General features: G+C 36.6%; 2 protein-coding genes and 1 long non-coding RNA gene across 3 annotated transcripts; all 3 read left to right on the forward strand.

The window, feature by feature from the left end:
- Positions 1-10,980: 10,980 nt before the first annotated feature.
- On the forward strand, positions 10,981-88,125 carry LOC113091575 (adhesion G protein-coupled receptor L3-like; the record flags this gene model as incomplete). The annotated part of the gene is made up of 17 exons (XM_026257138.1): positions 10,981-11,166; positions 16,128-16,166; positions 25,032-25,215; positions 31,822-31,944; positions 34,274-34,479; positions 36,756-36,932; positions 45,676-45,885; positions 47,161-47,381; positions 48,734-48,800; positions 49,030-49,121; positions 61,790-61,958; positions 76,019-76,144; positions 76,275-76,325; positions 77,206-77,302; positions 82,496-82,624; positions 84,948-84,965; positions 85,957-88,125. Coding segments are annotated over 17 exons (2,928 nt in total), but the record flags the coding sequence as incomplete, so codon positions are not given.
- On the forward strand, positions 62,201-64,775 carry LOC113091577 (uncharacterized). Its single transcript, XR_003287402.1, has 3 exons — positions 62,201-62,764; positions 63,786-63,891; positions 64,118-64,775. It is a non-coding gene; the product is annotated as an uncharacterized LOC113091577 (long non-coding RNA).
- Positions 68,064-73,724, forward strand: LOC113091576 (uncharacterized). Its single transcript, XM_026257139.1, has 6 exons — positions 68,064-68,104; positions 68,589-68,657; positions 69,060-71,043; positions 71,143-71,238; positions 71,948-72,064; positions 72,972-73,724. Exons 1-6 carry the CDS (start codon positions 68,066-68,068, stop codon positions 73,193-73,195), a joined length of 2,529 nt encoding a protein of 842 aa, XP_026112924.1. The 5' UTR covers positions 68,064-68,065; the 3' UTR covers positions 73,196-73,724.
- Positions 88,126-144,179: the final 56,054 nt, after the last annotated feature.

The following is a 144,179-nucleotide window of genomic DNA, read 5'->3' on the forward strand; positions in this document are numbered from 1 at the left end:
AAGAAGATTTGGCTTCTCTCCTCTCCAGTGTGGTCGTAAACTTTACGACCTGCAAAAGTGGGGGTTGCAGAACATGGCTCTCTTTGAGGAAGTTAAAGTGAGGAAAAGACATTTCTAAAGTATAAGCTTGCAACTTGTACTCTTCATCACATAACAAGGATTAACCATTTTATGCAATCCATAAACATAATTAAAATACATATTAATAATAAAATGAAAGTAAGGAACTTATACGAAAGTTCCTTTGTCTCCAGTGTTGGAAGAATTTGGGTTGGGGGTTTTCGTTTCTTCTTTGAAGGCTCGCATGGGCACGTAAATAGTTTAAGTCCAGCCAGGCTGGCATTTAGTACCAACAGTCTGATTTATAAACAGAATTTAACCCATGAATCGCTGACCTGCATATCTGTTACATCTCCCCTTTACGTCAGATGAAGTCCCTGTGTGGACATCATCGGACGGCAATCATCCCGGATGGGCAGATGACAGGTGAATCGTGATGGTCATGCAGCAGGTGGGTCATGATGACAGGTGGTTCCTGAAGCTGAGGATTCAGCTTGGTGAGGTTCGGTATTGTCTTTGACTTTGCGTCCCTTTTCGGGGATTCCATCGGAGACCTCCAGCCACAGTTGTCGTGAGTTTGGCTGTAGAGGTTTGCATCTCGTTGAGTATCCTGTATAGGATGAAGGTCACGCCAAGAGTCAGGGCGGGACCAATGACGGTGGAGATGCACCGTGCAGTGTCGGCAGCAGTCCAGGCTAGGACCGCAGATGACTGGTTCAGAATGGGCTGTCGAGACAGTGCTTGGAGGGCTGTATCGACAGGAGTAATGTCAATGTGTTGGGTGGTACCTTTCAGTACTTGGTCCAGCAGGTTGGCACGGGTGGCGGTGTCATGCTGGTCGTAGGTCAGCATAGCTTGAGCGCACAGGAGTGTTGACGAGCCATCTGTTACCCACAATCTCTGCTTGCGTTTCTGTGACTTGTGTACGAGGCTTGGCTTCGGCAGGGCAGCGCGTATCGCTGACCCAGGGTTGCAGCTCGCAGATTCCTTCAGAGTTGTGTCTGAGGAAGGGTTTGCTAAGGCAGAGATAATGAATGTCTTTGGTTAAAGTACACATGTGCATGTTTGGGGGCAGGTACAGCTGTGTGTTGCTGTCGTGGTAGGCCCCCACATTTGGAATGTGTGTTTTGGTGTGGGTGTTGCTCTTCCACATCCTGACACTGACAATGTCTTTAGGTCTGTAGACTTGGTTTGACTCGCTGATGAGTTGGTTCAGGAGCACGTTCACTTCTCTCTGTTTGGGGTTTACGTGCCGTAGGAAGGCGCTATCCAGAGAGTTGGCCAGGTGCATTCGTAGCAGGTCAGCTGGCATGGTGATGGTGTAAGACAGCACAGTTAACACAAGGCTTAAGGTATCATGTATGGTGGGGGTTTTACTCGTGGTTAGGCTGTCTTTGGAGGAGCTAACCTCCCACAGCATGTCTGTTGTTAACGCTGTAAGCAGCTGAGTCTGGGTAAAGTTCTTCTGGAAGACAGTAAACAGTGGTTTCAAGGAGTTTTACAGTCTGGTTCGCTGCATTGACACTGGACATAACAATGTAAACATTCTGGCGGCAGCAGCGCGGCTCTAAGCAAAGCTCCCGGGAACTGTTTGGAGCGGTGGTGGTGTCCACCTAACTCCATTTGTGTAACGTCACTTTCTCATGTTGGCTGAACAGGTGTTTGACATCGGCCTCAGTGTGAGTGAGGGAGTCCTCTCTCCATCGGAACTTGTACAGCTGTATTCGGTTACAGTGCTGGGGTAGTGTGCCCTGTCATCGGTAGTCAGGAGTCTCAGCGGTTTTCTCTCGGTGGCAAGCTGTCCTCTCTTTGGCTGACAGCACGGCACGGCAAACCACAGCAGCATCCTGGTACAGATAATAGGAGAGAGAGAGAGAGAAAGGGGAGAAAGAAACAAACAAGGCCTGTCTTTGGTTGGACAGGACAGTCTCTTTGCTTCGTGGGCGGCGACTGGGTTTAGCTCGCCTCGCCCATGTTTTGCCACATCTTGCTGCTGGCATGAACGCTTGCCTCAGTGTTGTGTCAGTGGCTCTGGTGCTGCGTGGTGCAGCACATGCTGCGTCATGGAAATATATTGGCCTTATCCCCCTTTTGCTCCGTGGCATTACACGCCCTGGCATTGTGATGTCAGACGGTGCACAACCCACAATATTGTTCTGTGCACGCAGCATGGTTTGTGTATCATGCAGTGGTCTGGGGCTTTGGTTGTCAGTGACTGTTGACTGGTTGCCAGGGTGGATGGAGGGGTCTGAGAGGTGGTAAAACAAAGTCATTATCAAGGTTTCAGAAGCCCGCATGTCCGCTATGTTGGTCTGTGTAGACAACGGAGCCTGCGTAAGCGATTCTGAGGTAGGCAGTTTAGCTAGTAAAGTTCTTGTGGTGTAATCAATCACTTCAACCTTGAATGTGGGTGGGTGGGTTGGGAGTGACCACAGAATGTTGTTTAGTGTGCCAGTTTTGGCAAGGGTGTCAGTGTGATCTTTAAAGTCCTCCGTCTAGACTTGGTAACTTTGAGTGTCCTTTTTCCTTCTTCCAGTACACGATCACATTGTGTGTTTTTGTGTGTTATCACATTGCTGGAAACAGGTGTTGGTGTTTGACATGCTTGTTTTGCAAGTGTGAGTCCGAGTTCCACACATTCAGGTGAGGATTGGAAGAAACCCAGCGTGTGGTGTAAGGTTTGACCACCTTGCAGGTTGAGTCGAACCAGCGACCCCTTTGGTGTAAGCTGGTACCACCGTACCCTGTTTGTTGACTAAGGTACAGAGGCTTGAACTTGGGCCTGTTGTTAGGGGCGTTGTACTCATGGCTGGCTGCTGGGGTTCCCGTGACCTCTGTGACCTGAAACCGTCTGGCTCTGTGGGAGTTCCCGTGACCTCTGCGACCTGACAGTCTGGCTCTAGCACCTGTGTGGCTGGAGAGAAAGAGGTTCTCGCACTTGAGCAAAGTCTTTTAGCTGTTTGAAGTTCAGAAAAAGGGTCAAAGTGTTCTAGCAGGTCTTTGCTCGATGAGCAAATGTATGAGTGTTCATTGGTGGGACATACATGAGATGTATTAGATTCATCGGAACGAATGTCAGGTGAATGGAAACAACCTGTTCAAACTGGATGTCATCCTGTCTGTACACCTGTACATTCAGTTCATAAGTTTGAGGTGTAAGAGTTCGATCTTGTCTCTTAGCTTCAAATTGGAGTCTTTTGGAAAGGTAAGATGAAGATCACCGTCAGGTTTAATCCTGTGTCGATCAGGTCTTCCCTGTTGACTCCTTTTGACCCACCCCCTTTTTGACAGGGCTGCCCAGGAATGTTTGGCATTAGGGCAGGTGGGACGAATCGGTGGGTGATGAGGACCGGTCTTGTGTAGCTCGCTGCGAAGGCAGGGTAGTCAAAACAGCATTTTCTGGTACCTTGTGTTTGTGGTACCTGGTGTGGAGGACCTGTGCTGTCTCGTTCAGTTAGCTGTAGCTGTTGACTGTGGAGCTCGGGCAGTGTTCTGGGTGCTTGGGCTCATCTTCCTTGCGAGTATTCATGTGAAGAAGATCTTTCAGCACCCTCAGGATCTCTGCTGTCTCAGACCGTGGCTGCACTGTGTTGCCCTCTGCTGGCTTGGAATGGTATTGACTCTCTGTAAAGATGTCTGTGACTGGGTGTTGTAGAGCGCCATCTAGGGTTAACTCCAAGCAGTGCTCAGAGACAGAGACGTTGGGGTTTTTCACAGTCTTTTCACAAATAGTCTTTTGCTTGGTGCAAGCTTTGGTGGCTAAAGTTCCGTAACTCTTGTGTAGTTCTGTTACGGGGACACGCTGGGGACTCTGAGATGAAAAACTCCAACTGGCATGTAGGTTTGGGAGGAACAGAGTTTTAAGTTGAAATCCTGTTCCATACCTGGTTCGTTGCATGCTCCGAAGTAGGTGTTTCGTAGCTGACTACAGAAAGTCTGTGGGTTTTCAAATCGGCCCTGTTTGAGGTCCATAGCAATAAGGAGCCCATGATCTGAGTTTGGATCAGAGAATTCAAGAATCAAAGTCTGTAGCAGTTGCTGGTAGTACGCTTTGACAGTCTCTGGTTGACGATCCAGAAAGCAATGCACATCACGGCTGGACGTGATTTTTTAACAGGTACAATGTGTTCACATCTGTCACGTTAGCGACAGTTTGCAAATGAAGTCAATGGCTTGTAAAGAAGCATGAACGTCATGTCCTCCTGCAGGATCTGGATTGAATGTAGAGATGCTTCTGGCTAGCTTGTGAAGTTCTCTGTGAGCAGTGCAGGGTTTGGTGACATGCGTTCTCTGGAAGGGTTCTCTTCCCTCCGTTGTTGACAGATGTTCTTGCAAGCTGGCTGGTGATTTCTTAGAAGGGAGATTACACCCCCTTTTCCAGCTCTGGGTTCTTGGCTGAAAGGGTTGGAGTGGCGGCCCGGGAGAAATTTTGTGGTGTGCGTTTCTCCGATCCAGCCACTCTGTAATCTGTGAAATTGTCTCAGTTCTGTGTGAGCAGTGTAAAGTTCATCTTGGAGCTTGTCTCTCTGCAGAGTAAGCTTGTGAATTTAGCTCGGGCCGCTTGCAAGTGTGTTTGCAGGCCCAGGTTTATAGTCTCTTTCTTTCAATTCAGTCTCTGCTCTTTTTAGGAGAGCGTCGCCTTGCTGGAGTTTTTTTGTTGAGTTCTTTTCTGGCTTCTCTCTCCAGCTGTTCTCTTTGATCTGTGTCGAGGCGAAGATCTTGCAGGGCATTGTGAAGTCTTTCAACTCCTGTCTGTAGCTCTGGATCTGTGTCGTCCTCTTTCTCGAGCTGGTTCTGGGTCCTCGAGGAAGAAGCTGATCAAGATGACTCTGGGTTGGGGCCTGGTCCTTCCAGGCCTCCTCCGCGATGTTGCTCCGTTCACTGAGCCGTGCCTGGGCGACGAGAATGTGAACTAGGCTTCTGAAGATCCTGGCGAGTTCTCTGTAGTAGTCGCTTTGGTTTGGATCGCGTGCCATCAGTTCATCTAGCTCGGTGTCTAGTTGCTCTGGGTGCTGCAGGTTACTGGCGTCCTTGGGCAGGAAGGGGGTCGTCACTGCTTTCAACCATGTCGAGAGGTGGCCCCGTGGACTGCTGGACTGGATGCCTGGAACATCCTGATTCTCTGTCGGTGAGAGAAACACAGCACACACACACAAAAAGACCAATGCAAGTTCGTTCTACGTTTAACGAGCTATATTCATACGGGCTGTGCCGTTTATGAGAATTTTGGGGCTGACTGATGCAAACAGTCAGACAGTTAAGTAGCCAATTAACTTGGGTCAACGAAGGACCTGAAATGGAGATTTGACAGGCAGTAGCCTAGCGGGTCGTGTGATGACACCGGCTGCTGGTGGTCGCTCTACTATTTAACTTCGTTGGTGGCTCCCAGGTTACTGTCTCTATGTGAAATGAAAGAAACAAATCACAACAGAACAGAGGGTAGAAAAAGATCAAAGTGAAACACAACACTTGAAATGAGATGAAAACAATAGAAACACAATGTGTTAGTGGGAATAAGGAGGCCTAAGCCTACTGCTAGGTTTTAAGATAGGGCCAACAGGTGAGTGGGCTATCTGGGTAGGAAACCTAGAAATATGGTGTGGCTTAAAGAAGCAAAAGGGTCAGAACACTGAAAATATATCCGGGGGAATATCTAATATTCTGTGGCTTATAATAAGTGGATAGGTTTTATCATTTTTGTTTCACCTGGTTGAATTGAAGTCATTCAGGTGGGAACCAGTGGCTTGGTCAACCTCCCCGGTGCTCCCCAAACACTGAACCGCAGTGTCCCCGGTCCTCCGTTACTCTGGCGTGTCGCAGGACAGCACGGCTTGTGACTTTTAGCACAACCTTTGGAGTGCCAAAATTGCTGATGTCTCTTGAGACAAGAGGGACCGAGTTTCACTCGCAGCCAGTATCGGTAACACCGGTCGGGCAGCCTTGCTCACTGGAAACCTGAGATGACTGTCCAATCACCAAGGGAGTTCTACAATCAAATACACAAAGGATGAACAAAGGAAACTTAAAGTTAATTAAGGTTTGGTTTGTTTAACATCAATTGAGTAACTATATGTAGAGAGGAAAGGTAACAGCTTTACCTAATCATGATAAAACAAAACAAAGGAATTTATGATAATAATGGTAATTATCAAAATAACCTAAGTCAAAAGAGAGAAGAAAAATAATAAACCTCAAATAAAAAGACAGTAATGAAACAAGGGAGAAGGAGTAGCTGGTTTTCACCACAAGGGGGGGAAAGTACTGCTTCTCTGTCTTTAACCTGCTGAGCAGAAAACTTAATTCAAATTAAAAATTCAAAACTGGTTTAAATCAAAATTTAAAATAAGCATGTAAGAATTAAAAGGAAAATCTGAATAATATCCTATAATAACCATTGATAGCTTGTAAGTTATCATTAATGATCATGAAATTAATCAAACAGTGTGAGATTAATCAAAGAGGGTAAAAGTGGATATTCAATTCAAAACAGAATGGAAAAGACAGAGGTCTGTTAGTCGATTTAACAGGAGACTGCCACTAGATGGCTTACCTTCTAAGTGGGTCAATCAGTGGTTGACCTGAAAACATCTAGATTTCCACTATTAACAATTACATTTTAATTCAAATCATGTTTGAACTAAACTCAAAGTAAATGTAAACAGTCAAAGGCAGGGAACATTCTTTTGTTTCCCTGTAATAATATTCGCACGAGCAAAGCTGTAAATGCAAATAATTATCGAGAATTTAGACATCCAATTCAAATATACATCACAGGGGATTATAAATTAGCAATCAGAGCGCATTATCTGAAATGGCCACAGGTTGGCAGCTTTGCACTCATGCAAGCTGGAATCAGAAAGCAGGGTGTACCCTGAAATTTCTAACCCACACGTTCCCTCTAGTGTTTAGATAGAGGAATTACAATTTCAATAGGACTTAGAATTTATCTGATCATTTGTCAGGCTGATTTTCTGCATCAAAAATCACAAGTAACAAACAGAAAGTTTTAATTTCTGAGGTGCTATATATTCACATAGGTTGAAGAAGGATCCGTTCACTTCCAAAACACAAATGTAACAAAAACAGGAATTTTCCAACTGTTGACTCCAATAAACATTTATCAAAATCGCACTTATGATTTAAATGTTTTAGGTTTAAAAATCGGGTAGCTAAGCCAATTTTAGACCAGGAGTTTTTATCGTTTTATTTTTGAATATCATTGTGGTTTACCACAAATTCAATAACGATATTTAATAACAAAGCCTTTTTACTGAATCAGAGGAACATCGCTCATGTTCAGATTTACATGTTGCAACTAATAAAAGATTTCTTCATCTTTTAATTATTCATATTAAAATGTTCTCACTGTAAAAAGATTTTGGTCTTTCTTAACAGGATACTTTTAACATTATACTGCAGTTTATTTTCATTAAAAATAACAGTGACTATACTGTTAAGTTTCTACAAATACCTAGCGCTGACTGACCAGCTTTTTGCCTCAGTCAGTTGAGTGAGTTCGCGTCTTGCGACTTATCTCACCAGTAACGTTACATAATTTCATAGCGCACGTGCAGAAATTATTAAAAACCATATACACAGATTGATTGCTCACAAAACGAAGTTTGAAATAGCCGCGTTCCTCCACCAAAATGTAACAACAATGAGTTTTACATAGTAATTAACTCAAATGATATATAGGGAATTTGAATAATTAATCAAAAATTTGATTAATATATATCTCAGATGACAGTTACATTTAATTTTATTGATTATGAAAAATAGCTCAATTGCCAATACCAATACTAATCACAGGGCACTGTAATTTACTCATTAATATGTCAATATTACATTCTTCATATCAATTATTGTGATATCTCTTAACCGTAAATTACTGCAGATCAAACCGTGGTATGTCCAGCACACCACTGTAGACCTATCAATTTTCAATAAAGTTATCACGCCTTATAATTCAAGGAAAAGTATTCTCTGGCCATGAAAATATTATCCTATCCTTATGATAAATTTAGTTTCTAAATTTAGAGCTTGTAGCTAAAGACCAAAACATTTCAGTGACTCGTAATGTGAGTGGGGTGGAGTCCAGGCCAATCATTTTATATATGAGTTTTTAATAATTCAACTAGTAATACATCAAACTACAAATCACACAGAGTAAATATGCGTACGAAAATACAGACAATAAACATTTACAAGACATAACGGAATCCAAATAAAAGAGAGAGAGAGAGAGAGAGAGAGAGAGAGAGAGAGAAGTGGAGAAAGCGAGAGAGATCACAGAATGAGCTCAGGTATGAAAATCAGTCAGTAAACCTTAGTGGAACCAACAACAAATCAGATCATAATAACACTTTAAACCAGCATTTAAATCTCCATAGAGAAAGTGATACTTGCAGAAGTGTCCCATGTGAGTGTGGCGTGAGATCGGCGTCGAGCTTGTGAGCTTTGCGCGTTGAAACAGCCATGTGCCATGAAACGGAGGCCATGTGACGCGCGTGCACGCTGCGCTTGGCGTGAGCGTGGAGCACGTGGTCCTTTGTTCTGTCCTCGCGCGGTATTTGAAAGGTTCAACAAACATTGTTCCAGAATTCGTCTTCCTTGCGTGGAGAGGCGAATAGTTTAATAAACTTAGTAAAGAAAAGAAAAGAAAACGAACGAAACGAAAGCTTCCAAAGGAGCCATTAAAATGGCTTTTTCTCTCAGCCCCTGTGCTGAGGGGGTTCGCGCTATGAGCGCGGCCTATGGCCGCGCGGAAGCAACGTTGGAGAGCAGCGTGTCCGAGAACGGAGAAGAGAAAGAAGAGCAACAAGAGAGCGGAGAGCGAAGAGAGGGTGGACCTTGTTTGGTCAATTCTTATAGCTTGAAATAGTTCACGCCCATTTTCGAGGGAGCATCCAATGAATGTCCGCGATCTGAAGCGGAGGGAAAGTTCCTTTGTCTCGGTTGAGACAACCCCCTGATGATTTAGGGCCTGTCCGATTTCATCAGGAATATTAAAGCAAGTTCATTATTCCAGATTAAATACATTTTTCATTACTTTGCTCTAGATAAATGGGTCTGTCAAAGCATGACGATTAGAACAAGACTAAACATAATAGGTATATGTGATCAAAACATGAAGTTACATTAAATATGTGTAATTCTACATCTGAAAGATTTGCTTAACACATGATAACACTGCAGATGTTGGGAAACATCTAAATGTACCAAAAGGGAATACGTAATACATTTATACAGCATAAAAACTAACAGGTAACAAATTCATTCCATAGAATGCATTGGGGAGAAGATTTGGCTTCTCTCCTCTCCAGTGTGGTCGTAAACTTTACGACCTGCAAAAGTGGGGGTTGCAGAACATGGCTCTCTTTGAGGAAGTTAAAGTGAGGAAAGACATTTCCTAAAGTATAAGCTTGCAACTTGTACTCTTCACATAACAAGGATTAACCATTTTATGCAATCCATAAACATAATTAAAATACATATTAATAATAAAATGAAAGTAAGGAACTTATACGAAAAGTTCCTTTGTCTCCAGTGTTGGAAGAATTTGGGTTGGGGGTTTTCGTTTCTTCTTTGAAGCTTGCATGGGCATCGTAAATAGTTTAAGTCCAGCCAGGCTGGCATTTAGTACCAACAGTCTGAATTTATAAAACAGAATTTAACCCATGAATCGCTGACCTGCATATCTGTTACACAAATGTTGAAGAAGTTTGTAAATGGAAAATAATTTGAGACATCAGCTAAAAAATTATAACTAACAAGTTGCGGACATAATCGTAAAATAAATTACACAATGCTTTTATTCAAAGGTCCTCTAAAAGTGCAACCCAGACAGCAACATAGTGTTGGCCCAGATCCGGCCCACATCTGGCCCGCATGAAATCCATGTGGGCCAGATGTGGGCCAGACCTGGGCCGAAACTGCTTGCTGTCTGGGAATGTGCTTACTTTTGTGTAAATTTGTAACATGTTTTTCTTTTCACTGAGCATGTGCTGAGCAAATTAAATATAAAACTATGAAATGTGTTTTAAGTACATGAATTAAAGCTGAAATAAAATTTAAAAGGTAAAAAAAAATGCCACATAAAATTACTAATAATATAATATAATATAATATAATATAATATAATATAATATAATATAATATAATATAATATAATACTAAAATTACACTGGGCTGAATGAGTAGTTCTAATCAGTCCTACAGTTTTTCAAATGTGAAATGTGTGTGTGTGTGTGTGTGTGTGTGTGTATGTGTGTGTGTGTGTGTGTGTGTGTGTATGTGGACCCAGCAGGCAGCCCAGAAGACAACATCTTTAGTTGCGTCTCATTAGCAAATAAACACATCTCTTCCTTTAGCTGGAGGAGTGTTGTGATTAAACTCAACACGAGTGAGCGTGGCTGTCGTCTGCGCTCATGTTTTCACCACGGATTGAAAGAACAGAGCTTCACTGTCTGAGTCAAGTCAAGAGTCGTTCACTTCTCACATCTTCAGCCGCTTCTAGCAGACAAACACAAACACAGGAGGAGGATCTGATCTATATATATATATATATATATATATATATATATATATATATATATATACCTGATAAATAGTTAGCATTCATATTGTCATCCTTGCATTGACTGGGACTCAACTCCGTGATGACCTTGGTGTTGTTTATCATCACGCGCTGCAGGAACATTAACACCTATCCCAACACCTTCAGTTCTGCTGACCGTCATCCACACACAAACACACACCTGCAGAAAATCAGCTTCACTCAATCACTTCATTCAGAGCATTCACGTAAATGAACAACATAAAAAAAGACTTCATATTTATTGAGTGTTTAGATAAAGGTGGTGTGTGTATTTTTTTCAATGTTAAACACATTCCCTTATGCCGGTGTGTGTGTTGTAGATCCGAGCGGGTGAACCTGCGGCCATAATCTCCCGTGAGCTTTCCGAACAGACCAAGGGTCACATCCATGCGGGTGACATCACCTACACGGTCCGGGCCATGGGTCACCTGATCGACCTGCTGGACGTCCAGCTCAGGAATCTCACCCCCGGAGGAAAGGACAGCGCCGCCCGGAGCCTCAACAAGGTACTGCGTCTAATATACAACACTAATACACAGTATCTCAAGTCAAATGTTTTAGTAGAGCACTATAAACACTGTTTCAGAGCAGCTTTACAGAAGATCGTGATGTTGGTTTTTATGATATCTTAATATCTTCATAAGTCATTTAAGTCAAGTCAAAGTCACCTTTATTTATTTAGTGCTTTTAACAATACAGATTGTGTCAAAGCAACTTTAATATTAGCATTAAATAGGAAAATAGTGTCTCAATAATGCTAAAGGACAATAGTAAACACTTAATTTTCAGTTAAGGAGCCAAAACCTAATGGGTGACAGAATGGAGTAAAATCTTAGGAGAAACAAGGCTCATCAATTCAATTCTAGACTGCAGCAAAGTCAGATTGTGCAGAGGACTCAGGGGGTTGCTGTGATATTGTCCCGGTGGCCGTCTGAGACAAGGTCTTTACAGTTGTGTAGAGCTGAGGGATAACATTGTGCAATCTGAAATCAGTCATACTCGATCACACCACCTTTCAATATAATGGTTGCTCAGCTTCTGCCAATGCTTGCACAGAAATGAGTGTCAAATGTGTTTGGACTGTGAGGTCAGAACATCCCGGACTGATTATCTCATCCGTAATGGATGTACAGTCAGCCGGTTATTTTCACAAAATAAACCCTGACTGGGTGATTGGGACCTGGCGCAAAGCTCATTACCCTGCAGCTTACCAGTTAAATAAATAAAGGGACATGACATATCGATCTGAGCTGAAATGATTCAGTGATGTGAGAAGAAAGAGAGCAGAACCAATCTGATCAATCTGTGTATCGTGTGATAATGAGCGTCTGATTGTTCAATGCGTTACACTGATAATCACAGGCACACTGGACTTTTCTTTTTCTTATTGAATAAGCACAAGAAACAACTTGAGGTTCTTCAGTTTCACAAAAACAAACGAAGCTAAGTGTCTTTCAAAGATGTGATGCCTCCAACCTGACAAACTTGGGCAAATCCACCCTTGTGAAAAAAAAGTGTGCTTAATAGTACAGCAATAATAATACAGTATGTGAATATCTACAGTATGTATTGTGTAATGTTTTAGTAAATTACATATTTAATTTATCATAAATACTTGTTAGTACATTCAGCAGTACTTTTGACGACAGTATATGTTATTGAAAAAATTCATACCGCATTTTAATTTATACGTTCACACTTAAAGTGTATTTTTTTATGATAAGTATGCTAAAGTATACTTCTTTTCCACAAGAGTGCAGTGACTAGGGGAACTTTAACAATGACAACAATGTTCTCAAACCTGAAAAGTTTTTTTTTTTTTTTTCTTTGCATTTTTGAAAAGTTTCGTATTTAGACGTCAATAAAGTCAAAATGATCCCTATTCACAAATGACTAAAATGACTGTACAATAACCATATTGGAGACAATAACAGAGAAGATAACCATATTGAAGATGATAACAGAGATTATACTAATATAGGAGATAATAACAGAGACAATAACAGTATTGGAGATAATATCAAAGAAGATACGGTTTTAGGAGGAGATAGCACAGCTTTGTTTGGTGGAATTACACAATACTGTGTCTAAAATGAAACACAATATTAACTTCTTGTTCATTTAATTATCAAATCAATATCACATTTGCAATTATTCGGAAAAACAGCACTCACACTCAAGTAATATTGCTAAACTATGTCATATGATATAAATAAGACAAAACCTCATACAGGGCGTTTTCTGCCCTCATATCTTGAATTTCAGATCATATAACTACATTGTCATCACAGAGTCAGTCGTCCTGCATCATGATCATCAGTAAGTGCATCAGTGTAAGACCATGATCAGATCTGGGTGGGATGGGTTTTAGCGTGATTAATCACACAACATTATTTCATTAAATCGACAGCCCTACTTGTTAATATTATTATTATTATTACTGTTTGACTTGACCAGAAGAGAAGCGGAGAGATAAAGCGTCCTCTTTGACGCAGTCGGTGTGGAGAGCCGCAGGAGGAGGAGAGCAGTGGGTGTTTTTTTAATGATGTCCGTGTTTGTCAGGATGAATGATCCCCTGTGTTTCTCCCCGCAGTCAGACTTCTGTTTAAAAATAGGTTTAAGTTTGGTGAAGAGAAGCTCTCGCCGTCCTGAGGCTCCTATCGCTCCGAGGACTTTATGCGGCGTGAATAATCATCAGCGTTATTAAAGTTTCCACGGAGTTAAAGAGCTTCGCTTTGACGCTGTTTTCTCCAGACGTGTGTGTAGTTTGTCTTCAGACACTCACAGAACAAAGACCGTTCATTCAGACATTGTGTGTGTATTAATATTACACACAGGATCCAAAATGAACAATACAAGAAACTGAGTGCCAGGAAAACGTGGCTTTGGAGAGTAAATAAAATAGTTGGCCAATAACATTTAGGCTGTTGATTAATTTAATGAGGTATTATTTATAAACTGTAATAGTATTTATTAACATTTGAATGAGCGTTTATGTTCATCTTTTCAGTATTTATAGAAAATCTCTTAGTAAAAATCTTAGTATTTTGTCATTTGCTTAAAATATTTCATTTAAACGAAATACTTAATTTCTTAGCTTTATAGTTCTTCATTCACGATTCATTCATTTACAAAAAATAAATAAATAAATAAATAGATTGTTTCTTTTTGTTAATGTAGTTTTTTATGTTGTTGCAAGATGGTAGATGATAGAAGTTATTCATTTACTTCTTCAGATAATCTAAATATAATATATTTTAAGTAAAATTTTAAACACCCTTTAATGAATGACCTTTTCTTGTGTTATCAAAGTGCATAAATTAAAGATTTTATTTTATTTTATTTTATTTATTTTTTGGTCAAAAATCTCCTGAATTCCTCCATCCATTAGCAAGTAAATGCTAGATCCTGACAACACACACACAGACACACACACACACGTGCGTGCACACACACACACACACACACACACACATACACACAGAGACACATACACGCGTACAAATACACACACTCACAAACACGCACACACACGCACACACTCACACACACACACACACACACACACACACACATTCAGAGCACTGCTTCTGGTTCCTGTGGAGTAATATGTTCCTAATTAAAATCTACATGTCACTTTTATCCGAGGCTTACACTGCATTCAAAGTAGACGTGTATCAGTTGAATCAAAGCCATCATCTTGGTTCTTCTGGTGACACTGAACCGCTCAAGATTAATTAACTTGTCTGTGAGGAGTGTGGAGCACAAACACCTGTTTCCACGCGTCTCCTGAGTTATTCACACTTGGTTTCCACCCACAGTTCTGCAGACTTCACGTTGATCAGCGCTCACACTTTCTGACGAGGCCGTCACACTCTTCATCATAATTAATCGAAGCGGTAATTTTAAACTCAGGTTGCTCTGAGCTTCGACTGCTCTGTGTGAGGCGTCTTCAGCTCATCCTCACGAGTGATGTGCTTCATCAGGGATCTTCAGAGAAATATTCAATAAATAATGGTCATTGCACACACAAATATTGGGTAAAATTGTGCAGTTTTAATTACATGCAACTGTTCTTATTTATCCTTTTCAGCATTTCAATTAGTCTTATTTAAAAACTAGTAGCATAGTGTTTATTGATATTATGAAGTTAAAATTTTTGCAATTTCTTTGTATGATTTTGCCTTTTTTAATTTCCTGTTTAGCGTTCATTTCTTTTTTATTTCAGTTTAAGTCATTTTAATACTTTAACTATAACTTATTTAATTTGGTTGTTGAAGTTTTGATTTTGACTGCGATGCTACTATTCTTATTTATCCGTCTTATTATTATTAATATATTATCAAAGTAGGAATTTTTTACTTAGTTGCTGTTGAAGCATTTCCCATTTTCGTCACAAGTTTTATTTGCATGCAAATATTCAAAACATGCTAATTACAATACCTTTTCAATGTTGAAGCAGTGATGTTTTACTAATATAATGTGTGCTTTTATACTTTCAGTTTTGATTGTAATTTTAGTTTCATTATTAGTCTGTCATAACCAGACGTGATACAACCAGATTCTGTCCGCATCACATTATGCAGTTATGAAACATGATAAAACCAATCATAAGTCACAGTCTGTATGTAATCATATTTATAAAACAATAGTTTTCCCCTCATTCAGAACTCATGAGGTGTTTGTCCGGGAAAACTCTTGAACTCAGTTTGAACGTTCCTGTTTCCTTTCCATTTATTTTCAAGCTCTGAGTTAAATGATCCATCATATCTTTCATTATGACCATTAAAGCCACGCAGAACTCAAATGAACCCTTCTCTGATGTTATTGAAACTCAATCAGCACCTGATCTGTCAGCTGTGAAGTTACAGAAGTAGAAACCATTATAACTATCAACACTGAACGACTCTCAAATGCCACTCTCAGAAAAATATAAGGTACAAAAGATGTCACTGGGACGCCGCTTTTACAAAATGTCCAAATATGTACCATTAAAGGACAAATATTTACACTGGAGGCACTAAGATTGACTCCTGAGAGTGTCTGGAAGGAATTTGGTGTCAACTATAACCAACATCTGATCCCACAATGAAGAAATTATTGATTTTACCTGTATTTTGACTCTTGAATGTTATTATGTTGTTGAATTTATCATATAATGTCTTTCCAGTTCCTTTCTGCTGAGTTTCTCTTTCAGCGGCCGTCTCTCTTCTGACATCCTGAAGTTTCTGTTCAGTCTGATTCGTTTCCTCTGGGTTCAGTGGGATGTGATTCCTGCTCTTCCAAAGGCTCTTTCACACTGAACACCAATGCAGTTATCAATGGATTCCTCTGGAGCTATAATGAAATAAAAGATGAAATAATAGAGATACAGTGTTAGCATCTCTGCTTCATTGTGTTCGGTGTGAAAGACCTTCAGACTTTGTATTTTCTGCTTGATACTAAAGCGCTTCTCTTTGGGTTTCAGCTGCAGAAAAGGGAGCGCTCGTGTCGATATTTCGTCCAGGTATTTTCCTCTTTATATTTGCACCGCTATCATGCTTTTCTTCTCATTCGCACCCGCCTCATGTTCCTCCTGTTTCTTTTCTTTCCTTTTCTTTTTTGTGAGGTCATGTTGTTGTCATTTGAGGCCTTGACCAAATTGAACCTTCACCTTTGCAAATGACCCTTAATAATAATCCACTCGCTCTTAAACGCTTGCATGAGCGAACACAGCCTACGATCGCATGAACACGCTCGTCAAAAGCAGTGCACTTTAGCATGCTTTTAGTGCAGAAATTATATACTTAAGTCTGAACTTTTAATTGCAATTAAATGAAAATGTATTATACAGTAGTTTGGGTTTACATTAAATGCAATTAGTTCAACCTTAAAGAGTTTTTGACCCACTGAGGTAGGATTTGACTAGATTTACATGTAATTTCATAATTATGTCTTTTGAAAATATATTAAAGTACTGCTGAATGTACTGACAAGCATTTAAGGTAAACTATACTTTGATATAATTTCAGTTGAAAGGTGCAGTTTAGTTGATTTAACATATATTGACTTTAAATGTAACATTGGTAAAACATGTGCTTTAGTATGTGAGCCAACACATTAACACATTCCTTTTAAAACACAATGATTTCAAATGTATTTTAAAGTTTTAAAAGAATTTGACACAATTACAAAAATGCACTTTTTAAGTGTATACAAAAGTGTGTTCAGGTATAAAAGTGTCTCTCTTTAAGTCACTTAAGTGGCCTTTCATTAATATTACACTTTCAGCGAGTACAGTTTATCAAAAATACACTTTTTTAAGATTTCACAAGCGCAGCATTTTCAAAAGCAAATGCCATTATCGGTCAGCTCCTAATTGTATTATTAGGGAAGGATCTAGTTTTGTTCTCGGCCTCATTATTACCCATGACTCTGTGTTTTTGCATCTGTGAGAGCAGCTGTGCTTCTTATCTTTTGAATAAACTAGTTTTAGGTCACGTTTGTAAGCTGTAGGTGTCCAGGATTGAGAAGCACAGCTGCTCTCAGATCTGCTCTGCTGCTGACCCTGTCAGGTCATGTGACCCTCAGCCTTCCCAGCATGCACTTGATGATTGTTGAGCAACAGCTGTTTTGACCCGTCAGAGGTCAAGTAGACTTGATGAAGTGTGTGTTGGATGTGACGTGTGTTAGAGATCTTCATGACTGCTGCTGAAGACGCTTCATCTGTAATGTGTTTCTAGTGTGAATCCGAATCTGTCTGGTTGGCTTACATTCACTTGAACTGAACCGCTGATATTGACTCAATACAGAACGTAACTTGTGTACATGATGGTGCAAAGCATATGGGTGCCAGATATAATTCACATAGAACTGGAAAAATGTAGTTATTATTTTCCAGCATTACTAAATTTTAAGACCTACTCTGTGTTTGTGATTTAGTTTGAACTAGTGTTATTTAATATTATTTTTATAGTTTTTTTTTTTTTTATTATTATTATTATTTGTATATTTTCAGGTTTCACTTTAATTTTAGGTTAATATATATATATATATATATATATATATATATATATATATATATATATTTTTTTTTTTTTTTTTTTTTTTTTTTGTGCCATTTCTTTTAGTTTTTCAGATTTTTTAATATTATGATTTAGGTTTTTTTGTTTGTTATTTATTTTATTTTTATTTTTTTTTTTTTTTTTTTTTACTAATAATATTAGTAATTAGACATTTTAGTTCATTTATTTAAAATGAATATTTATTTCAAATATTTATTTAGAATGTAAAATCTTTAATTAGTTTAAGCTTGCAATAATAACACTGAATTCAGTTCATGAGGTAATAGTCAACATAAACAATTGAAATGATACATATAAAGCCTGTATACTAAATGATATAAGGAATACATTAATAAATTAACAAGGACACATTAAATTGATAAAAAAAGACAGTAAATACATTTATAATATTATAATTTTAAATTGAAACATCAAATAATTCTGACAATTAAAATGTTGATAATAATCAGAAATGTTTTTTGAACAGTAAATCAATATTATACTGATTTCTGATGATCATGTGACACTGAAGACTGGAGTAATAATGCTGAAAATACAGCTTTGATCACAGAAATAAATTACATTTTAACATAGATTCACATAAAAAAAAACGATATTTTAAATCATAATAATATTTCATAGTTTTAACTGTTTTTAATCAAATAGATGCAGCCTCGGTGAGCAGAAGAGACTTCTCTTACAAACATTAGCAATTCCAAACAGCAGTGTATATGTATCATAAAATCCATTAATTTTTTAACAATTCTTGACAATTTGTTAATTGTCAGTGAACTGAACTCAAGTTTAGTTCAAGTGAGCATGACAACATCACACAAGTGCTAACTCTTTCTTAAAACTCTGTATGTTATATTTGTCAGAAAACATACTGTACATAACAATCAGAAAAGTTATTCCAGATATTAAGAATCAATAGATCTGCTTTTGCGTCTCAGTAGACGTTGTGCACAGAAAAACAGTCGTTCAGGAAGATTATTATAGTTGTGTGCTTCCAGAGCAGAGTTTGACTTATTAATAACGGTGATGGATCGATCCTCGACCCGATCCGGCGTTCAGAATAGATTCCTAGCGCTGTGTTAGAAACCAAAGCTCAGTGTACATTACAGGTACAGAGTGTGCTTTACTGAGGGGAAATGGGTTTGATGTTTAAACTATCGATGCCCTTCACAATCAATAAACGACCTGCAACAAACTGAGCCGCTGTTGTTCTGAAGAAAGAGATGTGGATGAGTCTGGAGAGCGTTACAGCGTTCTCCACAGAAATACTCTGTGTATTTCTCAGCCTGTATACCTTCTTTTACAGTTTACACACAAGGTTATTATTGAGAATATGGGGAATATAATTAAATAAAGCAATGACGAGAACAGATTGATTCATTCCTTCATCACTGTTAAATGTGATATTGTATGCTGCCAGACGTCGTTGATACGTCTATAAAAGCATCTGCTGAATGCAGAGATATTAATGTGTTTATACACTTCTATATGCATCTGTTTTCTGTTGTGCTTGAAAAGCTGCTCAAACGGAAACTGCAATCAGGATCAAATGATGTTAGTCTAGACCTGTGGGACAGTATTTGATACTAGGATTGCTAAAGGAGAAATTGTGAAGAATGTCTTGCTGCTCTTTCCCCGAGCAATTACATTGAGAACAAAGCTTCAAAAGGAGGCACCTTAAAAGAAGCATAAAAGCTATTAAAATAACTCATAATTGCAATTCTGTGGAAAAATAGTCAGAATTGAGAAAAAAGAGAGACTTTATATATATAGTATTTTATATATATATATATATATATATATATATATATATATATATATATATATATATATATATATATATATATATATATATATATATATATATAGTCTTTTATATATATTTATATATATAGTCTTTTGTTCAGACAAACTCTCAGTGATCAATAATGTCTCAGCAAACCCAGTATACACTGCTGCAACATTGTTTTAGTTATACTTATTCTGATACTAATGCTTGATTGACTGCTATTTATTAAATATAAATATCTTCATCAATCACAATTTAAAACCAAGGCCGTATTGTGAAGAGGCTGATGAGATTCAAGATGAATTCACAGAATATGTTTTTCTGATCCTTCATACACGGCTGCATTAATAGATACATAAGTGACCATACAAATGCAAATGAGTTGAGTTTACAGTCTGACATTCACAGATGTGTTTAAAACCTCAGCAGCACTTGTGTGACGTGTTTTATATGCTGCTGCTGTTCAGTATTATAAATTATTAACTGATAAACAAATGGTTTAACGATGCTGAGAGCTGCTTTATGTGTTTGTATTTGCCTAAACACATCCTGTGAGAGTAAGAGCATGTTCAAGCAGTAATACTAAGCAAATGTATGCACTGGTGTAAATGGTTTACAATTCATCAACCATACAAACAAGCAAATAGAAATATGTACAAATTCCCCATTTTTTCTTTTCTTCTCTGACTTTAAACGGTCAAATCAGTTTTTTTTTTTTAACTAGCTGAGTAGATTTTAAATATTTTGCTTATGTTTCTGTTTTTGGATGAAGCCAGCCATACTCTCTTGTTTTATTTATTTTTTAAATGCAGGCTGTTGCTATGCAGTTGCTAGGATGTTAAGTTTAGACTAGTCAGTCTGATGGGTTTGAAATGTAGCAGCTCATTTTTCCTCGACACACAGCTCGATCGACAGTGTTGTCAGAGATGGACTGCTGTGGTTTGGCACGCGCCGGCTGGTGTGTGTCTGACGGGACTTTAATGGAGAATCAGTGTTTAACAGGATGTGATGTTTAAAGATGAACGTGACCTTCCTTGAGCCAGTGTGATGATTCTGAACGAGAGACGGACGAACAGATCATCTGCTGCTTTATCAGTGCTGTCTGTAAGCCAGGATCACACACACACACACACACACACACACACACACACACACACACACACAGTCAAAAAAAGAGTTTATTTCCTAACTCTGTAAAAAAGGGCATTACAGGTCGGTCTGGGATCTAAATGCTCAACATTAAAGCTGGATGAAACAGAGAGCACAATATGAATTTCCTACTGCAGTAAATCTGATTGGACACACACATGCGTTTACTTCTTACTTTTCCTCTGTACGTCTTTGGAAAAGTGCAATATGAGTCGAGCCGGTGTCTCTATGCACAGCATGAGAGCGCATGCAATGCGTGTTTTAAAATTAGAACTTGTATTAAAAACACAATATGAGTTTTCTGCCTTTCATAACTATCAGATTGATCAGCGACACACACACACACACACACACGAGTTGTAATGCAGTCTGGAAGTCATTCGTATGTATGGGAAGGACCATCTAGATGAGCGAGAGCAGAATGTGAAACAGATATATTTCAGGAGTTGTTGGACTTTCTGGTTTCTTCCTCCTCTCTGCTGCTGTGTGACGTGATGATGATGATGATGATGATGATGATGATTCAGTCCTCTGTGTCCGACATACACTGAACACCTGTGCTGCTGAAAATGTGAGGCTGAAGCTGTCAGGAGAACTGTCTGAGAATGACCGGAGGAACACAATAAGAGCGTACAGTATACACGGCCTATTCTTAGGGCTGTTAAGATGTCTTGTGTTGTCATATTATTTTCGTGACACTTGCGCACTTTTCCGCTGCTACAGTATGTGAAAACACATGCTATATAATATTAAATATAATGGAAAGAAAATCTAATAATTAGCAATAATTAGTTAATAATAATAAAACATTTTTGTTATTGTTATTATTACTTGTACTACTGCTAATAATAGTTAATAATTTATACATTATGATTATTGGTATTAATAGTATTAGTAAATAATATCATTAAAAAAATCTATATATTTATTTAGTTTGTGTTTTGGAGTGAATTGAGACATTTCTTGGTCAGAGATTTACTCTGTAGCTCTGTTTTAGTTATTAATTTTTGGTTATGCCAGTCATAGAAGATATATTTCTGTACAGATTAAATGCTGCTAAATATGTAATTTTTATTTTTATTAATAGTTGGGAATTAGCTCTTGTTGATCTACATTAGGGAAATTGTATCTCTGTTTTCTCTAGGGTTTTTTTCTGCTTTAGTTATTCATTTTTTTATTTTATTTTGTATGATGGCTCATAAAGCAGACATTTAAATCACCTCACTTGCATCGTGTCGGAGCAAGCTCTTATCGGCTCATCTGCATCACAAATCTCCTCACAATCCACATGCATTCATCTCATCTGCATTGACTCATAGAGCACTCGTTTAAATTGACTGTGAACCTGCGATCAGCACCAAATGTTTTCTGTATGAATATGCATTGTATGAATGAATTGGAGAGAACTGACTCTGAGCTCTGAGCTCAGGCAGCCTGACCTGGGATCAGTGTTTAATCTGTTGGCGTTCCCGCCGGGCTTTGTGAAGATCTGAGGTCAGGTGCTGCTAAAGCTGCTCACGGGAGGATCGAACCTGTGTAAGCCGCGAGACAGACCGGTTCAGTTCGGCCTGAGACGGTTCAGAGCTGCCGCGGATTACAGAAACATTTCAGCGCTCACACACAGAGCAAGAGTAGATTAGTGCGCTAATGACAAGTGTGTGTGTGTGTGTGTGTGTGTGTGACTCAAACTCATCCAAAGCATCAAGACACACTTCAGTTTTCGGAATTATTTCAAGAAAGTCATCAGTGATTCAATAATGTTGTAACATTATCACTAAAAGTGTGAAAATATTAATTAAATGCATTTAGGATGCATACAATACTGGCATATTAACCGAAGGCCTGTTTTTTATTTAATTTTTTTTTTTTTTTTTTATATATATAAAATCTTCAAAACTAAAATATAGAATTATAGAATGTCAAACAAGCACAATGTAACTATAACTTCAAATATTAACAATTTTATTCACATTATAATTTAATAAGAAAACTATATAATATAATAAGAAAACTATATAAATTACATTACATTTTCATTTACATTTATTCATTTAGCAGACACTTTTATACAAAGTGACCTGCCAAGAGGGAATTGCAATAGTCCAGCCTGGACAGAACAAGCGCTTGAACAAGGAGTTGTGCTGCATGTTCTGAAAGAAAGGGCTTGATCTTCTTAATGTTGAATAAAGCACATCTGCAGGATCGGACAGTTTTAGCAATGTGGTCTGATAAAGTCAGCTGATCATCAATCATTACTCCAAGGCTTCTAGCTGTTTTTGAAGGAGTTATGGTTGATGTGCCTAACTTGATAGTGAAATTGTGATGGAACGATGAGTTTGCTGGAATCACAAACAGTTCTGTCTTGGCAAGGTTGAGTTGAAGGTGATGGTCTATCATCCAGGAAGAAATGTCTGTTAGACAAGCTGAGATGCGAATAGCCCCTGTCGGATCATCAGGATGGAATGAGAGTTGAGTGTGATCAGCATAGCAGTGGTATGAAAAGCCATGTTTCTGAATGACAGAACCTAATGATGCCATGTAGACAGAGAAGAGAAGTGGTCCAAGAACCGAGCCCTGAGGCACTCCAGTAGTTAGATGTTGTGACTTGGACACCTCACCTCTCCAAGATACTTTGAAGGACCTATCTGATAGGTAAGACCAATGAAGTGTGGTTCCTGAGATGCCCTTTGCCAGTAGGGTTGATAGGAGCATCTGGTGGTTAACCGTTTCAAAAGCAACGGACAGATCAAGCAGGATAAGTATTGACGATTTGGATTCTGCTTTTGCCAGTCTCAGAGCTTCAACAACTGAGAGCAACAGAGTCTCAGTTGAATGTCCACTTCTGAAGCCTGATTGGTTGTTGTCAAGGAGGTTGTTCTGTGTGAGAAATGCAGAGACTTGGTTGAACACAGCTCGTTCGACTGTTTTATCAATGAAAGGAAAAAAGAAACTATATATAATATAGTATAATATAGCACTTTTCATTAAAATAAATCTGAAATATCAATACAAACGATCAATACAAATTATTATAAATAATCAGTTAATGGGCCACTCCTGCTGTTGGGTGGACGCAGGCACAATGAAGAATATATAAACAGATCCTTTTAGTGCTAATCCACAAGATGAAGAAGGTCTAATACACAGGGAAACATTCAGCAATAACTGACAGACTGAATAGACAGGAACTTCAATACCTAGGCAAATAAATATAATTAATTTTACACAGGTGAATCAAAAGACACGATCAAGGGGAACAGAAACTAGGTTCAGGGAGCACATGAGGGAAGAAAATATAACAAAAGGGTCTGTAAGTGTGACAGACAGCAGCATTTCAAATCTTCATTGGTTAAGTTAAAGCACTAAAACTACTAGCTGAATACATACAAATGAAAAATAAAATAAAACCTACATTTTTATTTTTCTAAAAAAATACCAACAAATGAACTAAAACTGAAATATATATATATATATATATATATATATATATATATATATTTGGCCAACTTGGCATGACTGAGATTTATGAGGTGCAGATGTACATTTAACATTGAGCATGAAGTTTCACAAAGCATCGTTTGTGTGAAAAAAGAGATGTACAGTGGAAAAAAGGATGACTTAATGGCAGGTTTTGTGTCTAGTTGATCTGTTCTTTCAGCAGCAGCGCTGTTTGACATAAACACACAAATGCACAATCAGTCCTGCGCCTGTAAGTTTCTCTTCTCTCTTCTTTTCTCTTTCATACTCTATTGATCAGGATCCATGAGGTCAGCGCTGATCGGCGGTCTAATGTGTCTAACGTGAGGTTGGAGATCGTTGGCTGCACTTGTTTAGGCTTGGGCTGATTAGCATTCCCGCGGCGCTTTTGGCCCGTAGCTTTTAAATGTTTAATTGGCAGTGCTGCTGTTGAGTGGAGTGATGAAGTTTTGATGATGGGGGTTAAACATTATTAAAAGGCTGAACGATCGGCCACAGCTGTAGATCTGTGTTTCTGAGCATACGCTTCTTACGCTGCTCACTGATCTCAACAACTTGATATCCAGCATAGCAGAAACCAGAGCCACGTGTTAACTGACTCTGTTTGAGTGTGTGTGTGTGTGTGTGTGAGAGAGAGAGTGTGTGTGTTTGTGTGTGGTACCATTTGTCATGTTATGTTCTGAACGTGGTTTCCTGGAAATCAAGGTTCACATCTTTTCCTCTCATTGGTTCTCATTCACTAAGCATGCATACACAGATTTGTTCATCATGATGCATCTATCAGAAATGCCTTTGAGTTTGTAGCACTGCACTGACAGACGTCCCTCTGAAGGGCTTTCTGTGTCAGTAGTGTTTCTTGAGGATGTTAAGAGTTCTGGTGTCTCTGTCTTGGGCGCAGGCGATGGTGGAGACGGTGAATAACCTGCTGCAGCCACAAGCGAGGGAGGCATGGATGGAGCTGTCGAGCGGAGATCAGTTGCGAGCCGCCACCATGCTGCTGGACACTGTCGAGCAGGGCGCCTTCGTTCTCGCAGACAACCTGCTGAAGACCGACGTGGTGCAGGAAAACACCGAAAACATCCGTGAGTCATGCATTCTTCATCAATCCAACACGTGCCCTTGACCTTGCTTGTGGAAACCTTCCCTGCTAATGAAAGTCACTGTACAGACAAATATACACAATCATACATGAAAGACTTCATTAGCTCTTTTTCTCTTGGATGCTTCGTAGACTTCTCTTCCTCCAAACAGTGGTCAGGAAAAAGGTGCTTAGCACTTGTATGCGTTTTAAACAGTGTTGGGAACGTTACTTTAAAAAAGTAATTAGTTATAGTTACTCACTACTTGTTTCAAAAAGTAACTGAGTAAGTAACTGAATTGCTCTATAATAAAAGTAACTCGTTACTAGGAAAAGTAACTATTTGCGTTACTGTAAAAAGTTGCTATAACCTATGTCAAATAATAATATTATTATTATTATTATTTTTTTTTGGAACAGTTTCCACAAGTCAGTTAAAATGAGTAGAACAGACAGGTGTTCATACATAACTTTCAATATTTATTGCACGTCAACAGACAGCAAGAATTTTATCCTGCACTTCAAGTATTATCTTTGTAAGAAAAGTGTTTTTGTCCACTAGCTTTGTAGATGCGTGTGTCACACATTACATGTACACATTACATGCACGTTCTTGCCTTTGACCACAATGTATTTTAAGTAGTGCTTATATCTTCACCTTGAAAATGCCAACTTTTCATCGGATTGCTCCTGACTCGCCATCTCTGCTGCTGCTGCGAATCTCGCGTGCATGTGTGTCTGTGGTTGTTTGACGCCGCCTGCCGTAAAAACACTGACTCTGATCGGCTACCATGAAACAAATGACTCTGCCTTAGCCAATCACCACCCGTTATTAACCCACCTGCTCACTCGCTGTGTGAGCCAGGGGTCCATTTGGATTGCATTGTTCATTAAATCAATGCATAGTAACGCACCACTTTTAACGTCCAGTAATGTTAACAGCGTTATAACGACAGGGAAAGCAATTAGTTAGATTACCGCGTTACTGAAAAAAATAACTCCGTTACCTAACGCCGTTCTTTTAAACGCCGTTATTCCAAACACTGGTCTTAAATAAAAGAAAAATATTTATATATCCATATACAGTATGCAATTATATAAACATATAATTAATATTTCTCACAAATTACAGAAAAAAAAGTATTTGCAAGATTATTTTGACATTATATTCTCATAAACTACAGAGTAAAAAATTTGCTTTATCATTTTGTGATTTATTTTTCCCATAAATTACAGAAAAAAATGCTTGATCATTTATGTTTTTGATAATTTATATTTTTGATTAATTATAGATTAATTATAGAAAACAATATTTTGTCACTATTTTATATTCTTCTCATAAATACAAATGATTGACATTTTGTCCTTCATTTTTCTTATGGATTACAACAAATATATATATATATATTTATATATATATATATATATATATATATATATATATATATATATATATATATATATATATATATATATATTTGCGTTTAATATTTTTGCATAATTGATACTATATTATAGATATGTCATAAATCACAGTAAAAAAAAAAAAAAAAAAAAAAAAAAAAAAAACATTTTGACATCTATATTTCCCATAAATGAAAGAAAATATATTTGCTGGATCATTTCATTGTGTAATTATTTTTCAAAAATAGCCGTACAAAATATTAATCTTCAAAAAAAATACAATAAAATAAAATAAATAACAAATAAGTAAATATCTTGATAATTTTGTGATTTGTGTTTTCCATAAATTATAGAAATAATTAACTTTATTATTTTGTGATTTACATTTCACATGAATTAAAAAGCATTAAGAAAAATTATATATATATATATATATATATATATATATATATATATATATATATATATATATATATATATATATATATATATATAATTTTTCTTAATGCTTTTTAATTAATTTATACATATAATTAATATATATATATATATATATATATATATATATATATATATATATATATATATATATATATATATATATATATATATATTAATTATATGTCCTTTTTTAAAAAAATGAAAAAAAATAAAAATAAATAAAGTTGGACTTTTATGGAGGTTTTTTTTGTTTATTATATTTCGGTGACACCAATATGTGCCTTATCCATGGAAAGCATTAGTTTTTGATTCTGATTGTTTAGGTAAAAATTGATAGCCTGAATGCACTGTAAGTGGCTAAATGCATACATGTAATTTTAATTTAATAAATTTAAATCAGAAGATCCAGTTATCAGCAGCATCCATGAACCCGAGCAGCTCTGATACAAATCGATAAACCTGCTTTCATCACAGAGAACCTCAAATCAGGGCCACATTTGACTCCTTTATGTGTGCAAATCGTTTTATTTCATTCACTGGAAGGCGTAATTAAGCGTTGTTAAACGAAAGGCTGAGTGAGCATATGCTCTGAGCGATAATTTAGTGTCGTTTACGATGTGTTTCTCAGCCCGCAGAGGAATCAGACGAGACATTTTGAGGACGCCCACGTTATTCTGTCCCGCCCGCATCTGTTTGTGAATATCACCGTGTGAATGCCAGCATTCCTGAGATCAGGCTGTGTGTGTGTGTGTGTGTGTGTACCTCTGGGATGAAAGCGGATGCATCTCCTCTTCCTAAAGACGGGGATTTAATGTGGTCTGGCTGCCATGGAAACTCCAGAATGTAGGTCTGCCATCTCTCTGCGGAGATGGTCGCATTTTGGGAATTAATAAAACTGAATTTATCGTGTCTGGCATGCGATTTATCCTGATATTAAGGGATTCTGAGCTTGGCTATGCAGGGGGAGGGAGTCCCTCCCGACAAACTTTTTATGAGGGTTATTTTATATCTTCCTTGCTGCGCGATGATTAATCTGCGGGCTGTGACACCTTTAGCAGACCTTCAGGCTCTGTTTGATGGGGTTAGTTTGCAGCGTTGTACGGTTTGTTTGCCCCGTGGGGCTGTTGAATCCGTCACCGACACCAGCGAGACTAAAAGCAGCCTTCAGTTAAAGGAATAGATCAGCCGAAATGGAAAAGTTTACATGCTCTCGTGTCATTTCAGACCAGTATCATACTCTTTCTTCTGTGGAACACACAAGGAGATGCTGTTTCCATAAATACAGGGTCCAAACAGTTTTTACTCAGAAATTCACAATTGATTTCATAGAAAAGACGGGTAACACATTTTTTTGTAAAGCACTCCAATAGTCTATTTGTTTACGTTAGAATTGTTTTTTTTTTTTTTTTTTTTTTGTTTTTTTACAGTGTATATAGTCAAACTTCAAAAAGCATTATTCACCCAACACATGCAAAAACCAGTGATGTTTGATGTTAAACTTATCACAATGCATCTAAAGCGCTGTTACCACCTCTACATATATTTTTGCTAAAATAATAAAATGTGCACATACAATTCACTGCAGCTTATAGCTCAAGTGAACACTAGTGGCTGTAAAACAACAATTTTATTCTTAATAAAGCTTAATAAAGACATATTCTCAAGCAGTTCCTTGTACAATATTATGTTATTATAAAATTACACAGTTGCTTCAACAAATTCATTTTTAACACAATTATTTTGTTAACTCTTCTTGGTTAGGTTTAGGGTAGAAAGTATGCTATTTAAATGGTTCATACACTATGATGTTGCTAAAAATAACATTATTTTGTGTATTTGGTGTAATGTAATGTGTTAATGTGCTTAAAGGTCACATTATTTTCCATACTGTACATTACTGTTTCTCCTCTATGGCCTGCAGTTCTGAAACGTGCTGATTTTTACAAAGCTCATCATTCTGAAAAGAGAGGTGTGCTCTGATTGGCCAGTTATCCAGTGCGTCCTGATTGGCTGAATGCCTCAAGCACGTGACGGAAATGTTACGCCCCTCACCATACTGCGGCACGATGAGACAAAACCAATAAAACCCATTACAAACGAGGCATTTGTTGCTTCCAGTGTGGACATAATTACTGATTATAATGACTTAGACTTTCTTTTTGTCAGTGATCAGAGAACTGACAAAAACAAGTGCTAATCTACACTGCTTAAAACTTGCATTTGAATCATCAGTGGCAAATCCTTTAATTATGTAAACGTACTTACAGGCCGTGAGTCAGAAGCACCAGACTTTCCTTGCAAAGTTGGAACTGCCCCACTTTATAGAAACAGACACTGATTTCTAGTTGTGTCCTCTTTTGAAAGACCAGACTAAGTATTTTCGCTTTCACAACAAAACACAGTGTCTTCAAAACATGGCAGTGGCAACAGCGAGAATCAAAGTTACACGTTCTTTCTTTGCGTGGACATCTGGGCAGTGTTATGTAAATCTTCCCACACAGTGACGTAGACACATGTTAGAACGAGCCGTTTTAGGGGGCGTGGACAACTCTCAACTTTTATTAAGAATATCTCTTTGAATTTGAGACTTTAGTCTTTGCAACTTTACAATTCTTCTTTATGCACCAAGAGCTTGTAACCCTCCAAAGAGCAAGGACAATTTGAAATCGCATCATATGACCCCTTTAATACCTGATAAAGTATTGACCTTAAAACACTCAATCAGGCATTTCATTTCCAAACAGTTGAGATACATACAACAACCAGCGTAAAACATTGCCAGATTAACCTTCGTCAGTTTTGGATGAAACTGAACACACTTTTAGCACCACTTACTGGACATTTCAACTATATGAAACTGCAAGATGCAACATAAAATCATTTTTCAGAAATATCACCACATGCAAATTGTTCCTGTGGTCCTGGATTGTACGTTTGACTGCACAAAAACATAAATCAATAGAATTTTGACTTAATTAATGACTTAAATGTTGGTCTTGTGCTTACGCAAAGCATTAATACGGCTCCAGAAAACTTGAACCATCACATAGGCTTGTTTTATTCAGTTTTTTGTTCATTTTGAAGCTCAACACCTCTCTGAATGTTCCTCAGATGATCTCCTGTTGTGTTTCACAGAAGATTGTCAGTCATACGGGTTTCCATTATGTTTTTTGTGCGAACTATCCCTTTAAGATGATGCAGAGTGCCAACATCACGCCATGTGGAGAATGGAGAGAAGATTAGCGGCGTTGCCATCTGATGATAGTGTTGATGACACAGTCGTTTGGGGAAATAAAAGCCTGTTTGTGTGTGAGAATGGATGCTCATCTTTTGCCAACTTACCCTGAAGTGGGTGTTATCCTCCTCCTTCAGTTCAATATAATGTGCTTAAAAAAAAATTCTTGCCATTGTATTTAGATTTCGAAAAGCGTGTTTGTCCTCACGCTCCTAATCTGCCGAGCAGATTTGGGGCGATTAACGTGTTATTTTAACCGGCTTTTGATTTCTCTCGAGGCACAACAGCGTCTCGGCCTGCTGTTTCCAGTCTTAAGCTTTTCACAGCGACGCGGGAAGAATGAAAAAAGTATTTCCTGCAAGCTATAGTCGTCTGGTTCTGCCCACCACTCTTTATTGTTCTCCTTTGTCCTGTCAGCGGCGAATACCTGCAGCGGTGGAAAGCAGGCCCGCACCGCCACGTCACCGAATTAGAGTCTCTCTTGGGATTTTTTATGCTAATTTTTCGATTGATAAGTGTTTGTGTAAATGCTGGGGGATTTTGTGGCTGACTTCTTTTCAGCTTCTCTGAAAGCATGTTTATGAACGCCCCAAAATCAGGCTGCAGGCCTGGCGCTGATGCAGTGAGTCAGTGCATTCACACTTTGATTAGAGAGCTGCGCTGAATCACTGTTGAAATCTCAGACAGCGCGAGATGCTCTGATTTGTGCAAACAGCACAGCAGGAGTTTCATTCTCCATTCAAACTGCAGACTCTACGTAAGTATGTGACGCAAACGCTTCAATGTCGTGCATCGTTGCGTTTTAAAATATGCATTGTCAAAGTTTCTCTTCTTTGTTCAAGTACTGTCATGAAGGAGCATTGGCTGAAAGAGAAAAATTATAAAAGTTCTGGCTGTGAATGGAAAGCAGCAGGGTGCTCTTGTAAGACAGAGGCAGCAGCTGAGACAGACTTCAAGTACCACTGTATCACCGCAGTTCAATCCTATTTATGTCACATAAACCTGTTTCCATGTAAGTTTGGTCTTACGGACCTGTTGCTAAGAGAACAACTGAGATGTGTTTGGAAGAACTAAATGATCCAGATCGAGTCAATCATCAGATGAATCTAGCTCTGTAATCCACAGATGCACAAACAGAACTTGAGACCTTGAGAACTGTATTAGTCTAGCTAGTGATTCAATCAGTCAGATTCCATGATTCATTGAATAAAAAACATCTGTTCAAAAGAATGATTTGTTTATGAATTGGACATTGCTACAGTTTTATTGAACACCAAATAGAGATCAAGCTTTTCTGTGAATTACATTTTAAATTCCTCACACACAATGTTTGTATGCAATCAGAAGATTGTGGGATGGAGCACACGTGTAAAACAGTCCTTTTACATTATACTTCTAAACTCAGAAGACCTCTGTGAAGAGGAAGAAGTTCTGTGGAGTGTGTTATTGCCAGAATCCTCACTTGTCAAGCATTGTGTGGATTATTTTTATGGTTTAACTGTGTGCATGTGTGTTTGTGTCTTTGTTTAGAGCTGGAGGTGGCGAGGATGAGCACAGACGGAAATCTTCCCGATCTGAAGTTTCCACAGACGGGAGGCCAGGGAAACGCCATCCACCTGTCAGCCAACACGCTCAAACAACACGGCAGAAACGGTACAGAAATGGGTCATAAGATGGTCAGACTGTACCTGACACTAGCTGGAACTGAAATCAACTAAGATCAAATCAAATAAAACCATTTGCCAGCACACAGTTTCCTTTTAGTGTCATTTTCTTTTACTTACTACTACTACTAATAATAATTTATTAGTAAATGAAATAATATATAACTAGTTGCCAATGCAATATTTATCATTTTCATAGTGATAACTAGAATCAAAATAAACATTAAAAAAATTTCAAGACATTCGTCTTTTCATTTAGTTTGATTTAAAAAGCTAAAATAAACTAAAACTAAAATCTATGACAAATCATTAAAATTTAACTAAATATTTTACATAAAGTAAAATGAAATAAAAATGAATGAATAAATAAATAAATTAATAATACGTAATAATAGTACTAATAATAATACTAATAAATATAATAATAATTATCGTAGTAGTATTTTATTATTTCATTTGAAGTACTTTAGTATTTCATTTTAAATACTTGTCAAGGCAACATTTCTTATTTTTAAGTTTAAGTAGTAAAAATCAGCATAAATAAAGTAAAACTAAAAATTAAAACCGTAAAATATACATAAACTAAACTGAAAAAAAACCTTGACCTTATTTTATTTCATCTATTTGTTCAAATTCAAACTCTTAATAAAATCTATACTTGTTCCTGTGGCTCAGTGGTAGAGCATTGTGTTAGCAGCACAAAAGGTTGTGGGTTCAATTCCCAGTGAACATACACACTGGTGAAAAATATAATTAGCTTGAATCCAATGTAAGTTGCTTTGAATAAAAGCGTTTGCTAAATGCATAAACGTAAGTAGAGATCCTCTAAACTTATTCCCATTTTGTGAACTGGTTTCCTGTTTTTCTTCCTGCGAACAAACACTTGTTACAAACAGGCCAGCACCAATAATCACGAAAAAAAAAAAAATGTTTTGTTTTCTTGTGAGTCAGTGATCCAGACGTGACAGGGAGTAGGCAGTGGGGGGATTTTTCAGTTCTTTTCACGAAAAAAACAAGTGAGATGTGAAAATAACGAGCAGAACTGTAGCTCTGTCAAAGAAAGCAGTAAAGCACTAATGACATTTCAATAAAGCTGAATCAAATCGACTCTGCGGTTAGGGTTTTTTTCCCTCCCTTTTTCTTGCTCGCTCTGAACCTTTGTGGCTCTCAGTAAATGCTGCCGAGAGGAACAAAGCATTATGGGTGTTATGTATTCATTACGTGATCTACCGAATCCCATCTAATCAAAGCTTAAATTATTTCACTTCATTGCTCTTTTCCTCTAATATAACGGCTGAAACAGTGCTTCGATCAGCTGGAGATGGAGTCTGCTCGCTCTCTGTGATGTGCTAATGAAGAGTTTTTAGTGAACGTGCGACTGAACCCCGGTATGCCCCATCAGGCCATGTTCAACGGCACATTTAACCAGTTTTCCTTTGTTATACTGTCACTGTAGCTTGTAAAGGTTTAGGCAGGTGGCTGATCTAACAAACGATTTCTCGAAATTAACTTTTACATTTAGAGCCAATATTTGCCCACATAAAGTCGTTTCCAGGAGGTTTTTTATAAGGGCATACATTTTTTGATACATCTTTTGATCAAATAAATGCAACCTTGGAGAGCAGAAGAGACTTCTTTCAAAAAAATAAATCAATAAATAATTAAAAAATAAAAAAAATCTATACACTCCAAACTGTTTGATGCAGGTCAGACATGCCATGAATGCATTTACACTACAATTACACAAATAATGCTATAAGAGGCATGCTTTAAAATATCATTCTAAATATGACATTTATTTTTAAATATAAAACAAGTGACTGTTATAATAAGCGAGTCATTGAATCATTGACACACCTGATTCATTTGAAACATTCATTCAGTAACAAAACACAGTTTGCAACGGTTCTGTTGTGGCTTTGTTTGGAGCTATTTCTGCTTGTGAAATAGAATGAAAACATACAATATTGTGTCTAAAGTGTTAAGAATAGCTTTGCCTTATTGCTAAACTATAGTATAAAATCAGTATCACATTTGCAGTTATGCTTTTATTTGGGGAAAACTGTGCTCTTGCATGTGTGCATATGTTTTAAATATCCTGAACAAACTCTTGCAGGGGAGTATTCAGGCCACACTGCATATTTCTCAGATTTGGTGGCATTTTGCACCAAGCCTCTGTTAATGATTGACCAAAGTGTTTGATTCTCTCAAATGTGAGTCTTTTATCAGCTTCTGTTGAGTAGCCAAATACTTCTAAACTGAAACAACTGAACTTAACAATAATAATGCTGAAAACTAACAGCCGGCCTGTCTTTCAGGGGAGATCCGGATGGCGTTCGTGCTGTACAAGCATCTGGGTTCATATCTGTCCACTGAAAACGCCAGCATGAAGTTCAGCAGCGAGACGTTAAACACAAACTACTCTGTCATCGTCAACTCTCCCGTCATAACAGCAGCCATCAATAAAGACAGTAACAAAGTCTACCTGTCCGACCCCGTCATATTCACCGTGAGACATATTCAGGTAAGGAGCCGTGTGCATTCACTGAGAGACTGGTTGTCAGAATAAAACATCATTTTTCTGAGGAAATTCCTTGAAATAATCGTAGCGGGTTTAACAGTGGCTTTCTCAGTCACACCACCAGCGTTTATGCCTGAATTATGTTTCTCCAAGCATTTTAATGAAACACACCCAGAAGATTACACAAACCACACAAACTCGGCTGTGATTAGACGGGTTAGGAATCTGTGAGTAGACTGTTGGGTTAGGGTTAGGGTTAGGGTTAGTTAAATACATGACAAAGTTACTCACAATCAGTTAAATCAAAATAAAGTGTTAACAGATGTAAAGCAGACAGTATACTAATGACTGCTAGTTGACATATAGTTGCACAGTTACGTAGAGTTAGTAGAATAACTGAAGTTATATTTGATAAACAGAACAATATTGTGCATTGATGTGGATATTAATATAACTATCATAAGGATTATCTTGGTTGCACTTTAGTGTACAGTATGTGTACTTACAAATGCACTTACAGTGTATTTATCTAAGAAAGTTCTGGTAATACAAGGAAATTATATGGAGTAGGGTTAGGGGTAGGTTCAGTACCTAGTTATTACATAGTAATTGTAATTGCTATAATATGTACATAGTATGTACATGAGGAACAGGACTGTAAAATAAATTGCTACCATTATCAATTTAGAGTTATCATACTCTGTGTGTACGGACGCTTACCCCTGTAAAAAGTACTCTTAAGCATTAGAAGTAATACACGTTAAACTAATATACTTAATAGTATTTTCAGAAGCTCAATGTGCATGTTAACTGCAATTAAATGTCATTTTATTATAGTTTAAATCCATATTAAAGACAATTAGCTCAACCTTAGAGTGTTTTGTGATCTGCTTAAGTACTTTTGATATGTAATTTCATTATTACTTTTATTGTCTTATGTTTAAATGGCTCATCCAATTTTATTGTTATCATCCTTCCTGCAATGTCATGATTGAAAAAAAAAATAATGATAATAATAATGATAAAATAAGTTCTGCTTGTTAAAATCTGATAATTCCCTCAACACCAGCATTTATGCTTGAATTACTTTTCTCCAAGCGCTTTATTGAAAGCCACCTAAATATGTACGCACTCACAGAATCTCTGCCTCCAGGCTCGATTAGAACTGGAAACATGGTTTCCTGTTTGTTTGTGTAGGATTCGTTCACAGGAGAAAGATATCGGCAAATCCACAAGGAATCCACAGATTTCTCCTGAATACCAGCAGCCAGCCGCCCGCAGTGTCTGTTTGTCAGAGATTTTGGCTAATTTGATAAAGCTTTAGCCCCCAGGTTCCTGAGTTTAAATACATTCCCTAGAAACCTGTTCATTTTATTTTATTTTTATTTATTTTTTCAAACTGCATAAAATCATTCTGTCTGGGTTGAATATTGTAGTTTAGAGGCCACAGTATGGAATGAAGGCTAGATTGATTAGTTTGATGAATTTATTCTAAATTAATCTGTATTTGCTGTCTTATATATATATATATATATATATATATATATATATATATATATATATATATATATATATATATATATATAATTGAGATTATATTATAGTATATATATATTGTATTCCTTTTTATTATTATTATTATTATTATTATTATTATTATTATTATTATTATTATTATTATTATTATTATTTGGTAAATATGTCTATAGTTTTTCTTTTTCTTTTTTATTAATGTATATTTTGTATAAATTATAATTTATTAATTCAATTATTAATTGTATAAATTCTGTATTTAATTGTGCTTTTTATATTTAATGTTGTATTTTTATAGTTTTTTATTAATTAGCAATTTTTATCTTAGTTGCAACTAGCTGTTTTTTATGTCTTATTTCATTTAATGTTTAATTTCAGGTAACTTATTTGCTGTTGTTTGTTTTCAGAAACCTAATTGCATGTTTTTTGTTTGTTTTTTTCACCTAATTGCAATTAAATTGAATTTTATTATAGTAGAAATTCATATTACATGCAATTAAAGAAGCTGAACTATAGAGTGTTTGTTACCCACTTAAGTACATTTGTGTGTAATTTCATAATTACTTCTATTGTCTTTGCAAAGTAGGTAAAATGACTCTGCCAGTCATCCAGTTTAGTCTTTCACATCCTTCAGTTTCATGCTCAGTAATAATGTTTTGGACACTGAGTGTAACACTTATTCTCACTTATGTCGTGTGTTTTGCTGCTTTCCTCTCTGACGCAGTTTGTTCTTCTCTGTCTTCCAGCAGTCAGAGGAGAATTTCAACCCCAACTGTTCGTTCTGGAGCTACTCGAAGCGCAGTATGACGGGCTTCTGGTCGACGCAGGACTGCCGGCTGCTAGGAACAAACCGAACACACACCACCTGCTCCTGCACACACCTCACCAACTTCGCTGTGCTCATGGCTCATGTGGACGTGCAGGTAGAGATGCTTCCAGCACATCTGTCCCAGATATAAACATCAGACTATTCATCTGTCAGCATGTTGAAACACTGCATGCCGATCATAGCAGAAATTGTGTACATAATATTTTTCCATCTTTTGTGCAACAATTTACACATTGCATATTTTACAAATGAACAACAGAGGTACGAACACCCCCAAATATGTAAATATATCTTATGAATGTGTTTGTTGTGATTAAGCATGGTGAAAACCAGCAATCCACTCTACAAAAACATAAATGCTAACAATTGAAGCTATTATGTATAATGAATTATAAATAAATTGCAATATCCAAAGTTAAAATGCAATATAATATTTGAAATCTGAAAAAATATAATCAAATATAATCAAATTTGTTGATTATAATGTGTTTTAATGCATTACACTACCATTACACTTCATTACAAATATTTATTTATTGCATTATGTAAAAGCTTCAAGTGTTAACCAGGGTTTTAGTTTTAAGTTAAGTAAAACCCCACCTTTTTAATAAACATTGAGCTGCCGTCGAATCACAACACATGAACCTCTGGCCCAATCAGAACTCGTTATGTATTTCTGAAGGATGGACTTTATAGAACAAGGAAGTCATCAGCCCGTTTTTATGACGGTATACAGATAGGTGAATTGTGTGAAAAAGTGTGTTTTTTTTACATGCGAAACATGAACACATGTTATATTGCACACTGTAAACATAATAATTAACTGAAATGAAATACATTTTATGGCAACATTTCTCATTTCAATTTAGTTAACTTTGATGTACTAAAACTGAATTAACTAAAAACTAAAGACCTTTTAATTTTACTGAAAGTTTTTTTGTATTTATTAACATTTGCCATTTGAGTAATTGTAAGTAACTATAATGACTTAAAATACAAAAAATGCACAACAAATTATTATTATTACTTTTTTTAATGAAAACTGAAAGGACAAAAATAAGTGCTATAATATAAGCTGAAATCTAATAGTATCTCAGTGGTACTTCTACAACACTATATGATGTAAATGATCCGGGGATGTTTGGAGGTGCAGAAGGTGCTCTGAAGACATCAGAAGACGTGTGCTGTGTTTGTGTGAGGCAGGTGGATGTGGAGCGGATCTCTGTGGAGACTGTTTATTGTTTACTGATGACTTCAGGCTGTGAGGTGCATTGTGGGAGATCAACGGGTGGGCGGTCTTTATCTCTCCATATGATCCATGATCAACACCGATTCCCAGCCGAGTGACTTAATACATGCTGAACAAACACGCATACGCTGGTGTATTTGCATTGTTACTGTTGCTTTCAGTTGGTTGTGTGTGTTTTTTAAAGGCCAACATGATGAGGAACTCGACCCCTGCTGAGTTTTTGTGAGTTGCTGCCATGCACTCTTTCAACCGCTCACCTATTAGTGCTGTTTGACTGTTTTTGTGTAGTTGTTTTTCTATTGAAGCCCATTGTTGTGTCAGTGTGATGGAGCGCTGGGGTTTCTCTCCGCCTGGCAGCCGTGGGGTCGCAGGAGACGGAGCCTCAGCCAGGCGCATTTAGTCTAAAAGCTTCATTTACATTTTCCATTCAGAGCCCGAGTTCAGCTTTACCTGGAGAGAGACAGAAGAACAATTGGAGTGAAAAACGGTGTAAAATGAGGGGGAGAAAATACATTTTGATGGATGAAAGAAAGGCCCTGTGGTGCGCCGTCGACAGCCGAGGGAGAGGAGTAGATCTCTGACAGACGTTTTGATTAGCAAGTGAGAAAGGAAAACTGTGGGTCTCCTTCAGGTCCTGCTGTTTAAAATAAAATCTTGCCTCTCAGATTGAATTTACCCTGTGTGAGTCATGTCCGGCAGTAGATGTCAAGAATGGTGAGGGTTGATGACACACCCATTTAAGGCAGTGACACGCCCATCACTGAATTGGACACGCCCATAAACACGCCCACATTTGAGCATGAGCACCAGTGTTGTAGTGCTGCAACTAACGATTATTTTTTCTGTTGACTAATCTAACAATTATTTTTTCGATTAGTCGAAAAACGATTATTTTTATTACAATAAATAATTAATCTAATGTTCTTTTTTTTATTAGCTAATGAATCCTTTGGATAACTACAAAAATAAAAATATATATAAGTACAACTTCTAATATAATATTTCAACCTTTATTCATTTTCAACCTATGTGGTTGAAGTTTTTACAGTATAAAATAATAAAGAGGCAAAGAAAATTATTTTACTATGGTAAATATGAGCTTATGATAGCGTTTATAATTAAACCACAGTAGCCATAAATTTACAGTTGTCTGAGACTTCATGAAATGTTCTTTAGCATCAGAAACCATAACATTTAGTGAGGGTTCTGCTATGGTTTAGCATGGTTTCCAGAGATCTGGAGCTGATTCGGGGTAGCTCGGTGGTTTGTGACTGTTGTCTCGCGGCGCGCTGTCTTTTAAGGGGCCGTGCAAATACCACGTCTTTTGCGCACTCAAGTTCGTTATTTCCAATGTAGGCGTGCGATAAGCGCGCTCATAATGGAAGCGCTCGTTTTTTCCAGGCATGTCCGCACCCCATCGAGTTAAAAACATCTCAACTTTTCAGAAAGCCGCAAACGCAAGAATATCAGACCTGAACCAGGAAGTTGGTCACCAGATCACACAGTTAAACCGTAACTTTTGATAACAGTGGTCTCTGTTTTTGTGATAGAATGCAACTTTCTCCATTCCCAGTTTGCCATTACACGAGATGTAAACAAACAGTGTGACGCATCGACGCATTTCACGCACATCGACGTATTTTTGTAGTTGCAGCACTACAGTGTTGTTATCGATAACTAAAATTATTACACCATTTTTAATAATGGGAACAAACCTGCTGTAAAATATCAGATGATCAGATGAAAAACTCACAAAATGTTACACTAAAATAAAATAAAGTACTTAATTTCCTGAATTTAAAACGAAAGCAAATGTAAATTGAAGATAAACAGAAATATTCAAAATTAACAAAAACTAAAGATATTGACAAAAAGCTGAAGTTAACTTAAATTAAAATGAAAACTTAAAAGCTGTTATTAATTACAATATTAATAAACATTCTAATAGTTTAAAATAAGCATGCACAGACATCAGAATAGACACACCCACAAAATGTGAGGCCACACCCACATCTCATTTGGCCACACCCCATCATGGGTTTGTTACATTCACTATGCACTTGAACACACCCACCTTGAGCTGAGTCACACCCACACCAGACAAGGACTCCCCCTCTGCAGGCTTAGCCACACCCACTCTACATATTGGGATCGTGGGTGTGTCTTTTTTGGTTCAAGTTTGGAGCTTGTGGTCCTTCAGAAAAACACAAATATATCAAACACCTTGGGTGCTTGTGTAGTCTGGCACACGATCAGCCAAGTAAACAGATCTCATTAACTGTGAAAACAAAACAACAACAACAAAAAACATTTTAATCGTTTTGTACTCGAAAGACTAATTCTAAATACTTTAGAAATGTTGCCTTGTCTACTAGCTGAATTAAAATAAGTTGATGTGCTAAAATGACAAACTGAAACTTTTGAAAACTAATCTTGTAAAAATGTTCTGCATTTTGTTACAGTGGAAAACATGGGAATGCGCAAAATAAATAAATAAAATCAAATGTTGTACATTTTGTCACACTGCCAAACTGCATTGTGTAAAGTGGAAAAAATAGAACAATTTAAGAATTATAAATGTTGAAATAAAGTGGAAACAATACAATTACTAAAAGGAAACTAAAGCTAAATGGAAATACTTGAAATTTACAAAAACTATAAACAGGAGAATAATAAGGAGAAAAGCACTGGGTCGATCCTCACAGCTGAGTGTTGTGTTGTTGCCATGGCTGCGGCACATTAATAGACACATGGAGAGCCGGAGAGATGCTGAGACTGGGACAATATCAGACGGTCATCATCCATCAGTCTTAAAGGAGACCGCTGGTCACCATGGCTACCTCACGCTCTCATCACAGAGGTGTGCGTGTGAACGGCGACAGAATTACAGCTCGTTAGGACGAGGAAATGAGCACTGATTGAAATCTGATAGTGAAATGTGTTCATGTTTACTGCTCCGAAGGCCTTCATGAATGACTGAAATCATTCAACACATATTTTTTTTTTTATTTAAACTTCAGTAAAATGCTAATATCATACACAGATCATTGATTTCACACGGCCTGCTTCAGTGAATCAATTGCATCATCTCTCAAAAATGGTCATGAAACTCTCCATGTGGTATTTTTGTTATTCAAAATGTTCTTAGTAAAACATGGTTTATTACTGAATATATTTTTATATTTATGCATATGAATGAAGATGATTACATATTGCCATTCTTTATTGACGAGAGAGAGAGAGAGAGAGAGAGAGAGAGAGACATTACTTAAGCAATCTCGATCCACTTGACAACAATTGTTATTTAGTGCGTAGGCACCTATTAAATCCATTCATTTTCTTCTGCTTCCGCTCTTGAGTCTATGGGTAGCCAAGTTATGAAATTTGGCACACTGATAGAAGACAGTCTCAACATTAACCATAGCACATTCAGAGTCTGTAACTCAAACTCTCTAGCGCCACCAACAGTTCAAAATATTGCACTCATGTTTATGCTAATAACATTTGAACCATAAGGTACATACACATTAATGTTTTCTTTTGATTCCTTGGCTCATGATGATTCAATACCGAATCCAGATCCGCTTCAGACCGTGCCATGAAAAGAAGTGATGGAATTCAAGTTGAGAATTAGAACTGTTCTCGAAAAACATGTAAATTAATTCGACGAAAAGTGCAAATTAAGCTATATCTCAGCAAAGCTTTAGCATATTAAAACCAAAATGAGTGTGTCTTATAATAACCATGACCTGAGGTTGACTGCACAGTTTGGGCACAGCACCACCTAGTGGTCTGGAGATATGAAAAATGTAAATTTATGCTTATAACCGGAATGCTTTGGCCAAAAATCAAATTACTAGTCTCTATAGATTGGACACAACATACAAGTTGAACAATGTCACTGGTGTGGTACCTTTCACTAAAATACACATTTCAGGTGCACATATGCACATTTAAGATATTGTTATGCACTCTTTAGGAGTAAATAAGGTACAAAGGTGTGCTTTCTTTCCCTGGTGACAGCTTATGTACCTTCTTTATTTTTCTAAGAGTGCATGTACACGTGTGTGAGTGTGTGTTTATAGACACGTAAATTTACTTGAGCTCAGCGTTGACTCTATAAAGTCTGAGACTAGCTGTGGATTCTGCTGAGCAGGCTTGAGCTGTTGATTTACTTACAGCACTGACACACACACACACACACACACACACACACACACACACACACACACACACACACACACACACACACACTGCTGTTGAAGGTAGAGGAGATATAGCGCTCAAGGGTGAGTGGGCCTCAGGAAGAGTGATGTGTTGTGTGCTCAACGGCCCTCCGGGGCTCAAACACACACACACACACACACACACACACACACATATAAGCTTTGTACTGTTACCTATGCAGCGCTCATAAATATTCATGTGCTGTTTTCTTCAGAAGTGCTGACATCCGGTCTTCCAGACTCAAGGTCTTCTGGGATGCGTCCCATATCAGCTTTGCTCTCCTCCCCTGGCTGTGTGGCTCCGTAGGGACCCTAGAGAGGGACTACAGGGGGAATCTGTGATGGTTTTGGTGGCATCCGAGCGGTTTAACTGCAGTGTGATAATAAATCAAACTCCCTGTCATCCACCCTTATCAGAAGATACACAATAGACGTGTGAAGCAGGTTTTGTAGGGCTATTAACAGTGCTGGAAGTAGTTTTTGGCTTTTCAGTAAAATATATTCTTTTTTTCAAGGTTATTAATTAAACCACAAGATATTAAGAAGGACTAGCTGAGCAAAGGTTCATCATCAGTGTGAATAGCTCCGTTTCTGTTTATTTGATGGCTGGATGATTGAATGTTTGAGGAGTCTCTAGAACAATAAATAAATTATTTAAAATATATATTAATATATATGAAATGTAAAATGTTCAAATTATAATAATAATTACAATTAAATTAAATTAAATATTTACTTATAATACTTTCTTTTTAAAATGTTATATATATATATATATATATATATATATATATATATATATATATATATATATATATATATATATTAGTGCTGTCAATCGATTAAAAAAAATTAACTAATTAATCGCACAATTTTTTAAAATTAATCGCGATTAATCGCGATTAATCGCAAATAAAAGACTGAAACTTTTTGGATATGTAAATGTAAAATGTAAATAATTAATGTAAACTCAAGACAAAGAAACTATTTAAATTCAAAATATGATTGTTTATTGGAATTTTTGTTTAACTTGTAACACAGATTTTCTCATGTAAACAACATACCTGCAATAAACCATCAATATCCTCCAAATTAACTGTTGGCTTGAAAGCCATATTTATTACAGAAATAAAAACACAGGCATGTAAGTACCATTTGAATTTCAAAACAATCAATGCCAATAAAAAACAAAAATGATTTCCATGTTGAATTCTAAGTGGACTGCAAAAAAATTCCAAAGTATAGTCATTGCCAGTGCTTTAAGTGGGCCAGTACGCACCAGTACTCAGTACCGCCACTTCCAAATATAGCTCTTGAGCGTACCGCCACCTCTCCGTGCGCCCAGAACGTGCTTGTAGCGTACCGGTACGCTCATTTGGACATCTGTTTTAATAGAGGTTTTAATCTTTTACCTGCACTGCCGCTTTTCAGAGCGCCCTTCACAATGCAAGCTTCCTAATTCATCCCACCCAGAGCAGAAACTACATTACCCATTCACCCTTAAGTTATACAAGTGAATAGCGCATGTGTCGCTTTCCCACTGTTAAGTGTCAACAACTCAACGTGGCCGGAGAAGGTATGTGAAACTCGTTGTGAGTTATACTAAAGCAAAATCTTGAGTATTTATTGTCTGATAAACATTAAAAACTGTCTGCGGAGGTTGAGTCGTCCTGCAGCCCCCGCTGGCTGTTCATTGGCTGCAGCATCTTTTTTCTAAGTTCTAAAAAAATACCGTAGAAGGCAAGGCACAAATTTAGATATTCATTTATCTAATTAATCTATAGCCTATGCACAAAGACAATATGATCTTTTTGTACCCTTTTTGTTTTAAAGCTTGATGAAGAGAGAGAGCGCAAGTTGCTGCAGCTGAGGAGGACAGTGATGCACGCGTACAGGAGTGATTGACAGTTCGCGGCACTGTGTACAAAAAATACTCCGCTACACAATTATTTCGTTATTTTCGTCTAAGCTTATTAACGTTAGCGTTACAGAAAGGTCTGATTTACGCACTGTTACAGTCATTGTTTTTTTTTTTTTTTTTTTTTTTTTAAAGTTGTGGCCTTGTGTTAGGCCACAACTGGAAATAAAAAAAACTGCAACCGCGTTAATTGCGTTATTTTTTTTTAACGCGTTAAATATTTAAAATTAATCGAATGCGTTAACGCGCTAATTTTGACAGCACTAATATATATATATATATATATATATATATATTTAAAAACATGTGGTATTGATGGATGGATGGATTCCATCAATCTATTCACTTTGGCATATAGTATAAAAACTGTCACCACCCATCCCTTGGGGAACATGAGCATTTTGGCAGTTTTGGCAAAGCACCATCTCCTGAATATAAAATGAAGCAGCAAAAGAGCAAAAGAAAACAACGTTCTTTTAATTCTTCAATGTTAATCATGATAGTTCTCTCTTCAGAGCCCGCGGTCATGTCCAGTACAATGATACCCATCTTCTATTTGAGATTTTATTTGAAGCTCCTACATCTTTCGTCATCTTTGGCTCAGATATCCTTGACACCATGTCAATAAAAAGATACCAACATGTTGATAAGCTTTTGATACACCGGAGCAACACAACTGACAGTGAGGACAGCAAGAAGGAGGAGACGCTGAAGTTTGGTGATGCCTTAGCTTATTCAGATGCCAACATTCGGCTGTAATCATGAAAAAAAAAAAAATAATATTACCTCAATTAGTATTCATAGTTTTCCAGTGAAAATATGTAAACAGTCTCCTAAAACCAGATGCATTTACTGGAGAAGCAAACTCAAGCAAATTTGAAGTAACTAAAATATTAACACTTTGTATATTTAATTTGTGTATTCCTGTTTTTTGGCTTTTTGCCCAAAAAACAAGTAGTGAAAAGTAAAAAAAAAAAAATGTGTGTGTGTGTATATTCAGTTTTCATTTAATTTTACTGTAACTTTTAGCATTTACGTAGTATGCACTTATTATTTCGTCACTTATTATATTTTCTTCTAATAGTTGTGTTTTGTTTTATGTATGCTTTATTTCAATTAACAAAAATGATTTTAAATCATGTTTGGTCTTCAGATAATTTCCTGGAGAATAAGCCCAAAATACTTATATATTTTATTTTATTTTATTTTATTTTATTTTATTTTATTTTATTTTATTTTATTTTATTTTATTTTATTCATATTGTGGACATCCCTGAAATTGTGCACTACTCTCCTAAAATCATTGCTCTGATGTTCTCTGGGACTTTAATGATGCGGCTGTGAATCTGTAACTGCTGCTGGCAGCGATGTTTTGATCCAGTTGTAATATCTCCGTTCAGAGGGATGTGAAAGTGTTCTGATCTGTGTCTCTCTCTCTCTTCAGCCGGCAGAACCGGTTCATTGTCTGCTGCTGGACGTCATCACGTGGGTGGGCATCCTGCTGTCTCTGGTCTGTCTGCTCGTCTGCATCTTCACCTTCTGCTTCTTCCGTGGCCTGCAGAGCGACAGGAACACCATCCACAAGAACCTGTGCATCTCGCTCTTCATCGCTGAAACACTCTTCCTCACCGGCATCAACCGTGTGGACCAGCCCGTACGAGACACACACACACACACACACACACACACACACACACACACACACACACACACACACACACACACAAATCATTTTTCTGTGTTGTTTTAGTAACATTAATATCTATTATAGTTTTATTTATATTTTGAGAATGGTTTTATTTTTATTTTCCATTTTCAAATTTGGTTTGTTTCAGTAATTTATTACGTATGTGTTTTTGCCATTTTTATTCAGTGTTTTTAATGTGTTTAAAGAATTGTAAGAAAAAAACAAATCTAAAATTACTTAAAAAAAAAAAAAAAATATATATATATATATATATATATATATATATATATATATATATATATATATATATATATATATATATATATATATATATACATATACTGGAAAATGATTATTATTATTTTCTTATTATCTTGCATGGCTTTGCTTCTCAAGTAAATGTATCTAGTTTTAGGGATACATTTACTGAAAAAAAGTTGTAATAATTGTGTGTTTGTTCATTTGTTTGTTTGTTTATTTAATCTATATAATCTATATAATTTATTGTATTTATGTAGTTAATTTAACTATATAGTGTTCATTTATTTTTAGTTTTAGATTATTTTAATGTTGCCTGGCCAACTAACTGAAATAAAACAAGTCTACACCTTTTCAGATTTTATTTTAAGTAAACATCCATTTTAGTTCAAGTTACAAAGTTATTTTTATGGTTTAAGTGTTGATTAATGATACTTACCCTGATCTTGTCATTATATTTGCATAGTTTATTTTTTAAGCATAAATAACAGTTCATTTTGTTAAATGTACTTTAGCCAGTGAGGTAGTAAATATAGACATCATTTAAAATACACGTTCACTTGAAACAGATCTTATCTTGCACAATTTTGCTTCAAAAGTAAATTTAGTTGTAACAATGTTTATATATTTTTTACTGTTTTTGCACCTGATCAGCTGTGTGATGTACTGTAGTATTAAACACTGACTCACTGCTTCCACGCCGTGCTGCTGGAGGATCGTGTGTTTGGACACGGGATGTTTTAAATGGCTGACTGCAAGCTTTTATTACTTCATGAGAGGGTGAAATAGCACAAGTGTGTGTGTCATAAAGATTTAATGAGAGAGCGTTCAGTGTGTGTGACTCTAATGCAGAACATCATGCATGATTCATAATCTTTAAACCCAATTATTTCATATTTTTCAATTATCTGAGCAGGTTTGTGAAGTCGCAGAACTGCATCCATCAATGTCCACATAACGAGAGCGTTTGTGTGCGTCTTTCAGATCGCCTGCGCCGTCTTCGCGGCTCTGCTGCATTTCTTCTTCCTGTCTGCGTTCACGTGGATGTTTCTGGAAGGCGTTCAGCTCTACATCATGCTGGTGGAGGTGTTCGAGAGCGAGCATTCACGCAGGAGGTATTTCTACCTGGCCGGATACGGCATTCCTGCGCTCATCGTGGCCGTTTCTGCCGCAGTGGATTACCGCAGTTACGGGACGGATACAGTGTGAGTCTCGCACACACACACACACACACACACACACACACACACACACACACACTCACACTCACACACACACACACACAGACACACAGACAAACTCTCACACACACACATACACAACACATACTCTCACACACACACACACTCTCACACTCTAACACACTCACACACACACACACACATAGACACACAAATACACTCAAATCTGAGTCTTCATCAGTGATCATTTTGACAGATTTTTTTTTATTTAGTTTTATTTTGTCTTGCTTCTAGTCCAAGTACCAAAAAAAAATAAAAAATTCTGTTAAGATACATTTACTTGATAAGTAAAATTCTGTTATATATTTAGTCTTATTTCCATGAAAAAAACAAAACTAAATATATATATATATATATATATATATATATATATATATATATATATATATATATATATATATATATATATATATATATATATATATAATAAAGTACATTTTTCCAGTGAGTAAAAAAAAAAAAAAGAAAAAAAAAAAACTAGTATATTTTACTTAACCCACTGGCAGCTCATTTTACTTGTTTAAGCAAAATGCACTTGATTTAGTTTTTGGTTTTCTCGTGGAAAGAAGACGTCATTTGGTAAATGCTACTAGGAAATGCACCTTAATTTAAGATTTTTTTTTACAAATATTTAAAGTAGAAACAAGACACAATACTACACTACCATTTAGTTTTATTCACAATATGAATTGTTTTAGTCTTAGTCTAGTTTTAGCTTTAGTCAGCTAAAATCTTACGGGTTTAGTTACAGTGTAATGTATTTATTAAGCATGTTTTATTAAGAATGATTTGTACATGCAACATAGACACCGATTTAACTGCTTTGACACATAAGATGTCTTCATCTCAAAACGAAATAAAACCACTTCTCATTAAGAAACAGGAACATGGTCCTCTTTTGAAATACCAAATGAAATACCAATGGTTATATAATATGCATTCTTTATAACAACTTGCATACAACATTATTTATTCTTCCAAGCAGATATATTTATACATCTAAATTCAAATTAGATAAATCCTTATGAGTGCTACTAAAGTGATTCATTGCACAGTCTTGCATGAAAATCTGTGTGTGTGTGTGTGGTCGCAGGAGGGATGAAGTTTAGTCTAATGTTGCGGAAATTAAAGTCTGAATAATTGAAAGAACTCTCATGTATCTGCCCAAAGACACAAGAGCCTTGGAGACAACCTGCAGTATTACTTCCTGTGTATATGTGTGTGTGTGTGCGTGTGTGTGCATGTGTGTGTGTGCGTCTGTGTGTGTATGTGTGTGTGTGTGTGGATTGATTGACGTGTTTTCCTCTCATTTTCAGGTGCTGGTTGCGGTTGGATACTTATTTCATCTGGAGTTTTATAGGCCCTGCCACACTCATCATCATGGTAAGCAGCTCTGATACTCCCTATAACCTACATGTACAACACTCCTGAGGCCTGTTTCACAAAGCAGGTTTACCAGAGAAGCCAGGTTTATTTCAGTTAGTCTGATTTATTGTCAGCTGATGTGGTTCAGAATAAGTCAGTATAAATGAAATAACCCTGGCTTGTTTGGTAAACCCTGGTCTCCTCAGGTGTGAATCCTAAACTAATCCTGTGCTTCTGCTCTTCTCAGCTGAATGTGATCTTCCTGGGAATCGCTCTCTACAAGATGTTCCACCACACCACCATCCTGAAACCAGACTCTGGCTGCCTTGATAACATCAAGTAAGTCTGACAGTGAGGGGTGGGGCCTGTGGGATGGACCGTTTGGAGGGAGGAGCCTTTGATGGGTGGGGCCTGTGGTGGGTGGAGTCACTGATGGGATGTTCTCTTCTGTATGTGGTCTGTGAGGGATGGGCGGTTTGGGGGAGGGGCCTTTGATGGGTGGGGCATGTGGTGGGTGGAGTAAATGATAGGATGTTCTCTTCTGGGTGTGGTCTGTGAGGGATGGGCGATTTGGGGGATGAGCCTATGAAAGGTAGATCTGAGGTGGGTGTGGTTTTTTAGAAGTCTAAAGAATGATTGTGCTGTTCATCATTCCTTCAGTGATGGCTAATAATCAGAGCGGAGTGCCATATGCTTTGCTTTCGAAATGCATTGGGACTAGGCATTAGCGTTTTTGCCCAAATGTGGTTTTATAAAGCATTTTAGAATATTTTTCAACTATATTTCACCAGTTGACTAGCTCAGTTTGTTCAAGTAACCTGACAAAACCAAGGGCAGGCAATGGGACAGAACCTGTTTGGAAACAGTCATTATGCTGCTCTCTTTTAATGGTGCTAATTGCTCAGAAATGACACACTTCGTTTAATGTCTATAAACAGAAGTGTAAGCGGCCCATTGAACATCTACAGATAAACTGCTATGGCTCATTTTTCATATTGTTGTTGTAGGTTGAGTAGAAAGTAAAACTGGCACAGGTATTCCACGGTGTACATGTGCGTGCATTTGTGTATTCAGTGGGGAGGTTGTCGTTACCTGAAGATCTGTGTTGTTTCACAGGAAAGAGCAGCAGATATTCTGCCCAAATTAACCTCTGCATGCACATGAATATTCATCACTGGAGCCACACGGCAGCCACTCAGGAGAGCAGAGAGCTGAAAGGACTATAAATATGCTAATTTATTGCTGTCCCCTCAGATTCAGAGTAGAGAGCAGGACAGTGAGATGATGTGTGTGTGTTCAGTTCTTCATGTGTGTGCTTTTATGTGTGTGATGCATGCTAATTAGACACTTTGAGCCAATGATCTTGTAGTATTACTGCTGTGGATGAGACCAGATTTCACTGTGCATCACCGCATGTTAAAGGGCCAAACTAGACTGACGTGTCCCTTTATCCAGAGAACTGTGATGGACATCAGACTGAAGTGAATACATGCATTCTGAAGGGTGTTCATGTGTCGAACTCGCCAGTGATATTTGCATTGGGTTTGGGGTTCGTTCTTGAATTGTCTCATTATTTTTCTCTTCAGGCGTTTTAGAAACATAAACAAAGCTTTAAACCAAACCAGAAAAGAATTGCAGCATTGCAAATACTGATTTGAAGAAAATTAGCACAAAAAAAAAAAAAAAAGAAAAGAAAACAATCCAAGATGCAAGACTGTGTACTAAATGTATTTTAGGAGAGAATGAAAATCAATTAATGCAAAAATACCCATGAAACTATTAAAGGTTAAAGTAAATGTGATGTTTGCTAAAATATATTCAAACGCATAACCTGTGTGCTTAATTGAGTATGCACTTAAATGTGCACTTGTAGTATCTTAAAGTATATTTAAAAACAAAACATAACTGTATTTGCAGATTGTATAATGTTAATGAAATAAACAACATGTGAGTTAAAGAGAGACACTTTCATGATTTAACACACTTTTAAAAAGTTCAGGTTGAAACCGATTCAAAGTTTTTAATTAATTACTTTAACATACATTTTAAATCATTATTAAATAAGCTTTTGTTGTGCTTTAAATAAATATGATTATAATTCTAACTGTAGTGTGTTATTCTATATTAAGTTGATGTAGAGACTGATTTGATTATGTACTTTGCGTTGTTTAATGAGACTGAACGATCACTGTTACTCTGCTGTCCAGATTCCCAGAGAGACAGCTTCTCTGATTGGTGGATCCTGCTTGAGGATTGTGGGTAGTGTAGTGTGGAGCTGTCAATCTTCAGTCTTGGTCCTCAATTGATCTCTGTCTTGAGAGGTTTATATGTTATTGCTGAATCAATTTCTCTGTGGAAGAAACAAATGGGACTTTTACTTTCTGCTGCTGCTGCTCTCTATTATGGAGAGTTTGTTAGAAATATTTCTTGATATTGATGTTGAAGGGAACCGTATAAAACCGACTGACAGCAGTAAGAGGATGAGTTTGATTAATTCACGAGCGAGGGTCTTATTACAGCCACACATCTCCTCACTCCGTGGAGTCTGAGATTAAGTGGGATAATTCTTGTAATCAGGCGTTATATTTATGCTAATAATGAGATGATGACAGTCTCTTGTTAGCAGTTTTCATACTCGGCTGTATTAGTTTGATCTGTAGACGTCTGATTGCTTGCTCTAATAAGAGACTAAGATGTGAGTGTGCTTATATGTTAATGTTCAACACCAAAATCTCATCTCATGATACGAGTAATTCTGTATTCTATATAACGGAGTCTACACAGTTCTACACAGTTCAATTACTATAATAATTATATTAAATATGTATTAATTATATATATATTAGGGGTGTAACGATACGCGTATTCGTATTGAACCGTTTGGTACGACGCTTTCGGTTCGGTACGCGGTACGCATTATGTATACCGAACGGTTCGTTGGAGTAATTAATTATATTTGAAAAAAAAAAAAAAAGAGAGAGAAAGAAATATAATGATATGCGTTCAACAAGGTAGCCCAATAACCCAAACAACGTAACAGGCAACGCCCCTGACACTCCCGAAGAAGAAAAAAACACCATCTTATATGTTTATGTTAGGCTACTCAGCAGGCGCTCGCTCACTCAGTACGCGCTGAAGGCTCGTTGCAAAATAGCCAATGCGTTTAACAGACTAGAAATGAGAAGATCCTCCAATAACCAACAGGTCTGGTGTTTGGGTGCACTTTGGATTCCCTTTAAGCTATAATGGTGATGGCAAGAGAGTGGTGGATAAAAAAACAACGGTATGTCGCATCTGCAACATGACAGGGTACACCAGCGGGATTACAAAAAAAAAAAAAAAAAAAAAAAACAGCGGGAATATCTGGGATATATGCGTCAGTACTATCTGGGAAAAGACGAAAAAAAGGAGAAACATGCACGCAGCAAACTATCCCTGCAGCATTTAGACACTATAGCTTACAGGGAATCCAACCCAAACACCAGACCTGTTGGTTATTTTAGGATCTTATATTTCTGGTCTGTTAAATGCATTAGACATTTTGCAACGAGCCTTCAGCGCGTGCTGAGTGAGCGAGCGCCTTAGGGGCCGTTCACATATCGTGCCTAAAAACGCATGGAAAACGCTAAGCGCGTCTTTCTCCTGAGGCGTCTGTCTTTGCTAAGCAACAATGACGTGCTCTCTCCATGAGACGCGGAAATTTCAGCGAAGGATAAATGGATTTGCAGCTCTAAAAATCGCTTGCAGTAGCTCTGCTACTGAATTTATTTCAAAATTGCAATCCATATACAACTATGATCAGCTGTTCCTTCATCTTGGCTGAGCTCTCAACGTTGTTACGGGAAAGGATGAAGCTGATTGGTTGGTTCTTGTCACATGACCCGCGGTGCGCTTGCGGCATTCTGAAAAGTTGAGATGTTTTTACATTTTGCTGTATCTAAAACGTATCGAACCGAACCGAACCGAACCGTGACATCAGTGTATCGTATCGAACCGAACCGTGAATTTTGTGAACCGTTACACCCCTAATATATATATATATATATTTAATTAATACATATTTAATATAATTATTATAGTTTTATATAGCTGTTTTTTGTGTGTATATGTATCTGTGAAAACATATATTCAGTGTCACATGATCTTCAGAAATCATTCTAATATGCTGATTTGCTGGAAACATTTCTGATTATTATCAATGTTGAAAACTGTTGTGCTGCTTCACAGTTTATTTTGAATAGAAAAGCATTTATTTCAAATAAGAAGCTTTTGTAACATTATTAATGTCTTTACTGTCACTTTTGATCAATTTAATGCACTCTCGTTGAATAAAAGTTTACATTTAAAATGATTGACAGGTGGCAGCTGCTATTTCTAATTAAGTGGGCGGGGCACTGTCCCTCAAGGGACATTTTATTGGCCAAACGTTTAGCCACGCCCTCTTCAGATGCTGACGCTGTCGATGTTTCTAGCCCACTTTCCCAGATGAGGCAGACTGTAAATTATAGAAGTCTATATGTGTTGTTTGTCTATGTTTGAAGTGCACTAGCTGAGCTCTGGATCTGTGGTCGCTGAACTCTCACACACACACACACACACACACACACATATAAATGAAGGCATCTATCTGGATTTGTTGTGTGACAGAAGTGAGGGGTGGAGGTCGTGACCTCTGTGAGCGGAGCAGGCCGGTCGTAGGTTGGTTTGCGGTTAACAACTCAACCTTTCAAATAGCCTTATAAATCACATCATGCTTTAAAATCTGTTTTTATTTCTTAGACACGCCTGATATAAATCATACAACGGACAAAAGAAGGAGCACTGATGTTCACAAACACATGACTTAAAAATGAAAGCATATAGTTTTCAGTTTTTGACTGCTATCTCTTTAAACAGAAATGCATTAGTAATATGAGCTTAAATCTAAAGCTCAGTCTCATGTTTCGCTGCTCCTCCAGTATTAATGTATTAAAGACTATTTACAGCAGGTTTTAATGTGACTTATCTGATCAGAATCATTTTATAATATTTGTTTTAAGAGCTCATGTATTACTAAATGCGAAGCCAGTTTATCCTCTCATTTCTTATAAAACATAGATTTGCATCTAACTAAAGCTGAATAACAAATAAAATAAGATGAGATTAAGTACTTTTCATTTCTATGATATCTCATTAGCTGAATCACCCGAAATAGACATTTTAGCTTGGGTATCTGCTACAATTATTAATAGAAGTATAATTTGCCTTTCAAAAAATAAAATAAAAAATGCTTTGCAGCCTATCTCAAGGTATTCTGAATGTTCTGAGTGTTGCATAAACGCTGTACTCATTGCTTCTTTGTACGTTTAATTTTATTTCATCATCGTTGCACATTTCAAAGGAGTTATTCTGTGTGTGTGTTTCAGCGTTTCATTTCTCTGTTCTTGTCTTCTGCTGATGTTTGTCCAGCTCTCGCTCTTATGACGGCCGTGTCGTAGTGGAGTGGCACTGGTAAGATCAGCTGTTTCTCCAGCTGTCATCTGTCCTTCTGAGCTCCTGAACCCGCTCACCTCCTCCTGTGCTTGACGTGTGTGTGTACATACGTGTGTACATATGTGTGTGTACGTGTGTGTGTGAGTGTGTGTGTGAGTAACTCACACTCATCTATCTCTTTTTACAGATTGTTTTCCCCATGATCTTATCATTTACAATTTTTTTTCTTTTGTCAGTTTTTGCATTCAGATTTTTCAGGAACATTTCAAACAGACTCAGTTTGTTTAACTGCAATCTCTGTTCTTTAGCTTAATATTAACCATCCAAATTTCAACAAAAACTGGTTAGTTGGCTTACCACAACTAAGACCTGGTAAAATGTTAAGCGACTGTGTTGCGTTATTAAATCGTAATTGTAGTAAATTCTATTGAGTATCATTTGTCCAATTTCAAATGTTTTGATTAAACAAAAATATTTAGTGTCATCTTAAAGAATATATATATATATATATATATATATATATATATATATATATATATATATATATATATATATATATATATATTGTATATATATATATTGTATATTAGTATAACTATATAAAACAGTCAGTCAAATATTTTCTGTTTTAGAAGAAAAAGGACAAAAGTTAATATTGATATGAAATGAGTTATTAAGTATTGTGATGACTATAATTTATCCATTCTCAAATATTTGAAATTAAATGAAACAACAATTGCAACTAGTTTGTTTTGTGCTACATATATATATATATATATATATATATATATAAAATGAAGTGGATTTGCGCATCTTTTCTATTAACAACGGCTCTGTGTAGTAACAGCTGCTCTATGTGAAATCACGCACCTGATGGAATTAACCGCTGATTAGAGAACCGGCTTTACTGACGAGATAACGATCGACCGATCGTGATCGGAGCACCCCTAATATATATATATATATATATATATATATATATATATATATATATATATATATATAGGGCTACTTAATCACTGTTGTTTTAGATAGTTTTTCATGTCCGCAGGTTTAAGCGAACCCCATAAGGTGATATTTAGCCCCTAAAATTCAAATCTGTGCAGCATACCCCACCAAAAATGTGTATTTTACCCCACCTGAATGCGTTTTTTACCGGAGGATACTCCTCAAAATGTGATTGGTCTAGTATTGATGAGCAAGTGGGCGGGTTTTGTTGTGAAAACCTGGCAACCCTGACAAAAACACTTAGATGTCAAGTGACATACATGTATAACACCATGCTGTAGTTTCCATTCATCTCAATGGCAGCTAAACCATTTTTGCTCATGGGCACATTTTGACTTTGCCCTTGTGCGAAATAAAGAAAATCAGCATCAGCGAGAACTAGACAGCCTTAAACAGAGTTTTCAAGAGAACCAATATGTCATAATCATCATTTCACGTGCATGTTTGACTCTGATAGACGTGGGCGTTCTGGATTTGATCCATGTGTCACGAGCCATTCCTTTTATTCATTAATCTGCGACTCAATTAAACCCACTCAGTGTTTCTAGAGAGTTCTGAGTGTCTTCATCGCTCAACACCTCGACGACAAGACTTTCTGCCTCCAACTAACTCAATTACTGCTGCCATTGGGATGCAGATTCGCTCTTCAGACGGAGTGAGACGATATGACAAATTGCTGCTAATTCACTTAAATGCTTTAAAAGCGCTCTCTTTATCATAATTCACGTTAATTTGAACCCTGCGATCCGATACCTGAGGGAAGAGAGGCTCTTGTGTTTGTTAAACTCCCAGCAGGACGTTGTTAACGCAACGAGTCGCCAGTATCTGGTTCAATTACGCCTCAGATGCACCGGGGGTTTTAGCACGAGTGAAGCAAGGTGTGAATGACTTACATCTGCATACTGTCGCTTCAGGAGAAACGGAGGGATGAGGTTTCTGGAGACCAGATCGGTGTGAGAAATATGGGATATTATTCCCTCCAGACAAGAGCAAGAAATGGAGATTTAACTCTTAGCGTGAGCTAATTAAGAGTTTTGTAATGTGTGAGTGGTTTGGCACTTTCCACAAATTCATTACACTGTGGCATGACTTTTACAAAGCCTAAGACCATCTGTCCAGGATTTTAAATAGAATTGATGCAGATTCTACCACTTCTTGTATTATTAAATAATGCATTATAAAATGATTGCATTATCTGCCATCTGTGAGTTTGATCAAACTGACTGCAGAGTATTGAGTTATAAAGTGAGCATCAGTTCAGCCTCATTTAAAGCACACTATATAAACACAAGACTGTGACTTTATTTTTTATCTGAAAAAAGCTATTAGAGTTTATAATGTTTATCTTTATTGCTCTTGTTGAGACACATAAAACACATCCATTATTGCCTTCATGTGTCCAGTTACTCTCTTTGTAAACTCACAGACGTAAAGTGCTGCGTTCCTGCAATGCCCTTTAAAAAACATCTTGAAATTTGCTCTTGATCTTTGCATAAATATCACCCAGAAATGCCAGGATCATGTTTTCCAGTCTCCCTCATTTACTGAGTCAAAGTTAGTTAAATAGTAACATTAATATATGTGTATGCATGTGCATATAAGAGCCCTGCTTATATAAGATTTGTTTCTGAAGGTTAAGCACCGTCTTTCACTTACCATTTATTTAAAAAAAAAAAAAAAAAATGCTTCATTTTTAAGAGCTTCGGGCTCTGTTTTATATGATATTTGTGAAAAATACTGATTATAATCAATTTTATATGCATTCTGAATGTATTATTATAATTCACCTTGATCGGCTGTATGTTCTCACACAGTTATACTGAATGCAACTAATAGTCAAGGTGATTGTTAATGGTTATGTGAAGTTAGTCATGTACTTTACAGTTTAAAACATGCTGGCAACTTGATAATAACATGCTTATAATGCTAGAAAAATGCTAGTGACATGTTAATAACTTGGTAATCATGCTAGTAACATGTTAACAAACATGCTATTAAAATGCTAGTCATGTTAACGGCATGCTATTAACTTGCTAATCATGCTAGCAACATACTAATATCATGCTAATCATGGTAGAAGCATGCTAGTTACATGCTTATAACTTGCTACCCATGCTGACAAACTGTGAGTGTTATAAACATGCTAGTCATGCTAATGTCATGCTATTAACTTGTTATATATGCTAGTAACATGTTAATAACATGCTAATCATGACGTCAACATGATAGTAACATGCTAACCATGCTAGAAACATGTTATTGACATGAAACATGCTAGCAACATGCTAGTTACTTGCTAATTATGCTATCAACATGCTAATAACGCTAATAATGCTAGAAAAAAAGGGTAACAACTTGCTAGTAACTTGCCAATCATGCTAGCAAAATGCTAGTTGCATGCTAATCAGTTTTATTTCAATTGCAATTTTTTAATATAGATAAAAATAACAACATGAAGTGTTTTTAAATGTAATTATAAAGTGAATGACTATGTACAGGTCTCAGGTATTATCAGTGTTAGTGAGTGTTCATGTGCGTGTTCATCACGTGTTCATGGGGTGTTTTATCATGTCTATTAATACCATCATTAAGATGGACACAGGGGAATGATGTTTAATAGTCTCCTTCACTTTAATTCCGTCAATCACTGATTTTGTTGTGCACCTGCTGCAGTTATTACCCAAACTCAGTGTGTGTGTGTGTGTGTGTGTGTGTGTGTCAGCAGTTGAACTTGTTTATATCTTGCGGTTGGTTCGGTCTTGTCTTTCTATATAAATTATTGCTCATGTTAGAGCTGGATGATATATTGAATATTAATGATTTTGCTTGTAATTTAAATTGGCCAATATCTTAAATATCTCAGTGATTTTAGTGCTGTTTTTCTTTGGCCGTAAATAGGCTTACTGCAGTAGTCTGTGTAATAAGTTTTACACATAAAAACTATTTAGTTCAGTTAAACCACGGACACTACAAGAAGAGAGGCCTGATAAGAAAATTTGGCTTCGAAACTAAAAACAAATGCCCCACACATGAAATATAGGGAAAATGTATATATCACTGAAATAAAATATTAATCGTTTACTCAGCCTCATGTCGTTGCAAACCTGTATGAGTTTCTTTCTTCTTTTGAGCACAAAAGAAGATATTTTGAAGAATGTTGGTAACAAGAAGTACCCTCTTATACAGTACAGACCAAAAGTTTGGACACAGCTTCTCATTCAAAGAGTTTTCTTTATTTTCATGACTATGTAAATTGTAGAGTCACACTGAAGGCATCAAGGGCTATTTGACCAACAAGGAGAGTGATGGGGTGCTGCAGATGACCTGGCCTCCACAGTCACCGGACCTGAACCCAATCGAGATGGTTTAGGGGTGAGCTGGACCACAGACAGAAGGCAAAAGGCCAACAAGTGCTAAGCATCTCTCGGGGAACTCCTTCAAGACTGTTGGAAGACCATTTCAGGTGACTACCTCTTGAAGTTCATCAAGAGAATGCCAAGAGTGTGCAAAGCAGGAATCAAAGCTAAAGAAGAACCTACAATATGACATATTTACAGTTGTTTCACACATTTTTTGTTATGTATATAATTCCACATGTGTTAATTCATAGTTTTGATGCCTTCAGTGTGAATCTACAATTTTCATAGTCATGAAAATAAAGAAAACTCTTTGATTGAGAAGGTGTGTCCAAACCTTTGGTCTGTACTGTATATATATATATATATATATATATATATATATATATATATATGTATATATATATATATATATATATATATATATATATTGCGAAAGTCAGTGGATACCATCAACTGTGTTTGGTTTCTCCACATTCTTCATTCTTCTTTCTCATTCAAGAATCAATTCCATAATTTGATAAAATTGTGGACATGTTGTTGTAATGAATTAAATCGAAATGAGGCAATGAATTAGAACATGGTCACTATATCATAAATCAAAGGAAATCATGAGGACAAATTTTTTATTTCCCCGACGCATCTCAGTACGTTACAGCACAGCTCGGCTCAGCACACTTTGCATTTCCACTGCAGTTTAGTATCGTTTTAGAGTGGGCGGGATTATTCACATGTCGTTATAGTTGTGCTGCCTGTACTGCCACGACTCCTGGAGAAAAAAACGTTTTCATTCCGAGTCGCCCCATCAAACTCTCGCTGGATCCGCTCCTCTGCTATCAACAAGAGGAACATCTTTTCTTCCGCAACAGACAGCAAAACCTTTTGGTTGTAAAAAATAGGTGCGCACGGTCAAAACAGTTGCGTTCAATCCTTCACTGGCTGTGCTGATTTAAATCGAGCGGTTCTTTGGTGTTTGTGTCGCTTGTTCAGTAATGCAGGTAGTGACGATTCTCTCCGGCCAGTCTGTGATCAGAGTTTACACATGGTAATGGTACGGTTCACTTAGAAAATACCAGGTACCAGGTACTATTCCCAGTGAAAAAAACCCAAATTTAACCGTACCAAGCCGTACCATGCAGGGGAAAAGTGCCAATAGTGTCTCTGATTAAAAAATCAGTACAAAAATATTAAGTTCCTGCAACCCATATCCGGTTGTTATATTTTCATAAGTTCAATTGTTTTAGTAGAAATATGTACTGTAGATTTTAATGCTGTTTCATTACTGTACTGTTATATTTGTGAAATATTAATGGATATGCCTTCATCAAACCCCATCTGCTTCATTTCCCTTCACATTCTGCTCTCAAGTGTCCATTTATTTATTCTAACTTTCTGTTGCTTTTCTTTTTTTTTCCACTTTTCATTCTTCAGTTATGAGGATTATGATCCGGAGATTAAGTAAGCAGATCCATCTTTCCTTCCCTCCAGCTCATATTTCTCTCTCTCCTCTCTGCTTCATAACAGCAAATGAACCTTCTTCACTCGCTTCCTGTTTTCAGGTTTTCCTTCACGGCACAATATGAAGTGCTGCCAATCACTCACACAACCCTATTGTGTGTGTGTGTGTGTGTGTTTGTCTCATTCTCTGCTCATCATCCTCTGGGTGCCCTTAAAGTTTCCCTCTTTACTGCACAGCTCTTCCTGATGTGTGTCTCAAACCGTTTTATGACTCCAAATAGAGGCATTGAGAATCAGGACAAGGTCATTTTGACATTCAGCTCCATTTGAAGATGCAATGGTAGACTTCCTTGTCTTACTTCCTTGTCCTGACTCCGTCGTTTCATATTTATGCACTAAAGATTTTTCAAAATTGGAATTTTAAAACATGTCTCTAAAAGCCTTATTTATGCCATTTTAATTGTAGTGTAAATGCATTCATTCCATGTCTGAGGTGCATCAGCAATCAAAGTGTTATTTTTCCAACTATAATTCTTCCTCAAAGATGCATTTGCAATGTTGTGCCAAATGATTGACCGGCAGCTGAGTTAAAACTCACTTCCATCACAGCCTTTTAAATCCAGTTTCACACTGATGATTTCTTCAGAAAATGTAAAAATACAGTGTGTTTATTAGTCAAAATATTTGTTCTGAAATACAGTCTCACTGAGGCTTGTTTTTTCATTATTGGAAATTATAGTTAATGATAATGTTATGAAGTTTGCGTGTCCCATTAGTGGTATATTGGATGTAGTCCACGTGTAAATGTGTGTAATTTTGAAGTTAAATTGAGCTGGATATTGGTGGATGTGTAGCCCCGCGGGTGAAAACAACACAACACATCTCATTACAGACTCCTCCAACTCTTGCTGAATGAAAGAAAGAGAGGTGGGATGGTTTTTATGAGGATAGTTTGCTAAAAAAATGACAATTTGATAATGTTTACTCTGCTCAAACATAGGATAAATTTAACAGGAAGACTGAGCTGCTCTTTTCTGATCAACAAAAGACCAGACCAGACAAGAAATAACAGAATAAGACCCATTCAAGTGATGTGTAGGATTATTTGCATTCTGTTTCAAGTCTTTTGAAATATATATATATATATATATATATATATATATATATATATATATATATATATATATATATATATATATATATATATATATATATATTATCTTTTTTTTTTTTTTTTTGGTACAAATGGTAAAAAGTCTTTCATTGGAGTGGTTGATTCTACATTTAGCCTAAAAAAATCACATTATTCTTAAAAATTACACCATTATTATCTATTGCATATACATTAGTAGGTTTTGAAAGGATCCTGAAGCAGTCACAGATTTTGTACCTTTTTTTCCCGAGAACGAATGACTGATGCTGCTTTTGTCCTTTTTGGATCTTTGCAGCATCTTCATTCGTTTTCTTTTTTCTCGTGAAACAAAGTCCCACAGATATACATTAGAGCGGCATGAGTGGGGAAGAAAATTGAGAAAATGGAGTTCACTTTAACTGAAGTCAGATGTAATTTACATGGAGAGCGGGGTAGAAATTTACCAATATAGGCACTTGATCTCGCACTTCTGTCTTATTTTGCGAGTAATGAGTTCTGACTGTATTTTCAGGGCTAATTCGCTGTGTGTGTGTGTGTGTGTGTGTGTGTGTGTGTTGCAGATCGTGGGTGATCGGAGCCATCGCTCTGCTCTGTCTGCTCGGTCTGACCTGGGCGTTTGGCCTGATGTACGTTAATGAGAGCACGGTGATCATGGCATACCTCTTCACCATCTTTAACTCGCTGCAGGGCATGTTCATCTTCATATTTCACTGCGTCCTGCAGAAGAAGGTTGGGAAAAACACAGTCATACACACACACACACACACACACACCATACAAAACAAATATAGATATGTTTTGTTTTTTTTTTGTATAAAATGTAGAAAAGATTTTGTATAAAATGTTCATTTTATATATATATATATATATATATATATATATATATATATATATATATATATATATATATATACACACATATACACACATTTTTTTTTATTATTAATAAAAAAAAGCTCAGAGGTCAGGTCACTTCTGATGCTTCATCATTAACTAAACACTTCCAGGAGTTACACACAACCTCGGTCCAGAAACACTGTGTATGTGTGTGTGTGTGTGTGTGTGTGTGTTCTGGTATTCATCACGTTGTGGGGACATGAATCTGTTTACACAGTCACGTCATGGGGACCTCTTGCGTTGTGGGGACCAAAAGTCAGGTCCCCATAAGGGAAAGCCATATAAATGATTAGAGGAGCTGTTTTGAAGGTGATGGGCGGAGTTTCAGCGATGGCCCATAACACACGTTTATCCGTGAATGTGTGAGTGTGAAGGGAGTGCTCAGCTGCGCCCCCAAACATTTCTCAGCGGTACTGCGCGCGCTTCTTCACACACACGTTATCTATATATGGTAGGCCCCGCCCACTTCCTCGTCCTCATTAGGAACGATATCAGCAGCAATATGAAAATATGCGTATTAAGTGGACACTTCACACGGACAGACGATAAGAAGACTTTACAGGAGATACCGACTCGAGGAGATTGTTTGAGATTCGAGGAGATTCTGAAGTTGTGCAGAGCAAAAAGTTAAATAAAAGGTAAGCACATTTAAAACCAATTAGGTTAATTAGATCTAAAGTCGCTAGCTAGCTAGTTAACAGTGGTGCTAATTAACTGTTGAGGCCTATGTATGGCCTGTGATATTTCTCTGTTTTTCAATTAGCGATCGCATAATCATACAATTTAAGAATCATTTTTGAGTGAAAATCTTTATCAAATATTCAGCCTGCCTGATTGCTAATGTAGCGATTCTTTGCATATTAAGTTGCTTTCTGTCTGTTTTGCTTTAGTTCTGGAAGGGGAATTATTACTTTTTTTATATTAAAGAAATGTTACATTTCTTGTTTGGTCACGGGTTCTGGAGGGGTTATTGCATTCCAAAAATTAACTATGGTTTTTTACAAAAAAAATAAATAAAATAAAACTGTTTAGATGTTACTCCAAAAAAAAAAAAAAGTTTTTAGTATAACAAAAACCTCTCTTTTTATGTCATATTATTAATATATAATTATAATTATATATTAATCATATAATTAACTGGGCTCGTGAGAGAAATGAAGCAAAATAAAAAAGGTATGTAACGTTAGCTTTAAATGAACAAATGATTAAGGTTAATCTTCGATGTAGTAATGACAGTAGTTAAACTAAACCAGGGTTTGTATGGAGAGGTCGTCCATAAGAGTAGTCCAAATCAGCAGTTCTCAAGGCCTGGGATTATATAGGAACAGATTGTCATTTTGTGAGAGATTAGGGCCTAAATTAATGTAGTGAATTGAGGCCCTAAACGCTAACATTGTCCTAGATTTATGTAACCTTCAGTTTTGATTTGTCACATTGATAAATGTAACATTGTAATGAACTGTTGCATTACGTAAGTACAATACAGTGTTGCATGACAATAAAGATCAAATCTGCTTAATAAACACCTTAGTTTAATTCTGCATATCTCTCCATAATCGGTGTAATTTTTTTAAATACTTTTTTATACTTATTTTATATATATATATATATATATATATATATATATATATATATATATATATATATATATATTTCCAGATTGAAATGCCACCACGAATCAGCCCTCTTAAGGATGCCATGCATCATGTTGTCACGAAGTCTGACAAAACTAAATTAGAGGTGAACTACATCAATGCGGTGAAAGGTAAGGTGGTGTCTGGTATGACTGATTTATCACTTAATAATTACGAAATATGGAACCATAACCTTGTGAGTATGGAATAGAAAATCTATGTTAATTAGGAACCAGGTTGCAGAATATTTTAAATAAGCTACTATTAATGTGTTCTGTGTGCACAATTATCACCCTTTATCTCTGCAAGATTTATTAATTAATTTTTTTGGTGAAAATGTTTTTGCTGTATCTGCAGGACGTGGATTATTTGCAAAAGGTTCCTTTTGCAAAGGAGATTTTATTGTGGAGTACAGGGGTGAGTTGATCAATTATGCAGAGCTGGAGAGGAGAAGAAAACTCTACCACCCATCCTGTGCTGTTTTTATGTTCGAGTTTAAGTGGAGAGGGAAAACATGGTGGTAAGAAGTCACATTGCACCAAAGCTATATTCCTTTTGCTAAAATAAGGCCACATTTACACTACAGGTCTTCATGACCAATTCTGATTTTGTGAATGTATCCTTTTTTTGACAACGTGCTTAGATTTTTTTTTTTTAAGAGTGACACTTATCCAGTGTGTGCATTTTAAACGGCATTTGGTGACAATCTAAAAAAAAAAACTGTTACAGTTTCAATTTCAATAGTACATTCATTGTCTTATGAAACTAGTTTGACCAGTTAACAGTTGGCTAAGGGGTAATTAGTCCTGAATTAGGCCTGAAACTGATCTGATAATATCTGAATCCATGCTCTTCATTTTCCTTATTAAACGCTGGTGACTCTTATCTGATCTGTGCCACATGGGATGAAGAAAACTGGAATTGGGTCAATTGAACCATGCAGTGTAAATGCAGCCTAAGACACTGATTTGTGTTGATGCATTATAACACTTGTATTTATCCTTTTCCCTTTTTTTTTCTCTCAAATTTAAGCATTGATGCATCTAGGGAAGATGGATCATTTGGGCGGTTAGTTAACGATGACCACCAACATCCAAATTGTAAGATGAAGAAAATCGATGTGAATGGAAAGGCACACCTGTGTTTATTTGCGCTGAAAGACATTAAAGAAGGAGAAGAAATCACATATGATTATGGGGGAGACGACTGCCCATGGAGAACCCAAGTAAGTTGCAGAAATAACTAATTTTTGGTTTTTGAAGAAATTAGAATTTGAATCTATTAGAAATATGAAAATAATTTGTAACCATTATGACTTGAGGGTCGGTGTTTTTTTATTTTATTTTTTTAAGTACATTGAATAATAGGGTCTTATGTTCTTAGACCAATTTAGGGGTTAAATGTGGGGGTTGTATGCCTGGCCTAATGGGTAAAATGTTACCCCCCCCCCCATGTTTCCATGTTGTGAAATCTTCTCATTATTGGTGTTGTCTCTTGCAGGAGAGCAGCATTGCTGCTAATAGCAGAGCAGCAGGTGACTCTGATGCTTCTCTCCAGTCACAGACTCCAGTGGATGATGCTTCTCTCCAGTCACAGACTCCAGTGGATGATGCTTCTCTCCAGTCACAGACTCCAGTGGATGATGCTTCTCTCCAGTCACAGACTCCAGTGGATGATGCTTCTCTCCAGTCACAGACTCCAGTGGATGATGCTTCTCTCCAGTCACAGACTCCAGTGGATGATGCTTCTCTCCAGTCACAGACTCCAGTGGATGATGCTTCTCTCCAGTCACAGACTCCAGTGGATGATGCTTCTCTCCAGTCACAGACTCCAGTGGATGATGCTTCTCTCCAGTCACAGACTCCAGTGGATGATGCTTCTCTCCAGTCACAGACTCCAGTGGATGATGCTTCTCTCCAGTCACAGACTCCAGTGGATGATGCTTCTCTCCAGTCACAGACTCCAGTGGATGATGCTTCTCTCCAGTCACAGACTCCAGTGGATGATGCTTTTGGTCAAACCAGGTCTCCTCAACAGGTATGGTCACATTTATCAATGGAAAGTTATGTCTACTGTCAGTTTTTTCCATGTTTTTGGTGCATATTTTGATGCTTATCTGCTGTAAACTAGTTCCCTCAACAGTTTATCAACATGTGTCCAGTAGGTTAGAGGTAGTGGAATATTTGGGGCCAGTTTTGTCCTTCACAAGTAACTTTTTCTTGGTTAATTGGTGCTTTAAAATTTTCACTCACGACGTCCCCACAACACACTTTTGGTCGCTCAGTGTTGGGAGTTGAGATGTTGTGTGAGATTAGATGAATCTGGTCCCCATGAGGAACAATAAACGTTGTGTGTGAAAGGTCCCCATGAAGCCCATTTTATTCAATATGTGTGTGTGTGTGAGCGCAGACAGAGGATGTTGGACAGGGATAAATGTTTAAAATGATGCTGATTGTCTCATTGGTCATTCAGTGTCTGCATCAGATTAGCCTCTTGTTTTTCCATGTTGTGAAATCTTCTCATTATTGGTGTTGTCTCTTGCAGGAGAGTAGCATTGCTGCTAATAGCAGAGCAGCAGGTGACTCTGATGCTTCTCTCCAGTCACAGACTCCAGTGGATGATGCTTCTCTCCAGTCACAGACTCCAGTGGATGATGCTTCTCTCCAGTCACAGACTCCAGTGGATGATGCTTCTCTCCAGTCACAGACTCCAGTGGATGATGCTTCTCTCCAGTCACAGACTCCAGTGGATGATGCTTCTCTCCAGTCACAGACTCCAGTGGATGATGCTTTTGGTCAAACCAGGTCTCCTCAACAGGTATGGTCACATTTATCAATGGAAAGTTATGTCTACTGTCAGTTTTTTCCATGTTTTTGGTGCATATTTTGATGCCTATCTGCTGTAAACTAGTTCCCTCAACAGTTTATCAACATGTGTCCAGTAGGTTAGAGGTAGTGGAATATTTGGGGCCAGTTTTGTCCTTCACAAGTAACTTTTTCTTGGTTAATTGGTGCTTTAAAATTTTCACTCACGACGTCCCCACAACACACTTTTGGTCGCTCAGTGTTGGGAGTTGAGATGTTGTGTGAGATTAGATGAATCTGGTCCCCATGAGGAACAATAAACGTTGTGTGTGAAAGGTCCCCATGAGGCCCGTTTTATTCAATATGTGTGTGTGTGTGAGCGCAGACAGAGGATGTTGGACAGGGATAAATGTTTAAAATGATGCTGATTGTCTCATTGGTCATTCAGTGTCTGCATCAGATTAGCCTCTTGTTTTTCCATGTTGTGAAATCTTCTCATTATTGGTGTTGTCTCTTGCAGGAGAGCAGCATTGCTGCTAATAGCAGAGCAGCAGGTGACTCTGATGCTTCTCTCCAGTCACAGACTCCAATGGATGATGCTTCTCTCCAGTCACAGACTCCAGTGGATGATGCTTCTCTCCAGTCACAGACTCCAGTGGATGATGCTTCTCTCCAGTCACAGACTCCAGTGGATGATGCTTCTCTCCAGTCACAGACTCCAGTGGATGATGCTTCTCTCCAGTCACAGACTCCAGTGGATGATGCTTCTCTCCAGTCACAGACTCCAGTTGATGATGCTTCTCTCCAGTCACAGACTCCAGTGGATGATGCTTTTGGTCAAACCAGGTCTCCTCAACAGGTATGGTCACATTTATCAATGGAAAGTTATGTCTACTGTCAGTTTTTTCCATGTTTTTGGTGCATATTTTGATGCCTATCTGCTGTAAACTAGTTCCCTCAACAGTTTATCAACATGTGTCCAGTAGGTTAGAGGTAGTGGAATATTTGGGGCCAGTTTTGTCCTTCACAAGTAACTTTTTCTTGGTTAATTGGTGCTTTAAAATTTTCACTCACGACGTCCCCACAACACACTTTTGGTCGCTCAGTGTTGGGAGTTGAGATGTTGTGTGAGATTAGATGAATCTGGTCCCCATGAGGAACAATAAACGTTGTGTGTGAAAGGTCCCCATGAGGCCCGTTTTATTCAATATGTGTGTGTGTGTGAGCGCAGACAGAGGATGTTGGACAGGGATAAATGTTTAAAATGATGCTGATTGTCTCATTGGTCATTCAGTGTCTGCATCAGATTAGCCTCTTGTTTTTCCATGTTGTGAAATCTTCTCATTATTGGTGTTGTCTCTTGCAGGAGAGCAGCATTGCTGCTAATAGCAGAGCAGCAGGTGACTCTGATGCTTCTCTCCAGTCACAGACTCCAGTGGATGATGCTTCTCTCCAGTCACAGACTCCAGTGGATGATGCTTCTCTCCAGTCACAGACTCCAATGGATGATGCTTTTGGTCAAACCAGGTCTCCTCAACAGGTATGGTCACATTTATCAATGGAAAGTTATGTCTACTGTCAGTTTTTTCCATGTTTTTGGTGCATATTTTGATGCTTATCTGCTGTAAACTAGTTCCCTCAACAGTTTATCAACATGTGTCCAGTAGGTTAGAGGTAGTGGAATATTTGGGGCCAGTTTTGTCCTTCACAAGTAACTTTTTCTTGGTTAATTGGTGCTTTAAAATTTTCACTCACGACGTCCCCACAACACACTTTTGGTCGCTCAGTGTTGGGAGTTGAGATGTTGTGTGAGATTAAATGAATCTGGTCCCCATGAGGAACAATAAACGTTGTGTGTGAAAGGTCCCCATGAAGCCCATTTTATTCAATATGTGTGTGTGTGTGAGCGCAGACAGAGGATGTTGGACAGGGATATTTTCTACTCTTGATCTCTGGTCAACTTTTTTATTTTCATATTTCAAATGCAATAGAAATGTCAAATATTGTTTATACTTTGTTTACAGATTGCAACCCAGAACCACAGTGAAAATGAGATTTTTGTGCCAAAACTGAGACGGACTAAAAGTGTCATAGTAAGTTTAAGTCACAACAAGAGACGTGGTCTTTTTTTTTTTTTTTTTTTTCTCATTCCTAAGATCATTCTCCTCATCAGTAATTTATGTAATATTAATATATTCTCATGTGATATTGACTGCAAAGTATCAGAGAATTATTCAATTTTATTTTACTTTAAGACCAAAATGATCAGTTTTTTTTTTTTTTTGTCAGAACAACTGTTCATAACTTTTGCACTGAGAACTTTATTATAACATGGTAAGAAGCAGCAAATCATCACATGTGACTTGCAAAATTGAGAAAAAAAAAAAAAACTCAACAGATTAACAGAGACACATTAAATTGGCTACTATTGTCAAAATCAAATGATCAATTAATTGCAGCAGTTCTACCCATTTCTTTCTTTATTTTATTTTTAGATGAAAGATACAAATCTTGAAGATTCTGATGAGCTCTTTGATTCTACACCAGAGAGTTCCGATGATTATGTTCCAGATACCACTTCTGAAAGTGACAGTGATGTTAGCCTTACACTAAACCAGGCAAAACGTCGGCTTCTTGATGAACTGGATATTGATCAGTCTGGCTCAGTGAGTTGCCCTGATTGTGACACCACAACGTCAGACAAAATGCACAATGTTGCGTCTGAAGCATCTGGAACAGGAGAAGAACCCAGTTCAAGTCAGAACACAACAGACGGAATAGTTGTTAGTGCATACCAAAAAAGAGATGGTGCTAGAGTGTACAACAAGAGACATTACTGCTTGTACTGCAGTAAACCCTATGCTAAGATGGCAAGGCATCTAGAAAGTTCACATGAAAATAAGTCTGATGTGGCTAGAGCTCTAAGCTTTCCAAAGGGTTCAAAGGAGAGGAAAAACCAGCTTGATTATATTCGCAACAGAGGAAACTATGCTCACAATGCAGCTGTTATGGAGTCAGGAAAGGGGGAACTAGTGCCATTTAAACGACCACGTAAAGAAGTGCAGGGAGAAGATTTCATGCATTGTGCATACTGTCAAGGACTTTTTACAAGAAAGGTCCTGTGGAGACACATGCGTACTTGTAGACTTCAACCACAATCAGACCCTCCCAAACCAGGAAAAAACCGTGTTCAGTCCATGTGTACCTACACAGGGCCTGTGCCTTCAAACATGACCAAACAACTGTGGGGAGTAATCAGTGCCATGAATCCTGACCCAATCACAGATATAATAAAAAATGACAGAGTAATTACTGATATTGGGCAGCACTTGTTGAACAAAGGTGGGCTATCAGATAAGAATAAACAATGTGTGCGGGAGAAGATGCGAGAACTGGGAAGATTGATTCACAATGCCAGGAAAGTCACCTCCTTAAAAACACTGGAAGATTGTGTAAATCCAAAGAAGTACATGGAGACCGTCAAAGCTGTTAAGTATACATGTGGGTATGACAGTGAAACCGACAAATTCTTGATTCCATCTCTTGCTAACAAGCTTGGGAATTCCCTGGTTAAAGTATGCAAACTCTTGAAAGCTCAGGGCTTAATCTCCAATGACAAACAGCTTGTGAAGAATGCCAGTGAGTTTCAAGAAGTCCATGCGAATAAGTGGAACGAGATGATTTCTGCTACAGCATTGAGGAATATCAGGGAAGCAAAGTGGAATGTGCCCACGCTCATGCCCTTTACTGAAGACGTACAAAAACTGCATACTTTTCTCAGTCAAGTGCAAGATGAGTGGTTCAACCTGCTCTCTGAAAGTCCATCTACTAAAGCCTGGATGGAGCTGGCCAAGGTGTGTCTAGCTCAGATGATTCTCTTTAATCGGCGGAGAGAAGGAGAGGTGGCGAGCATGCCTTTGTCTGTGTTTTTATCAAGAGACACTTCTGATCCACATGAGGATGTGGACTGGGCTCTCTCCGAAGTGGAGAAGAAACTCTGCAGACACTTCACAAGGGTTATCACCAGGGGAAAGCGTGGTCGGCCAGTTCCAGTCCTTCTGACTCCAAAAATGCTGTGTTCCTTAGAACTCCTTGTTAAGCAGAGAGAGGCGTGTGGGGTTTTAAAAGACAATGCCTATATGTTTGCTAGACCAGAAGCCATGACACATTTCCGAGGGTCAGACTGCCTCCGTGGCTTTGCAAAGGCTTGTGGTGCAAAGTGTCCCAAGGCACTGACATCTACCAGGCTGCGTAAGCATGCCGCGACCCTTTCAACAGTGCTGAACATGACCGACACCGAGATGGACCAGCTGGCAAACTTTCTCGGGCACGACATCAGAATCCATCGTGAGTTCTATCGACTCCCTGAGAAGACCCTGCAACTAGCCAAGATCAGCAAAGTTTTAATGGCTCTTGAGCAAGGAAGATTAGCTGAGTTCCATGGCAAGAACTTGGATGAAATTGGGATAGATCCTGATGGTTTGTTAATTTAATAGATTTTTTTTTAACCATCTATTCCTATACCAAGTTTGCAAACCATTATATACCACTGTAAAGCTGTATTTTGTACTTCCACAGAAAAAGTAGTTGACTGTGATGAGGAAGAACAAGTTAATGACTGTGATGAGGAAGACCAGAGCATACAAGAGGGACCCTGTTCATCTACTGTTGACGGTTTGTATTACTGTCAAAATACACCATTACATTTTTGTAGTTATTGATTGTTATCAGTCAAGTGACTTGTGAAGACCTGATGGGCAAACACATTGTTCCAGCGCAGAAGATGATTCAGTACACTAAACAAGTATTTATTTTTTGTCAAAACTACTGTCAATGCCTCCAAGCTATTCTTCAACATTATCATTTTATTACATATGATTAAGTATGAATATAAATTTATCTATTTTATTATCAACATGTTTTATTGTAAACTTTTTGTTTTTGAGGAACTTAATACTATAAAATTAAGGGTTCATAAGAGAAAGTTACATTTATTATGTAAAGCTAGCTGATCCACTCTCTTCTGTTGGGTGGGTCGAGGCACAAAACGAATTGTGACATGATTCCTTTTTGACTAAAATAAAACGAAGTACTCTGTTTAAAGAGTTTGAGCTTATTTTTTCTAAAATGTTTCTTGAAAAGACATGATGTAGATTGTAGTTCAGCTATACTTGCAATGATTAAAACAACTGCACACTTTAGCGTTAATTTCACTTACGGTATCTACTGTATAATCATGATTAAAATCATGAGTTGGACAATAGCACCCATCACTTGTGCATTGTCAGAATTTTATAGCACATTTACTACTATTTTTTTTTTTTATATATATATATTACTTCTCTTTCTGAAAATGTTGAACTTTGATTATTTTCCATCAAAGCTTCAGCCGAGGTGGCACTTCCTGCTACCGAGAGGAATATGTCACACAAGAGAGGCAAACCATCATCAGAAGTGCCGATGTCTTCAGGAGCCAGTGCTATGAGACCACCTTGCAAAGGTGAACTCTTTACATATTTCTCTTTGGTACGTCTGTTGTTTTCTGTAGGATTAAATTCAACTAGAATTGGCTAAACGTTGCAGTAGCAGCCACATGGTAAAAAAGAATGCTCATTTTAATCACTAAGCTTATATCTGTTTGTCATTTTATCCCTGAGAAATTCTAAATTCATGCCTCTGTCATTTAAAAGCCACCAGTTACCCTACACTGAAAAAAAAACAAGAGGTAAATTTACTTAATTTTTATTTGGCAAGTTTTTGCACAATCATTTTTCAAGTAAATTTAACACATTTGGAAATTAAGTAAATCTACGTAAGTAAAAAAAATAAAAAAATGCATTGCATATTGTCTCTAGAGAGGGTCATAGATCCTTCTGAAATTCATAAATGCACCGTATCTGGCAAGAATATCAATCTCTCCTCTCTCTCTCTCTCTCTCTCTCTCTCTCTCTCTCTCTCTCTCTCGACAATTCAAAAAATGACTACAGACATCGTGTTATATCTTATGTATTTAGTCACAAATTTCTGACCTAATTCTAGTTAAAGTACCCCTTTTATGCTTACTCAGGTATGACCTTTTTATGTAGTGTGTAATATAAAAGATCAAATGTAAAAGGTCAAAGTTCAGGACAAATTAAATTAGTCTCCCAAAAGGAAGAAACGAGTCCTGCGTAATTCCAGACTTCAGGTTTTCATTGGCTGTGTGCGAATGTGTAATTTGACCTACTCTCAAACAGCGGTAGAACCGACAACAGACTGGGACATCTGACCAATCAGAACAGAGTCGAGCTTCGATAAAGGAGGGTTTAGAGAGAGATCGAATCCTTGAATGAATTCAGAATTCAGAACTTCAGATTTGAATTCCAGCATACACTCTTAATCATTTCTTATTTTCTGATCACTTTAAGGTAAAAGAAGCCAGAAGAAAGCTCCCTGGCAGCAGGCAGAGGTGCAGGCGGTGGAAAGGCACCTGAAGTCATTCATCATATCTGGCACTGTACCAGCAAAGAGTGACTGTGAGAAATGCTTGAAAGCTGAACCACAAGCTCTGAGGAACCGCGATTGGAAGACAGTAAAATTTTATGTTTATAATCGCATTACAGCTTTCAAAAAGAAATTGCAGTGCAGATAATACTGTAAAGATGCAACTATCTGGCATGGCAAGTTTTGTTAAAGTTAAAGCCACAGCAGCACTTAAAGAAATAGAATAACTTAAACCGTTAAACCAGTGCAAGGCCACACGCTGAAAGCATTGGTCTAACAAAAGTTGAAATCCATGTTTGTGAAAGGAAGCATGGTGAGAGTTTATATATATATTTTTTTTACATTTAGTATAACAGGACTTTTGAGGTTTTGTTTTGAGGTTTGACTTAGAGTTATGTGAAATTTAACTAAATAAAAGTTGAATTCAGTCATTTTAATCTGAATTATTGTCTTGAAGTTCAAGTAGTAGTAGGTTTATTGTATTGATAAGTATCCAGTGAGTAGTAGCTGATGTGGGGTGGTTGGCTGGGGCTAAACACTACTTTAAAATAATTTAAAGAAAGAATAGTTCGAAGTGGAAAGGTTTAAATGTTTGACTTGTGGGTATGATATGAGTTGGAACATATACAGGCAATCATTCACTATGCTAAATCCTTTGTATTCACATGTGCAAAATGCAACTTAGAAGTCGTCCTAACTGAAGATAACTTGCACTGAAGGATTTGTAAAACATGTCAGTGCCATTGTTTTGTCTCAAAATGCAAACCAGTAATGTTTTTTTCTAAGGCATTTTAATAGAAGCTGTTTCTATACCCAGAGGTGGGTAGTAACGAGTTACATTTACTTCGTTACATTTACTTGAGTAATTTTGGGGGTAACTAATACTTTTCGGAGTATATTTAAAGACTTTATACTCTTGCTTGAGTAAATTTTTTTGGGAAAAATCTGTGCTTTTACTTCGTTACTGTGGGTGAAGCTCCTCTCGTTACTTTATCTTAATGCAATAAATGTTGTAAATGCTTCAGTTTATTCCAAACGCGCCGTCTACTTTTCTCTGGATGGAGATCCTTATTAGATGAACACCGCGTGTGCTGTCTACTGTTTAACAGGTAATAACTTGGGCTACATTCGATTACAGTAGCTACACGATACCACTGTGACATTAGTTTGTTGTACGTGTATGGCTTATAACAGAGGGGAGTCAAGTTGAATGCAGCTTCCAAAAGACAAAAAATAGCTGATTAAGATTTTATTAATTGTAATACAATCACACCGGCGCGAGTACGTTCAGCAAGTCATATCATCAGCTGTTAAATTCAGATCTGTGATCGCTTGCTGGCGCTGAGCCAGAGACAGACGCGTTTTTACAGCGCTGCACATTAACCAATCACACACGATTCTGTTGAGCTTATTAAAGCATTGACCAATCAGAGGTGTTCCGATGAGTCATCGCTGAAATGTCGGTGCTTCCTTCACACGCTCACTGATTGTAGACCGCTTTCTGGAGAATTCTCTCGTCAGAAACAACAAAGTGCAGATGTGTGTATGAATCTATAATTAAGATATTGTTTTCACAGTGTTAACAGTTTCAGTGATTTTAATGGGAGTTTCTGAGAGTGATTGAAATCTAGACTGTCAGTGAAAATGATCTTTAATAATGTAAATGTTATTTGCTCTCTTTCTGAACAATGAAAGATTACTAGCAATATTTATATCACATTAACTTTTAATGTTAAATTCACATTTAATATAAAGTCAGGCGTATTAAAAATATGTTATGCCATGACACATATATCTGTTACTTAAGTAAACAGACAGGGTTTTATAATAAATTACATAAATTGGAGTAAAGGCTGATGAAATATAAACATTTATACACACACACATACATTACATACATTTTATCTATATATCTTAATAAAAATAGGCTCAGTATATATGACCCAAAGTAACTAGTAACTAACCACTTGAGTAGATTTTTTTTTTTTATCCGATACTCTTACTCAAGTAACTATTCAAGACTAGTACTTTGACTTTTACTTGAGTACAGTTTTTGGGTACTCTACCCACCTCTGTCTATACCCTAATTTAAGTAAGGCCTATTCCTGGTAATCTGTCTGTGAAACTGGGCTTTTGTGCGAGAATGAAGCTTTGCATCACGAACCATTTGCAGGACTCACTACAGTATAGATCCACATAAAATAAAGTGAAATTTCAAAATTGTAACTTTTGTACTACTAATAAACATTTAAATTTTACTTTGTGGATTAAACCCATTTTAAGAGCAAAATATCAAATGCAGTAAAATGCCTTTTATTTGTCATTTGTAATATTTATTATTGCAAGGTCCCCTCAAATCATGGGAATGTGTGTATTAGTGTGTGCGCAAGGTCCCCTCAAATCATGGGAATGTGCGTATTAGTGTGTGCGCAAGGTCCCCTCAAATCATGGGAATGTGCGTATTAGTGTGTGCGCAAGGTCCCCTCAAATCATGGGAATGTGTGTATTAGTGTGTGCGCAAGGTCCCCTCAAATCATGGGAATGTGTGTATTAGTGTGTGCGCAAGGTCCCCTCAAATCATGGGAATGTGTGTATTAGTGTGTGCGCAAGGTCCCCTCAAATCATGGGAATGTGCGTATTAGTGTGTGCGCAAGGTCCCCTCAAATCATGGGAATGTGTGTGTATTATGCAAATGATATGCATAAAATATGCTAATTTGGTCCCTGTAAGTTATGTTCACCCGATATTTCAGAAGTCCCCATTAAGCATGGTCAAGACATTACTTCATTAATTCAGTTGTCTGAAGTCGTGTATAGGCTAAGAGAGCTATGGTTAGTGTCCCTAATTTTTTTCAAACCTCAAAACCCTTTAGAAAGGGTGGTCCCCACATGTGATGATTAAAAAGTTGGTCCCCATCAAACATGGAAACCAGTATGTGTGTGTGTGTGTGTGTGTGTGTGTGTGTGTGCAGGTGCGTAAAGAGTACGGGAAGTGTCTGCGGACTCACTGCTACAGCGGGAAGAGCGTGGAGTCGTCCATGGGTTCGGTGAAGAGCTCGTCATCACGCGGCCCGGGACGATACTCCTCTGCGTCGCAGGTACAAACACACACAAACACAGCAGCACAAACACAAGAGATCTTGTGAGTGTCCGTGTGTGTATTCTCTCTCACTCTCTGTCTCTCTCTCTCTCTCTGTGTGTGTTTCTCTTGTTTTCTTTCATCACAAGGTTCATCATCCTCCTTGTATGACAAACTCCTCACAGTTACAGTATGAGCAAGTAACTATCAGCCCCGTGACTTCACACACCTCACACCTGAGCAGCTCTCGCTCTCGCTCACGCTCAGTCTGTTAGAAACACTTCAGGAAGAGTCAGGAAGGGCTTCAATTCTGTAAACTTATGGTCAACAGATTGGAGTAATTCATATATTTTAATGATTTTAAGTCTCTTATTCTCACCAAAACTGCATTTATTTTATAATTTTTTTAAATGTAATTTAATGTTGTGCTTAAAGCTGAATTTTTAGCATAATTTCTCCAGTCTTCAGTGTCACATGATCTTCAGAATCATTCGTGACCCTGGAGCACAAAACCAGTCTTCAATCTTTGAGGTATATTTGCAGCAATAGCCAAAAATACATTGTGTGGGTCAAAATGAAGCGAGATGCAGGCAGGATTTCCATCACGTGTTGTCCTCGTGTCAAACAAATCTAAAGCTTTACATATCTGTGCTTCAATATCTCATTTCCATGGTAACCGTTTGTCTGGTTACATGATCTCCATGGAGACGAGGTTTCCAATTTGACCTTTGGCCTTTCAGGAGTCGTGTGTAAACATGTAATGAGAGTCTGACATGCAGCAGAATCCCACTCGTCTGACCCGTGATCGCCTGTGTGTGTGTGTGTGAATGTCAGAGAGATGAGGAACAGACACACGATTCTTATACTGACAAACAGACGCTGCTGTGGTGTGTTGAGGAGCGTTTTAGATTGGATACAGCAAAAGAAAGAGCATTTTGTCATGTGGTTCCTGACCAGTAATGTTTAAGAGATTGAACGGCTGTTCGGTTTGATTTCTGACTGATGAGTGTGTGTCAGATGAAGTGATCTGTCTCTGATCATGTGAGGAATGTGTGTGTGAACCGCTGTTGTTGTTCACAGAGCCGAATCCGCCGCATGTGGAACGACACGGTGAGGAAGCAGTCCGAGTCTTCATTCATGGCTGGAGACATTAACAGTGCAGCGACACTCAACAGAGGTACAAGCACACACACACACACACACACACATACACACACACACACAAAATCACACTATCACACACACACGCGTGCACACACACATGCACACACACACGCACACACACAATCACACACACACACACATATCATATGAACACGCGCACACACACTTACACTTACACACATCATATGGACACACACCATACACCCTACACCCACACACACGTCACAAAAACAAGAGCATATGTTTGTAAACACAATCCACTGTGAAGAACAAGTGCACTTCACATTGAGTTCTTGTACTGAATGTCAAATTTTAAAACTATACTTTTTACAAAATATACATTTACTAGCAAATAATATAATATTGATTAAATAAAAGGACACTTTCATGATTGTTTCTGAACACATTTAAGTACACTTTTAAAATGTTAAATAAAAAATTAAAATACTTTAAAGTACATTTTAAATCATGTTTTAATAATATGTTGTGGTGTTTTAGAGAAGTACACTTATCTCGATGTGCTACCTACCAAAGCATACGTAAAGTACCTGTAGTGTTCTTTACAATATTACATTAAAGTGCAGCTTCATCATTACAAATGTGTCATTTCAGATATATTTAAATGCATAACATACAAGTTTCGCCAGACATGACATAAAAGTACTTAATATTTGAGTTTGTCATAAATGCTTGTGTGCACATTCAGCAGTGCTTTAACCACGTGACTCGGAATGAGATCATTTTCAATTAGTTATTTTTTATTTTCAAAGTCAGATCCTACTGAAACGAGCTGAAGTTAACCAGCACCTGCAGAGTTTGGTGTCCTGGATAATTGCATGTTTGAAATCAGAGCAGAAAACAGGGAGGAAAAACAGATAAGACTTAAAACTATGCTTATGTTTCTTTAATGAAGATCTTTCCAATCCTGACATTCAGTACATTAAACATTTACAAGTAAATCCAGAGTCTGTGAGTTTCTCCTGACGTGCGTCTGAAATGCTGCTTTAATTGCGTGAGAAAAGTTGAGAAAAACCAGAACACGCAAATAAGTCTATTTTTTATGGCCAGTAAAATAAAAATAAAAAAGTGGTAATTAAACTTTTAAGACTTGAAGTAAATGACAGTGTGTTGAGTTAAGGAGAAAATAGAAAGTTAAAGTTAATAATTGTCAGCTGAATGTAATGAAGCTCAGTTCATTTACATCTAGATAATATTGATGTTCTCTCAACTCTGTGTGTGTTGTGTAAATGAGAGGTAAACCGGTGGATGAGGACTTAATTAGCCTGGAATATGCCGTATCTTACCAGGAAAGATTTCCAGTGGAGTGAAATGACGCTTCATTCCTCAGAGAAAGGACAGAAAACAGCTGATGCTGAGAAACATCTCGGGCTAATTCACACCGCAGACAATAATGCTTTCCACAAATAACACACACAACACTGGCACAGATGTCACAAATGTTTCTTGAGCTTGCCAAATGCATTCAAGGAAACATTTACCAAAACTGATTTGTGTGTGTGTTTTCCTCTCTGTTATTAGTATATTAGTTTTATGATTTTTGACTGATTTTTTTATGAATTCGAATGAACTAATTTGTACAATTTTGTATGATTTGTCTAAACCCCAGTGATGGGTATGTTTTAGGGGCGGGGTTAGTTGTAGGTAATTCATACAAATTAATATGAATCATGCAACTCATAAAATACGTACAATTTGGCAAGAATCGTATTAATTTGTAAGAGTGAGGTCGTACGAATTAGCCACCTAGTAAATATGAATTGCTGTGAGATCGGGCTGATCGGGCATATTTAATAACACGCCTTAAGTAGTTTTTACATAAATATATGTTGTGCTGAATGACGGTAGAATATTATTTCACCAATCTTTTGATATTCCTTCTTCACAAAAGTTGAAACATTAAAGTAAACACTTTACTTGCATTGAATATGATTTCTGTGTATATACAATCCCTCTTGTTTATGTCATTTGATGATATTTTAGGTAATCTAATCTAATAAATCTATACATTTATTGAGATATGAGAAGGTGTAGAGGTGCAAATGCCCTTATTCCAATAAGTATATTTAATGTTTAAAAATACCACCTTTATTTGAGGAAAGTGCAATGAAACCATTCAGATAATGACGAAAGTTTATAAAAAAAAAAAGAAAAGCTAGATATATGAGTCATTGTTTCCACTCGAGGCAGGTTTTATCAGATTTAGCTCACTTATAAGAACAGTTTTAAACTTACCCCCCCCCCAGACACACACACACACACACACACACACACACAGGGAAATGAAGCGCTGCTCTGAATATCAGACGCCTCTATGAAGCTGATTTCAGTCTTTCTCTCTTTCTGTCTGTGTTCTGATCAGAGAGACACTAATGTTCTGTTATGATGATGGATTGAACCTCTCCAGAGACAGGAGGTGTCACAATGGCAATAATTAGGCTCTCAGCACTTAACCAAAATGTTTGTGTGTGTGTGTGTGTGTGAGATGCTCCATCACACACGCTGCTCAGAGCGGACAGATGTATTAACCAGAGACACAAAGCCCAACTCAGAGGAAGAGTGTGTGAGAGACATACAGAGAAATCACATGACTCATCAAGACACACACACACACACACACACACACAGTCAACCTGTGAGACACAAAAGCATCAAACAATTACAATATCTACAGAAAACTATCTGTAGTCAAAGGAAACATTTTAAAACTTATTTTAGGACTGCCAGTTAGTGTAAAAATATAAATATTAATCAAGGGTTATTATATTTTTTTTATTTGTTCATGTATTTATTTATATATAATATATAACCGTGTGTTTACACAGAACATATTTAGTAATAGGTTTGTATAATATAGTAGTTAGCTACCCTAATACTATGACTTTATTCCTAATCATCTTGAGATGGATTCTGCTAAATTAAAATGTTTAGCTTATAAAATCTGGCAAATGTGTTAACTGAACACATTTTAATTATTGCACATTACAGAGTTTTAATCATGTTAATGTGTTAATTCTGACAGTCATAATTTGTTTATGAATCATTTTTTACCTCCTCAAATGGATGTTGTTGCCATGGAGGTTTAGCTCACTTTTGGAGAGGTTTTTATTTATTTAGAAGTCTTGTGTAATAGTTTCCTCTGCAGAAAAAGCTGCATTTTAACTTCAGACTCAGTGAAGCTCCCTGTCGGTGTATTTCTGTCCGTGTCGTATCACCGAAGCTGATCATCTCAGTGTTCAGCGAATGATTTTCAGAGGTGTATAATTAGCCGACAGCATAATAAACATGCCTACGCTGATAATCACTGTTCATATTGGACAAGGTCTTCACTGCAGAATCAAAAAGAAAGTGATTACATAATGTGTTTGACTAGTTGGTAGGTCATTTGGGTTAGGATCACATCCAGACTTGTTTGTTTGGGTTAAATAAGCAGATAAAAAAAATAAAAAAAATAAATGGCTATAACAAGTCCTGTTATTGCAAATTCAAACAACGAGAGCTGAACTGAAAGCATTATATCCGTATTGATAACTAAAAGCATAATTAAATTATCTAAATTATTTAATAAACAAACACAGGGTTAGGCGATGTAAAACATTGTGAAAATCCAATTTTGTGGAAATGGGTGGGCACAGATTCTGTGTGGGCCTGTTCAGAATAATAATAGATGCACTGCTCACAACTGGACATTGCAATCCAGCAGTAATTGTCTTGAAAGTGAAGAAGATGGAGGGGAATTCGTTACAAAAGCAGTGCTTTAAAGGGAATGCATTTTCAAGACATCTTGGAGAGATAGAACTGTCAGAATGTTAAAGCACGCTTGCATGTTAACAACCTTTCAGAGAAGTTGTGTCTGTAAATTCATCCCTATTTATCACCACTGCTGTGATGGTTTGATGAGCAGAGATTACCTTCCTGTGTTAAGGGGAGTCTGAACAGAACACAACGAGTTTGACTCGTTTTAAATATCCAATAGCCTTTTCAATCAAACATCAAATCAGGTTTATTGTCACACCATCAACAGCATGTGTGCCGTTGTGAGTGAAAAGCTTGAGAGAGTGCTCCACTGACACATTTAACACGTGACAGTATACTTGTGTACAGTATATACACTTTCAAAAACTATACATATACAAACATAATACAAATAGTCTACAAATGGACACATAGAGTGGTTGTAGATGAAATGGTTAATACATGTACAGTAGGGGATTGGGGGAGGAACATTCTCATTTGTATGGAAGCCTTTTTCTGCCAAAAAAAAAAAAAAAAACATTTTGGTAAATCATTATTATGACATAAAAAGTCATAATTATGAGATAATCTCAATTATGTGATTATGAGACTGGCAGAACATGGAAACTGGGAGATTATGGGAAAATTACGAGAAAATACATAATTAAGAGATAAACTTAATATTATGACAAAAAGGTTGAAATTATGAGATAATTTTAAATATGGAATAAAGAAAGAGTTATAAGATTATGACAGAACTTGTAAATTGTGAGATGAAAAGTCAGTTGTTACATAAAAACCTAAATTGGCAAAGTCCAAATTATGAGATACTGTCATAATTACTGTCATAATGAGATAGTCTGAACTATGAGAATTCAAATTTATAAGTCATTATGTGATAAAAACCTTTATGAGATTATGACACAAAATAGAAATTGAGAGATACAAATCAGTTATTACATGAAAATCAAAAGTGAAAAATGGTCATAATTATGAAAAGTAATTCTTGACGAGATAAAGTCTAAATTAAGAAGTCAAAAATATGAGATTTAATACTTTACAATAATACTAGACATTTAACTCATCATGACTTAGTATCTCATAATCATAATTTAATACAGCATTATTTGTCTTTATGTAGTGGAAATGGGCTTCAACACATTCTAGAATGCATTTGGTTGGAGGGGGGTTATATATGCCCTAGGTGCAAAATTAGTCATCAATATTGTTGTTCTTTGTAAAAGAGATCATGTTCACTTAAAATGCACTGCAGCACTCACTCACATAGACCGTCAGAGTGCTAACATTGGTTGAATGCTCTTGCTTTTTATTTTATTTTATTTTTATCTGTGGCTGCTGATGAGTGGTCTGTATGATAACGATGCTAACATTGTTGCTGCGTTTGTTTGATCTTCTCTGTGTGTTCTTCTCTCCATCTGTGCGGCTGTATCAGGTGCCATGGCCAATCACCTCATCCCAAACTCTCTGCTGCGCGCTCACGCCTCTAACAACCCCTATAACACCTTACTGGGCGATTCAGCCATCTATAACAACCCCACCCTCAGCATGTACAACACTCAAGGTGTGCTGCATTCTTCCGTTGCTTTGACTTCCAGTGCACTAACTGTGTGTGTGTGTGTGTGTGTGTGTACAGTATGTGTGTGTGTGAGTTGGGGATAAGGGCTCCGCTATTTGGCTTCATACTGAATGTGTCTGCGGTCATCTTTGTCTTTTGTCTGGTACAGTCTGAGCCAAACAAACATGTAATTCCCAATGAAAAATGAGTTCATCAAGCTGAAATAATTATAATAACTGATAGCTACATTTAGCTGCTTGACAGAAATGCGACTCAATCTTTATATGCATTAGTGCCTAATTGCAGAATAAAATCAAATCACCCGCTCCTTTGAAGTCATGTCACACTAATGTGTCTGCTGCAGATGGGTTTGGACAGCCAAACTTGGCTTGATGCAACTCAAAACAATGAATGTGCCTCTTGCATGTGAAACACTCAGTAAGACTTCATTACAGACCAAAAATCTGCAGCAATGACCTCAAGAGACCTGACACAAACATGAGATAAGGACATTTTAATCTAGCCAGGAATGCGACTGCAAATTGAATAAATGCATCATAACACAAAATAGATATACTCTTCTGAAGATGTGCCAGTCTAATGCGACAGTGTTGCTACACAGTTTTTTTTTTTGGCATGTTGCAGTATTCATGCAGAATGCAGACATCACACATCTAGGGTGTTCATGCACTCATGCAGCAATGCTTCCACAATGCCTGGCATTTCAGGAGGAGCAAGGCAAATGCATTTTTTTTTTTTTTTTGCCATAAATTGTTTTGACAGTGATAGACAATTTAATGTGATATGTTGCAACACTGATGCAATTGAAAATAATTATGCATTCCCTATATGCAAACACTCAGATTTTTGGCCAGAAATCTACCATGTTTGCATGCTGCAGTGCTTGTAGTAGGCCTGAAATTTCAGGAAAAGCAAGGTAGAGCAATTTTCTCATCTAGAGAGAAATGCGATTTCAAACTTGTGTTTGCATTAGTGCTTAATCACAAGACAAAACTGTCCAAACTGGAACTGAAGACATATAGTACCAGTTTAATGTGCCTTGTGCACAGGTTTGGTCTGTGACGCTACTGAGTTTTTTTGGCTTGTCAAAGTATTGGTGAAGCTGAAAACAATAAATGCTTTCCTTTCATTCAAACACTCAGTAAGACTTCACATATCTTGAGTGTTCTTTCAGACCAGAAATCTGCCATGCCCTTATGCTGCAATTTTCACCATGTCATTTCAGTCCCTGCACGTCATAACAAATGCATCTGCAAACTTTATAAATGCATTAATGTCTGGCATTTCAGAAGATCCATGGTTTGACAATATTTTTTAACTAAACAGAAATGCAACTGCAACTTGAATTACAATACCAAATCGTACGGTCTTTAGGTGCTAGGTATTTCTGTGGTGTGTCACAGAACTGATGCAACTAAAAATAAATTCGCTCCATGCATGCAAAACACGGAGTAAGACTTCATACAAAGTGTTTAGACTTGAAGACATGTCACTCTCATGTGTCTCACGCAAAAGGCATTGGACAGATGCTAGGAGTATTTAGTGGCGTGTCACAGCACTGATGTGTCTCAACAGAGCACGCTTTTTCAGAGCTACATAGAAAAACGTTTTTTTCAAAGCAGTACTTCATATGCCTATCGCATTCTTTTAGAACATGAATCCACGGCGCTCTCACGCTGAGATGCACGCAGGAGGCCTGGCTTCTCGTATTAGCAGTAACGCATCTCTGCATGCAGCTGTCTCACTCCATCTCGCCCTGTCTGTCTGTTGCACTGGTGATCTGCTTTCTCCCCGTCACCACCTGTTACCGCCACCTCCACTAACGCATGGATCTGAAAGAATTCAGAAGGCACTAGAGACGGAGAGACAGACGTGTTTCTGGACAGTGTCAGTGGGGAGGGGCGATCGCTGGATAACAACCTCATCATCTGCGTTGAAAACATTGTAGCGACCTTGAAATCTAATATCAATAAAAGCCCCGAAATTACGAATAGATCCCAGGCCACTTTTAATGTTCCTCTTTAGCCCGATCAATAACTCTCTTACCGAATCCAAGTCTAACTGTGGAACCGCGTTCAGAGCGGAGCGCGTCACTAATGGAGACAGAAGCCATTTATGTGCCCTCCAGAGAGTCAAGGGTCTTTAAAGCACAATTTTATAGCATTTACATGTGCATCCTGGGATTTGCAAAGGGACATGGGGGTGTGTGTCTGTATTTGAGAGGTCTGTGTGCATGTTCTATTTGAGCGGTCACTGTGAATGCTTACCTGTACCTTTTTCTCTTTCCTTTCCCATGCTGTCCTTTAAGAGCCCTACAGAGAGACAAGTATGGGAGTCAAACTAAACATTGCTTACCAAATGTAATTTCCCTTAACGTTATTACTCTTTCCCTAAAACTATAGTTAACGCCATTCTGCTAAGAGATGTTTTAGTCGATATTCTAATCGGAGAGCACTCTCAACCTCATTAAAATGAAAACCTAAGTTTTCTCATCTCTTCTTTAACACAAAGTGATGCTTTTGTTAAACTAGAAGCTGAGTGGACAGGTCTGTGTTTTGCAACCCTGGTCTTTTTCCACCAATTAAAATGTGCTTATTTGTCTAAGCCACTGATAAGTGAAACAAATGCTATTTATTTGTTTATGCTCAAATGTTACAGCTAAAAATTGGTAAACAAGAAAGTGATCCCACATTTTGTTATAAGAGTGTGAGAGTTTGTTATTAGCCCACACTTGCATGCTTCTTTTTATTAAGAATTTAACATCAAGATGCTGATAAAATGCAAAAGTTAATTAACTTAGAGAGATATATATAGGCGGAGAAGCTGCTCTCTCTGTACCCAATGATACTTGAGTGTTATATAAAGGCCAGCATGATTTGGTTTGTTGAATGCTTTGCGTGCATTAGCTGTTGTGTATCGTGGTGTGTTAGTGTCCGTGCGTTGTGTTTCTGTTGTGTTTGCCGGCTTTGCAGAGTGATTTGTGTATTATTTGCTATTGGAGATGAGGACAATCGAGGTTGCAAATTCATAGCCGAAAGATGAGTTTGACAGGTAAGTCCATCATTGCAGACTTAGCTGGCACGTTTCAGTGAATTCTGAAATGAGTTTTAAACCTCACATCAGCCTTGAACTCCTGACAAATCCAATCAATACCCAAAATAGCAATGGTTTGGAAGCTCAATGAGCGTCCACCTCAGGGATGAATGGTTTCAAGGTTTTTCGGTTTGTTTCGGCGAGCTGTTTTGCATGTCGGTCTTACAGATGCGCCAGGCGCAAGCTGATTTTAATTACTCTTCTCTCTGACTGTCCATTTGCAGAGGGAATCCTGAACAATGCTCGGGATACAAGTGCCATGGATACTCTACCACTGAATGGTAACCAAGGCAACAGCTACAGCTTAGCTAGTGCCGATTACATGAGAGACTGCGTGCAAATCATGGGCCGCACGTACAACGTACACGAAGAGACCACGCTGGAGAAACGCATCCTGAAAGAGCTCACCTCCAACTACCTGCCCACCTACCTGAACAACCACGGCCACACGGCCGAGCACGGACGCAACCTCATGAACAAGCTGGTTAACGAAGTCAGCAATGGAGGCGGGGTCAAAGACTCGCACATGCTGCCTGTCAATCTGACGTTGGGTTTGGACGACTCTGTGTCTCTCCCACATGAGGACTGTCTAGGGCTGGAGCTGATCAGGGAAGAGTCCAATGCACCCTTGCTTCCACGCCACATCCAGCCTCTTCCCTCCACCTTCAGCTCGGCTTCTTCATCGAGACGGCGCCTTCCGCAAGACAACAGCGAGAGTTTCTTCCCTCTGCTGACAGAGGAGCAAACGGAAGAGACTCCATCGCCGCAGAGAGACTCGCTCTACACCAGCATGCCCACGCTCCCCGACCCCGAGCGCTCTGACATGCATTCGCTGCCTCGCAGCGGTGACATGCACACGCTCCCCAGAAGCGGTGAGCCGGACGACGTGTATTATAAGAGCATGCCCAACTTGGGCTCGCGTAACCATCTGCACCAGCTGCATAGCTACTACCAACTGGGCCGCGGCAGCAGCGAAGGCTTTATCGTCCCACCCAAAGATGAGGTTTCCCCTGAAGAAACACCAAGGGAAACCGCTCACATGGTCACCAGCCTATAGAGGGCGCCAAACCCAGTCGCATTCACACCCGTAACCCATGACATTTCGACCTCTGCTGGCTCTTCTACGTTTCTGTACTGTTCTGTCGTCCGCAGTTGTTCACTTTAGCTTTTCTGTGTCCGCAGAGAAATTAACTGCACCAACAAACCTTGGGAGGCAATCTTGTATTCTGTTCAGGAGAGGATTACTCTTGCTTGTAAAGGAATGAAACCTGACATTCTTTGGATTCTATTGGTAGTGCACTTCTACTTCAAGGGAAAATGGACCCGAAAATGGATTTGCTGTATAACCTTGTGGGGGAGTGTGAGATTTCGAGGGTTTTTTTACTCTCTGCGACCCCGGAGGAATACAAATGACTGCCAAAAAACATTGTTAGTAGCTCAGTGCATCTAGTCAACACCAATCAAGTCTGTGACTCGAAAACGATTTTAATATCTTCTGTATACATATATTTGCTTTTTAAATATTTTTCTTCTTCTCACATGGTGAAAAGCAGCACGTTTTGCTGCGACGGAGAACAATATGAAGAAAGACGTCTTCACCATGTGCTCTTGGACATCATTTCTGTTCTTTGCTGTATTAATAACAAATATCGAGAAGCGGGGGAAGAACTAATACTGGATTATTCTACAATATTTCTATGTAAATGTACAGACACTAGTGTTACACAGGATAGTGCTTATTCTGTTCCTACGCCCTCCGCTTCTGTAACCATGGTGATTTCAGATCATTTCCTTTTCTCTCCCGGTGGTCTCGTCCTCAATGACAGGTTTTGATCCCTTGCTCTTTTTTTTTAATTATGTCTTTTACATTCACGTCTTCATTTCAGTGTGAATAATGGCAAGTAAAACAAAAATGACAGGATAGACAAAAAATAATTCCTATTTTCCTCGTTCGCTTTGATTTATAGACACCGGCTTGTAGATGAATGAAGAAAGGAAGCCCAACATTGAAAATATGTTGCTATTTTGGAGTAGAGATATGAGAGGTGTTATGGTATATGATCAGCGGAGGTCGTTTTCATTCAGACAGAGGTGCACTTGTGTGATTTAGCTGCAGAGATCCAGCATACCTTCTGTTTGATTTTTAATTTGTTTTTTTGGTGGGGAATGAATGGTTATTTATTTCACTGAGGGAAAAATTACAAACTTTTCTGCAAAAATGTCTGGGGGTAAATGAATGTGGCACATATTAGATTTTTTTATCATTACAAATATGATTTTATTTATTCTTTTATCCCTTTTTTCCTCCTGTGGTTGAATGACCTCTCACTAATATTTGTTGTAACAGTGAAACTTGTTTGCCAACAAATAAATGACTGACAGAGTGAAGCCGAGTCGCTGGGTTTCTGCGTTTTCTGCAACACGACACATTTTGTTAATTAGGGGCTCTTTTGATGAGAAACCTTATTAAACCATGTTACATATATGGTAAAAAAAGAAAAAAATATATAAGTAAAACAGATTTGATTGTGGTTTCAGGTGGATACTCTGTGTGCTGGTAATGACATTTTTCACTTTATAGAGAAAATCATCAATTAAATTAAAATGTAATTTATAAATAAATTGAAGATTGATTGCTTCAGAATTAAATTTCCAATATCGCTTAATTTGGTAACGAGCTCTAATGAAGCCACTTTCAGACCACATTTTGCATTTGCATTTAAAGTTATTCAAGTGATACTGAGAATATTACAAGCACAAGCAATTAATTCAGTGGAGTTGCACAAGCATACTAAATTTATATTAATGCTGAACTAAAATATCAGGCAAGTGGTTCGTCAGATGTTCCCAGAAGTGATGTGGCATGTAAAAAATGGTCAAATTAATGACTTCTGTCGTATCTTGTCACTCCACATTTCAGCCATTACCAAACAAATTGTATGTAAAACCTCATAACAGCAGTATTATATATATTTTTTTAAAAATCTGATTTAGATAGTAAAAGCCTGAATATAGAACATTTTCCATTTTAAACATATACACTTTCAAAAATTTGAAAATAAATGCTAAGTAAAGCAACGATGACAAAGAGCTAAAGTCATAATGTATGACAAACATCCTGCCATTAAAGTTTGTAGATGTGTATGTACGGAGTATACAAACCAGTCAATGTCTAATGCCTGCCAGACTGCCTAAATAAGATTTATTCTCCTTCATGATGACAGTTTTTACATTTCAATCAGTTCTGTCCGATAGGCACAACGTGAAAAGATGTTTTGGAATCCAGTGCTCTTTAAGGAAATTAAAAGATGCTGGGTACCGGGATGACAAGTTGCCATGGAGACAGAATTCTTCTTCAGCTCTATACGGAACAATGAGGAACATCTTTTGAAATTACTTCTATTGAGTTATAGATGAATCCTTGAAATGCTTGAGGTACAATGAAAGATTAAAGCGTCGTTCAGGGACGTTCGATTGGTGCTTGTGGCGCTGCTGTGCTGAAGACTTCATGTTTGATGGGTTAGTGAAGAAGTTCAACCACTGCATAAACTAGACTGGATTCATGTATCCAAATTAAATTCTGTTATCAGTTATTCACCATATTTATACAAATAAATCATTAAAATGAATTACATTAACACAAAAGGAAAACGTTGCTTGAAAAATGTTATTGTTATATAATAATGAAATCAGGATGTTTATTTTTATTATTTGAAGATGTTTATCTTAAAAAGTTTGTTGATATAATGTTAAGATGAGCTCTGGTTGATTGTGTGTGTGTGTGTGTGTGTGTGTGTGTGTGCACGTGCGTGTGTGTGGGGGTGGGTGTGTTTGTGTTTTCTACACTGATGTCAGTTTGATTGGCACTTTTGACATGTTTGAGTTAATGAAATGTGTTGCAATCTAACACCCTCTCTCTTACACACACACACACATACACACTCAGTCAATCTCTCACACACTTCACATTATTAATGAATCATTACAGCAGCTCATAATAGGCAGAATGCCAACATGCTTGCACAGTAGCTCAGAACACACTATCTCTCTCTCTCTCTCTCTCTCTCTCTCTCCCACACACACACACACACACACAGAGAGAGAGATACTGCACGATCAATGTAAATCAGCTGTAGTCTGGATGAGTTCATATTTAACTGTCTCGGAGCAGAACATCAGAACTAAATGTTTTCTCAGCTCTTTGGATTTTAATATTCCACACACTTATTTGTATTCAAATGAACATTATATGTTAACTAAAACCAAAACCAGTTAACTAAAACCAAGTATAAATAACATCTAAAGTAACATGTGTTTATTGCCCTTTTTCTGTTGAGTGTGCCACCGGGTAGTAATTGAGGACTGACTGTGAAACTTGAACAATCATCTCATTTCAAGTAAACTTCTTAAAGAAAAATGTTAAAGCATTAGTTCACCAAAAAAAATGTAACTTAGTAGAGAATGTTCTCATCCTCAGATCATGCCAGATTAGGATGAGTTTGTTTTTTCATCGGATTTGGAGAAATGTAGCATTGCATCAGTGTCTCATCAATGGATGCTCTGCAGTGAATGGGTGCCGTCAGAATGAGAGTACAAACAGCTGATAAAAACATCACAATAATCCACAGCACTCCAGTCCACCAGTTCACATCTGGAGAAGAGAAATATGTGTGTTTGTAAGAAACAAATCCATGATTAAGATTTAAATATAATTCAATAATCTCTCATTCTGACGGCACCAAATCACTGCAGAGCAAGAGATGTAATACTACACTTCTCCAAATCAGTCCAAACTCGTCTTCATCTTTGCTGGGAGTAAATATTCAGCCAATGTCCATGTCTCTGTGTCCCAGTGGGCTGTATCAGTGTGTGGTGCTCTGACCAGCTCTGGACTCGCTCGTTAGGACCCTGACGGACCTCCGCCGGCCCGGCAGCCATCCAGAGAAACTAACCCCTGCAGAGAGTCAGAGATCACATGAGCACAGAAACACAATCCTCTGTAAACTATCTGCAAAGTTGTGAAGCTGACAGTGCACAATAAGTAAAGTTATTGTCTGTCAAAAAAAAAAAAAAAAAGAGTCGGATCGCAATCACCTAAACAAGTCACTAATAATTTAAATCTTATTCTGTTACGACTCTATGTCACAAAGTAACACATTTGTATAATGTCCACCCAAGTTCTACATCATCAGCTTGACTGCCCACAAACACAGTTACATGTCCGTGTGGTTAACATCATGTCAAGAAGATGATGCATCTTACGCTGTAAGAGTAAATGTGTTTGATCATATCTTATAATTACCACAAACTTGTCAAAACTTGACACTTACCCCTGAGAAGTGTCCTGCTCCAGTCGTGCTTGTGAATCAGTCTCTTGTTGATCAGCTACTATCCATACCATCTTTTCTATGTACTGACAAGTCTCCAGGATCATACAGAAGAATAGATTTTTTAATTAACTGTATGTTGTGTGAACAATAAGCCCCGCCCCCAGATCAACACAGAATTTGCATATGAGTTGATGAAAAGTGTGAAATAAATAGAGATATGTGATATTTGTGAAATACAAAATTCATTTTTTACTTTTTACATTTTATTTTGAATTGTGTCACTATTACTGCGAGAACAATAATATAATGTAAAATCACCAACAGCATTTTATTTTTCAAAATGTCAGGGACAATGCATTGTCGAAATGGAAATTAAAATTAAATAATTTCATTTAAAATTTTGGCACATATTTTGCTTATAGTTTTCTACAGTAAAAATTGAAAAAAAAAGAGAATACAGTTAAAATGAAAATATTTTAAAATGTAATTCTGCTTTATGTCAATGACCTAAAATGATTTCCATTGGTGTTTTAGTTTTAGAAAGGATTGAGATCTCAGACGTTGATCACAGAAGCGACTCATTTCCTGACAGCTTGTATCAAACAGGAAGTGCTGCTGTTACTGACTGTCAACAAACAAACATCTCCTTACATCCAGAATAAATAATAAATGATGTTATGCTGCGTATTGTTCTGCGGGTGTAATGTTTACACACCTGTGTCTTTTTTATTAGTTCAAATTCATGTATCATTATTCACTTTTACAACTAGTAAGTTGGACATTCTGAATTAAAAAATACAGTAAAATTTTAAAATATGATTGCAATTAATAACTAATTAATTAATAACTAATTTTTTTGTTAAAGTGCAATTTATTTATTTGATCAAACCTGTATTTTCAGCATAATTATTTTTTTTAACATTACTTTTTTTTAACGTTACTTTTGGATCAACTTACTGCATCCTTGCTAAATAAATTATTCATTTCTTAATAATAATAATACAGTCATTCACATGTTGACCACTTTTTTCCACTTTATTATTTATTTATTTTTATATGTTTTTATTCTGCTCATTGTGATACTGATTCATGTGCACATAACATCATGTCCAGTTCTGCTTTAACGAGGCATTACATCTCATTGCAATAAAAATGCTTAATCAAGTCGAGTGCATTGCATTGTGGACTATGCACTCTTGGAAAAGATGGTGAATAATGTGGGAATTTGCTCAGATAAACACCTGCAGCACTAGTAAGAGCAGCATGTCAGACACACATCGTACAATCCAGCGATCAGCACAGAACCACAGCTGTTCATCAGCGATGCTGTGCGCCTGATAGTTGCCATGGAGATGGAGCGGTCAGGTGACAGCGGTGTGTGTGTGTGTGTGTGTGTGTGTGTTCCTTTTCTCCACTCGCTCCATCTCAACATCCAGACGCCAATCACAGCAGATAATCTTTGAATTAGAGGGCAGAGAGGCATCTGTGTTAGATAACTGGCCTTTCTTCTGACCGATGGCATTTTAATTAAATATATGAAGACGGCGTGAACTGCAGCTGAAGACCAAACACAGATAACATCATCTAATCATCACAGGAGCTCCTCCGAGCTGAAGGACAGACCCTCGTCTCTCTGCTCCAGCATTTATCTCACTCACAGACACAGATTTAGGGTTAACGCTTACAATAATTGAAGTCTTTTAAAGCACATTCAACCCAAATGCTGTGCCATTTAAAAAGGTGAATTCAGGCATTATTTTAGTGTCACAGAGATACCAGTTCAGCTGAATAATGTTTCCAGACAGTGTTTGGTTTTAGATTTCTGTTTTGATTTTAATAATAGTTCAACTTATTGTGTTGTGTTTTTTTGTCATTTTTATTAGTTTTTGTTTATAGATGCATTCATATATATTTATTTTTTCAGTACATCAAGTTAAACTAAATGACAATTCAATGTTTCTGATTTTTTTTTTTTTTTTATTAAATTTATTTAATGTAATTAATTTTGTTTAAATTTAATTTGACAGGTTAACTGGGAATTATTTCACCTCATAATTAAAAGAAAGCAACAATAATTTTCAATATTATTATTATAGTTGTTGTTGTTGCTTTATTTTATTGTTCTAAAAAAAGTAATTGTTGCAAAGTGATTTTTTTTATTATTATTATAAAATGTGCATGAATTATTGTAGCATCTTTTTGTTGCATTGCCTTATATTTAAATAAACCAATTACATTACTTTTTACTGTATTACAGTATAGACAATAGTGAAATGACCCTAACTCTAAAAAAAACAGAAATGTTTGTTGTAAAATGTGCATTAAATTAGTAGTAGTACTGTATTACAATACTGACAATCTAACACTGACTATACATTGACAGTGACCGCATTATTATTTCTCTCTCTCTCTCTCTCTCTCTCTCTCTCTCTCTCTCCTGAGTTATTTCATAAATTGTAAATATATGCTCTGCGGCCTTTGATGGATCATCAATTCACCCCAAAATGAAAATGCTGTCATCATTTATTCACCTTCATGTTGTTCTAACCCTGTATGCATTTGTTGTTGTTGTTTTGTTTTTGTTTTTCTTCTCAACTCTAAAATTTTTCCGTGTCTATTCAAATATAAACTTCAGAAATCTATTGTCATTTGGACTAGTGTTATGGTGCATTTGGTCTTTTTTTTTTTTTGTATTACGTTTATGTATATTTAAGCATAATTTTTACTGTGTTACATAGAGTATAATAATAATAAAAGAATACAGCAAACTCTGAATAAATGGAGGTAAATGATGTGAGTGAGTGCTGGTATGTGAACGCTGTCGCTGTCTGGAGGTTAGAAATGAGCTGGTTTATTTTTAGCAGGATCCCTGATCATGTCAGTCTGATCAGTTTGAGCAGCTCATTTCAGTGCTGATGGCTTTATCAATCTCTCATTGTAAAGCTGCTCGCTGAAACCTGCACGTCTGCAGTAGTTACTCATCAAATTAGATCCGATCTTTATCAAAATTACAATACAGACAAACACAATCTGACTAAACTCAAACCAGCTCCATATGGAAGACGCTCAGTGATCATTCACAGTCTAGACAAGGATAAAGTGACTGAACCTCTGTGTTAACTTCATCTCCAGATGCTAATTAAAGAGATCTTGCTCTTTACATAAAGCCTGGTCACTGACAAATCTGTTGCCTTGATCCCAACAACTTTCACAGGACCACAGAAGAAGGTTTTACTCTGGGGGTTGTTCTTGATGATGTTAAATGGTCAGATTTTTTTTATAAAAAAAAAAAAAAAAAAAAACTAAACTAAATAACTAAATTAATTAACTGATAAAAAAAATCCACAGCACTCACACACACATGCATACATACAGTGCACCAAAATATATGAAGGAATTAAATGAATTAAATGAAGGTACTTACATAAAGTCTAACAACAACAACAAAACAGATCGTTTTAGTTATTGTAGTTATGCTACTACTACAACTAAAAAAGGATGAAAGGATGTTGAACCTTAGCTTTAAAAGCTCATAACAGACTAATTTCTGGTTGTCTGACGATCATGATCCTTAATTTCAGTTTCAAATTTTCTTTTCATTTAGAAGTGACAGAAATGCACTAATAAGACAGATCTTGTCTGTGAGTGAACAAAACTACCAGCCTGAATATTAATAATGAGTATACAGTATATGAGAGTCATGTCATGTTACAGAATTAAAAACACCATTTGTTTGCAGATTTAATTTCGTTTAATGCATCATACATGTGTGTGTGTGTGTGTGTGTGTTAAACCAAAATGAAAATGTGCTCATCCTCATCAGATTTGGAGAAATTTAGCATTGCATCATTTGCTCATCAATGGATGCAGTGAATGGGTGCCGTCAGAATGAGAGTCCAAACAGCTGATAAAAACATCACAATAATCCACAAGTAACCCACAGCAATCCAGTCCAACAAATGAAGAAACAAACTCATCTACAAACTCAACTCATCTCTATCTTGAATGGCCTGAGGGTGAGCATGTTTTCAGCAAATGCTTGTTTTTGTGTGAGCTGTTCCTTTAAATACTGAAAATAAAAGGTCACAAAATGAAATAAAACAGCTTTGTTTCTGTATTGTTGTCATGACAGTCAATGTTCATCATGTTTTCCATCAGCTGTCCATAACAGTCAATAAACAACCGTTCATTGAGCTTATAAACTGCTTTTGACGGTTGTGATTCCTGCACATTATGAACTTTAAAATATTATGCATAAAAGAAAATGATCTAGCAAAATTTAATTCACAATGTATTTGTAGCATTTGCCCTTAGCAAGTTTCTAAACCAACAGCATGATAAGTACAACAAAAAGAAAAGTGAGACAGTTTTGGTTGGTATGAGGAACTGTCTTATAACGCAGTATCACTTTGGGAACAGTCTAGTATGGGACTAGATCTCTGCCACAACTATGTGTGTGAAAGAACATATTTTCAGTGCACAAAAGTGCATTTTGCATGTGCACAAACTGAGTTTTTGTGCTTGTCTTTTATTCACCCATAATATGATATTTCAGGCTGAGAATTTTGTCAGAGATCTAACCCCATAGACTAGTGCCCGAGGTAGAGATCCCGAGGCCACAGCATTCACAGCACTTCACAAACTCCAGCTCATCATTTATTTACTGATGGAAACCTACAGAAGTTTCCACTGAGAAAGGCTGCTGAATAAGTCATGGCTCTCCTTCACTAATAACTATGTACAGTTTACAAATTCATGCATGCAGAAGTGCTCATGCTACGGGCGCCAGATTCACAGCAGATGCATAATGCACATTCATTTGCTCTGCCAATGATTATAAACTAGCGAGTGTCATTTGCATAAAATAAACCCAGTTCATCTCCATATAACCAGCATTTTACACAATATCTCCTGCTCTCGTTTGCAGCAAGATCTTCAAGTTCAGTGTGCTTTTCTCAAAATACCATGTTCTTTATTACGTAACAGCAGCTCCCCATTTGTAACTTGAATGTGCACGACTTCTGGACTTATTTGCTTCCAATTATTTTAGATGCACAGAAATGGCTAGTGCTGATTGACATGTAAACTGCTGTTTATTATATTATTGTAATGCATTGTTATAATTATAATCACTGGTTTGAAGCACAAATAATGTGTTGTTCTTCTAGTTATTAGAACAGCTAATGATTCAGAAGTCTGCACATTCACAGAAATAAAGCAAAATAAGGTGCCAAGTCTAGACTACATGTACTCCACAGAATATATCCTTTATAAAGCTATAGTCCATTATTATAACTCTGAAACAGTTATTCTATAAGTGAAAGTTATTCATTTTGTGACAACGTTACACTGCAGCATCAAATGCAAACATTTCCAATTGTCAGTTACATTCATTTTTCTGGTTGCCACAATGTATTCAGTGAGGCTGTCAAAATAAAAGTTGTTTTGCTGTATTCATTTTCGTATAACTATAAAATGGTCTGGATATATATATATATATATATATATATATATATATATATATATATATATATATATATATATATATATATATATATATATATATATATATATATAAATTCCCAAAATTAATGAGCTGCATGGATTTAGATTTTTCATTCTCAATATTTTAATATCCTATGAATCTGAATGTTTCCTCGTGGTTTGCTGAGGAGAGGTGCTGTTGTTAAACCATCATACAATAAACAACTATTGTCTAGAAATGGCCTGACCTGATATCTCGGTGTTTTGCACTGACAAACTTGTCTTCAGAACATGTACAAATCCAGTGATTTTTGATCTTCATCTTTAATAATAGATTGAGGTTTGCACTCTCTTCTGATTTGTACAGTGTTAAATTAAACGGCGTAAATATTTTATGTGAGATCAAGAGATCTTCAAATCCTCCCATTTTAAATGGTCAGACATGTTTGTTTTTGTACATCTGAGGTTTCTCAGTTTCATACTGATGTTCTTCTTGACTGACGGGGTTTGTAGAAGCTCAGAAATGTTCTCTTGATGAAATGGCGATGTTTGACTGCCACGACTGAAAGACTCCAGCAGGATTGCAGTCTTCCCAAGAGACCACAGAAAGTTTGCATGCATATTAAGCAGCAGGTTTATGGCAACTTCTTTCTAAAAAATTCTGAAAATGTCTTGAGTTTTCAGTTTTGCTCTTTCAGAGCATTGCAGATAAAAACAGATTTAAGTCTTTTTTCTTTCAAAGATCTGTTCACACCTGTGAAAGTCTTCTCTGCGGGTCTAAAAATGCCTTGAGAAAAAGGGTTCAGAGCGACAGCAGCTTTTAAACATCTGCCTTTACTGTATATGAGTGGTTTGATGGTGCAGAGACTCTCACACACACACACATGTGCACGCGCGCACACACACACACACACACACTATAATAAAATAAATGAATAAAAATATGGAAGACGGATTTTATGTTATTAGTGGTTTAACTTAAATGGACAGTAACAATGTGTATTTGTCATAGATATAATGTTACAACATATAATTGATACAATAACACAAAATTACTTAAGTACTAATTTCTCTATTTCAGTTTTATCATGTGATAGAAAGTTTAAGGCCTTCTCAAACCGAAGGGCAAACTCATCTAATCTGTGGCCTATTATGCATCAAACTAAGATTGATGTAAAGACACATAGTAATGATGTAAACCCTGAATCAACAAACAGAACTAACAAATATTGCTACAAGTGTGACTGCATCATATAATAATTATTAATTAATAATATTAATAATGTCCATAAAATAAAATAAATTATAATACCAGTTAAATTAAATAATTATTAACCACCTTGTTTTTAAACATTTTCTTGAATTTACAAAGTGAATTACACAATTTTAATTATGTATGCAAATTATTCCATTGATTAACCCATTTGACAGATATGCATCTATTTTTTGTATTAGTTCTTACCCTTATTTTTTTAAACATATGCATTTCTCTTATTCCATACTGACTTTCTCTTATTTCAAACAGCCTCTGGATACAGTTTGGAAGCAAATTATTATAGACTTTATACATTGTCTGTACAGTATAGAAATGTACTAAATCATTTTTTTTAAGCATTTAAATTACTAAACAAATGATTAGTTGGCTTGTGATAGTCAAAATGTTTTATAATCCTTATTGCTCTTTTTTGTAACATATATATTGGATTTATATTGGTTTTATATGCATGTCCCCAAACCTTCACACAATAGATCATGTATGGAACTATGAGTGCACAATACAAAATATATAATGAGTTTTCATTCAGAATATGTTTAGTTTTATGTAATATTGCAATGGATTGTGACATTTTTCTTTTTACATGATTAATATGTGGTTTCCAACATAATTTATGATCTATTATAACACCTAGAAATTTATTTTCATATATTCTATCTATTTCCTCATTGTTAATCCTAATTTTAACTTTATTAATACTCTTTCGATTACCAAATATTATGAACTTTGTTTCACTTAATTTCAATGACAATCTATTATCATCAAACCATTTTTTTAAGATCATCAATTCAGTTTCCTCTGTATTCAGAAGCTGTTCCAATTTTTTCCCTGAACAATATAATTGAGTGTCATCAGCAAACAAAACCATTTTTAATATTTTTGACACTTCACAAATATAATTTATATGCAGTACAAACATTATGGGGCCTAACACCGAGCCCTGTGGAACAATACACAAGTAACTTTCATTAAATCTGATCTAACATCATTTATTTGGACAAATTGATATCTGTCATCAAGGTAACTTTTTAACCAAAAATAGGCTTTGCCTCTTATACCATATCTTTCCGGTTTCCTCATTAATAGACCATGATCAATAGTGTCAAAAGCTTTATTTAAATCCAGGAACACCCCCACAGTATATTCATTATTATCCACAGAAGTGGAAATCTCTTCTACCATTTCCATCACTGCCATTGAAGTTGACCTATTTGCTCTAAAACCATACTGATGTTCACTCAGTAGTTTATGTTTGTCTATGAAGTTGTCTAGCCTACACACAAATAGTTTCTCCAAAATTTTAGAGAACTGGGAAAGCAGAGAAATTGGTCTGTAATTGAAAAAAAAAATGTCTATCACCGCTTTTAAAGATGGGAATAATTTTAGCTATTTTCATTTTATTTGGAAATATACCTGTTAAAAATGATTGATTACAAATATATGTAAATGGTTTTACTATATTCTATGATATTTTTTAATAATGACATGTCAATATCATTACAATCAGTTGATTTTTTATTCTTACAATTATTAACAATATCAAGTATTTCCATTTCATTTGTTCCCCTAATAATAATCAAGTTAAGAATGTTATTAATGATATTGCTCCAATAATAGTCAGTAAGAAAACAAGCAGACAGAAATTAGTTTGGAGAAGATCAACAGCAGTTCAGACTATGAAAAGACAATGCAGAAAAGCAGAGTGGATGTGGCAGAAGACAAAACTTGAATTCACTATAGCATCTATAAAGACAGCCTTCATGCTTTCAATGTGAAACTAGCCACAGCCAGACAGAATTTATTCTCAAACCTTATAAACAGTAACTTAAATAACTCTCATACTATCTTTGCCACTGTTGAGAGACTGACAACCCCCCCCCCCACCCCAAGTCAGATTCCGAATGAAATGCTCTCAGACAGCAAATGCAATGCGTTTGCATCCTTCTTTTCTGAGAAGATCATCAATATCAGGAAGGCGATTGACACATCTTCAAGTAATGCAGAGGTCAGGCAGATTAGGCCACAATATCAAAAATATACTTTTACTATTTTTGAAGCAATTGATAGCAAAATTCTGGAAGACATAGTGCAGCACCTTAAATCGTCAACCTGCTGTCATGACACACTTCCCACATCTTTATTCAAAAGTGTGCCTAACGGTTTAGAAGCAGATCTCTTAGAAATAGTGAATGCCTCACTTCTTTCTGGGACATTTCCAAACTCCCTGAAATCTGCAGTTGTTAAAGAGCAATCTTGATAACACCATTTTGAGCAGTTATAGACCAATATCTAATATTCCCTTTATAGGCAAAATTATAGAAAAGGTAGTTTTTAATCAGCTGAATAAATACGTATGCTCAAATGGATACCTGGACAATTTTCAATCTGGTTTCTGATCACATCACAGCACAGAGACAGCACTCGTTAAGATAATAAATGATATTAGCTTAAATTGTGACAAAATACTGGTGCTGGTATTGCTAGATCTCAGTGCTGCGTTTGACATTGTCGATCATAACATACTACTAGAGAGACTGGAAAACTGGATCAGGCTTTCTGGGATGGTACTCAAATGGTTCAGATCATACTTAGAAGGGAGAGGCTATTATGTGAGTCTAGGAGAGCATAAGTCTAAGTGGACTCAATTCTCAAGGCTCAATTCTTGTACCACTCTTGTTTAGCCTGTATATCCACTAAGTCAAATGATGAGAAAGAACCAAATTGCCTATCACAGCTATGCTGATGATACCCAGATTTACCTAGCCTTATCTCCAAAATGACTACAGCCCCATTGACTCCCTCTGCCAATGCATTGATAAAATTAATAGTTGGATGTGCCAGAACTATCTTCAGTTAAATAAGGAAAAAACTGAAGTCATTGCATTTGGAAACAAAGATGAAGTGTTCAAGGTGAATGCATACCTTGACTCTAGGGGTCAAACAACTAAAAATCAAGTCAGGAATCTTGGTGTGATTCTGGAGACAGACCTTAGTTTCAGTAGTCATGTCAAAGCAGTAACTAAATCAGCATACTACCATTTAAAAAACATTGCAAGAATTAAATATTTTATTTCCAGTCAAGACTTGGAGAAACTTGTTCATGCCTTTATCACCAGCAGGGTGGACTATTGTAATGGGCTCCTCACCGGCCTTCCCAAAAAGAGCATTAGACAGCTGCAGCACATCCAGAACGCTGCTGCCAGGATTCTGACTAGAACCAGAAAATCTGAGCATATCACACCAGTCCTCAGGTCCTTACACTGGCTTCCAGTTACATTTAGGATTGATTTTAAAATACTTTTACTCGCATATAAGTCACTAAATGACCTAGGACCGAAATATATTTCAGATATGTTCACTGAATATAAACCTAACAGAGCACTCAGATCACTAGGATCAAGTCAGTTAGAAATACCAAAGGTTCACACAAAACAAGGGGAGTCCTCCTTTAGTTACTACGCCGCCCGCAGTTGGAATGAGCTTCCAGAAGAGATCAGATGTGCAAAAACACTAGTCACATTTAAATCTAGACTTAAAACACATCTTTTTAGCTGTGCATTTATTGAATGATCAACTGTGTGGTGTCTGCACCGATTGCTCTGTATTTTATGTTTGCACTATAAATTTTAAGTAAAATCATTATCTATTTCTACTTTTTTTTAATTAATTTCAAATAAGTCATTTTTTAAATCATTTAAGTTTTAAAAGTGCTTGTTCTTCATGTTTAATTTACTTTCTTTTATGTAAAGCACTTTGAATTACCATTGTGTACGAAATGTGCTATATAAATAAACTTTCCTTGCCTTTTGTACCTTTGACAATCATCATCATCATCATAAACACACACACACACACACACACACACAAAACACCTTTTTCACAAACCTGTGTTTGATTTATGATTTAATGCCATATCATCAGAAATTGCTATATTAATGTTAATGACAAAATATAATATTAATGACAAAATCAACAGTTGTATTATTACTCAACAAACCTTTGAATTAATGAATAAAATGTGCACAGTGTTATACCTATAAATACAAAACACTATCATATGAACAAATATGACACTAAAGTAATGCATATTTAATATACAGTATATATATATATATATATATATATATATATATATATATATATATATATATATATATATATATATTTTTTTTTTTTTTTTTTAATGTAGCTTTTTATTTTTTATTTTAAATACAACAACATAAAATGCAACATAAACCTAAGTGTAGATAGCTGACGAGAGAGAGAGAGAGAGAGAGAGAGAGAGAGAGAGAGAGAGAGATAAAAACAGGACATATAACTTTAAAAAACTGTACATATAACAGAATTTTACTGTGAAATTTCATCAAATGTCTTATCAGACAGTTTTTCACCATATTAGGAAACCTACCGTAAACTAATTAACTATAACATATTAAAATATTTTACTGTTGATTTTCTAGGCTTGGTTTTCTCTAATAAAAACTGCAACTTGTCATGTCTTTCTTTGTATTTTCTTGAAATATGAGCTGGACGGCTTCTTGACAGGTTCACCTCACACCCCATTGGTTTTCTTTGGCCTGCGTGAGTCTGGGGGGCGATTTATTCTCTCTGGGAATGAGGCAGAAGGCAGTTATGGCTGAACAGTAATATCGATATGCGGTCAGCACCGCCAACACAAGCAGACTGATAAATATGACAACATGTTAAAATGGACAAACTCCATTTAAATGAACACACAGGGTCAATACTGAGATGAATAAAAAGCCAGACACACAAAATAACAGCACACCATCGTCAATACAACCCTCTGGAAGACGTGCTCGGGCCGGTAATGCTGTTCTGGAGGTTTTAAACCAAGCAAATGTGCTGAAAATACTCTTATGATACATTAATAAATTTTTTGAGCATATTAGTATCTCTTATATTTGTATCACGTATTTCCAATTTAATAAATGCATTAGATACTTGAGAATGTGATACGTAGAGCTTTGACATTACAGTAGAGCTGTGATATTTACTCTGCTGTGCAACAATACAATAGTCACTGATTGTGTGTCTATTACAGCCATGTACAAATGTCAGGGCAGTTCAGATGAGTTTTATAGGATCTTAAAATGTGTATGATTGTTTTATAGAGTTGGAGTCTTGATTTAATTCATTTGTGATATGAGTGCTGATGCGCGATCAATGGAGGATCCTGCAGTTTCTGTTCTCCATTTGATCACAAAATAAAATCTGTACAAATGTCCCGATATACAGTACATGCACTGACATCCAGCTCAACCTTACAACAAACTATTAAACTGTTTCAAAAAGTAGGATTCACATTAAAAGTTACACAAAAATATCACAAATTCCCAGTTGTGACTGCAGTGTTTTGTTTTTAAGGTAAAATATTAAATGCCTGGTCAAATTCAGTGTTTATTAAATGTATTACTTATCATTTCAGTTCAGTTCAGTTGTTCACCCAACATTTCCAAATGCCCACCGCAGACATCCAACGATCTCACTGCTGAGAAACACGTATAAATATCTGACAATGAACACACACTACTTCACATGAAGTCAAATTCTGAATTCAAATTCCTTTTGATGTTTTCACAGGGCATGAAGTCAAAAATGTGAGGGTGGTGTAACTGTCCTGAGATATTAATGAAGAACAGCCATTAAAAAGACATTAAAAAGACTCATGAAGTTCTTGGGGGAAAAATATATGACATAGTTTCGCAGAAGTATGAAGTACTATTATTTCTTGAAAATGAGCATTGATGTCTTTCTTTCTTTCTTTCCGTTTGTCTGTCTTTCTTTCTTTCTTTCTGTTAATTTTTTATTAAGTTAATGTTTAACCACAGGTCCAAAGTTTGGCTCCTGCCAGTATAATGTTTTACCATCACTGATGTACTATTCGAGTTTTTGTTCATATGTTCATATCACAAGTAACACAAAAATAATACAATTTCCCAGTTGTGACTGCAGTGATTTGCATTTTTGGTGAAATAATTTATGCCTGGCAGAATTAAACATTTATTTTAATTTATTACTTATCATTTTAGTTCAGTTCAGTTATCCACACAACATTTTCAAATACCCAACTATCGGTTCCTTTCATATCAATGGCAGCTGCTTGGCTGGAGCATGCTTCTCTTGACTTGGACGCCACCATCTTTGTTTTAAACACCAATCACCTGAGCTGAACATGGCTACATGTGATTAATCACTGATGCAGGTAAATGATGTCATAACTGGAATTAATTATTATAAGGTTTAATAAGAGCTGTGGAATATGGAGGAACATGACATGCATGCACTGTGTGAGCTGGTCTTCATCACAGCAGTCTTACAGCTCTAGCAGCTGAGATGCAGTGGATCTTCTCACTGATGATGGTCTGAGCTGGTCTGTAGGTGTTTCAGATCGATCTGTGTTATATAACCTCACACAGGTCACTCCAGAGCCCTGAGATGGAATCTAAACTCTGTGATAAAACTCATTTAGGAGGCAGTCTGGAGTTTGGTTGATGTGACCCCATTGAAAAGGAAGTTAACCGTGCACTCGACCGGTGTCCTGCTGTGTATCGATGGCCTTGTTTATCAGCCGTTAAATTTGAGTCGGTGCTTCTCGGCAGCATTGCTCTGAACTGAAGGTGAGATCTCCTCCATCTATTATTCATGAGGTGAGACGTCCTCTCAGTTTCCAATCACCGGAGAACAGATGAAGCCGCCTCACGGCCTCCTCATTAACTGAGTCAGGAGCGTGACAACAGGTTAAAGACTCGCAGAACAACTGAGCACTGAATCCAGCGTCTGAATGTGAGAAACACACTCAATCAGGTCACTGGCAAACTGTGAAGCTATTTTATTAGATTCGCTTTTAAGAAACAATAGAAAAAAAAAAACTATATGTATACACAAACACACACACATATACATTTATTTCAGTTGCCAAGGACATATTTTTTTTATCAATTTCACTTGATGTACGAAAATAAAAATAAAAATTGTCCAAATAAATAAAGATATACTGACAAATCATTCCACTCTCTGAACATACAGATCTGATTTCATTCATTTCACAACAAAAATACTGCACATGTTAAAAACGATTTTTTTTTTTTTTGCGGTGAGTACAAGTCTTGTTTTCCTCAGTTCCGGGAATGATGTAAGGCTGAAGTCATAACTTGATTTTGCTGCATCACAACATGCTTCCCTATTAAATCATTTATGTCTCGCCTGGTGTGACGGCCATAACAACAGGTGTTTCGCAGAATCAGGATGAGCTAGTCAGGAATCTCAAGGCTGTTGGGCTCCAGTGAGGTCATGACTACCCACAATGCACTGCGTGGCTGTCAGGTGACGTGCCGTGGCTCTGGGGGTAAAGACTGTTCACAGATCTGAGCAGGAGAACAAAGGTCAAACCTCATGAGTAGAAGATCATTCTGCAAGTGTAATCAGATTCTCTCAAATCTATGACCAAACTTTCTTCCAGCAACATTAATAAAACATTAGTTCAGACTCATTTGCTCTTTAATAAAATTGTATTTATACATCATATACTGTATATCAAACATTCATGTAATGTTGTATGGGTTTTAAAAGTTACTTGTTACAGAATGTTCAGAGAATATTCAAAAGTAACATTTGCATTTACACAATGATTATAATGTTAAATGTAGTGCCACGATTTCTTTAACTCATAATAATATTAACTCACTGTATCTCACATAAAAGTCCCTTAATTAAAGCTGTTCAACAAAGTCTTGTGCCGTTCAAAACAGCTTGAGGAAGCAATCAGGATGCAGAATTGTAATTGATAATTAATCTAGAATATATGAAAAGATTCACTTCATTTAAAGGGTTTAGTCAGCACAGGAATAATAGTGGACATTCAAAAATAGAAATGAGTTAAACATGTAAAACCAATAAAGGCACACAATGCTAGAACAAAGTCATGCATTTCATAAACTCTCGAGTCTTAAAACTGTAAAAATAAATGAACAAACACATGTTGTGCAGTCAGAGAGATCATCATGACAAAACTACAACATCTCACAGCTTGTTATTCCTCTCTGGACGAACACTGGATGTGCAAAGCTTTAAAACCCCTCCAGAATCCTTCAGAGCCAGTGAAGTCCCGCGATGATAGCGGCGTCTTCAAGAGTGACCCTCGATACACTCTCCTGTCCTCCTGAAGCTTCAATCCTCACATCCTTCTGAAGAGCAGCAGATGAAGCCTCTGGATCACCAACATCTGCTGTTTTACAGAAAACACTGGCAGGGAAATGAGAGGAGCACCTGTCATTGTCCCAAATGCTCACACTTTAACATGAGGACAGAAGACATCCTCTGAATGTGTGTGTCCTTCAAACACTGAGGCTGTAATACAATCCTGCACATTCAGCATATTCATGCAAACAATAATGATACAGAATAATTTGCGGTGTGTTTGCTAAAGCAAGGACTGCCTGGTGCTCAAACTTATTGATTTGAACTCTAACCCAAAGAAAAAAAAAAAACATATATACATATACTCACAAACATATATAGTGTATAGTATTATAGCATCAATTTGAGACGTGTGTATTGGCATCTAGAGGCCGGAGCTGCTGTGTTTTGCAGAAAGGCAGCAGAAGTAGTTGCAGTAATGATGTGAGCTCCAGCAGACTCTGAGGACTTCAGCTCTGTTCTGCTTCACTGGCTTTGCTGGAGAAACACCTGACCTCTCCATAACCTCAGCTAATATCTGACTGTGTTTGTGCGTGACTCATTTGTAATCGATTTATGTTCTCCTGTTGCTTCTGCCTCCAGTTCTGAGAGAGACTCTACCGTCATCCAGCTCTCTCTCTCTCTCTCTCTCTCTCTCTCTCACTATCTCTCTCTAATCCCTCTGGGTTTTTCTGCTGCGTTTTTCGCTTAAGTCTCATCTCTCTGTCCTCAGTCGTGTATCTGCTGCTCTCTAATACAGTTCGACTGCTCACTCGGCCTCTCTAATGCACCACACTTTACAGCTGGTCTGTGCTTCGGGCACACGTACATGTGAAGGCCAGGTTTACCAGGAAAAGAAAAAACAATACTGGATCGGTGTGAAAACCTAATAATTGCACAATCTCTCGAAATGCATTAAATTCATTCATAACTCGTCCCACCACAGCTGGACTTTAAAGACACTGGGGTCACTATTGGGACATTTGCATTTTCAGAAAGACATACTAACTCAATGTAATCCAAAATATAATAATAATAATAATAATAATATATATATATATATATATATATATTCCATACTTTTCAACAATATTTTGTCATGATTATATATATAATAAGATAAGGAATCTTTTTGTCAAAAGACAAAAACTGTTGAACATTTTTTTTTTTTTTTTAATAAAATAAAATAAATAAATTAGATAACACAGAGCGTACTTCCTGTGAATTTAAGTGAGCATCTTCTGATTTTATATTATCATTTGGTCACGTCTAAAATAGGTCATGAAGTAAATCCACTAGAAAACCTCGCTCATTCATTCAGAACATGCAATTATTGAACAGAGAGAAGCAACATATAATGGAAGTGTAGAAATATAAGATATAAAGTTTGCCCTCTTAATCTCAAAGCTGTTAAACTGAATGTACACAGTTTGCTGACATATCAACAACATGACCAGCAGACCTTGATGAACAGTCTAGATGTTACATGGCATTCTTCTGTTTTATACTTTACAATCTCAGAAGAAGAAGACAGAGAGCACTCCTCTGTCAGTGTGCGATACCTGAGGGTAATGAATGAGCACTGAGGGGTGTGTGTGTGTGTGTGTGTTTGAGAACATAAAAAAGTACCGCAATCATCTTGTTGCAGCTTCGGCTCACTGACCGTCCTGACAGATTCCTCAGAACACACACACACACACACACACACACACACACACTCGGGATTATATTTGGAAAGCCATAAATCAAACAGAAGACATACCCCTGTGTCTTCGATATTCAATACGGTTTTGGGTTATTGTTGTGCCTGTGTATCTGATCCGTGTATAAGCTTTCATAAAGACTGCTGATTGGATGACACCGAGCGTGTCGCTGTCAAACCGTGCGTTCCCATCACTCTTCATTAGACGAGTGTCGTGGTGTGGGTTCAGGAGCTGTGCTGGACTGAACACTATTAGAGACACATCTCAGAGAGCGTTCAATCAACCTGGCGTCCGCTAGATTACACTGCACCCTATCAGGGCATTTCTGTCTTTTACAGGCCAGTAATGGGGTCTTTATGGCTCGAAATGGTGTAGAGTTAAAAAGTGGGGTGAAAAAAAAGGTGTTTGAGTGATTTTTATACTTTGTGGACATGAATCAGAGTCAAAAAGTGCTGCTTTGGCTCAATTACACTTCAGGAAATGCATGGCTACTACATACTTTTTAAAGGTGTAAATAATATGGAAATAATAGACTAAAATAATATATTTGAGTTTGGATATTTTCAGACACTCAATTGCATGTTAATTCTTTATGTTTATGTTTATGTTAATTCTTTATATATATATATATATATATATATATATATATATATATTAAATGCAATTAGCTGAACTTAACATTTTTAAATTTCATAGCTAATATTGTCTTTGAAATACAGTTTGCCTACTCATTCATATATATAGATAACTAGACAACATTACATTTATAATTAGATTCATTAGATTCATTGATTCATTTTTGAAAGAGCATTTTATTTTGTCCAGAATATCAGAATATTGACACAAACTCTACCATCACCTCAATGATACTGAAAGAGCATTGATTCAGTGTGTGTTCAGTAATTAATGGATCAGTGAAGCGTGTGTGTTGTGTTGGAGATGTTACTGTATATGGTGAAATTTCATCTCACCGCTCACAGTGGATATTATAACATGCTGCGTGCTCACACTGCTGTTAAATCTGTCTCATATGATTAATCTCTGGACATAAACTCACTCTGGCGCTCTGTGACTGGAGATTGGGTTAGGGTTGGTCAAATGGCTCCGAGGCATTGATGGTGTTTTATAGTGTAAATGAATGGAGTGTGTGGGCCTGTAGTCATATTACTGCAGTAATGGCAAGTAATGATCTGAACGCTGTGAGAATAATATCAGCATTTCTCCTGTTTTCGCTCTCCTTCCCTCATATCATGTTATTTTTACTCCACATTGATATTTTGGATACTTATCCCAGAGGAAACACACAAACAGACAGACAAAGAGAGGATTTTAATGAATGCAAGATGAAGATGTAGTCACCCAGAGCAGCAATGCAGTCAGAGCGTGTGTGTGTGTGTGTGTATGTGTGTTTGTGTGTCTGTGTGTGTGTGTCATACTGATGTAAGCAAACCATCCTGTCGTGTGATGATCAGAGAAACCACTTTGATGGACAGTGATGGGACTGAAAGAGGCTTGACCTACAATAAAGAAAGACACAAGAGCTTCATAAATGATGTATTCTCTGTCCAAACACATCTCCTCCATCTCTTTTCACATGTTCTCAGAATGATGATATGAATCATGTTTGAAATCAGTCTCTTTCAATCTCAAGTGTCATTTTTTCTTTCTATCTGTCATCTTTTACTCCGTCTCATGTCAGTCCAAGCCTGTACAAAATGTCATTTGTTCATGTGTTCAGTTCAAAACTAAATTAGTCATGGGGTGAATCTCACAAAAATTGCGATTAAAGAGCAGATTACGAATTGATAAATTTTTTTTTTTTTTTCACAAAACTATGTTAAGAGCTCAAAATGCTTGTACCATAAAGCATTATTTGTAAACTAACGCATTTTTGATGTTTGCAACACATAAATAGCTTGATATGTATGGCTTTTCTTATGTAGTAAACTTGCTCGGTAGCACACCTGGTAAACATGTTATGTATGCGGTGCATTAAATTTATGCATTTAGCAGACACTTTTATCTAAAGCAACGTACACTGCATTCAGCGATACACATTTGTGTGTGTGTGTGTGTTTCCACAGCCTGATCTCACAATCAAAACGTACATATTTGGACGTAAATTAAAACTGTCCAATACGTATGTGCCTTTACGTATTTACAGTGTCGTTTACGTATTATCTGGACGTAATTACAGGTTCGATACGTATCTAAATTTACGTAAAAACAACCTCAAATACGTACAGATAGAACGTGTTCTCTGACCAGTCAGTTATCCATAGAAATTTGCTCATGAAGCTGCTTTTCAATGCGTATCTATTATTTTGTTTAATATTTATATATATTTTCCCTTTTTATAATTGTTTTTATAAATCTAAGATCCCTATACCCCACCCGAACCTAAACCTTCCCATTTTATACAGAATGTTAAAAGAATAAAACATAATAAAATAAAATTTTAGTAAAAATATAACATTAAAAAGTTATTTTGAGCCACTAACGTTAATCCTACACCTACCCCTAAACCTACCCATAACCATTTCTTAGAACTACATAACGTTACTGTTATAAATAAACAAATAACAGACAAACAAACGTAAGGTTGATGATTTATTTTTTGCAAAAATATCAAAAGTGGTACCAAAAGTAGTTCAAATGATAATGAGTTCCAGTCGCAGTCCTCTCTGGAGGTAAGAGTTTTTATAGGGTACAGAGCAGAATTTAATTTATTAATCCATGAAATTATGTATCTGTTTTCTCTCCGTGAAGGCGCACAGGCGCAGAGGCAGTACTGATTTCAAATGAACTGAAACATGACATGTCGCAATCTGTGACGAATTACAGTAGGTGAGAACCAATATCAGTGCCGTAAACCATGTCGTAACGTTTCTGGCGCTATTTTCAAATTAACGAGCGCGGGCTTTGACTGTGACGTTCGCTGTCTCTGAGAATGAAGATGACGATCGAATGATAAAGGGCTGAATTTGGATATGTTCCTTTCAAACATCTGGATTCTAAAGATATGGAGTACAGCAAACAAATAAAATGGATGTGATTTGTAATTTTATGCTTTGCTTTTGTGTATCTATGATTGTATTGTCAGTCATTGGATAGGAGAACATCGCACAGCAAAATATTATTATAAATATATAATATAAAATTCAATAAAAACATGTATTGATATGACGATTAAATACAACAGATTTAAATAATTAAAGCCACAATTTTAATATTAATACATGGGAATTAATATACATTCACATTTTACGTTAGATTATTTAAGTTTTTTTAGAGGCTAACACGTAAGTATTTTAACGTTTTACTGCTATAAATATGTCAAAGTTGTACGTTTTTATGTGCATGAAAACGTAAGTAAATGTACGTGTTGTAGAACCACATTTAACGTAAAAATACACACGTATTCTCATGAGATCACGTTGGTTTCCAGGGAATTGAACCCATGATATTTTGTGCTGCTAACCCATTGATCTACCACTGAGCCACAGAAATATGAAATACATGAATGATTCAGGAAAGCTGAATCACTGTTAGGCCAAATGAGATTTTGGTATAGATATAAAGGTTAAGATCATTACTTTTGTGTTAGTACTACAGTTACTCACTATGTTGTGAGATTATATTCGCATCATTTGTTCTTTGCCTTTTGGGATTTGGACTTGTTTGGACTTGGAAATGGTGATGAATGAAGAAGCAGATAAAGTACAAACTTCTTTTAAAAGATTAAGTTCAGCTTTGGGGTGTACACTACTATATTCAAGACCTGAAACCAGGGCTTCAGGATCAATCGTATTTTAATCATCATCATGATTTATGCTTCTCTCAATTAAGTAAGCATAAATATGTGACATTTTCATTATCTTTTATTGGTAGAAAAAAGGACCAGGAGCTTTCATGCAACTTGCTGCAAGGTGTCAAGAGTAAAAATCCCTCTATCAGAGCTTTTATTTTCAATGAATACACTTTTAGCCAAATATTTTACTTAATTTACTTTAAAAAAAAAGAGAGAGAAAAAGATCTGATTCTAAATTTTTTTCCCAGAATTTTAATTTCTTGCTATTTAAGCAATATCTCAAGTTAGAGTTAATATCTCAAGGTTTTGATAAAAAGGTTTAAATCGTTAAGTTTAAATTCATAGTTTTGAGAGAGAAAAATGTATATTGTAAGATAAATGTTTTTATTTATATGAAAATTATTATAAGGAAACTACATCAGTTAAAAAATTGTGATTTATACTAATTTGTGAGCAAAATAGTCATGATTTTCAGATTATCATTGGAGCCCTACCTGGAAACTTAAAATTCTGAAAAATAAAATAAAATAAAAAAATTTAAAAGCCAGCTAACTCTTGGTTGTATGGACTTTGAGTATCTTGAGTACCAACACTAAGACTGCTTGAGTCCCAGAGATCTTCCGCACCTCATCTATTTTCCTCTTCGGCCGTCAGCAAGGTTACTCCAGTTTCTCTGCGTCCTTGCCGTCGGAGCTCTTTGCCTTTTTAATCATAACAGCACTCTCATGTGTGCCATTAGCTTCCTAATAAATTATAATAATATGATAACATTGAAAAGCTTGTAATTTACTGAGTAAGATAAATGTATAATTATGGATTATCTTCTGGATCTTAACGAAGATATGTTGGACACCACTTGTAATTATATGTGACAAACTCAAGTCATTTTAATTAAATACTCTGATAGCGCCCTCTCCGTATCTCTCTCACAGACCTGATCCATGGACAAAGATTAAACTCAGTCTGACACCAAGTTGGATTTGCAATAGAGAGCTGCCATTTATCATTTAGTTTAGGCAGTGTTAAAAACAGTATGCGATCATGCTACTGTTTCTGTAGTATATAGTATGATCAGTAACATTTGCAAATACATGTGCAATGAACAACACAAAACAACGTGAGTGTCTATTTCATTTTCTTCCAAGCCTTTCAATGGGGTAAGCAGATGTGTGTTATCAACAGTTCAGAAGATGTGAAATAAAGTGCGTGCATCTGTAATAAAACATCCCTCACATGGCTCAGGGGGGTGAATAAAGCCCCCTGTAGCGAATCAATGCATTATTATAAGATAAATATCCAGATTTCACACATAATAAACACTTCTTTTCTAACATCTGCTTATTACCATGGTCAGTTTTTAAAAGTGCATTAAGTGCACTCATGAAAGTGTCTCTCTTAAGTCACTTAAGTGGCCTTTATGTCATTAATATCATATTAACTGAGGTACACAATAAGTGCACTTCCTTTCTTCACAAGGCCATATTCTGGAGTGAAACACTGAGTGATAGAAACACTGAAGCATCCCAGTGTTGATTGACTAATGGTGTGTAGGAAGCTGTTTGCTTGTCTTCCAATCTGAATATAATGATAGTCTGGTAAACTATCAAATCTGATGTGTGCATTAGATGTGAGTGGCACTTCGCAACATCGCAAAATACATTGTTCAGAACAGTAATGACTGAAGCTGTCTGTGTGAATTGTTGGCCAACACACCCTGAGTTAGCATAAGAATTATATTTTCTGCAAGTTCTGATCACTACATTATAATCATGTACGCTATGAAAAGTTTATTTGCTACCTAAAAAAATAAATACAACCTGCCAGTCTACCTCACTGTGCCCTTACATTTACTTTCTTGGTGTAATTCTAAAATACAAGAACAAATGTGTATTTTAAAATCATTCTTCTTTGTCAGATCTGTTGCATTAAAATTACACATTTCCAAGTGTTTCGCACACATTCATTCTGCTTGAGTTCAGTTTGGCCAGAATCATGTTACACACAAATTCACTCAAGAATGAGCCCTAATATTAGTGTTGTTTGGAATATTGATGAGTAAAAAAAAAAAAAAAATGTAGTTGAGAAGAAAGTCAAAAACTCAATCTAATTTATATTTTGTCATAAATACCTATACATGTATTAACCCACAATCATCTTCAGCCAAAAACACACCAAGAAATCTAGAAATCTACTCTGAACTCAGACTCTGAGATACTGAAAGGAGAGGTTTCATTCAGATAACATGCATGCAATCATGGAAATAACCAGCTCAGCATGTGAGTGTGCAGTGCACTATACTTGTTTCCAGTTTCTATTAATCAAATCTTATCTGTCTGGCATGTTCCCTCGAGAAACACACACACACACACACACACACACACACACCGCCTGTCCGTAACGAGTCTGCATTATCTTGTTCAGTAATGGATTGTGGTGGTGAATGTTCTGTCAGTGCTCATGTTCATCCTGACACCTTGAAGAGCTCCTCACACACACTGCGTATACATCCCAGTCCCACAGAATTAGCTGCCACTCCATTATTCAATCACTTTTCTCCATCTTTCTTCCTCTGTTTGTTCACTCTTTCTTTCATTATTTCATTTGTGTCTATTGTTCATTGATTGGTTCTTTCTCTCTGGTGAATGTGCTGGATGCCGTTGCAGTGTGATGACTCTGAATGTGTCAGATCTCTGCATGAGTACTTCAGCGTCTCCTCGCACCTGAGCGATGCCTCAGTGTCACACCTGCTGTTAGTGGGAAGAAATTCAATATTTAAGAAAACCTCTGCTCTCTATATCAAGAAGTCATCTTCATGTGTGATGTTTGTTTTGTTTCGCTTGCTTGTGAAATCACGTTCTTGGTTTGAGATTCATGTGGAGTGCAAAATATAATTACACATTAGCTCCAGAAACTCTGCATGTTTGTGGTAAAATGGTAATTTGATGTTGTAAAAAAAATGTCAAGTTGATCTTTGCTGATGTTTCAGCAAAAACCACCATAGTTAAGTTGGATGAATATCTCAAAGAAATAAACGGCTTGTTCTTCACCCCACAATCAAAAGTAGAAGACAACCATGGCATAGTTTCTGCTAAATATTACAATGCTTTTTACATGTCCAGTTGGTGGCACTAAAAGCTTTAAGTTTTATTGAAACCTGTTGCATTAATCTCAGCAGTTTAGAAATGAAATGTCCGGTGAGCTGTGCATGAAGTTAATGATATATTGCGTTTAAAAACAACATAGCAACTCCACTGAACGTAACCAACAGTGTTAACAAAAGCAAACGTGAGATAAAATCACATATGCAACCTCACCATTTAAGCTTGAATCTACAAGTCTTTGAGCTGTTGCAGTATATTATGTCTCGTGTTTCAGGTGTTAGTGCTTCACATCTCAAATGCAGTGCTGTACCGGGTCCGCTACTGAGCAAGTTTACTACGTCAGAAAGGCCACATATTTGTAGCTTATTACGTGATGCAAACTTCAAAATGCTTAGTTTACAAATCATGCACAATACTAGAAGTGTGTTGAGGTCATATAACATAGTATTTGCAAGGAAATGTGAGAAAATATGACGTGATTATCTGCTCCTATATTGTAAGTTTTTTTGGAGTGCAAAATGCAAGAAGAGGCACGTTTTTCCAACAACCCTATGAATGGCAAAAAATATATTAAATATTTCATATAAAAGCCTTTTTGAAACATTAATACATTCTGACATAGACTCTATTTTGATTCTACAGTGAGATACCATAGCATTATCATGCATTTATCAAGTATATTAATAGTTTGTTAGCGTAGTCAGAGATGTATGTGGTCCACAGTCCAGGCTTAAATTCCCTGAGAAATGAGTTTAGATGCTCATTCAGAGGGGGTTACGAATATGTGAATCTGTCTGTAAGACGAGTCGTGTGTGTGTGTGGGATGACTTCCAAACACAAAAGGACACCGCAGAAGAACAACAGCGCGGCTAAAATGAATTTGACATTGGCCCAGTGCTCAACCAATGGAGGGTGACAGATCCAATACCAGCAGGGTGCGTGTGTGTGTGTGTGTGTGTGTGTTTGGTAAAGTGGCAGGACTAAATGTTTTGTCAGGCCTCTGGCTCTGCAGTCACTGATCAGTATGAGCGGTTCATTCAGGAATAGTGAACGTCCCGTCACAACCGTCAAATCATCCTCCCCGCTCTCCCTCCAGCAGCACAGGGCATGAGATCTCTGTTCTCTTGGTAAACATTGGATTTTGAGCGATCAATAACAGTTTCAAGGATGTTGAATATTATTCTTGCAGTGCGGGAGAATCTACTTGAAAAGTTACTTCCCAGCTATCAAAATATATTCTAAGAACATTTCGCTAATATTCTGTTTAGGTTATGAATATGTTATTTCTTAATGTTGATTACTGTTGATCATAATATATTGTCGTACTTTAAAGAAATGCACTTTTTTTTATTTGTCGACTACCATGCTAAAGCACATGTTAAGTACTTGATTATCATTTTAACCACAGTGTGTTATCTGATATTACTTTTAAAATTAAAGCAACAGTTCATCCAAAAATGTACATTTTTCTGATGTACAGAAGACACTTATTTGCCAAAAAATGGATTTTAGACCACGGTGAGCACCAGTCATTTGCATATTGACATAAATGTTTTCTTCCAAAACCCTAACTTGTCTTCAGCTGAAAAAAGAAAGACATACAGTATACATCTCAGATGGTCTGGGGGTGAATAAATAGTCTGGATATTTTCATTTTTGGGTGAAGTATTGCTTACTACTAAATTATTACTTCATCATTGAAAATGAATATAATTACAAATATATTTACAAAATCACTCTAAAGTTAAGCTGATTATGAGGTTCAGCGTCAGTGCTTAGTCGGTCAATGGGGATCTCGGCATTCAAACACAAACCACTCAAATCTGCAATACTCTACATTTTTGGAGAGTTGATTTTGTTCTGACTGCTATTTATAATGGTTCATTCAAGTCATGTTGGATATATTGTATTTACAAATTAAACGCACATGAACGCCACAACAAAGTCGAGTGGGAGTTGTGAGTAATTACGAGTGGGAAAATCTGAATTTTCTTCAAGCTCCGAGTTTATGGGTTGGAGGAGTCAATGAGAAACATGACAGAATCGATGGATGAATCATCTGTTGTTGACAGTAATTTTTTAGTTGAAATTTATAGACAGGATTGCAATATAACAATTAATACTTTTTTAAGTGATACAGATTAAAGTGGCTTCAAAAATTATAAAAAATAAAAAATAAATAAATACAAAGCACTTCTGCTGCAAATTCTTTGCTATTCATTTTCTATAAACAGAGCTAAAAAACCCTGTTGTATTTTCTTGTAATGTCTTAAAAGAAGGTACACCGCCCCTTGTTCCGACTAAACTAACTTGAAAGCACCCGATGTCATAATTACGACTTGTAAACTCGTAAGTATGAACTTCCCTGGAGGAACTGAACACAGCAGGTTTGCAACTTTCCAATGATTTTTTGAGACTCTTAGAGATTTCTGCATGTACGCTTTATTAACTTATAACTAACTGTACAATTTAACAATTTAATTATGGTAGGTTGGCACTAATTAAAATATTGGTGTTTGCATTACCTGTGTGTTTTATTCTGTTTTGTGAAAAATCTGTTGCATAAATAAATGTCTATAAGCAGCGCGTGTATATTTTTAAGATTTATTTTGCATTAATTATCTGATTAAACAAATCTTTGATTTTGTCATGTATTAGTTGTATCCTTTTACAGCCCTTTTTAAAAAAAATAAGTTTTGATGCAAAATAATTTTGAAGTTAACTGAGTACAATTGTAAAATCTGTTGTGAAAATGACAATGGAACAAACTGATGTATGTGAACAAATGAGAAATTGGTATTTATGAAGATAAACCGTAGCCCTTGTCTCACAAGCTAAGCATTTAATAAAAAATAAATAAATAAAAAAAAGAATAATGTGATAATTTTTTTTTTTTTTTTTCAAGAAATAAGTAATTAGATTATTTGCATTGGTAAGGGGAAAAAAACATTGTGTGGCTGTGTGTACACACCATGTTCAACTTTCATTTCGTGAACTGTAGGTATTTCATTCATTCACCGGACAACATACGTACATTTCATTTATCATGTATAGTATAGTAATAATAGAAGTGTAGATGTTATTTGCATTTTAAGTGATATTTTAAGTCCTGTAAACATATATAGAAGGTAATATTTGGATTTCTCCGGTTATCTGCACAGACATTTAGCACAACTGGAAGTATGGTGAAGATATGCAACTTGCCCATAGCATTTAATATTAACTAATTTAAACTTTAATACATTTGCGTTTAGCTCAAATTAGCAAGCAATGACATGTCTGGAAAAATTTTCTATTCTGTTCTGAAGTTTACCTTTTCAACGTGTATCATTTCTGTAATAAGTGCTTTTTTCAAAAGTCCACTAAAGTGTGCTTATTTAAAGTGCCTATTTGCAAGCTAAAAACTTTTAATACATATTTTAATGCATATATTTACAAATCAGGAATTTAATATGGATGCATCCCAACAATTATTAGTAATTTTGTATTGTGCATCCCAAATCACAGTACCAACAGTACACTCTTAGAAACAAACAAACAAAACAAAAGGTATAACAGCTGTCCTTGCATGATATGCCTTAAAATATACACCTTATTTACCCCAGATGGTGCATATTAGTATTTTGAATAAACCTAGATACAGTATTGGCACCTTCTGAAAGAGTACCGCCCCAGTGACAGCTTTTGAACTTTTTTTTTTTCTGACAGTTTAGTATGCAAAAGATGCTTATGGTGGAAAGAGTTTCTGGTTTGGTTTTGAAGTCACTAATGGAAAATCCAACTAACAAAAGAGATACCTTGTTTCAAAAACACATTTACCATTTAAAATGGCTGGGTCTTTTTGGGATAAAGTGCCCAAAACCTCTCTAAAACCAGCAAATGAAGGATAAACCTGAAAGTTTCTGCAAGTTTTGCAAGTAAGTGTAGACCACGAATATAAAAACTAACGCTCAGACGGTTTTATCCTAATCCAGGCTTGACCATAATGCAGCTGACAACATTACTGTGATTTTAGCATAATAACAGCATTCTTTCAGGGTTTGTCTGAAAGACACTTAGACATTGTTGCAACAGTGATGCGGAGACATTAATATCACGTTAATTTGACAGCGTCTGTCTGTGGGTGTGCCTGGCCAGCATGAAACTGTCCTCAGACGCTCGGCATAATTGTAGATTGTCACTCGGTCTGAAATGTTTGAAAGCTGATTTGTTTCTTTCTTGTGCAGTGCTGAAATCAGGCTGCAGATGGTCAGATTGCTGCAGAAGAGGATCCTGATTAAGGTGACCTTGGCTCGAGGGTCTTTCATGCCACAGTTAAATCAAGAAATGTGTCATAGAGGGATGTTCTCCAGCAGCTGACTGGGTCCTTCACCTCTGCCAGATTAAAGGGATAGTTCACCCAAAAATAAAAATTCAACAGTTGGTGGTTCCCACTGACTTCTATAGAATGTATTTTCCTACTATGAAAGTCAATGGGAACAACCAACTGTTTGATTATTAGCAATCGCCAAAAAATCTTATTTTATGATCAACATAAGAAAGCAATTTATACAGGTTTGGAAAGAAAGGGTAAGTAAATGATGACAAAATTTTCATTTTTGATTGAAGCCTTTAAGGCTGCTTTCACACTTAGTTTGACTGCTCGGTCCAAACTCCGGTTCGGTTTCACTCCCCTTTTCTGCCTCAGTATCTCAGGTCTCGCTCCACATTGTTATATGAGTCCAAACCGTGATAGAAGAGTGTACGTGGAACCAGCCAAATTTTACTCTGAAATCAATGTATACTAAGGATTTTCTAGCATAGTACGTATTATTGTTTACCAAATTCCCAATGCATTTTCAGACAATAGTGTAAATTGATGTTTGAGGTCACCATTATGCTTATTAATTTCCGGAAAGTTGTGCTTTATTTTAATTTTTCATTCATTTTCCCAGCCATATTAAGAGTGTTTATTATTATTATTATTATTATTATTATTATTATTATTATTATTATCAAATGTGTACTTATTTAGTAAAGTTTATTTAGTTTTAGTTATTTTAGTACTTCAACTTAAACTAAATGGAAATGTTGCCTTTTGGAAACTAGCTGAAAAAAATATTTTTTAATTTTTGAATTTTGCTTTATTTCAGTTCATAATTCAATTTAAAAAAAAAGATTTTATTTTTATATTTTCTGTTTTATTTTCAATTTATAGTTTTAGTTTTTAGTTATTAATTTATTAATATGTATATTTTATATGTCTATCTAGTTTTAGTTAACAAACTAATTGTTTCCCTAAATATCTACATTGCCCACAATCCTGAAAATATTTCCACCAATCAGAGAAGTCACTCCCATAAAGCATTGTGAAATACAGGTGCATCTTTATAAATTACAATATCTTGGAAAAGTTAATTTATTTCAGTAATTCAACTCAAATTTGTGTTTGAAATAAATTAAATGCACACATAATAACATTTAACAAAAACCTACCAATTCAAGACTGCTGATGTGACAGTTGTCCAGAGGACAATCATTGATACCCTTCACAAGGAGAGTAAGCCACAAACATTCAATGCCAAAGAAGCTGAAAGAAGCTGTTCACAGAGTGCTGTATCCAAGCATGATAACAGAAAGTTGTGTAGAAGGAAAAAGTTTGGAAGAAAAATATAAAACAACCAACTGAGAGAACCGCAGCTTATGAGGATTGTCAAGCAAACTGTATTCAAGAATTTGGGTAAACTTCACAAGGAATGGACTGAGGCTGGGGTCAAGGCATCGAGAGCCGCCACACACAGACGTGTCAAGAAATTTGGCCACAGTTGTTGTATTCCTCTTGTTAAGCCACTCCTGAACCACAGACAATGTCAGAGGCGTCTTACCTGGGCTCAGGAGAAGAAGAACTGGACTGTTGCCCAGCTCTACAAAGTCCTCTTTCAGATGAGAGCAAGTTTTGTATTTCATTTGGAAACCAAGGTCCTTGAGTCTGGATGAAGGGTGGAGAAGCTCATAGCTCAGGTTGCTTGAAGTCCACTGTTAAGTTTCCACGGTCTGTGATGATTTGGGGTGCAATGTTATCTGCTAGTGTTGGTCCATTGTGTTTTTTGAAAACAAAAGTCTAATATAATTAGATATAATTCTGAAAGTTACTGTCAGAGAAACCTGGGCTTCCATACCTCCTCAGCAGTGCCACAAACTGATCACCTCCAACACTGAATTGAGGCAGTAAGTTTTCCTGTAGCTAAAATGTTAGAGCATTGTGTTAGCAGCGCAAGGCTGTGGGTTTGATTCCCAGGGAACACTTGTTAGGTAAAAACTATCAGCTTGAAATGTACTATAAGCGTCTGCTAAATGCATACATTTTAAATTTTAAAGGAGCCCTTACCAAGTATTGAGTACATGTTCAGTAAATGAACATGCTTTACAGAAAGCCAACAATTCACTAAAAATGTTTTATTTTTTATTTTATGTTTTTTATTGGTCCCAAATCATCACTATTAAAAGAACCAAAGACTTCACCTACTTCAGTTTGTGTGCACTGAATGTATTTAATACATGAGTTTCACAATTTGAGTTGAATTACTGAAATAAATGAACTTTTCCATGACATTCTAATTTATTGAGATGCACCTGTATGTCCACCTCCCTATACTTTAAATATATTTGGATATATTTTGAATATTAATATGCTGTCTAAAGTACTTATAATCAATAAACATGTCAGTGCTTTCATATTATAACATAATTTGATATTTGATTGATATTTGCAAAGATTTCTGGGATTTGTAGTTCATTCCTTTATAAAAGAATAAAAAAGTGCACAGTTTAGTATGTACATTGATCCTATTCTTTTCATTGCCTTTGGTTCGGTTCAAATCAGATGCAGTGTTGTAGCCATTCGAGGTCTTCGGAGCAGATGAATGGAAAATCCTCTCTCTTTTCCAGCATTCACTGGACCTGTTTTATATGTATCATTTAATCCTTAGCTCTGCAGTCCTGAACTCTGTTCCTCCTGCAGTATTGACTTGTTACGGTTGTGGACTGCTAAAGGCCAGATCGCTGTAAAGATTACAAATTTGATCCAGGTACATGCAGCCTGTCAAGTGGAAAGTTAGAGAATGGTGTCAGTCGAGCAGAAATGAAAAGTGAGCCAGACGTGCTGTCAGTCAGACGGCCGATGGCCAAACACAATCATCTGTCAATAACCCTTAACTTCATCACCTGCAACCATTAGTGCATTATTCTCAACACCTAATGTACATTTAAAACAGCTCCAGACTATAAACTCACACAAAAATAAGATGTTTGGTCTCTTATAAGAATAAAATTAATGAAAATATATTCAATATTTCTGCATGTCATTCCCACCGGGGTAAACCAAATTATCATACATAGTGGTCTTCTTATATTCTGTGTTTGCCGTGTGTGTGTTTGTCAGTGAAATCCTGTTTTTTTTTTTTTTTCTGAAAAGTGACCCCTGCTATTTCAAATCAGCTGAACCGAGCTTATGAGCCCAATAAATCAATAACGACAAAAAAAAAAATAAAAAATAAAAATAAAAAAAAAGATATCACACCAACAAATGCACGTTTTTCACACTGAAAACACCTCATGCAAGGACGGACTCTAGAGACTTTTCTGTAAGAGTGCTGCAGAAATTAGCAATACTGGAGAAATAAGCACCCGGCAGCAGCGCTAAGATGAGATCTAGAGGAAAAATTATGAGGGAATGATTCTCCTTGGAGTGTGCTGACATTAATATTTGATCAGCGTGCTGGGAGACGTCTGCGGTGCTTGATGGTCCTGCTTTACAGTCATGCTCCGCTTTCTGAAATTCAACATGACATCACGGAGCCAGAGAGAGATTGCCTTCGATTAAATCAGATTATACTGTGTGTATGTTTGTGCAAATCTGTCTCTGTGATGCAACAGTTTCGTCGAGGTTTACAAAGAAGTCAGGTATGGGACGTGTAAAACTAGATGGATAATTCATCCACAAATTCAAAATATGTAATATTTTGTCGGCCTTAAAGGGACAGTTCAAAAAAAAAAAAAATTCTGTACTTTAGAAATCAGTGGACACTACTGTTTGGTTTCCCACATTATTCGAAATTCGAGAGTCTTTTGTGTCATTTTGAGCAGGGCTCAATATTTTAGTATGCATTGAATTATTCACTAATGGGGGAAGTTGTGGCGTGATGGTCAGAGATTCAGACTCATAAACCGAAAGGTTGTGGGTTCAAGTCTCAGGCCGGCAATACCACGACTGAGGTGCCCTTGAACAAGGCACTGAACCCCCGAAGCTGCAGCATTAATGCCCCCACTGCTCCAGGTGTGTGTGTGTGTGTGTGTGTGTGTGTGTGTGTGTGTGTGTGTGTGTGTGTGTGTGTGTGTGTGTATGTGCATGCATGCACACTTCGGATGGGTTAAATGCAGAGCTCAATTTCTTAGAAACCATACTTGGCTCTATGTCACATCACTTTCACTTTTAATGTACTGTTACTATTGTTAATGTAAATATTATTTGTGTATTTCTCCCTACCACACGTATTTCTTTTGCCAGTATGTGTGTTCCCTGGGAATTGAACCCATGACCTTTTGCACCGATAACGTAATGCTCTACCACTGAGCCACAGGAAGACTATTACAACACCTCTCTCCCCAGGCTGGCATGAACAGCTCGAATAGTTCTTGTGTCAAATGAAGGCCCTTCTGAAATATGAAATGTGCTGTGATTGGTTATCTGGGCCAGTGTGTGGTGAGATTGGCTCCACTCGGCACCTGGGAAATGTGATGCTCCTTACCATAGCTGCCTGCACAGATGCGCTGTTATCATTCAAATCAAAGCGTAAATACACATAGAAAATGTATCCGTGTGGCGCGGATGACACACAAGAGCGTAAAATGCTTGTGTTCAGCAGATATTCTCAAAAATAGCACTACTGTGATGCAAAGAGACACAGACAAATTGTTGAATAAAGTCATTATTCTTTGCGTAACAAAAAAGTATTCTCATCGCTTCATAATGTTAAGGTTGAACCGCTGATGGCAGATGGACTATTCTGACGACGTCTTTCATACTTTTCTGGACTGTGTAATTTACTTGCAAATCTATAAGACAGTCACAAGCCTTCCAGTTTTCATCCAAAATATCATAAATGGGTTTTTTCGAAAACAAACAAAGCTTGTGTGATTAATAACATTTTCATTTTGGGGTGGAGTATCCCTATCTGAAATTTTTGTTTATGCATGTGCAATTTTGCTAATAATGGTTTTCCATGTGCATGAAGCTTCAGCTGTCACAGATCATATGCTTTTAGCAAACAAATCAATCTCTGGTACAGTGCTTCATGTGAAATGTGTTGTTGTTGTTTTTGTTTGTTTGTTTTTGATACACACTTTGGAGCTTCTGTGTTGAATGCAACATCACTACATTTTATCATCATTTTCTGTCGTCTCAGCATCTGCCCAAAGGCACCTGCCTGACAGATTTTGGTAATAAACACATATTTTTCCCTCCTCTCTCATCGTGGAGAGACCATAACGATTAATTGTGGCTCCATCAGCACAAATGAGCTCCGGGTCAATCATCTGCTCCTCTCCTTCACCTTTCCATCACACATGTGTGCCGCCTCGAACAATTGATTAAGCAATTATTGTAATTGACTTTAATGTGTGTGTGTGTGTGTGTTTGCTGAAGTCCTCACTGAGTAAAAACAGCAGCGGAGTCAACAGTCACACTTACCACACGCTTGCCGCAGCGGCCTTTAAACACGTTACGAGTGTGTACTTACCAAATTAGAGCACTAATTCACTCTGAAAGCTTTATTAGAATATGAAACAGCTGTTGTGCTGCGTGACAGAGTCTATATACACTTTACACAAGTGAGATATAATATAGTAAAAGCAGACAGCGCTGCAGAAACGTCAGGCCGATTATGTTTGCGGCTGCACTTTTTAGGTTTACTCAGTATTTCATCATGTCATGTTCATTAGTTTTTAGGCCACTTTGACTCAAGTTACTTGGCATTTTCATCAAAAATGATCTGAAAGGATTTATTTTTGTTGCAGACATTGACAAAAACAATTAAAACTCAAACAGACCAGCCACACATTAGTTTTAGAGCAGTTTGAGCTTGTAAACACAGATTTATTAGTGCAGATTTCTCTCCTGATTCAGACCAGAGCAGTTTTTTAATCTAAACAGTGATGTAGTGTTTCTTTGGAAACATTGGCTTGTTCCTGGGAAATCTGAACTCATAGGAAACAGCTGAGCTTCTGTCACACAGCTGTCGAGTTAAAGGCACACTGCTCTTAGTCAGTGTTCATCTGGTTGATGTGAGAGCAGAAAACACGTAACCCAAACAATACTGTGGAGAGCTTTTAAAGTGCCCCTTTATGCCACTTCTAATACTGTGTGTAACGTAGCTGTATGTGAACACAGACCCTCTGCAAAGCTGCAAAGCTAAAAGTGCATGATAAATAAAGTTACTGACAGCGAAATGAGTCGATCTCTGAACTGAATCTCAAACTAGGAGTATGAAACATGATCAATATTTTATATCAAGCATTCAAAACACAGAACTATTGCATTGTGTGTATAGTTTCTGACCCGCACTGTACACAGTAGACCAATTACAACAGACTGGGCCATCTGACCAATCAGAATAGAGTATAGGCTCATGGAAAGAAGGGGTTTAGAAACTGAATCTTTGAATTGAGAAAAAAAAAAAAAAAAAAAGCATTGTTTGACTTTGTATGTGTGTAAACCAATTAGGATAATCTAAATGGCATAAAATGGATAAAAATGGCATAATAGTGGCCAGCACAACTGTTCTCAACATTGGAAATCAGCACATTATATATATACAATGTGTGAATGTGTTTGCCCTTCTGACCCTATACAGAGATACTCAGCAATGATTGGTTTGTTTACGATCTATTAATCTTAGCACTTAAGCCCTAATTAGATATTGACCCATGAGATACACACACACACAAACACACACATGTAAAGAGTAAAATGTCCAGGTCAGTCCTCTATCTAATCGGTTTACACAGCGAGGCGTTCGGACAGTGGAACGATCGTCTTTCAGCTTTTGAGATTTAATTTTTTTTGTTGGAGAACATAATTGGACAATCTAAACTAAAATTATTATTATTATTATTATTATTATTATTATTATTATTATTATTAATAATAATAATAATAATAATAATAATAATAATAATAATAATAATAATAATAATAATAATCATATTATTATTATTATTATTATTATTATTATTATTATTATTATTATTTTAATTTAATAATAATTATTATTATTATTGCATGAAAATATGTATTATCATAATAATTATAAAGGTGGAAATATAATATTAATTTGAAAAACAAAAATACATAAGATAATATTAATCTCTGCAGTCAGTAATTCATGGCATAAAACACAATGTGATCCACATAAACCATGTTTTTGTTTAATATGGTCTTTTTTGTTTGTTTGTTTTTTGTTTACAGAATATCAAAAACAAAGTCAAAGTGAAGATGACCTCACAGTTATGTTTACAGCATCTCATCCTCACACACATACTGTAGGCTGTAAGTGCCAGCACTCAGTGTTTCTGTTGGATGATGTGAGATGCTCTTCTGCACCGATCAGTCAGTCTGAGACTTTACATAATGCTTAAATAACTCCATTGAAATCTGACTTTGCAATAGTTCATAAACTCTTATTTCATGTATAATAATGTAAATGGTGAGGAAGGGCTAAAAAGGCCGACACTGCATGTTAAACAGATCATTTCTGTAATTCTTCTTTCACTCATATTCATGAATTATGTGGCTGCAGGCTTTTATTCATATTCTCATCCTCTTAAAGCTCTTCTGTGTTTGACTACTGATATCAATTATATTAAAGTATTATATGAAAGTTTAATAACTCCACAATATAGGTACATCAAGAGGGAAGTGCCAGCAGAATATCAATGCCTCCACGCTCAATAAAAAGCACAATCATCATTCTCGGCTAGAAATAAAGACCAAATAGACATGATTAATTAATTAACTTCTCATACGAGAGCTCAAGTTTTAGCAACTGATCATTTTACTATCAGTCCAGATCCAGAGCGTTATATACGGCCGTGTTTAGTCCTCCAGAGTTAATGCACATGTTGAAATGATCACGCAGAGTGCTTTTGCAGAGATTCATGCTACTGTTTCTTCTTTGCTTTTTCAAATGTTAGTGATGCTACAGGTCGAGGATGAATATTGCATTATTTTGAATTAAATTTTTTGTGGTTATTTTTTATAAGCTGCCTGTTCTTGGCGGGTTTTATCCTGCGTCAGAAATTCACTTTTATTTTGCCCTCTGGACTCTACTTTTAGAGGTGTTTTTACCTTTATGAGGACATATTTTCTAATCGTATAAACATGATACGCTGTCTCACCCATGTGTGTCAAATACACAAAACCCTGATCTGAACAATTACACTGAGAATGTATTACCTCTGACCCATACAGTTAAACTCACATTTAATTTGATATGTAATTATTCCCAAAAGTATCTATCCATCCATCCTTCCTTCCATCCATCCTTCCAACCATCAATCCATCCATCCATCCATCCTTCATTCCTTCCTTCATTCCTTCTTTCCTTCCTTACTTCCTTCCATCCATCCTTCCATCAATCCATCCATCCATCCTTCCATCAATCCATCCATCCATCCTTCCATCAATCCATCCATCCATCCTTCCATCCATCCTTCCATCCATCCATCCTTCTATCCATCCATCCTTCCATCCATCCATCCCTCCCTCCATCCATCCATCCATCCATCCATCCATCCATCCATCCATCCATCCATCCATTCATCCATCCATTCATCCTTCCTTCCTTCCTTCCTTCCTTCCTTCCTTCCTTCTTTCCATCCATCCATCCTTCCATCCATTCATCCATCCATTCATCCTTCCTTCCTTCCTTCCTTCCTTCTTTCCATCCATCCATCCATCCATCCATCCTTCCATCCATTCATCCATCCATTCATCCTTGCTTCCTTCCTTCCTTCTTTCCATCCTTCTTTTCATCCATCCTTCCATCCATTCATCCTTCCTTCCTTCCTTCCTTCCTTCCTTCCATCCATCCTTCCATCCATTCATCCATCCATCCATCCATCCATCCATCCATTCATCCATCCATTCATCCTTCCTTCCTTCCTTCTTTCCATCCATCCATCCATCCTTCCATCTATCTATTTTTAATTAATTAATTAATATTATTTTGTTGTATTTTTTTATAAAAGGTATCATAGTTTCAAACTTTAGCTTTGATGTTTTCTTTAATTAATTGAAATTCCAAATTATTATTATTAATATCATTATATTATTATAACAGTCACACACTTCAGGTTTTCTATTATTTATTGAAATGTCATTATAATTATTATTTAATATTATCATTTTTATATCACACACACGTACAGGTATATACAGTATGTATACATTAATGAAATGTCACATTATATTATTATACAAGTGTAATTATAATATAAAATAATAGTTGACAATTTGCCCATCATGTTTTTTCAAACATAGAGAGCAAGGCGATATCATTTTCTTTTAAACTTCTGTAATAAACATCTGTTTACTGAATGAAAATAACAGCGATACTGTAACTAATGACAGCCGACTCTTTTTTTATATCTGCGCTGGAAGCAGACATGAGAAGGAAGAGAGTGACAGTCCTGAAGAGTCATGAATCCATCAGACGCTGGGATCAGTGTGTGACAGGCTCTTCACTGCAGCAGACGCCAGTCGTGTGTTTGTGTTTCCTGAGGAAATGAGCTCTTTAGATCACTTCAGATGTGAAATCAGGTCACGGAAGACTTTCATCATCTGCCGTCTCATTTCATCTCTCACAGGATCAAACCCATGTCAAAACACCCAGAGATATCAAATTATGATTCACTTCAGATTCATATATACTATATTATTAACCTTGATAATGCGCTACATCTATTATTCAGCTTAAAGGGATACTCCATCCCAAAATGAAAATATTGTCATTATTCACTTACACCAATGTTGTTTCAAACCCGTAAAAGCTTTGTTCGTCTTCTGAACACAATTTAAGATATTTTGGATGAAAACCAGGAGGCTTGAGACTGTCCCATTGACTGCGTGGTAAGTTACACTGATAAAATCCAGGAAAGTATGAAAAGCATCATCAGAATACTCCATCTCCAATCTGTGGTTCAACCGTAACATCATGAAGTGACGAGAATACTATTTGTGCACAAAGAATACAAAAAAAAAAAAAAAATTACATTATTCAACAAATTCCTCTCCTCTGTGTGTCTCCAAATCAGCGTAGCGTCATTTTGGGAAATCTATGCTTGTTATCTTTTCTTTTTCATGTACAAAAAGTATTTTCTTAGCTTCATAACGTTACAGTTGAATCACAGATGGCAGATGGACTATTCTGATGATGTCTTTCATATTTTTTCTGGATTTTTACACTGTTATTTATTTGGCAGTCTATGGGCTATGGGACAGTCACAAGCCTCCCGGTTTTCATCCAAAATATCTTAAATTGTGTTCCGAAGACAAACAAAGTTTTTATGGGTTAGGGATCGACATGGGGTTAAGTGATCCATGACAATACTTTCACTTTTGGGTGAAGTGAGCATTTAACTATTATACAACTACCTTTGATTTTAATCCCAAAGTGACCTGGAGAAGAAATTAAAATGCTGCCAGGCCTCAAAACCTGAAAACATGCTAGCTTTCTGATATAATAATTATATGTAATAACAATGTGTGTGTGTGTTTGTGTGTGTGTGTGTGTGTGTGTTATTCTAAATATCAACAAAACTATAATTTTGTATTAATAACGCTAAAATACAGAACATAACTAACAATATTATTGTGACTCATTGTGTATGTTTAATGTTACTGAAATAAAGCTGATAAATTAGCTATACAACAATGCTAAAAATAAATGAAAAATATATGATATTTTGATATTGATATTTTCCTGTCATTCAAGCCTCACCAAACCAGACTCACTGAAATAAAAGTAATGGTATGGAAATAAAACAAGTGATAAAGAAGCTTTATTTTTTGATTTATGTTCAGTTAACTCATCTGTCACAATAGATTATATATTACACTGATTTATATTGACAAAAGTCAAGCCCAGCATTTTGACCAAAAAAATATCTGCACGTTTTTTATTAAATGGTCGTAGTTCAGCCAATAAAATAAATGGACAATTTGTCATTATTTACAAAGTTTTATTAACAAAAGGACAGTAAACACTCCAAAAGTTGCAAACCAATTTTAATATTTGATAATAGGGCTTGTTTTGGTAATGACCAATGTTGAGACAGCTATATTGAATGAATAATTCAATGACTTACTCTGTGTGTAATGCTGTGCCTGCTGAAAGAGTTTGAGAGAATGAATCAGTGAACAAATCTGTTTGGTAACTGGAATCAAATGATTCAAATCACTGGGATGAATCAGATCCTTGAGTCTAGACTCGCAGGTCTCATTTAGCCGAGTCGGTCTGGCAGTTCACAGACACGGAGGCAGGTTCTGGTCTGGTCTAGTCTAGTACTGTTTCATGCAGTCTGAGCAATAATTGCTCAACACACCTTCATTATTTACTGAAGCAGCGATGCATGTGCGACCCGACCGACTCGCTGCTGCTGCTGCTGGATGGGAATTGTGGGAAATCATATAATTGCTTCTTTCACTAACAGAAAAGAGACTCACACCATCTCACTCTCTCTCTTTATAATTGGTCTGCAGATACTGTTATTTTCTTTCTGTAAAATAATATTCAAAGAAAACAGAGCAAAAAAAGACTAAATTCATTTCCTTTTAATGAAATCTTCCTTTAGACGGTGTCCTGCTTTAATCTCACATGCTATATCATCTCATTTACAAACAGACTGCTTTTAATGGAACGCATGCATTCAGCAGCTCCTCATTTGACAGATATTTCCATTTAAATTAAGCAAATAAAAATAAGTAAAGGTGCTTAAATGTAGTTGCTCAAACAGGAAGAAGCACAATCCGAGAATAATACTGTGCCATAATGAGAGAATTTCCACTAAAAAAGTAACACACATGAATAACGTTTGACACACTTTCTGGCTTTACTAATTTTGATTTATTAAACTGTGATTTAATGCAGGTAGATCTGGTTTACCTGAATCCTTCAGACATATGCAAGGGGAAGCCACTGACAAACTGCCAAAGAGTCTGATGTGACACAAAAAAAAGGCCACTATCAAGTATTTATCAGTAAAATCTGAATATGATCGCTATGGTTGGGGGCAAATTTACTATTATTATTTATTGTTTTTGCACAGAAATCTGAAATGTTTCTTACCAGTTTAATTTATGCATGACTGACATATAATCATCACGTTATGTTCATTTGTTTATGTGAAAACTATATAAAATTAAAAAGGTTGGAAACATTTCTTTAACTTAATGATCCTGGCCAAATCTTGGGCTTCATTTATGTAGCAACATGGCGTCAGGCAACACAAAGAGTGTAGAGACGACTACACCACCTTAGGGCTTACACCCAGGGAAAGACCTCGCACCCTCAGGTGCTTCTCAAGGGAACGGGTTCGATGCTACTGACGTGACTTACCCAAATACAACATTTATTTTACAGTCATTAATCCTTAAACATTCAATAATGGTTTCATCAACAGTTTATCAGTTAAATACCCACAGTTACAAAGAGACCATAATGAAGCTTTACCTTAACAGAAGGGACAAGCTCCACAGCAGATCAGTGCACACAAATCCATGAGCAAGTGACAAACCAAAAAGAAACTACAGTAAAAGAAACAAATACACTTCCCTTCTGTTAAGCTTCAGTATCTTGGCTCATCACACATTCACCTGTGGATGTAAATACACAGAACATCCAGGGGAGCAACAGTCCAGTACAGTGATGACCAAAGGACAATGAAACCGTAGGATCAGATGGTATACAGAACAGCTGTAGATGAAGTCAGTGTAAGAACAGCAGTTTCATCTATACATCTATAGACACAGGCTTATGAAACTACAGCTAGCGCTCTCAGGACGCACCTCTTTCTTAGACAACAGTATGCTTTACGCTAATTGCGCTCATCACTTCGGACACACACAGACACACAGGCACACACACACACACACACACACACACACACACACACACACCGGGGAAAGCAATCGGACATAAACCCCTGGACCTTTACAGCCCACGAGACAGGAACACAGAGCAGATCAACCCTGCCACACTTGGACTTGCTTCTTATAAAGCCACTAGGCCTCCACTAGAACACAACTCAGATGATGTAATCAATGACATCACTCAATGCAGCGGACATGTCTTCCCATTGGGAAAATGCTAAAGTTAAAATGGAATTTGATTCTAATGAATCCACAAACCATGATAAAAATCATCTGGTTACATTCAATATAGTTTTATTTATGCTATGCTATTGTTCTTTTTCGGCAAATAAAATTTTTATATAATTTTGTCTTTTTTGTGTGTGTGTGTGTGTGTGTGTAGCAACCGAACATGTCACCAAAAACAATAAGACTGAAGTGTGTATAAAAAATGTACACCTGTTCATTTAGTTAGTGCAATGACATGATCTGAAAGAGTATTTATTTATAAATCCTTCAGTAAGACAGAGGAGCTGTGGAGTCAGAGGATCTGTGACCCTCGGTCCGTCGTGATTCTGCTGGAGATGGGCTCGTGTTCTTAATGGGTGTAGAGAGGGTCAGAGCTCATCACAGACACACCTGAAGACCCTCAGACGCTCATTACTGGCCGCTCCGGATGACTGATGGAGTCTCCGCTGGGCTTCAATTACTGCGCTCCACCTCACGCCTGTGTCAGTCTGTGTGTGTGTGTGTGTGAATCACACGTGTGCTCTTGAGCAGGTGCATGACACATGTCTGGATGTGTGTTTGCTGCCCAGTGAGGCAGGTGAACCGAGCCGAGTGTGTGGTGAGGATGACGAGGAGGTTTGAAAACCGCTTTGATCTCTTTCCTGACACTGCATCTTTCTGCCACCGAACGGCCTTCCTGCTATTCAGTGAAACAGAGTCAAGCTTTAGAGCATCAGCCACTCATGATGAATTAAACACAGCAGACTTTCACACTGAACTGGAAGAAATCTGAAAAATATGAAACATATCATGCCATTTATCTGCAGAGCTGGTAGACCACTTACAAAATGTGTTCTGTTACTAATTCCAAATTACATGACAAAAAGTATAGTTAGTAACGTAATACATTGTATTATGTATTAAATATGATAAATGAGTTCGGTCAAAAGTAATCAAAAAGTAGTCCAAATATCTAAAATGTCTCATATAATGTATTAGACATTTGAGATATTTGGACTACTTTTTGATTACTTTTGACAGAACTCATTTATCATATTTAAGTAGTATAATATTGTACCATACTGATATAAAAATACCAAGATAAATCAAATACTATATATTCTCCATAATGTTATGACGTGCATTAAACATAATTACATTATGTCATGTTTCCCAAACAGGGGTTTAAAGAAATTGCTAGGTGTTTGTAAGTTTAATGAAAATCTAATAATTAATTAAATCATAAAAATGTCAAATGAAAATAAATCCATTTAAAATAACAACGCTCAAAATAAAACTCTTACTGAAAAATGTGGAATATTTTATTTGTTTTTATGAATGTAAAGTGACCATTAACTGATGCAAATGTTCATAAACCCAGAGCTCAAATGCTGAGTGGTCTCTCAGTTTTCTGTGTAATTATAGCCTCCCGACTAATGACTGGTCTTTGTGTGATTGTCCTCAAAACCGGTAGACTTTCTGACTGTATACGCAGCAAGCTACAATAGAAAATGGAAATTTAAAAGATTGAAAAGAATTAGGCAATATTAATAGATTCTGAATAATTTATTGCTACAGTGTGCATAAAATTTAATCATGTCAACAAAAACCGATTACAAGTATTTTAAAAGTGATATGGATGTAATAGGATTCTGATTTCTGTCACGATCGTGGTGGAGAGATGAGGCAATGACACAAAGATGAAGGAAAAGGGCTCTTTATTAACAGTAAAAATAATCAAAACTACCAAAAACTACCCAGAGGGGGAAAATAAAACAGGCCAGAACAGGGACGGCAGATGACCCCACTGGAGACCAGGCAGGACTGCAATGAAGAGCACAGAGAGTTTGGTAGCAGCCTACAATACCATAACAGGACAGGCAGACAGTTCAGCAGCAGTCTCCCTGGCAGTCACAGCACAGGTTAACATTCAGAGAGAAACTCATGAGTAAACTCTGAAGGTTCACGGACTGGAGCCGGTTTAGGAGTGGACTCTGAGGGATCCTGGATTTGAGCAGGTTCATGAGATGGCTCTGAAGGCTCCCGGATTGGAGCAAACAAGGATCATGGTTGGAGCTGGCAGGGCAAGGAGTCTGGGCAGAGTCAAAAGAGACCCTTCCTTCATGACATTAAGAGCAGACGGCTCTGTGGCAGCCTCCATGGCCATGAAAAATAGATCTGGCCACTCAGTGATGGCCCTCTTGGCAGCGAAAATGAGAGCGACTGTTCTGTGGCGGATTGTTCTGGAGAAGGTACCTTAGGGACCTCTGGTACCACCAGAGTCAGGTCCTCCTGGACCATTGGGCTTTGGGCCACTGGAGCATGTACAGCGGATGAAATCCTTCTTCTCCTCTGCTTACCTGATGTTACCTCTGTCTTAATGATGTAGGGGAGGCTGCAATGGGTTTGGCTACTGTACCTCTGGGAGCGTGGCAGATAAGGGCGACTCACTCCTCCTCCCTGTCTCTGAAGGGATCATCAGAGGACTGGGGACTTGGCAGTCTGTGAGAAGAAAGGAGGGAGGGCCAAGGGCAGGTAGACTACCACCTCCTTCATGATGGTACATGAAACATACAAACTACCAGAATGTTACAACCCCAAGCATTTCCATCTCCCAGACACAGACAGGCTTGTTAACGCAGTTGCTAAATAGGATCTTTAGTGCAGCGTTGTTTAGATCAAGCCCCTCCGCTGCCGTCAGAACCTTAAGTGCAAACTCCTTGATGGTGGTGTTCTTCTGGTGAAGAGAAAGAAGATTGCTATATCTTTCAGATCTTTCACAAGCAGAGGGGTGAGAGTCAGAAGACAGAAATAGCAAGATGCCCTAACAAAAAACAAACAAACAAACAAACAAAAAACTACCACAAGGAGGAAAAACAGGCAGGAAGGCCAGAACAGGCTAAAGATGACCAACGCAAAGGAAGGTCAGACATGAACACGCAGAGCAGGCCCAAACGAGGAGCACACAGACATATCTGACCACATATGACACAGGTATGCACAAACAACGAACCAGCACAGCACTTCAGAGACCGCGAGACTAATTAGGGAGCAAAGGAGAATTATAACGGAGACAGGTGGACCCACTGGAACAATAATCAGAATCAGAATCAGAATGAGCTTTATTGCCAGGTATGTTTACACATACGAGGAATTTGTTTTCGTGACAGAAGCTCCGCAGTACAACAGAATGACAGCGACAGAACATAAAACACATAATAAAAGAATAAAAAATACAAATAAGTAGATAGTGAATGACAATATACAAATGACAATTGTAGGCAGGTATATTACAAAATGCAGTTATGTATGTACATATATATTATGTGCAAAATTTAAGTGTATACTAAGTATGTGTGTTAGATAAATAAAGTGTATGTGTATATAAATATAAAGTGTAGTGTGTTCGCAGTTATTATCAGCTGTTCATAAGATGGATTGCCTGAGGGAAGAAACTGTTCCTGTGTCTGGTCGTTCTAGTGCTCAGTGCTCTGTAGCGTCGACCAGATAGCAACAGTTCAAAGAGGGAGTGTGCTGGATGTGAGGGGTCCAGAGTGATTTTGACAGCCCTTTTTCTCACTCTGGATAAGTACAGTTCTTGAATAGATGGGAGGGTTGAACCGATGATTCGCTCAGCAGTCCGGACTACCCTAATGAGGTAAAAAGATGGGTGGAGTGAGTCAGACAATAGACAGGAGTGAGCACCCGGCACCAAACACACACACACACACACACACACACACACACACACACACACACACACACACACACACACACACACACACACACACACACACACACACAGTGTCCTCTGGTGGCCATGCTGCTGGACACACCAGAAGAAAACTGTGACAATTACATAATCCAGATTACATGTGATCAGTTATTTACCCAGATCTGTTTATCAGTGAAAAGGTTGAATTTGTTTGTTTAAGACAAATTTACACTAAAGTTTCTAGCAAAAAATAAAAAAAATAAATAAAAAAATAAAATAAAAAAGCAACAGTAACGGTTACTACTTGTGAAATTATATGGGTCCAAAAGTAGGTGTCGTAAATGAGAAATAAATCAGGAAGGCAGAACCTGATGTGAAAATATATTTATGTTTAAGCCAAATGAAGAGCATGCATACAAACCGTTAGATGTCCATATACCAGAAATGCAATTAATTCAAAGTAGTTTATTTACCGCTTTAATTTAATGTATAATAATAATAATAATAATAATAATACACTCTTAAAAATGCTGGTTTAAATACCACCCAGAACTGGGTGAAATATGACACATACAAATATGAAATATGTATATATACAAAACAATAGCTGGGTTTGTCCACATTATTTCAGAGTAATAATAATAATAATAATAATAATAATTGTATATTATTATAATATATAATAAAAATGTTTTATATTATAATATGTAATTTATTTATTTTTTTAATACAAATGTTATATTCAATTTATAGGAGGATTTTTGTTGTACTTTCACATTCAGGATCATTAGAAGAACAATTTTACTGAGGCGCATGAACTGTATCATTTTAATCTGTGTGAGGTAATGTTTGTTATAAGCTTGCAGCCTGATTTCTGAGTCCACACTGACTTCTGCGTAAGACAGAGACCTAACTGTATGCAATTTCAGTAACAGCTATAGAGTTGAGCAATATTTGATTAAAAACTGCTGAGCTATAACTTTTTTAATAGAAAACATTTTCTGGGGAAATGATTTAGTCTTGATTAAACTGCATTATTGTGCAGTGTATTGTTTGTGAATGATCTGATCAGTGTGTATGAGATATAATTTCATCAGATTGCTGTGTGATGTTATTTGTATCTGCTCTGTTTTTTCTTTCTGGTCGTTTTATTCAGTATTATTAAAGTATTATTAAAGCCATGGTCTGTGTACTTTTAATAATCAAAATGTACAGTGTATCATCTGAGGGTGTGACACAATAACAATGCTGAAGTGATTGATTATAATCTAGGCATTATTTATTAACCCATTACTTTATGCATATTCAACTAGTTTCATAACCCTGAGATCTAAGAGATTTTAATGATACAAACGTCAAATATAGATTAAACTGATACTTTGCATGAAAGACATAAATTACATGTATAAATCTATCACATAGAAAACTGTTATTTTAAATTGCAATAGTATTTCATAATTTTACTGTAATTTTGTTAAAATGATGAGCAGAAGATACTTTAAATGTTCGAAAACATTTAAATCTTTGAACTTTAAAGCTTTAGTGTGTGAAAACACATCCATACAGTAAATGGGCATATATACTGGCCATATACATGTGTATCATATCTGTATTTTTGCATGGAAATATAAACCTGAGACCAAAGTCAGGGGTAAAAAGTAAAATAAAAAACACAGAGACAAACAAATACATGATGAATTGCAAATGCAGATCCATTAATCAATTGTGGATGTAAAAATATTCAAACATTTGAACACACCTGGGTCTTATCAATCATGTTTTTCATTTGTAAATCATTTTGTAAATGTAAATTAGCTTGTGCATTTCAAAATCATACATTTTTGATATGCTGTTTATATTGACTTAATAAGGACTAGATTATTAACTCTTTACACACTTTAGTGAGTTATATTTTGATTGTTTACACGTGTTCATATGCTGTACATATACTCCGTGTGTCTCTGTGTGAATGAAAGGCATGGTTTCATCTGATACACAAACTCAAACTCATGAGATGCTCGTCGCTCGCTGTGTTTTCAGTGTGTGCATCTCAATATATGAGGACATGAACGCACACACTTCATCTCCAGAGCTGCTCGGAGAGTCACTTCAGCAGCTTTACATCATTTCATTCGAGAAAATCTACCATCAAATACACACTGAAACTAACTGAAAGACAAACAACCTGTCAAAATAAAAGTCTGGTTTAACTTAAAGAAATTATGACCAAAAACTACCAATGTGTACTTAAAAACAATTCTCAAAGTATTTTATTTTATTTTATATATATTAAAGGAATATCATGCAACCAATACATTAGTAATTCATTTATACAGTTCTGTAGTGCATCATCTTGCTTGACAATAAAAATACAATGTTTTGTTGTAAATTCATTTCATGTGATTACATTTTAAAAGATTGATCAAACTGTGAAAGTTGTATGCATTAATTTCATTAGACACAACTTTTATAAAACATTTGTACTGAATTATAAAACACAGAATCCATATAAAAAGGGAAAATGTATTTTTTCATGGCAATTAAAATCTTATGCTGTGGAGTTTATTCATGAAAAAAAAAAGTTCTGTTTACATTCATTCACAAGGTCTAACAAACACTTGGAAAGTATTTCTCTCCTCATTAAAAGTACACGTTGGCCTCATCACCCAGCCCTAATGTGAAGTTCTCACTGGGAGAATATGTGAACACACTGATGATTCAGATGTTAAGGTGGTGTGAGCATCTACAGGTTCACTCAAGTGTCCTCCAAACTCAAGACCCAGTCCAGGACGCTCTCTCTAGTCTTCTGTTATTTCAGACACACGGTGATGGAAACATCTCATGGAAGATCTCGTTCCTTTCTGCCGTGTTCAGGCCGTGGTGGAGGGGCTGCTCTCTGAATGTTCTCCTCCACTAAAGAGCAAATTAGCACAAACAGGACGCCAGTCACTTCAGACTCCCACAAACTTTAAAGTCCAAATCGCTTCCCCAAGTGCAGCCTCACGCTGGCTTGCAATCTTCCATTTTCAAAGCGCCTAAATCTTCTGCCATCTGCTCCTCAGATGAAAGAGAGAAAGATGTAAAAGTGGAGTGCCACTCGACCGCTCTACACAAACATCGAAGCAATTACGGGCCGTTTTGACTTCTGATGACGGAGAACTGGCAGCTCGCTCAGACTCGCTCATCCGGGCATCACCTTTTCTCACTCAGAACAGAGCAACTTTAATCTTTCTTATTGCATTTCATCACAGATTCATGCTTGAGATGGACTCTAATCACACAGTTTCACTGCCCGAGTGCCTCGCTGGAGATGTGCAGAAACCCAGTGCATCGTGTTTCTACTGAGAGGAGTCAGGTGACTTACAGGATCTCATTAGCACTGAAACACCCAATCATCTCAGAGACAACATCTGAAATACCAATCCAAGATAAACACACAAATAACCATAAATATGCTTGTGAAAATTATATGTACGTTTAAAAGGAATTAACATACTTTAAAAGTGAAACAATTGTAATGTTTTTCAGACATTTTTGCAATTAAATAAATATATTAAAATGTATATTAAATGTGATTAGCTGAACTTTAAAGTTAAATGCTTATTTATATGTAGGGTTAGGGTTAGGTTAGGGTTAGGGTTAGGGTTAGGGTTACTATTACTATTGTTTTTGAAATATGGTTACAGGACTGCTGAATGTACTTACAAGTGTTTATGATAAATTAAAACATACTTTATTTCTACTAAAACTTGCATGTCTTGTGTATAGATATATTTATAATACTGAAGTTGCAATTTAGTCGATTTAAAATAAAGCGGTAGAGTTCAAATATTGTCAACACATCAAATCGAGTGTACTGTACTTCTATAAAACATGACAAAATATTATTAAAACAATGATTTAAAATGTACTTTAAAATAACGTTATGACGTTATTTACACATTTTAAAAGTATTCTTAAGCAGCCATGAAGGTTTTTCTCTTTAAGACACTTAAGTGGCCTTTTATTTCATGAATATTATATTATCTACCAGTACAGTTTTATATATATATATATATATATATATATATATATATATATATATATACTTTGAAGATTTGAAGTACACAAGAACACATTCACCACAATTAAAAGTGTATATGCTAAATAAATACACCAACATGAAATATTAAGTTGAAAATGCTTGAAATCACTCTAATATTTGAGCTGAAAGAGAGTGTCACAGAACTCAGTCTCTGCTCTGTAGCTTTCGTCCGTGTTTCTGTCTGCTGTTCCTGTCTGAGCACACAGATGTCAGGAAGCTGTCTCTGCGTTTGCTCATGTTTATAGTTTGGTGACAGGATCCTAACACCTGTGTTCATACGGTCTATATGTGAACGTGAAGATTCAGTGAGTCTCTGAGCTGTGTCTCTCTCCTGTCTGTGTTTTGAGCACGTCTGGATCCTGACACATCAGTCTGCTTCGGTTGTGGTTTTCATGTTGGGATCCTGACATCCATGTTCGGTTTTTGTCTGTCTTGTGTGTCTTGTTGGAGCACATGGCTTGTGCTGAAGTTTGCTTGCCATGTGCTCCGCTGTCCTGTATCTTCTGCTTCCTCCAGTGAAAGGTGGTCTGGGCTGAATCAGGAGAGAAATCTGCACAGATCAAGCACTGTCTACAAGCCAAAACAGTTCTAAACAGATATGTGAGATACATGTGATTTTCGCACAGAAACTGTTGGAGATATGAATCTTTTCAGATCTGTGTGCGCCCATCTGCATCGTGCAAGCGTCTGAAATTGCAGTTGTCCTGGGAGAGGTGACATCAGTGATGCAGATTTACATAGAAATGACTCTAACATGAAGATCACACAGGATCACGCAGAGACCTGCTTTGTGTTTTACTAGGACTGTCAATCGATTTTTTTTAATCGGATTCATTCACAAACCAGTGTTACAATGATCATTTCCTCAACTCTATCTGCCGTCGCATTAATTTCTTTCAGTGAACTCATCACAGTGCATTATGGCGTTGCCTTTTCAACAAAAAAATCCCACTGAAGCTCCCTTACAATGACCAGAATGAGGTATTTTTGATTAAAGATGCATCATTTTGCTCTCTATTCTTTGTAACAGCTTTTGCATCAGTAGTTTGCCTTAAAATGACCTTCAGACGTAGTGTGAGATCTGCAGCAGTGTGATATTCAGCCACTCAAACTAAGACTTCATGACAGACTTATAACATCAAAGAGACGGCTGTCACTCTGGGAAATGCACTTAGTAACTTCTCTGTAACTTCAAAGCAAGCCCACAGACGACGTTTTGATATATCATTTAGTCTTTAATATAGTGACTTTCCTGTCCAATAAATAACTGCAGCAACTTGGCATCTTATAATATGCAGTATTGATATAATTACTAGTGTCAGTGAAATTTATGCATACTCACATACTAAACTTTTCAAGTGTTCAATTTCTTTTTGGCAAGAGTTATGAGGTTGAAAAAAATAAATAAATTACTCTTAACTTTCCTTTTCCTAAAATAAAAGTTAACAAAATCTATAAAGATGATGAAGATGACAGATAGAAACTTCTAACTGCAGTATAATATGGATTTGGATCACATAATAAGGTAATAATAGTATTTGTAAAGCACCACAAACCACATAGAAAATATAGTGCTGTTTAAAAATGTATTAAAAACTAATTCCAAATAGACCTAGAAGAACAATTAGCTGTTATGATACTTGGTGTCACACTGCAACATGACATTACACATTAGGATCATCTTTCCTCCCATGATGCCCTTCACCTCTGTCCCTGAACATAACACATCTTCAGCATTTATGACACAGCTTTGTTTTCCAGGTTTATCACCTTTGTGTTCAGTAACTATAATGACTTCATAACAGGAGCTGATTTTCATAATGTAGGGCACAGGTTATGAATGCTGTTAAACTATATTGTCTGTTGTGATATGAAGTATGTGTGATGTGCATCGCCTAAACTCAACAACAACAACCAAAATGGATTCAAAACTACATGCTTACCTCTCAAGATTGTGTACATAAATGTCCCTTAATGTACACGATGAAACAAATCAACACTCAATTAAATATGTGTTCACACTAGAGCTGTGTGGAGTCTGGGGAAAGTGATGCAAGACGCTGTTTTCACAACGTACTCCTCTGACACTTTCAGTGTTTATTGATTTGTTTAATTTGCATTTCAGGGCTTGGAAATGTTCTCTCAAATGTGGCCTATAGCATCTTCCTTTGGGGCGGTAAAGACAAATATACTAATTAAAATAATCATTTTTGTAGTAATGTGTGTGTGTGTGTGTGTGTGTGTGTGTGTGTGTATCTATATCTATCTATCTATCTATCTATCTATCTATCTATCTATCTATCTATCTATCTATCTATCTATCTATATATATATATATATATATATATATATATATATATATATATGGTTTTTATAATTATATACATTTTCATGCAATGAATTAATTGTGAAATTAAGCAGTTGTCGAACTGAACAATGTGGATAGAAATACCATTTAAATATAATGACATTCAAACTCCTCTGGGTCTGTCTTTAAAAACCATTCACAAGTTTCCTTTAAAATGCAAAAAAAAAAAAAAAAAAAAAAAAAAAAAGTCAGTTCTACTTTGTCATCAATTATTCAGTCCCCAAATCTAATGTTAATTAGCTAATCTCAGGGGATCTGTGTTACTAATGTTGCTAATGTCGCAACAGGAAGTAATTAAGTCATGTTCAAGCTTTGAAGTGAAGAGGGAGAGTTTCTCCTCCTACTGTTAATTAAACCGATTCGCTGAGTTTTTTCATGATCCCCGTCCATCTTCATTTATTCTGCCCTGTGTTTGATTCCTCAACAGGGTTTGCATGCATTAATATGCAGAAAACAAATTAAGTTAAGCGGATGAGGCATATTAGAGTAAAAGTGTTGGAAACAATGTGTCAAAATAGCTTGAAATGTCCTGTAATAGCATGCATGGCCAACAAATGTAATAGTAACAATAAAATATATTCATTTAAATTATTAAAACATATTTCAGACCGCTAGAAATATATATATATATATATATATATATATATATATATATATATATATATATATATATATATATATATATATATATATATATATATATAACATTTCTGCAATTTTATTTAGATTGTAATGCATGCAGATATTTTATTAATTTCCCTTTTTTTCCAGACTTCATGAAATGTATGTACTTGTGAAAATGTATTATATGTGGGACCAATGAAATAATACATTAGGCAATACATTCGGCAGTACATTGTGAGATTATGCAAAAATATGAAGAGTATTCATTTCAAAACAAGAGATGGTCTTACTGAAAGCAGGGCTTCAAAGAATAATATAAATGTGACGACCTTCACAGATTTAAATGTGGCTTGACGATAGAGTTCAGCAGGAATATTCTCTCACTTCATGTCGTTTTGGTATTATGTTCTTTCTTTTGTGAAACCAAATTAGATGTCAGACGCAATGTCTCGCTTTTCAGGCTTGTTTTCAATAAATGGAGCCTTTAGAAACATTTCTCCCCAAAAAAGCCCCTGTATGCTTTGTGAAGACTTGCGATATTTGTGCACTTTAATGCAGCTTTTTGGAGCTTGACAGTATTCATTACTATCTGCTTTGGTTGCATGCAGGACAGAAGCCTGAACATTCTGCCTTAGGTCTCATGTATTTTCATTTGTGTGTGAAGTATCCAAATACAGGACAACAAACAGCACTTCTGTTAAAAGAGACGCCATTAACATGCATTGTGTGTGTGTGTGTGTGTGTGTGTGTGTCAAAACTGAATGGCATTTACAGTATTAAACCTTGATCTATGCTACACATTCTCTTCTGAAGCTAAACTTAATTAATGCGACTTAAAACATCAATTCTGTATTAAAATATTAAGAAATTTGCTATATATTCTTTACCAGATGGGTGATTAGAGAATATCATTCAAACAACAGTATGCTTTGATAAACAATCTGAACATGGGTTGAAAAAGTGTATTAAAATATTAAATAGTTTTATATTTATTTTTCACATATATATATATATATATAATTTTATAATTTCTGTACAAATAGCATACTTATGTTATATTTACAATACACATCATTTGACCAGCAAAATCATCACACAAGTTGCTTGGTCAATGCTGTTTAATGTCTTTGACATATACATTTGCAGAGAACCTTCCTGGAGAGATATTTTAATATCCCATTCACATTTTAATCTCTGAAAAATATATTGCTGGCTTTTCAGCGTATGCAAATGCTGCCGATCCCATAACAGCCTTCAATTTGCTTTCTGACCTTTTTACTATACACGTTCACACACCTTCCACTTGTGCGTCCTTGGGTAATTGGCTCCTAAAATTAGAGATAAGTGTGTGTGTGTGTGT

Source organism: Carassius auratus, unplaced genomic scaffold (assembly GCF_003368295.1).
Source record: "Carassius auratus strain Wakin unplaced genomic scaffold, ASM336829v1 scaf_tig00214233, whole genome shotgun sequence".
Lineage (NCBI taxonomy): Eukaryota > Metazoa > Chordata > Actinopteri > Cypriniformes > Cyprinidae > Carassius > Carassius auratus.

Bases quoted from the DNA above. Each gene is read 5' to 3' on its own strand.
- LOC113091576 (XM_026257139.1), top strand. From the start codon at position 68,066: ATGGATGATGCTTTTGGTCAAACCAGGTCTCCTCAACAG. The intron at 68,105-68,588 runs GTATGGTCACAT...CTTTGTTTACAG, and splicing joins AAACCAGGTCTCCTCAACAG to ATTGCAACCCAGAACCACAG. The intron at 71,239-71,947 runs GTTTGTATTACT...TTTCCATCAAAG, and splicing joins CTGTTCATCTACTGTTGACG to CTTCAGCCGAGGTGGCACTT.